The sequence below is a fragment of the Pseudophryne corroboree genome, chromosome 9, assembly GCF_028390025.1.
Source record: "Pseudophryne corroboree isolate aPseCor3 chromosome 9, aPseCor3.hap2, whole genome shotgun sequence".
Lineage (NCBI taxonomy): Eukaryota > Metazoa > Chordata > Amphibia > Anura > Myobatrachidae > Pseudophryne > Pseudophryne corroboree.
In genome coordinates, this window is record NC_086452.1 from 155,212,505 (window position 1) to 155,356,683 (window position 144,179).

The window sequence follows — 144,179 nt, forward strand, 5'->3', positions numbered from 1 at the left end:
CTAGGGTAGATTCAATTAACTCACCTTCTGTATCAATGAGAAGACCCTCTTCCTCCTGAATCCGGTATAATAGGAAGAGTTCTTTTAACTGCCTTGTGCACATTCGTTTCTGCTTGTGCGGGCGGTGTTAACCTGATGAGAAATTCCTCCATTGTCTTTGAGAATCCCGCAGCTCATTTCGATTGCTGCGTGCGTGATTCTGCCATCTCCTTGGAGATTCTATTTGCAAGGTTGTCTTCCCATGACCTAGCCAGAGCACGGCTCCCAGGTGGAGCGTACTTGTTTTAACAGGAGTCGCACACCCCGGAGCTGCCAACCCGCATGCTCTTCTTGTTACACTTCGTACAAACATAAAAGGTCTTCGAGGTCTTGGTTGGTGCCTTAGACATGCTGTTTAAACCCCCTACCAGGGTACTTTGCGGTGCTTTCACCCTTTAAACTAGGAAGAGAAAGGCTGTGAGAGTTGACGGAAGCAAAAGGTATCGGATCCAGTTGGAATTTTACTGTTCCCTTCCTTACATAGAAAAAGGAACAGGACGAAAATAGATTAAAAAAAAAAAATTAACCACCAGCCGACATGCAACCCTCACACTCCAACCGTAACACAGCTACAATGGTAGAGTTGGTATCCGCTTGCTTCCTTGTATTTTCTGCAGGATCTTTATAATAGCATTCCTTTGAAAATATAAATAGTAAAATAATTATTTTGTTCAGGAGATCCTCACTTAAAATCTCTAAATACACTGCTCAAAAAAAATAAAGGGAACACTTAACACAATGGGGGTAATTCCAAGTTGATCGCAGCAGGATTATTTTTTAGCAGTTGGGCAAAACCATGTGCACTGCAGGGGAGGCAGATATAACATGTGCAGAGAGAGTTAGATTTGGGTGGGTTATTTTAATTTCTGTGCAGGGTAAATACTGGCTGCTTTATTTTTACACTGCAAATTAGATTGCAGATTGAACACACCACACCCAAATCTAACTCTGTGCACGTTTTCACTCTAGTGGTAGCATGAGACGGAGTCTACAACCCACACAAGTGGCTCAGGTAGTGCAGCTTATCCAGGATGGCACATCAATGCGAGCTGTGGCAAGAAGGTTTGCTGTGTCTGTCAGCGTAGTGTCCAGAGCATGGAGGCGCTACCAGGAGACAGGCCAGTACATCAGGAGATGTGGAGGAGGCCGTAGGAAGGCAACAACCCAGCAGCAGGACCGCTACCTCCGCCTTTGTGCAAGGAGGAACAGGAGGAACACTGCCAGAGCCCTGCAAAATGACCTCCAGCAAGCCACAAATGTGCATGTGTCTACTCAAACGATCAGAAACAGACTCCATGAGGGTGGCATGAGGGCCCGACGTCCACGTTGTGCTTACAGCCCAACACCGAGCAGGACGTTTGGCATTTGCCAGAGAACACCAAGATTGGCAAACTCGCCACTGGCGCCCTGTGCTCTTCACAGATGAAAGCAGGTTCTCACTGAGCACATGTGACAGACGTGACAGAGTCTGGAGAAGCCAAGGAGAACGTTCTGCTGCCTGCAACATCCTCCAGCATGACCGGTTTGGCAGTGGGTCAGTAATGGTGTGGGGTGGCATTTCTTTGGGGGGCCGCACAGCCCTCCATGTGCTCGCCAGAGGTAGCCTGACTGCCATTAGGTACAGAGATGAGATCCTCAGACCCCTTTTGAGACCATAGAAGGCTTATCTCTTCCCCACAGAATGGCGCCAGTTAGGGATAATGAAAATGGCCTACCCTGAAACAACTTTGTTTTCTCATGAGTATCCCCCACAGCCTGTCACTATAGCCTATATAATGGAGGGAGGCGCGCTGATGTGTTGTTTCCTCGCACGAGGCTGAAGATCTCTTCAGCCGCGCGTATAACTAACAACTCAGCCCCCTGACACGCACACTCCTGGACGAATCTTACTAAGACCCGTAGCGGCGCAGGATAGTGGCTCCCCTCACGCAGCTAGTATGTGCTGCCTGGTGTGCGTGCTACGGGACCGCTCTTACTAAGTCCCGGAGCGGCGCTAGACAGTGTATCTCCTCACACGGCTGATCTACAGAGCGGTGCATATGTGGGCTGACTGTATCAGATCCCCACCCCGGCGCTCCACTCCAGCCCCGCGCTACACACTGGTGGATGCTTGTGATTAACCTAGAAGGGATTCAAACTGCTGACTGGGGATAAAATAATAAAAATAAAAAAACCTAACATGGCCCTTATATTAAAAACCAGTACTCACTCTGGATTTGAGGATCTCCTTGTAGAGAGATGCAGGACCCTTCAAAAGGGATCTTTGTCTCTCAAATATAAGCTGGCTTTGTCTCCCTTTTCTTAGGTGGACGCAGCACATTAACCAGATTCTAGTCAGGAGCTCAGTGCTCCACGTGCTGTACCTCCAGCACAATTTTTCAAACTGAGGAAGGAGGGACGTGAAGGGGGAGGAGCCAGCTGTGCAGACAATGCTAATTTTTAGATTGTGCCACACCTCCGGTTGCAAGCTTCACACCCCTACTGTACAAGACTCGTGTCCCCTAGTGGATGAAAGAGAAAGGTTTGAATAATAACACTCGTTTTGCATATGAGGTGGAACTGGGACAATGACCTGTGACTTTTCCAATTTTAGGATGGTCTCCCGTAGGATAGCCCTGTGTCAGCAAAGCTGTCAAGCCTGATTTGAAGAATCGGTGAGGCGGGAGTTTTTGAAACTCCAGTCTGTACTCCTGGGACACAATACCCTGTACCCAGGCCTGATAACAATCAGACGTGTCTGAAAAGTCTGAGTCTTGCACCCACCAGCCCGGCCTCCAGGCTGTGCAGTCCACCGTAATGCTGAGGATTTTGAGGAACCAGAAGCAGGTTTCTGGTCCTGGGAGTCTGTGGGTGCAGGCTTTTTGGATTTTGCACGACCACCTCTAAAAGAAAGTGGTAGGAAGCTTGGACTTTTTTGCCTTAGTGGTCCAAAAGGACTGCGACACAGCTGAAGAAAATGGTTTCTTTGTAGAAAGTGTAGCATAGGAATGGAAATGACTTACCCGCGGTTGCCGTGGAAATCCACGCATCCAATGCTTCCCCAAAAAGAGCCTGACCTGTGTAGGGTAGGTTTTCCACAATTCTCCTGGATTCCGCGTCTGCAGACCATTGGCGTAGCCAGAGTCCCCTGCGAGCCGAGACAGACATCCATGCAGTCAGCGTACCCGGGTCCTTCATGGATTACACCATGAACCCCGCAGAATCCTGTATGTTACGTAGAAACAATTCAATGTCACTTCTAACCATTGTATCCAAATCCTCTAGTAATGTGCCTAACCACTTTACTATGGCTTTAGAAATCCATGCACAGGCAATAGTGGGTCTTAACGCCACTCCTGAAGCAGTGTATATGGATTTGAGCGTAGTGTCAGTCTTACGATCAGCCGGTTCTTTTAACGCGGTAGATCCAGGAACAGGTAAAACCACCTTTTTAGACAGTCTGGAGACAGATGCGTCAACTATGGGTGGGTTTTCCCATTTTTTCCTATCTTCCTCAGGGAAGGGAAAAGCAACCAGAACCCTTTTTGGGATCTGGAATTTTTTCTCCGGGTTTTTCCAGGATTTTTCAAATATAGCGTTTAATTCTTTTGACGCAGGGAAGGTTAGCGAGGCTTTCTTATGGTCAGTGAAGTAAGCCTCCTCAACCAGCTCAGGTGGCGTGTCATTAATGGTTAACATCTCTAATTGCCTCAGTCATGAGCTGCACCCCCTTTGCAAGGGATGCCACCCCCCTCAGCACATCCCCATCACCGTCTGCTGTATCAGAGTCGGTATCCGTGTCATCTTGAATAATCTGGGCAAGGGCACGTTTCTGTGGGTATATGCTAGGGTATTTTGCAGGAATAGGAACAGAACCTGACCAAACTGCCATAGAGACTTCCTTAACACCTGAGTTTCAGTCTCAGTATGAGCTACCCTAGTAGAGATCTGAGAGAGATCCTTAGATAGGACCACTCAGGTTCAACAATAGGGATCTGAGACAAAGCATTACAACCCTGTGTACATGGAATGGATCCCTCCTGAGAGGAAACATCTTCTGCAGCATATGACACAGAGTCCCTAGACATGGCTATGGAAGATATTAACCACCACACAAACACACAGGGAAATGTCAGACACTGTCCACCCCCCCACCCAAAGTATGCCACAGAGAAACACAGATTGGAGCCAACACACACAGCACTTTCTGAGGTAGAAATAATGAACTACCAGCGCTACCTGTGTACCTTAATAGGCAACACAGACTTTACACAGCCTCCCCCCCAAACTCCCCTTCTACAACCCCCTGGTACCCACAGGATAGCTGGAGTTGCTTGGAGGGATAGCGCTCCCAGTCAGCGTCTGTGTACAGGAACTGCAGGCAGGAAAATGGCGCTGAACGCTGCTGGGTCCACTCCGAGATGCTCTGCCCCCTGAACATGGCGCTGCTTCACGCTCTTCATTTTATTATACTGGCCTGAGGATGTCTGCTGGCAGTGATCCGGGGACCCCGACAGGCTTGCTGGCCAGTGAAGGGTATAGGCGCTGGCTCTGGGCGCCCCTCACAGCGCCGCACTATGTACCGCTGAGCCCTGGAGCGCAGATAGTACTGCGCTCCCTACCCTGTTGACACCATCTTCACACCAGCTTCCCGCTTGCCAGGGGGCGGGTGACTCACTCGCCACCGAAACCTTCTGGCTCTGTAAGGGGGTGGCAGCATGCTGCGGTAGTGAGAGGTCGCCTGGAGCGGCTAACGATCAGCACCCTGTCAGCGGAGAAAGTGGCTCAGACCCCTCAGGGCAGACACTACTCCCCCCTTATTACCACGAAGCAGGGAGGCTGTTGCCAGCAGGCTCCCTGTGCCTAAACTAACTCTTAGAAAAAAATAAAACTAAAGAAGCTCTAGGAGCTCCACTACCTGTGACCAGCTCCTCCGGGCACATTTTCTACACAGAGTCTGGTAGGAGGGCCATAGAGGGAGGAGCCAGCCAACACAAACTCTTAAAGTACCAGTGGCTCATAGGGGTCGATTCTATTCGGCAACTAATGAATAGCGCCGGGAATTAGCTCCCGACGCTATTCAATTCAGCAACTAGTTACGTCGGCGATGACCCGTTCTCGTCGACAAAACAGGTTGAATTGTCGGGAGAACGGGCATTCTCCGACTTAACTCCCCGGCGCGAGGCAGCACTTTTGTCGGGTTTCTCTTCTCATCCCCCCGGGATGAGAGAAGTATTCACGAGAATTGCAGGTAATTAGTTGCTGAATTGAATAGCGTCGGGAGCTAATTCCCAGCGCTATTCATTAGTTGCCGAATAGAACCGACCCCATAGTGGACCTGTCTATACCCCATGGTACTAATGTGGACCCCAGCATCCTCTAGGACGTTAAGAGAAAAAGGATTTTAAATACAGAAATGTCGACCTTCTGGAAAGTATAATCATGCTTATGTACTCAGTACTTGATTTGGGCCCCTTCTGCATGAATTACTGCCTCAATGCGGCGTGGCATGGATTCTATCAGCCTGTGGCACTGCTGAGGTGTTATGGAAGACTAGGCTGCTTCAATAGCGGCCTTCAGCTCTTCTGCATTGTTCGGTCTCATGTCTCTTATCTTTCTCTTGGCAATGCCCCATAGAGAGCCTGGAGGGGATTGTCAGGAAAGGCCATATCCTAATTTTCTGAGATTTTGGATTTGGGGTTATTTTAAGCTGTAAGCCACAATCATGAAAATTATAACAAATAAAAGTCTTGAAATACCTCACTTTGCATGTAATGAGTCTATATAATATATTAGTTTCACCTTTTAAGCTGAATTACTGAAATAAATGAACTTTTGAACAATATTCTAATTTTCTGAGTTTCACCTGTATAAAAGTTGTTCAAGTGGATTCAAAAACTGCTAATTTCCACATATTTTATAAACGTATCTTATATGGTCATCATGATTAAATATTTTATACACCTCACAGTTAAAACAGGAAGATAAAACAGGCTTCAGCCGGCCATACACCTAAATATTTATTGACAGATCTGGCTGGTTGGAATGAAAATCTGGAAATATATCGGAGCAAATTACTATTGACCATTTGCTCCCATACATTACCAGATTTTCATTCCAACCAGCCAGATCGGTCAATAAATCTTTAGGTGTATGGCCAACTTAACATTTCACAAGTAATTCACATGGATTCTACAGGTTTGAGTAATGTGTATCGGAGCCCTTTGACTGGGGCCAGAAATGTAATGCGAGTCACAATCGCAGTAACACAAGTCACATGTCAAAACTGATTTTAAGTGTACTTTGGTTAAAATTCAGTTTTTTATTTTTATGTCAATCATAAGTTTAGAATCTTATAAGTTTATAGTATAACAATCATATTGTAAAAATAAATCAGGAGAGCAGGTTTGAATAGAAGTCCACTCCGTTCCGATGTCCATTCTATTGTAACATGAAATACGCATATAAACAATAAAATGTAACTATTAAGAGTGTGCATCTTATTCTGCTTCTTAGCATTAATTAGGACTACCTACCTCATATCGCCATTTTAAAATGTTGAATTTCAGCTTAATTTGCGCAAGTTGTGCATTTAAATTTTTTAAAATCAACATGATTTGTAACGTGAGTCACATGGAATAAACAATATGATCTTAGTGCATTTTCGCCTTTTTTTTTTATAATATGGAAGACACAATATGGTTAAAAAAAACATGAATGTTTTATTGCTTGAAGAATACAGCATATGAGAAGGGAAAAAATGGTTAAAGAATATTCACAAAAATCCAACCAACCAATAACACAAGCACTTAATGCAGCAACATTATCCAAAAACACTGCACACTGAAAATCAGGTTTGTGATATACAGTTCTATGGTTATAGTGAAAGGCTCTTAGTTCAAGTGGAAAATGTCAGGGCATTAGCATACAAATCAGAAACGGCAACACTGCATGTTGGATTATTCCACCTATACTTGATGTAACTATCTTTGGTTATTAAAACCATCTCATGCACACAATAAGAAAAAAAGAAAAAAAGTTTGAAGATATCCCATCTTTAGATCTTTACCAACAATTCTCAAGCAGCACCCAAGTAAAAAAAATGTCACATTTATGCAATAAAATCCACCATCTTCCTTAAATTAAATTGGTTATTGGCAGCCTTCTTAACAAAAACTTCTCAGTTGGATCACTTGCGACAATCACAAAATATGAGCATTCATCGTAAACTAGCTGAGGTTATGTCTGTGTATATATTTGCGTTGTCTGGATACAGACAAGCTATATATAGTAATAGCTAGCGTCCTTACTTTTAGGCTACCCTAATAGCACTAATTCACCTATGACCGCTTGTCTTCAGGTTTTAGCATGCTAGGACCAAGATTAAAATAAGAATTTACTTACCGATAATTCTATTTCTCATAGTCCGTAGTGGATGCTGGGGACTCCGTCAGGACCATGGGGAATAGCGGGCTCCGCAGGAGACAGGGCACATCTAAAAAAGCTTTTAGGTCACATGGTGCGTACTGGCTCCTCCCCCTATGACCCTCCTCCAAGCCTCAGTTAGGTACTGTGCCCGGACGAGCGTACACAATAAGGAAGGATCTTGAATCCCGGGTAAGACTCATACCAGCCACACCAATCACACCATACAACTTGTGATCTGAACCCAGTTAACAGTATGATAACAAAACGAAGTAGCCTCTAAAAAGATGGCTCACAACAATAATAACCCGATTTTTGTAACAATAACTATGTACAAGTATTGCAGACAATCCGCACTTGGGATGGGCGCCCAGCATCCACTACGGACTATGAGAAATAGAATTATCGGTAAGTAAATTCTTATTTTCTCTAACGTCCTAGTGGATGCTGGGGACTCCGTCAGGACCATGGGGATTATACCAAAGCTCCCAAACGGGCGGGAGAGTGCGGATGACTCTGCAGCACCGAATGAGAAAACTCCAGGTCCTCTGTAGCCAGAGTATCAAATTTGTAAAATTTTACAAACGTGTTCTCCCCTGACCACGTAGCTGCTCGGCAAAGTTGTAATGCCGAGACTCCTCGGGCAGCCGCCCAAGATGAGCCCACCTTCCTTGTGGAGTGGGCCTTTACAGATTTAGGCTGTGGCACGCCTGCCACAGAATGTGCAAGTTGGATTGTGCTACAGATCCAACGTGCAATCGTCTGTTTAGACGCAGGAGCACCCATCTTGTTGGGTGCATACAATGTAAACAACGAGTCAGTTTTTCTGACTCCAGCTGTCCTTGAAATATATATTTTTAATGCTCTGACAACGTCCAGTAACTTGGAGTCCTCCAAGTCGCTAGTAGCCGCAGGCACCACAATAGGCTGGTTTAAGTGAAATGCCGAAACCACCTTAGGGAGAAATTGAGGACGCGTCCTCAATTCTGCCCTGTCCGAATGGAATATCAGATATGGGCTCTTGTATGACAAAGCTGCCAACTCTGAAACTCTCCTGGCAGAAGCCAGGGCCAACAGCATGGTTACCTTCCATGTAAGGTATTTTAATTCTACCGATTTTAACGGCTCAAACCAATGAGATTTGAGAAAATTTAGAACCACGTTCAAATCCCACGGTGCCACTGGAGGCACTATTGGGGGTTGTATATGTAGTACACCTTTGACAAAAGTTTGTACTTCAGGCACTGACGCCAATTCCTTCTGGAAGAAAATTGATAAGGCCGAAATTTGAACTTTAATAGACCCCAATTTTAGGCCCATAGACAATCCTGCTTGCAGGAAATGTAAGAATCGACCCAATTGAAATTCTTCCGTTGGAGCCTTCTTGGCCTCACACCACGCAACATATTTTCGCCAAATGCGGTGATAATGTTGTACAGTCACTTCCTTCCTAGCCTTAATCAAGGTAGGAATAACTTCCTCTGGAATGCCCTTTTCTTTTAGAATCCGGCGTTCAACCGCCATGCCGTCAAACGCAGACGCGGTAAGTCTTGGAACATACAAGGTCCCTGCTGAAGCAGATCCCTTCTCAGAGGTAGAGGCCACGGATCCTCCGTGAGCATCTCTTGAAGTTCCGGATACCAAGTTCTCCTTGGCCAGTCCGGAGCCACCAGTATCGTTCTTACTCCTCTTTTCCGTATAATTCTCAGCACCTTTGGTATGAGAGGCAGAGGAGGGAACACATACACTGATTGGTACACCCACGGTGTTACCAGAGCGTCCACAGCTATTGCCTGAGGGTCTCTTGACCTGGCGCAATACCTGTCCAATTTTTTGTTGAGGCGAGACGCCATCATGTCTACCTTTGGTTTTTCCCAACGGTTCACAATCATGTGGAAAACTTCTGGATGAAGTCCCCACTCTCCCGGGTGAAGGTCGTGTCTGCTGAGGAAATCTGCTTCCCAGTTGTCCACTCCCGGGATGAACACTGCTGACAGTGCTATGACATGATTCTCCGCCCAGCGCAGAATCCTTGCCGCTTCTGCCATTGCACTCCTGCTTCTCGTGCCGCCTTGTCGGTTTACGTGGGCGACTGCCGTGATGTTGTCGGACTGGATCAACACCGGCTGACCCTGAAGCAGCGGTTTTGCCAGACTTAGAGCATTGTAGATCGCTCTTAGCTCCAGTATATTTATGTGAAGAGACGTCTCCAGGCTTGACCACACGCCCTGGAAATTTCTTCCCTTTGTGACTGCTCCCCAACCTCGTAGGCTGGCATCCGTAGTCACCAGGACCCAGTCCTGTATGCCGAATCTGCGGCCCACTAACAGATGGGCAGTCTGCAGCCACCACAGGAGAGACAACCTTGTTCTTGGTGACAGTGCTATCCGCTGATGCATGTGCAGATGCGATCCGGACCATTTGTCCAGCAGATCCCACTGAAATGTCCGTGCATGGAATCTGCCGAATGGAATCGCTTCGTAAGAAGCCACCATCTTTCCCAGGACTCTTGTGCATTGATGTACTGACACCGTTCCTGGTTTTAGGAGGTTCCTGACAAGTTCGGATAACTCCCTTGCTTTTCCCTCCGGGAGAAACACCTTTTTCTGAACCGTGTCCAGAATCATTCCCAGGAACAGCAGACGAGTTGTCGGGGTCAATTGAGATTTTGGAAGATTCAGAATCCACCCGTGTTGCTGGAGCACTACCTGGGTTAGTGCTACACCGACTTCCAGCTGTTCTCTGGACTTTGCCCTTATCAGGAGATCGTCCAAGTAAGGGATAATTAATACGCCTTTTCTTCGTAGAAGAACCATCATTTCGGTCATTACCTTGGTAAAGACCCGAGGGGCCGTAGACAAACCAAACGGCATCGTTTGAAACTGATAATGACAGTCTTGTATCACGAACCTGAGATACCCTTGGTGTGAGGGGTAAATTGGGACATGCAGATAAGCATCCTTTATGTCCAGGGACACCATGAAGTCCCCGTCTTCCAGATTCGCTATCACTGCTCTGAGTGACTCCATTTTGAACTTGAATTTCTGTATGTACAGGTTCAAGGATTTCAGATTTAGAATAGGTCTTACCGAACCGTCCGGCTTCGGTACCACAAATAGTGTGGAATAATACCCCTTTCCCTGTTGTAGGAGGGGTACCTTGACTATCACCTGCTGAGAATACAGCTTGTGAATGGCTTCCAAAACCGACGTCCTTTCTGAGGGAGACGTTGGTAAAGCAGACTTTAGGAACCGGCGAGGGGGAAACCTTTCGAACTCCAGCATGTAACCCTGAGATATTATCTGCAGGACCCACGGGTCCACTTGTGAGTGAGCCCATTGATTGCTGAAAATCTTGAGTCGACCCCCCACCGTTCCTGGGTCCGCTTGTAAAGCCCCAGCGTCATGCTGATGGCTTTGTAGAAGCCGGGGCGGGCTTCTGTTCCTGGGCAGGGGCTGCGTGCTGCCCTTTCTTACCCTTTCCTCTGCCTCTCGGCAGATAAGACTGTCCTTTTGGTCGCTTTTTATAGGAGCGAAAGGACTGCGGCTGAAAAGACGGTGTCTTTTTCTGTTGTGAAGGGGTCTGAGGTAAAAAGGTGGATTTGCCGGCAGTTGCCGTGGTCACCAGGTCCGAAAGACCGACCCCAAACAATTCCTCTCCTTTATATGGCAATACTTCCATATGCCTCTTGGAATCCGCATCACCTGACCACTGTCGGGTCCATAAACTTCTTCTAGCAGATATGGACATCGCGCTTACTCTTGATGCTAGAGTACAAACATCCCTCTGAGCATCTCGCATATAAAGAAAAGCATCCTTTAATTGCTCTAGAGTCAATAAAATACTGTCCCTATCCAGGGTCTCAATATTTTCAGTCAGAGAATCCAACCACACTACCCCAGCACTGCACATCCAGGCTGAGGCTATTGCCGGTCGCAGTATAACACCCGTATGTGTGTATATACTCTTCAGTGTAGTTTCCAGCCTCCTATCTGCTGGATCCTTGAGGGCGGCCGTATCAGGAGACGGCAACGCCACTTGCTTTGATAAACGTGTGAGCGCCTTATCCACCTTAGGGGGTGATTCCCAGCGCGCCCTAACCTCTGGTGGGAAAGGGTATAATGCCAACAACTTCTTTGAAATTAGCATTTTTCTATCGGGGGTAACCCACGCTTCATCACACACATCATTCAATTCCTCTGATTCTGGGAAAAATACAGGTAGTTTTTTCACCCCCCACATAATACCCCTTTTTGAGGTACCAGTAGTATCAGAGAGCTGCAAAGCCTCCTTCATTGCCGTGATCATATAACGTGTGGCCCTATTGGAAAATACGTTTACTTCCTCACCGTCGACACTAGATTCATCTGTGTCGGTACCCGTGTCGACTGACTGAGGTAAGGGACGTTTTACAGCCCCTGACGGTGTCTGAGATGCCTGAACCGGTACTAACTGGTTTGCCGGGCGTCTCATTTCGTCAACTGACTTTTGTAATGTGCTGACATTATCACGTAATTCCATAACCAAAGCCATCCATTCCGGTGTCGACTCCCTAGGGGGTGACATTACCATCATCGGCAATTGCTCTGCCTCCACACCAACTTCGTCCTCATACATGTCGACACACACGTACCGACACACACAGCAGCCACACAGTGAATGCTCTATTGAAGACAGGACCCTCCTAGCCCTTTGGGGAGACAGAGGGAGAGTTTGCCAGCACACACCAAAAGCGCTATACAGTATATAACAACCCTAGAAGGTGTTGTTTTTATATATGCGCTCTCAATATATATTTATATCGCCAATTTATGCCCCCCCTCTCTTTGTTACCCTGTTTCTGTAGTGCAGTGCAGGGGAGAGTCGTGGGAGCCTTCCTCACCAGCGGAGCCGTGCAGGAAAATTGCGCCGAGTGCTGAGGAGAATAAGCTCCGCCCCTTTTCCGGCGGGCTTTTCTCCCGGTTTTTCTAATAAACTGGCCTGGGTTAAATACATACATATAGCCTTAATGGCTATATGTGATGTATTTATTTGCCTCTAAGGTACTCTATATTGCTGCCCAGGGCGCCCCCAGCAGCGCCCTGCACCCTCCGTGACCGAGATCCGTGAGCCGTGTAGCAACAATGGCGCACAGCTGCAGTGCTGTGCGCTACCTCTATGAAGACTGAAGTCTTCTGCCGCCTGTTTCCGGACCTCCGTTCTGCCGTTCTTCAGCGTCTGTAAGGGGGATCGGCGGCGCGGCTCCGGGACGAACCCCAGGCTGACCTGTGTTCCGACTCCCTCTGGAGCTCAGTGTCCAGTAGCCTAAGACTTCAATCCTCCTGCAGGCAGGTGAGTTGCAAGTCTCTCCCCTAAGTCCCTCGTTGCAGTGCTCCTGTCGCCAGCAGGAGACACTGATTAGAAACCTAAAAAAAAAACTTTTCTAACTAGCTCTTTAAGAGAGCCACCTAGATTGCACCCTCTCGGACGGGCACAAAAACCTAACTGAGGCTTGGAGGAGGGTCATAGGGGGAGGAGCCAGTACGCACCATGTGACCTAAAAGCTTTTTTAGATGTGCCCTGTCTCCTGCGGAGCCCGCTATTCCCCATGGTCCTGACGGAGTCCCCAGCATCCACTAGGACGTTAGAGAAATAAAGATATTTTTTTTTAAAAAAGGAGTAAAATAAGAATATCTTGGTTTCATGATCGTAAGACATCACAGGTAAAACATGAAACATTAAGCAGCACCGATATAATGTATGACACTCAATCCCGGGGCTTACTTACTCACATAATGTGCAGGAGACAGTTTTTTAATGGAGTCTTTCACTAGGAAAAGACCGTAACACAAAACACCCCCCCCCCCCCCCCCCAAAAAAAAAAAAAAACTGCTAAGAGCTACAGGGATGAGAAATAAATTTGCTAGAAAAAAAATCAACTAAAACCCATGTAAAGTGTGCAATATTTACATAAAAAGATCCACTAACAGCACATTTGTCATTAATCAAAGTCAGGCTCTAGAAATAACCTGGCTTTACAACATATTTCCCCAAATTTCAACACTGAACTGTTTGGCTGTCACTACTTGGTTTTACTACGGCAAAAAACAGTTCACAACATGAATAGAACACGTTACACCTTCAAGCTTTAGTTTCCTATGTGTTAAAAAAAAAAAAAAAAAAAAAGGAGTTTACGCCAAGGGAATTACTAGATTTCACCCTCCATTTTATTTGTGGTACATAGTATATACACTGTCCTTAGCATAACAGATTACAGTTGCAGTAAAAAGATAAGATGGGCTGATAATATGATGTCCGAAACGTCTAATACAGGGAATGATATGTTGCGGACTGGTCAGGTTTAGAAATGTTCCCAGTAATACGCAACGTGTTAAAGACATTACATGAAAGACAAACGATATAACCAAATATTCTCTATATAAAACTTGCATTTAAAGATTGAGACAAATGGCGTTAACGAGTTCGAATGGCATGATTTTCTACTGTAAATAAACTCGTAGAGAGATGGAGACTAAAAGCCCTGTAAACTGACATCACATGAATTATATAACTGGTACCCCGGTAACTGTGCAGAAGGCTTGAGAACAGGTAGTCCACAGGTTCTAGGAACGCCCTTAGATCTGGACTGGAGTGATTTCTAATAAACTTTCTTAAATGGTTTTAGGATATATATAGATTTTTTTACTTTACATGATCAATGTAGCAAATATCACTTGTTTTGTTTTATCGTACATAAATTGTAACCAATTTCCAAATAAAGTAAAAGTTATCACTGATGAAACATTACACTGACAGGTATTTTTTTTCCCCCTTTCTCAACATTCAAAAGAACCACACTCTACTTCATCAAGCAAAAAAAAAAAAATAACAAACGCCAATTTTAAGAATGTAACACAGTAGTGCAGGAGATTAATATATAAAAAAAAAAAAAAGCCCTAAACATGCTTACAACTGGACAAATCACGCTACGTACACTCCATAGTTTTACATTGTCAACCCATATTCGATTTTGACAATTCTTTCATTGTGAACCACTGATACTACATGGATTTCACAGTGTGTTTATTTGCGGGCATTACACTTTAAAAAATAAAATGTACAAAAAAAAAAAAAGAAGAGGTTGACCGAAATCCGAATACTAAGATGACCACTGCCAATTCAAACAGGCCCGAAAAGGTGCATTCTTACAGTCACCAGGCTTACATGTCTGACCATACAGTGGCAGAATATACTTTTTCTTATATCCATTGTAGCACTCAACTACAGATTGCCAGTTCAGCCTTATAAAACAAGACACATACAGAAGATGAACTGGAATCAGGCTGGATATATGTTTATCATTCAGATAGGCAATACCTTAATGCAGCCATGTACGAACTATCCACATTGCTACAATTTCCTGTGTGCTCAATTCTAAAGTATTATCAATACACACCTCCTTATCTTCATCATATCCCTGCCAGACCAACAAATGTCCCTAACCAACCCAAAAATTAAAAAATTCCTAAGATTTCAGTTTGCGTGTTTTTTTTTTTTCTTTTCATTTTTTTTTTAAGCTTAGTTAAAAGGGAAATGCAAATAGGTTTTTTTTTTGTTTTTTTTAGAGCTTCTGTATAAATCTCACTATAATTTAATAGAGTTGTAGTTTGGTTTAACACTGCTTATTGATCAAGTAAATGACTCATTGCTAATATAAAAAGTTTTCATAAAGACCATTAAAAATTCTCTATTGATATGATACTGAACCATAGGTGTTGACAGTGCAAAAAGGATGTTTTTACATGTATATAGCATACAACAGCAGAGACTTAACAGACATCCCTAGAATATCAATTGACCAGTCCACCAAGAGGCTTAAAAACCAAAAAAAGAAATTTCCTTTAACAGGTAAGCATTGTCGTTTTTTTTTTTTCCCCACGGTTCTCACTGTGCAGGCGAAAACTATTAAGAAGGTAGAACGAAAAGCCAGCAGGGAAGAATCACATGTCATCATCATCTTCATCCTGAGAGGAACCTGCCTGGTTGGTGGCGCTGGCTGAGGCAGCCGCAAGCTGCGCCTGCTGAGCTGCTTGCTGCATCTGTAGCCATTCCTGCTGGGCTAATTCTGCTTGCTGCTGCCTGGCCTACAAGAAATAAGGGTTTAAAAATATATATATATATATATATATATATATATATATATATATATATATATATATATATATATATATTTATATTACACACACAATCTTAATCATTGTAGCGGTTTGCCAAAACATATTTAAGTTACAGTTACATAATGATATACTTTTAAAGTGCAGGCTATCAGATTTCATTTGAGGGTATTCACATCCATATTGGAGGAAGGGTTTAGGAATTACATCTGTTTAATACTGTATGTAGCATCAACTTTTTAAGGGGACCACAAGTTAGTCAAGTTGTTTCATGAACAGGTCTGGGCTATTCCCTTGTTTATTAATCAATAAAGCGGCAAAAGGTCTACAGTTGATTACAAGTGTTGCATTTGCATTTGGAAGCTGTTGCTGTGACTACACAACATACGGTCAAAAAAGCTCTTTATGCAAGTGAACGTGGCCATCCTTAAGCTGGGTACACATTTTGCGAGGCTGTAAAAAACAAAAAGGAATCCAGACAGATAGCAGGAACCTTAGGAGTGGGCAAATCAACAGTTTGGTACATTTGGAGGGAAAACCCCCCCACAAAATGTACTGGTGAACTCGGCACGGCAACACAAAAAGGCCTTGATGTCCAAGGAAGACAACAGTGGCAGATGATCACTGGATCCTTTCCATGGTAAAAGAAAAATACTTCACATAGAGCCAAGTGAAGAACACACTCCAGGAGGTAAGGAATTATTATCCAAGTCTACCATAAAGGGATTTCACAAAAGCAAATAGTGGGTTCACCACATCCATAAGCCTCAAAACAGAAAAGGCCAGTTTAGACAAAAGAATAAATAAATAATAAAAATAATAATAAAAATAATAAATAATAATAATAATAATAATAATAATAATATCTAAAACCAGCTCCGTTCTGCAACAGCCTTTTTTAGTTGGCCGAAACGAAGATCAAGCTGTAAACACTCTAAAAAATAAAATACAAAAAAAATGTTTTCAAAATCTGGAGAAGGCTTGGAATGGCTCATGACCAGAACCATAGCACATCTTCTGCAAACACTGTGGAGACAAGTGTGATGGAATGTTCCTGTATAGCTTCCATTGGCAGTGGGTCACTAGTTTTCATGATTTTTTTTTTTAGATTTAAATTGGATTTTTATAAAAATTATGAAGTTGAGTACATTGTTATCTGTGCAGACCTGTCAACAAAATATTTAAAAAATTTAAATTAAAATAAATCATCAAGTAAACAAATAAACCAAGTAAAAAAAAAAAAAAAAAAAAAAAAAAAAGAGTGTTATGGTAGACATACCATTGTTTACACTGTTTCTGCGAGGTATATTGGGTTCCACAGGGAAAACATCAGTGTGCACAGTGGATCTTGATCCAGAGGCACCAACAGGCTAAAGCTTTAGGCTGTCTTAGGATGCATTGGGGCCTCCTCTATAACCCCACCTCGAGGCACTGGGAGCTCAGTTTCGTTAACCAGTCCAACGCAGCAGCAAGCAAGAAAGAAGGCAGGCGCCCTGTGGAACCCAATGTACCTTGCAGAAAGAGTGTTAACCATGGTAAGTCTACCATAACACTCTTTCTGCAGCAGGGTACATTGGTTTCCACAGGGAAACAATCGGGGATGTCCTAAAGTAGTTCCTCAAGGGAGGAGACGAGCCTTAGCGGATATGAGAATCCGGCATCCAAAGGAAGCATCATGGGAGGCGAAAGTATCAAAGGCATAGAACCTAAGAAACGTGATCACTGAGGTCCACGTAGCCACCTTGCACAATTGTTCTGCGGATGCGCCACGGTGGGCCGCCCAAGAAGGTCGAACAGACAGTAGAATGGGCTTTAAAAGCAGCAGGAGCTGGGAGTCCAGCCTGCGCATAAGCTTGTGCAATCACCATTCTAATCCATTTGGCCAAGGTTTGCTTATTCGCAGACCAGCCACGTTTGTGGAAACCAAACAGTACAAAATAGGATTTTAATTACCTACCGGTAAATCCTTTTCTCGTAGTCCGTAAAGGATACTAGGAATCCATTTAGTACCTTGGGGTATAGACTGGTCCACTAGGAGCCTTTGGCACTTTAAGAATTTAATAGTGTGCACTAGCTCCTCCCTATATGCACCTCCTACCAGACTCAGTCTAGGAAACTGGGCCAGAGGAGACAGACATACTTTGAGAGAAGGATAGATTCTAAAAGTGGTGAGATTACGAACCAGCACACACAAACAAGAGGAAAGCCATGCTAACCAAACTTGAAACAGGAACATCTGAACCAAACAATACTTAACCAAGTAACAGTGCAGTAAGAACGAAGCACCGGGCAGGCGCCCAGCATCGTCTACAAACTACGAGAAAAGGATTTACTAGTAGGTAATTAAAATCCTATTTTCATTTACGTCCTAGAGGATACTGGGGATTTATTTAGTACCATGGGGAAGCAACCAAAGCTCCCAACCGGGTGGGAGAGTGCTGAGATTCCTGCAGAACTGATTGACCAAACTGAAGATCCGAGGCGAAAGTATCGAACTTGTAGAATTTTGCAAACGTGTTCAAACCTGACCAAGTAGCGGCTCGGCAGAGCTGTAAAGCCGAAACCCCCCGGGCAGCCGCCAAGAAGAACCCACCGCAGAAAATGTTCTGCTCTCACACCAAGAGACGCATTTCTTCCAAATACGGTGGTAATGTTTAGACGTTACCCCCTTTCTGGCTTGGATCATAGTCGGGATAACCTTGTCAGGGATCCCTCTCCAAGCTAGGATCAGCCGTTCAACTTCCATGCCGTTAAACGTAGCCACGGTAAGTCTTGATAGACAAACGAGCCCTGTTGCAGAAGATCCACGTGAAGAGGTAGAGGCCACGGATCTTCGAGGAGCATCTCCAGAAGATCCGCGTACCAGGCCCTTCTTGGCCAGTCCGGAGCAACGAGAATTGCTTGAACCTTTTCCCTTTTTATTCTCTTTAGAATTCTTGGGATCAGAGGAAGTGGAGGAAACACGTACACCATCTGATAGACCCATGGAGTCGGCAGAGCGTCTACCACCACTGCCTGTGGATCTCTCGACCTGGAACAATACCGCTTGAGCTTCTTGTTGAGACGAGAGGCCATCATGTCGATTTGTGGACATCCCCATCGACTTGTCAAGCACCTGAACAAGTCTGTGTGAAGGCCCCACTCCCCCGGGTGCAGGTCGTGTCTGCTGAGGAAGTATGCTTCCCAGTTGTCTACTCCCAGAATGTAGACCGCCGACAACGCCACAGCGTGTTATTCTGCCCAGAGGAGAATTCTTGACACCTCTGACATTGCTGCACTGCTTTTCGTTCCACCCTGTTGGATTATGTACGCTACTGCTGTCACATTGTCCGACTGGACCTGAATGGCCCAATCCTGAAGAGATGAGGCCTGCAGAAGGGCATTGTATATGGCCCTGAGTTCCATAATGTTGATTGGAAGGTCAACTTCCTGGCTTGACTATCTTCCTTGAAACTGCACACCCTGGGTGACTGCTCCCCCAACCTTTGAGACTTGCGTCTGTGGTTAGCAGAATGCAATTCTGAACGCCGAAACTCAACGAGGTGAGAAGAGTGTAGCCACCGCAGAAGGGAGATCCTGGCTTTTGGCGACAGACTTATCCTCTGGTGCATATGAAGATGTGATCCGGACCATTTGTCCAACAGATGGAGCTGGAAGAGTCTTGCGTGAAACCTTCTGTACTGAAGGACATCCCGAACCATTGACTGGATTACTAATGCCTTTTCCAACGGAAAGAACACTTTCTGCGACTCAGAGTCAAGTATCATTCCCAGGAAAGGAAGCCTCCGTGTTGGCTTTAAGTGAGATTTCGGAAGGTTCAGAATGCACTCATGATCCTGGAGAAGTTTGGTTGAGAGACCAATGCTGTCCAGCAACCTCTCCTTGGACGGTGCCTTTATCAGAAGATCGTCCAGGTACGGAATTATGTTCACTCCCTGTTTTCTGAGGAGAAACATCATCTCTGCCATCACCTTGGTGAACATTCTCAGTGCCGTGGAGAGACCAAAGGGCAGGGCCTGGAACTGGTAGTGACAGTCCTGCAGTGCAAACCGTAGATAAGCCTGATGAGGCAGCCAGATCGGAATGTGAAGGTACGCATCCTAGATATCCAGAGACACTAGGAATTCCCCCTCCTGCAGACCTGAGATCACCACTCTCAGACTCCATCTTGAATTTGAACACTCGTAAGTACAGGTTCAATGACTTAAGGTTCAGAATCGGACGTACAAACAAGTTGGAATAATATCCCTTGTTTTGCAGATGAGGTGGAACTGGAACAATGACCCGAGTCTATACCAGTTTTTGAATGGCGTCCTGTAAAGTTATGCTTGCCTCTTGCAAAACTGGTAAGCCCGATTTGAAGAATCTGTGAGGTGGAAGCTCCTGGAACTCCAGTCTGTAACCCTGGGAAATAAGATCTATGACCCAGGGATCCTGGCATGATGTTGTCCGGATGTGACTGAAGAATTTTAGTCAGGCTCCCACCTGCAAGTACTCGCGGTCCAATAAATATTGGAAATCATTCCTTTAATGGAATCCAGACACACTGGTTCAGCCCCGCTATTCTGGGAAGGTGCACTACACCGAGTACATCGTAATGAGCTCCCTGGGGAAGAGGAACACACTGCCGTACATGAAACACACTCTTTGCCTGACATATTGTAAATGTGACCACACACACACAGGAAAAGGTTAAAAGCACAATTAACCCACAAAGTGCCCTTCCAGGGAGAGACAGATATTTTGGAGCCAACACACAGCGCCCTTATCGCTAATGCCAAGCTTAGCCATGTCGTAGACTAAGTACTCAGATTAGGGATTTAGGGGGTCGTTCCGACCGGGTCACTACTGCGCACGCGCACCGTCGCCGGGCAACGACACTGACAGCGGAAAAAAATGGTTGCAGCAGCGATCACAAGAAAAATTGACTGCATGAAGGCGTTCCGGGGCGTCAACTGACCGTTGGAGACCGTTTTCGGGGAGTGGTAAGAAAAACGCAGGCGTGTCCAGGCGAACGGAGGGCGGATGTCTGATGTCACAGCCGGGACCTTCATTGCTGGATCCGTCGCACAGGGTAAGTATGTCCAGGGCTGGTCTTGTTTTGCAGGAAACTTTAGCACAGCAGGGCTGCACAAGTGATTGCAGCCCTGCTATGCTAAAATACACTCACCCACAGGCGGAGATTAGTTGATCGCCCAGCAACAAAAAGTTGCTTGGTGCGATCAACTCGGAATGAGGGCCTTAGTACACTAATAATTGCTCAACCCCCCTGCTATGACCCCCTGGTACCACTGAGGTAATCTGGAGTCACACCGGAGGTGCTGCGTGTCCCTGTCAGTCGGCGTCTGTGTCCACTGCAGAGGGAAAACGGCGCTGGTGAGCTGCTGGATCCGGTCGTAGACAAGCTCCGCCCCCTCAATGGCGAGCGGTCTTCCGACTTTTTTTATACTAGATGAGGTAATTTAGTGCTTAAAATGGAGTCCGATCCGCTTTAAGGCTTTGTTTGCCAGTGTGGGTACTGTGTACCGTGTACTTAGAAGCAGTTGTGTACAGAGTCTGGAGACGCAGTCCGCCCCGGTTAGAAGCCATGCGTCTCCGTACCCTCATGCCGCCATAACGGCCGGCGACCTGCTGAGACGCCAGCTTAGTACTCGCCACTCTTCTGGCACTGTTAGGGGTGGCGGCAAGCTGCGGGAATGTACGCTTGCCGCGGTGGGGCTTGTGAATAGTTTCCTCAGGAGCTAGGTGTCCTGTCAGCAGGGGGGGGGGGGGGGGGTTGGAGGTTTTTGGGCAGAGTAGGTTTTCCTAGCCGGGGGTGCTGCAGAAGGAAGGTACGTAGACTTACCCGCCATAGCCTTGGATATCCACGTATACAGTTCATCTCCAAAAAAGAGCCTCACCTGTGAATGGTAGGCTTTCCATGCCTTTCCTGTAGTCCGCAGTCCACTGGCGTAGCCACAAGCCCCTGCATGCTGACAGGCAGTGTTGCGTGCGTTGAGCAAGCCAATTTCCTTTATGGCCTCCACCATAAAGTTAGCAAAGTCCTGAATATGCTGTAGGAGTAAAATTATCTCCCCCCTGGGAAAGGAATATAACCAGTCAATTAGATTACCTGACCATTTAGCAATGGCCCTAGTGATCCATGCACAAGCAATAGTGGGTCTCTGGGCCACCCCAGCAGCAGTGTATAGGGATTTGACCGTGGTCTTAATCTAGCAGTCAGCCGTGTCATTTAAGGATGCTGCCCCAGGAACAGGTAAGACTATCTTACGTGACAACATAGACACCAATGCATCCACAATTGGCGGGTTTTCCCATTTCTTTCTATCCACCAGAGGAAAGGGAAAGGATGTAATTAACCTTTTAGGGATCTGAAACTTCTTGTCAGGATTAGCTCAAGTTTTCTCAAACAGGGCATTCAATTCCTTTGATGCTGGAAAAGTAGCGGAGGATTTTTTTTACATTAAAAATAAGAATTTACTTACCGATAATTCTATTTCTCGGAGTCCGTAGTGGATGCTGGGGTTCCTGAAAGGACCATGGGGAATAGCGGCTCCGCAGGAGACAGGGCACAAAAAGTAAAGCTTTAGGATCAGGTGGTGTGCACTGGCTCCTCCCCCTATGACCCTCCTCCAAGCCTCAGTTAGGATACTGTGCCCGGACGAGCGTACACAATAAGGAAGGATTTTGAATCCCGGGTAAGACTCATACCAGCCACACCAATCACACTGTACAACCTGTGATCTGAACCCAGTTAACAGTATGATAACAGCGGAGCCTCTGAAAAGATGGCTCACAACAATAATAACCCGATTTTTGTAACTATGTACAAGTATTGCAGATAATCCGCACTTGGGATGGGCGCCCAGCATCCACTACGGACTCCGAGAAATAGAATTATCGGTAAGTAAATTCTTATTTTCTCTATCGTCCTAGTGGATGCTGGGGTTCCTGAAAGGACCATGGGGATAATACCAAAGCTCCCAAACGGGCGGGAGAGTGCGGATGACTCTGCAGCACCGAATGAGAGAACTCCAGGTCCTCCTTAGCCAGGGTATCAAATTTGTAGGATTTTACCAACGTGTTTGCCCCTGACTAAATAGCCGCTCGGCAAAGTTGTAAAGCCGAGACCCCTCGGGCAGCCGCCCAAGATAAGCCCACCTTCCTTGTGGAATGGGCATTTACATATTTTGGCTGTGGCAGGCCTGCCACAGAATGTGCAAGCTGAATTGTATTACACATCCAACTAGCAATAGTCTGCTTAGAAGCAAGAGCACCCAGTTTGTTGGGTGCATACAGGATAACAGCAAGTCAGTTTTCCTGACTCGAGCCGTCCTGGAACCTATATTTACAGGGCCCTGACAACATCTAGCAACCTGGAGTCCTCCAAGTCCCTAGTAGGCGCAAGGCACCAAAATAAGCTGGTTCAGGTGAAACACTGACACCACCTTAGGGAGAGAACTGGGGAGTCCGCAGCTCTGCCCTGTCCAAATGGACAACCAGATATGGGCTTTTTTGAGAAAAAAACCACCAATTTGACACTCGCCTGGTCCAGGCCAGGGCCAAGAGCATGGTCACTTTTCATGTGAGATGCTTCAAATCCACAGATTTGACTGGTTTTAAACCAATGTGATTTGAGGAATCCCAGAACTACGTTGAGATCCCACAGTGCCACTGGAGGCACAAAAGGGGGTTGTATATGCAATACTCCCTTGACAAACTTCTGGACTTCAGGAACTGAAGCCACTTCTTTCTGGAAGAAAATCGACAGGGCCGAAATTTGAACCTTAATGGACCCCAATTTGAGGCCCATAGACACTCCTGTTTGCAGGAAATGCAGGAATCGACCGAGTTGAAATTTCTTCGTGGGGCCTTTCTGGCCTCACACCGCGCAACATATTTTTGCCACATGTGGTGATAATGTTGTGCGGTCACCTCCTTTCTGGCTTTGACCAGGGTAGGAATGACCTCTTCCGGAATGCCTTTTTTCCTTAGGATCCGGCGTTCCACCGCCGTGCCGTCAAACGCAGCTGCGGTAAGTCTTGGAACAGACATGGTACTTGCTGAAACAAGTCCCTTCTTAGCGGCAGAGGCCATTAGTCCTCTGTGAGCATCTCTTGAAGTTCCGGGTACCAAGTCCTTCTTGGCCAATCCGGAGCCATGAGTATAGTTCTTACTCCTCTACGTCTTATAAGTCTCAGTACCTTAGGTATGAGAAGCAGAGGATGGAACACATACACCGACTGGTACATCCATGGTGTTACCAGAACGTCCACAGCTATTGCCTGAGGGTCTCTTAACCTGGCGCAATACCTGTCCCGTTTTTTGTTCAGACGGGACGCCATCATGTCCACCGTTGGTATTTCCCAACGGTTTACAATCATGTGGAAAACTTCCCGATGAAGTTTCCACTCTGCCGGGTGGAGGTCGTGCCTGCTGAGGAAGTCTGCTTCCCAGTTTCCATTCCCGGAATGAAACACTGCTGACAGTGCTATCACATGATTTTCCGCCCAGCGAAAAGTCCTTGCAGTTTTTGCCATTGCCCTCCTGCTTCTTGTGCCGCCCTGTCTATTTACGTGGGCGACTGCCGTGATGTTTTTCCCACTGGATCAATACCGGCTGACCTTGAAGCAGAGGTCTTGCTAAGCTTAGAGTATTATAAATTTACCCTTAGCTCCAGTATATTTATGTGGAGAAAAGTCTCCAGACTTGATCACACTCCCTGGAAATTTTTTCCTTGTGTGACTGCTCCCCAGCCTCTCGGGCTGGCCTCCGTGGTCACCAGCATCCAATCCTGAATGCCGAATCTGCGGCCCTCTAGAAGATGAGCACTCTGTAACCACCACAGGAGAGACACCCTTGTCCTTGGATATAGGGTTATCCGCTGATGCATCTGAAGATGCGATCCGGACCATTTGTCCAGCAGATCCCACTGAAAAATTCTTGCGTGAAATCTGCCGAATGGAATTGCTTCGTAGGAAGTCACCATCTTTACCAGGACCCTTGTGCAATGATGCACTGATTTTAGGAGGTTCCTGACTAGCTCGGATAACTCCCTGGCTTTCTCTTCCGGGAGAAACACCTTTTTCTGGACTGTGTCCAGAATCATCCCTAGGCACAGCAGACTTGTCGTCGGGATCAGCTGCGATTTTGGAATATTTAGAATCCACCCGTGCTGTTGTAGCAGTATCCGAGATAGTGCTACTCCGAACTCCAACTGTTCCCTGGACTTTGCCCTTATCAGGAGATCGTCCAAGTAAGGGATAATTAAGACGCCTTTTCTTCGAAGAAGAATCATCATTTCGGCCATTACCTTGGTAAAGACCCGGGGTGCCGTGGACAATCCAAACGGCAGCGTCTGAAACTGATAGTGACAGTTCTGTACCACGAACCTGAGGTACCCTTAGTGAGAAGGGCAATTTTTGGACATGGAGGTAAGCATCCCTGATGTCTCGGGACACTATATAGTCCCCTTCTTCCTGGTTCGTTATCACTGCTCTGAGTGACTCCATCTTGATTTGAACCTTTGTAAGTGTTCAAATTTTTTTAGATTTAGAATAGGTCTCACCTAGCCTTCTGGCTTCAGTACCACAATATAATGTGGAATACCCCTTTTCTTGTTGTAGGAGGGGTAATTTGATTATCACCTGCTGGGAATACAGCTTGTGAATTGTTTCCCATACTGCCTCCTTGTCGGAGGGAGACCTTGGTAAACCAGACTTCAGGAGCCTGCGAAGGGGAAACGTCTCGACATTCCAATCTGTACCCCTGGGATACTACATGTAGGATCCAGGGGTCCTGTACGGTCCCAGCGTCATGCTGAGAGCTTGGCAGAAGCGGTGGAACGCTTCTGTTCCTGGGAATGGGCTGCCTGCTGCAGTCTTCTTCCCTTTCCTCTATCCCTGGGCAGATATGACTCTTATAGGGACGAAAGGACTGAGGCTGAAAAGACGGTGTCTTTTTCTGCAGAGATGTGACTTAGGGTAAAAACGGTGGATTTTCCAGCAGTTGCCGTGGCCACCAGGTCCGATGGACCGACCCCAAATAACTCCTCTTCCTTTATACGGCAATACACCTTTGTGCCGTTTGGAATCTGCATCACCTGACCACTGTCGTGTCCATAAACATCTTCTGGCAGATATGGACATCGCACTTACTCTTGATGCCAGAGTGCAAATATCCCTCTGTGCATCTCGCATATATAGAAAATGCATCCTTTAAATGCTCTATAGTCAATAAAATACTGTCCCTGTCAAGGGTATCAATATTTTTAGTCAGGGAATCCGACCAAGCCACCCCAGCTCTGCACATCCAGGCTGAGGCGATCGCTGGTCGCAGTATAACACCAGTATGTGTGTATATACTTATGATATTTTCCAGCCTCCTGTCAGCTGGCTCCTTGAGGACGGCCCTATCTATAGACGGTACCGCCACTTGTTTTGATAAGCGTGTGAGCGCCTTATCCACCCTAAGGGGTGTTTCCCAACGCGCCCTAACTTCTGGCGGGAAAGGGTATACCGCCCATAATTTTCTATCGGGGGGAACCCACGCATCATCACACACTTCATTTAATTTATCTGATTCAGGAAAAACTACGGTAGTTTTTTCACATCCCACATAATACCCTCTTTTGTGGTACTTGTAGTATCAGAAATATGTAACACCTCCTTCATTGCCCTTAACGTGTGGCCCTAATAAGGAATACGTTTGTTTATTCACCGTCGACACTGGATTCAGTGTCCGTGTCTGTGTCGACCGACTAAAGTAAACGGGCGTTTTAAAACCCCTGACGGTGTTTCTGAGACGTCTGGACCGGTACTAATTGTTTGTCGGCCGTCTCATGTCGTCAACCGACCTTGCAGCGTGTTGACATTATCACGTAATTCCCTAAATAAGCCATCCATTCCGGTGTCGACTCCCTAGAGAGTGACATCACCATTACAGGCAATTTGCTCCGCCTCCTCACCAACATCGTCCTCATACATGTCGACACACACGTACCGACACACAGCACACACACAGGGAATGCTCTGATAGAGGACAGGACCCACTAGCCCTTTGGAGAGACAGAGGGAGAGTTTGCCAGCACACACCAAAAACGCTATAATTATATAGGGACAACCTTATATAAGTGTTTTCCCTTATAGCATCTTTTATATATTTCTAACGCCAAATTAGTGCCCCCCCCTCTCTGTTTTAACCCTGTTTCTGTAGTGCAGTGCAGGGGAGAGCCTGGGAGCCTTCCCTCCAGCCTTTCTGTGAGGGAAAATGGCGCTGTGTGCTGAGGAGATAGGCCCCGCCCCTTTTTCGGCGGGCTCGTCTCCCGCTCTTTAATGGATTCTGGCAGGGGTTAAATATCTCCATATAGCCCCCGGAGGCTATATGTGAGGTATTTTTAGCCAAAAAAGGTTTTCATTTGCCTCCCAGGGCGCCCCCCTCCCAGCGCCCTGCACCCTCAGTGACTGCCGTGTGAAGTGTGCTGAGAGGAAATGGCGCACAGCTGCAGTGCTGTGCGCTACCTTAAGAAGACTGAGGAGTCTTCTGCCGCCGATTCTGGACCTCTTCTCGTTTCAGCATCTGCAAGGGGGCCGGCGGCGAGGCTCCGGTGACCATCCAGGCTGTACCTGTGATCGTCCCTCTGGAGCTCATGTCCAGTAGCCAAAGAAGCCAATCCATCCTGCACGCAGGTGAGTTCACTTCTTCTCCCCTAAGTCCCTCGTTGCAGTGATCCTGTTGCCAGCAGGACTCACTGTAAAATAAAAAACCTAAGCTAAACTTTTCTAAGCAGCTCTTTAGGAGAGCCACCTAGATTGCACCCTTCTCGGCCGGGCACAAAAATCTAACTGAGGCTTGGAGGAGGGTCATAGGGGGAGGAGCCAGTGCACACCACCTGATCCTAAAGCTTTACTTTTTGTGCCCTGTTTCCTGCGGAGCCGCTATTCCCCATGGTCCTTTCAGGAACCCCAGCATCCACTAGGACGATAGAGAAATAAGATTCCTCGTCTAACTCTGCCACCCTGGCAGGAATGTGCAGGACATCTCTAATAGCTTCTATCAGGGCCTGTATTCCCTGTGACAGGGCCACATCCCCCCCACTCACGTCCACTTCACCCTCTTCTGTGTCAGATGCATCGTCATCAGTATCAGCCTGCATGAGCTGAACCAGAGTATGCTTTTGTGGACAAATGCCAGGTGTCTGAGACACTGGTATGGGAACTGAATCTCTATTCATCAGGTCATCCATAGACAGTCTTAAGTATTGCGTCTCTTTCTCAGTATGGGACAATTTATTAGAAATAACAGAGATCATCCCCTTAATGGAATCAAACCATGGGGGTTCTGACCCACTGGCCTGAGAATGTGTACTATCTTGGGTACACAGTATAGAGTCTCCAGGGAAGGACAGGCATTCTGCTGTGCAGGAAACACAGTCCTGTGACATGGTAACATGAAGGGACACACACAGATGGTGAAAACGCAGTTTAACCCACACAGAGCCTGCAGGGAGACACAGAAAATGGAGCCAGCCACACCACGCCCTATTAACCAAGTAAACTCAGCTGGGTCATCAAACTAAGTCCCTGAAGAGGGCTTAGTATTCTACAACGCCCCCCCTTCTAAGACCCCCTGGTACCACTGAGGAGACGTGGAGACTTTGTGGAGGAGCTTCACTTCTCTGCGATGCCTGTCAGTGTAAGCTGCAGAGGGAAAATGCTGCTGGATCTGCTCATAGTGAAGCCCCACCCCCATAATTGCACGCAGCTTCCCTTTTTTTTTATACTGGCCTTAGGTATGTGTTTTGCTTAACAGTGGGTTAGAACACCTGTGTGGGTATTCATTAGTGGCTCAGCGCACCCCTCACAGCAGAACACACTCACCGCATGTCATCCTGAGCCCTGGAGTGCAGCCTGCATGTCAGCACTGCGCTCCATACCCTGATGCCGCCTTTACAGCCGGCGACCCGCTAACCGGGACGCCGGCCATCTACTCATCACTCTTCTTACTTCTGGCTCTGTGAGGGGTGGCGTGACTGTACACTCACCGTGGTGGGGCATGCGAATAGGTCCCTCAAGAGCTATGTCCTGTCAGCGGGGAACAGGACCATTAACCCTATAGAAGGTTGGGCCATTCCCCCCCTAAGTCCCATGAAGCAGGCAAGCTGGTGCCAAACAGTCCTGCCTGAAAACAACAAACAGAAAAATGAATGCAGAAAACTCTTCAGGAGCTTCCCTAAGCGTGACCGGCTCCTCCGGGCACATTTTCTAAACAAACCAAGTCTGGTAAGAGGGGCATAGAGGGAGGAGCCAGTGCACACTATTGATTTCTTAAAATGCCCAAAGCTCCTAGTCTATACCCCATGGTACTAATATGGACCCCAGTACCCTCTAGGACTTAAGAAAAAATAGATTTCAGGAAACATGCTTATCTATCGGTACTTTTAGTGAAGTGACAGTGCTGACAGGCAGGATGGACGACACCATGAGGCGGGTGACGTGAGAATCCACTGGTGGTGAATTTTCCCACTTGGTACACAACTCTGCAGGGAGAGGATAGCGAGCCAAGGCCTGTTTAGACAGCGGGAATGTCTTCCCTGGAGTAGACCAGGGTTCCCGCCTGATGTCCACTAAATGATTAGAATGGGGTAACAGATTTTTAACCACCACCTGCCATTTAACCATATCCATTTTCTTAACCACAGTAGTGGAATCCTCATCAGAGATTTGTAGGATTTGCTTAATAGCAACCACTAGGGCAGGGACATCAATCTGCAAGGGAGAATCCTCATCAGAAACACCTGATTCAGTATCTAATAGGACCATATGCTCCCCCTACTCTTCAGATGAAATATCAGAGAGGCATGTTGATTGCGATGAGGAAGCAGCCCGGTTAGATGACCCACAGACACGAGTGTGACCTGGGGTGGATATTTGTCTAACCAAGGACTGATTTAATTGCTGCAGCTGGTTAGATAAGTTTCCGCCCAAGGCAGATTAACCATAGGGACAATTTGGGGCGGTAGTGGCACAGGTGGTCCCATAGGGGGTGTAAGGCGTTCTACCAGAGTACCCAGGTGGTTAGTGAACGCAGTTCCTGGGCTGCGTTCACTAGTCTAGTGGGGTCACTGGTCTAGTGGGGTCCCTGCTTGGTGACCGTGCCCATGCCAGCGCCGCGACCAGTCTCCCTAGGTTGCGGACGGAACGTGTTTTAATGGCGGGTCCCTCTTACCTCCTCCCTGTAGCAGCCATGTGAACCAGGAGAGCAGTCTGCGACTCTGTGCCTAAGCCGGGACGCCTCCGCCACAAGTACCTGGGAACTGAGCAGCAGGAGTATGCGATGCCGCTTGGGAGGTGATGGAGCTGCATCGCTATAGTGTCACCCTGACATAGAGCACTGACAGCCCAGAGAAGAAATCTTCTTAGAAAAGCTTTTTTCAGGGCTGCCCAGCGCAGCCCTCCTGTTAGCTGACCTGCTGCTGCTGGCACCAACTCGAAACTGAGCTCTCAGTGCCTGGAGGTGGGGTCATAGAGGAGGCCAATCTACACCCCAATATTTTCCCTGTGGAAACCAATGTACACTGCTGCAGAAAAAATAAGAATTTACTTACCGATAATTCTATTTCTCGTAGTCCGTAGTGGATGCTGGGGACTCCGTAAGGACCATGGGGAATAGCGGCTCCGCAGGAGACAGGGCACAAAAGTAAAAGCTTTAGGATCAGGTGGTGTGCACTGGCTCCTCCCCCTATGACCCTCCTCCAAGCCTCAGTTAGGATACTGTGCCCGGACGAGCGTACACAATAAGGAAGGATTTTGAATCCCGGGTAAGACTCATACCAGCCACACCAATCACACTGTACAACCTGTGATCTGAACCCAGTTAACAGCATGATAACAGCGGAGCCTCTGAAAAGATGGCTCACAACAATAATAACCCGTTTTAGTTAATAACTATGTACAAGTATTGCAGACAATCCGCACTTGGGATGGGCGCCCAGCATCCACTACGGACTACGAGAAATAGAATTATCGGTAAGTAAATTCTTATTTTCTCTGACGTCCTAAGTGGATGCTGGGGACTCCGTAAGGACCATGGGGATTATACCAAAGCTCCCAAACGGGCGGGAGAGTGCGGATGACTCTGCAGCACCGAATGAGAGAACTCCAGGTCCTCCTCAGCCAGGGTATCAAATTTGTAGAATTTTGCAAACGTGTTTGCCCCTGACCAAGTAGCAGCTCGGCAAAGTTGTAAAGCCGAGACCCCTCGGGCAGCCGCCCAAGATGAGCCCACCTTCCTTGTGGAATGGGCATTTACATATTTTGGCTGTGGCAGGCCTGCCACAGAATGTGCAAGCTGAATTGTACTACACATCCAACTAACAATCGTCTGCTTAGAAGCAAGAGCACCCAGTTTGTTGGGTGCATACAGGATAACAGCAAGTCAGTTTTCCTGACTCCAGCCGTCCTGGAAACATATATTTTCAGGGCCCTGACAACATCTAGCAACTTGGAGTCCTCCAAGTCCCTAGTAGCCGCAGGTACCACAATAAGCTGGTTCAGGTGAAACGCTGACACCACCTTAGGGAGAAACTGGGGACGAGTCCGCAGCTCTGCCCTGTCCGAATGGACAATCAGATATGGGCTTTTGTGAGACAAAGCCGGCAATTCTGACACTCGCCTGGCCGAGGCCAGGGCCAACAGCATGGTCACTTTCCATGTGAGATATTTCAAATCCACAGATTTGAGCGGTTTAAACCAATGTGATTTGAGGAATCCCAGAACTACGTTGAGATCCCACAGTGCCACTGGAGGCACAAAAGGGGGTTGTATATGCAGTACTCCCCTGACAAACTTCTGGACTTCAGGAACTGAAGCCAATTCTTTCTGGAAGAAAATCGACAGGGCCGAAATTTGAACCTTAATGGACCCCAATTTGAGGCCCATAGACACTCCTGTTTGCAGGAAATGCAGGAATCGACCGAGTTGAAATTCCTCCGTGGGGCCTTCCTGGCCTCACACCATGCAACATATTTTCGCCAAATGTGGTGATAATGTTGTGCGGTCACCTCCTTCCTGGCTCTGACCAGGGTAGGGATGACCTCTTCCGGAATGCCTTTTTCCCTTAGGATCCGGCGTTCAACCGCCATGCCGTCAAACGCAGCCGCGGTAAGACTTGGAACAGACATGATCCTTGCTGAAGCAAGTCCCTTCTTAGTATCTCTTGAAGTTCCGGGTACCAAGTCCTTCTTGGCCAATCCGGAGCCACGAGTATAGTTCTTACTCCTCTCCGTCTTATAATTCTCAGTACCTTGGGTATGAGAGGCAGAGGAGGGAACACATACACCGACTGGTACACCCACGGTGGTACCAGAGCGTCCCTGCTATTGCCTGAGGGTCTCTTGACCTGGCGCAATACCTGTCCAGTTTTTTGTTCAGACGGGACGCCATCATGTCCACCTTTGGTCTTTTCCAACGGTTCACAATCATGTGGAAGACTTCCAGATGAAGTCCCCACTCTCCCGGGTGGAGGTCGTGCCTGCTGAGGAAGTCTGCTTCCCAGTTGTCCACTCCCGGAATGAACACCGCTGACAGTGTTATCACATGATTTTTCGCCCAGCGAAGAATCCTTGCTGCCATTGCCCTCCTGCTTCTTGTGCCGCCCTGTCTGTTTACGTGGGCGACTGCCGTGATGTTGTCCGACTGGATCAGCACCGGATGACTTTGAAGCAGAGGTCTTCCTAGGCTCAGAGCATTGTAAATTGCCCTTAGCTCCAGTATATTTATGTGGAGAGAAGTCTCCAGACTTGACCACACTCCTTGGAAATTTCTTCCCTGTGTGACTGCTCCCCAGCCTCTCAGGCTGGCATCCGTGGTCACCAGGACCCAGTCCTGAATGCCGAATCTGCTGCCATCTAGTAGATGAGCACTCTGCAGCCACCACAGAAGAGACACCCTTGTCCTTGGAGACAGGATTATCCGCTGATGCATCTGAAGATGCGATCCGGACCATTCGTCCAGCAGATCCCACTGAAAAATTCTTGCGTGAAATCTGCCGAATGGAATCGCTTCGTAAGAAGCCACCATTTTTCCCAGGACTCTTGTGCATTGATGCACTGACACTTGGCCTGGTTCTAGGAGGTTCCTAACTAGCTCGGATAACTCCCTGGCTTTCTCCTCCGGGAGAAACACCTTTTTCTGGACTGTGTCCAGAATCATCCCTAGGAACAGCAGACGTGTCGTCGGAATCAGCTGCGATTTTGGAATATTTAGAATCCACCCGTGCTGTCGTAGAACTACTTGAGATAGTGCTACTCCGACCTCCAACTGTTCTCTGGACCTTGCCCTTATCAGGAGATCGTTCAAGTAAGGGATAATTAAGACGCCTTTTCTTTGAAGAAGAATCATCATTTCGGCCATTACCTTGGTAAAGACCCGGGGTGCCGTGGACAATCCAAACGGCAGCGTCTGAAACTGATAGTGACAGTTCTGTACCACGAACCTGAGGTACCCTTGGTGAGAAGGGCAAATTGGGACATGGAGGTAAGCATCCTTGATGTCCAGGGACACCATATAGTCCCCTCCTTCCTGGTTCGCTATCACTGCTCTGAGTGACTCCATCTTGATTTGAACCTTTGTATGTAAGTGTTCAAAGATTTCAGATTTAGAATAGGTCTCACCGAGCCGTCTGGCTTCAGTACCACAAATAGTGTGGAATAATACCCCTTTCCTTGTTGCAGGAGGGGTACTTTGATTATCACCTGCTGGGAATACAGCTTGTGAATTGTTTCCAATACTGCCTCCCTGTCGGAGGGAGACGTTGGTAAAGCAGACTTCAGGAACCTGCGAGGGGGAGACGTCTCGAACTTCCAATCTGTACCCCTGGGATACTACTTATAGGATCCAGGGGTCCACTTGCGAGTGAGCCCACTGCGCGCTGAAACTCTTGAGACGACCCCCCACCGCACCCGAGTCCGCTTGTACGGCCCCAGCGTCATGCTGAGGACTTGGCAGAAGCGGTGGAGGGCTTCTGTTCCTGGGAAGGAGCTGCCTGCTGCAGTCTTCTTCCCTTTCCTCTACCCCTGGGCAGATATGACTGGCCTTTTGCCCGCTTGCCCTTATGGGGACGAAAGGACTGAGGCTGAAAAGACGGTGTCTTTTTCTGCTGAGATGTGACTTGGGGTAAAAAAGGTGGATTTTCCAGCTGTTGCCGTGGCCACCAGGTCCGATGGACCGACCCCAAATAACTCCTCCCCTTTATACGGCAATACTTCCATGTGCCGTTTGGAATCTGCATCACCTGACCACTGTCGTGTCCATAAACATCTTCTGGCAGACATGGACATCGCACTTACTCTTGATGCCAGAGTGCAAATATCCCTCTGTGCATCTCGCATATATAGAAATGCATCTTTTAAATGCTCTATAGTCAATAAAATACTGTCCCTGTCAAGGGTATCAATATTTTCAGTCAGGGAATCCGACCAAGCCACCCCAGCGCTGCACATCCAGGCTGAGGCGATCGCTGGTCGCAGTATAACACCAGTATGTGTGTATATACTTTTTAGGATATTTTCCAGCCTCCTATCAGCTGGCTCCTTGAGGGCGGCCGTATCTGGAGACGGTAACGCCACTTGTTTTGATAAGCGTGTGAGCGCCTTATCCACCCTAGGGGGTGTTTCCCAACGCGCCCTAACTTCTGGCGGGAAAGGGTATAACGCCAATAATTTTCTATCGGGGGAAACCCACGCATCATCACACACTTCAATTAATTTATCTGATTCAGGAAAAACTACAGGTAGTTTTTTCACACCCCACATAATACCCTTTTTTGTGGTACTTGTAGTATCAGAAATATGTAACACCTCCTTCATTGCCCTTAACATGTAACGTGTGGCCCTAATGGAAAATACGTTTGTTTCTTCACCATCGACACTGGAGTCAGTGTCCGTGTCTGTGTCTGTGTCGACCGACTGAGGTAATGGGCGTTTTAAAGCCCCTGACGGTGTTCGAGACGCCTGGACAGGTACTAATTGGTTTGCCGGCCGTCTCATGTCGTCAACCGACTTGCAGCGTGTTGACATTATCACGTAATTCCCTAAATAAGCCATCCATTCCGGTGTCGACTCCCTAGAGAGTGACATCACCATTACAGGCAATTGCTCCGCCTCCTCACCAACATCGTCCTCATACATGTCGACACACACGTACCGACACACAGCACACACACAGGGAATGCTCTGATAGAGGACAGGACCCCACTAGCCCTTTGGGGAGACAGAGGGAGAGTTTGCCAGCACACACCAAAACGCTATAATTATACAGGGACAACCTTATATAAGTGTTTTCCCTTATAGCATCTTAATATATTATAATATCGCCACACAAAATGCCCCCCCTCTCTGTTTTAACCCTGTTTCTGTAGTGCAGTGCAGGGGAGAGCCTGGGAGCCTTCCTAGCAGCGGAGCGGTGTAGGAAAATGGCGCTGTGTGCTGAGGAGAATAGGCCCCGCCCCCTTTTCGGCGGGCTTCTTCTCCCGTTTTTCTGACAACCTGGCAGGGGTTAAATACATCCATATAGCCCCAGAGGCTATATGTGATGTATTTTTAGCCAGCATAGGTACTTTCATTGCTGCCCAGGGCGCCCCCCCCAGCGCCCTGCACCCTCAGTGACCGTTGGTGTGAAGTGTGCTGAGAGCAATGGCGCACAGCTGCCGTGCTGTGCGCTACCTTAAGAAGACTGGGAAGTCTTCAGCCGCCGATTTCTGGACCTCTTCTCTCTTCAGCATCTGCAAGGGGGTCGGCGGCGCGGCTCCGGTGACCCATCCAGGCTGTACCTGTGATCGTCCCTCTGGAGCTAGTGTCCAGTAGCCTAAGAAGCCAATCCATCCTGCACGCAGGTGAGTTCACTTCTTCTCCCCTAAGTCCCTCGTTGCAGTGAGCCTGTTGCCAGCAGGACTCACTGAAAATAAAAAACCTAACAAAACTTTTACTCTAAGCAGCTCTTTAGGAGAGCCACCTAGATTGCACCCTTCTCGGCCGGGCACAAAAACCTAAACTGAGGCTTGGAGGAGGGTCATAGGGGGAGGAGCCAGTGCACACCACCTGATCCTAAAGCTTTTACTTTTGTGCCCTGTCTCCTGCGGAGCCGCTATTCCCCATGGTCCTTACGGAGTCCCCAGCATCCACTTAGGACGTCAGAGAAATAAGATTTTACTCACCGGTAAATCTATTTCTCGTAGTCCGTAGTGGATGCTGGGAACTCCGTAAGGACCATGGGGAATAGCGGCTCCGCAGGAGACTGGGCACAACTAAAGAAAGCTTTAGGTCACCTGGTGTGCACTGGCTCCTCCCACTATGACCCTCCTCCAAGCCTCAGTTAGGACACTGTGCCCGGACGAGCTGACATAATAAGGAAGGATTTTGAATCCCGGGTAAGACTCATACCAGCCACACCAATCACACCGTATAACTCGTGATACTATACCCAGTTAAAAGTATGAATATAACTGAGCCTCTCAACAGATGGCTCAACAATAACCCTTTAGTTAGGCAATAACTATATACAAGTATTGCAGACAATCCGCACTTGGGATGGGCACCCAGCATCCACTACGGACTACGAGAAATAGATTTACCGGTGAGTAAAATCTTATTTTCTCTGACGTCCTAGTGGATGCTGGGAACTCCGTTATGACCATGGGGATTATACCAAAGCTCCCAAACGGGCGGGAGAGTGCGGATGACTCTGCAGCACCGAATGAGAGAACTCCAGGTCCTCCTCAGCCAGGGTATCAAATTTGTAGAATTTAGCAAACGTGTTTGCCCCTGACCAAGTTGCAGCTCGGCAAAGTTGGAAAGCCGAGACCCCTCGGGCAGCTGCCCAAGATGAGCCCACCTTCCTTGTGGAATGGGCTTTTACAGATTTTGGCTGCGGTAGTCCAGCCGCAGAATGCGCCAGCTGAATTGTGCTACAAATCCAGCGAGCAATAGTCTGCTTAGAAGCAGGAGCACCCAGTTTGCTGGGTGCATACAGGATAAACAGCGAGTCAGTTCTCCTGACTCTAGCCGTCCTGGAAACATAATTTTTCAAGGCCCTGACTACGTCCAGTAACCTGGAATCCTCCAAGTCCCTAGTAGCCGCAGGCACTACAATAGGTTGGTTCAAGTGAAAAGCGGATACCACCTTAGGGAGAAACTGGGGACGAGTCCTCAATTCTGCCCTATCCATATGGAAAATCAGATAAGGACTTTTATATGACAAAGCCGCCAATTCTGATACACGCCTGGCCGAAGCCAAGGCCAATAACATGACCACTTTCCGCGTGAGATATTTTAGATCCACGGTTTTTAGTGGCTCACACCAATGTGATTTTAAGAAACTCAACACCACGTTGAGAACCCAAGGTGCCACTGGAGGCACAACCGGGGGCTGAATATGCAGCACTCCTTTTACAATGTCTGAACTTCAGGTACTGAAGCTAGTTCTTTCTGGAAGAAAATCGACAGAGCCGAGATCTGTACCTTAATGGAGCCTAATTTTAGGCCCATAGACACTCCTGCTTGTAGGAAATGCAGAAATCGACCTAGTTGAAATTCCTCTGTTGGGGCCTTTTTTGGCCTCACACCAAGCAACATATTTTCGCCATATGCGGTGATAATGTTTTGCAGTTACATCTTTCCTGGCTTGAATCAGCGTAGGAATGACTTCCTCCGGAATGCCCTTTTCCTTTAGGATCCGGCGTTCAACCGCCATGCCGTCAAAACGTAGCCGCGGTAAGTCTTGGAACAGACAGGGCCCCTGCTGCCGCAGGTCCTGTCTGAGCGGCAGAGGCCATGGGTCCTCTGATATAATTTCTTGAGGTTCTGGGTACCAAGCTCTTCTTGGCCAATCCGGAACCACGAGTATCGTTCTTACTCCTCGCCTTCCTATTATTCTCAGTACCTTTTGTATGAGAGGCAGAGGGGGGGGGGGGGACACATAAACCGACTGGTACACCCACGGTGTTACCAGAGCGTCCACAGCTATCGGCTGAGGGTCCCTTGACCTGGCGCAATATCTTTTATAGCTTTTTGTTGAGGCGGGACGCCATCATGTCCACCTGTGGCCTTTCCCAATGGTGTACAATCCTTTGGAAGACTTCTGGATGAAATCCCCACTCTCCCGGGTGGAGGTCGTGTCTGCTGAGAAGATCTGCTTCCCAGTCGTCCACTCCGGGAATTAACACTGCTGACAGTGTTAACACATGATTTTCCGCCCATCGGAGAATCCTTGTGGCTTCTGCCATCGCCATCCTGCTTCTTGTGCCGCCCCGTTGGTTTACATGGGCGACTGCCGTGATGTTGTCTGATTGGATCAGTACCGGCTGGTTTTGAAGCAGAGGCCTTGCCTGACTCAGGGCATTGTAAATGGCCCTCAGTTCCAGAATATTTATGTGTAGGGAAGTCACCTGACTTGACCAAAGTCCCTGGAAGTTTCTTCCCTGTGTGACTGTCCCCCAGCCTCAAAGGCTGGCATCCATGATCACTAGGACCTAGTCCTGTATGTCGAACCTGCGGCCCTCTTGAAGATGGGCACTCTGCAGCCACCACAGTAGAGATACCCTGGTCCTTGAAGACAGGGTTATCAGCCGATGCATCTGAAGATGTGATCCGGACCACTTGTCCAACAGGTCCCACTGAAAAGTTCTTGCATGGAACCTACCGAATGGGATTGCTTCGTAGGAAGCTACCATTTTTCCCAGGACTCGCGTGCAATGATGCACCGATACCTGTTTTGGCTTCAGGTCGTCTCTGACTAGAGATGACAGCTCCTTGGCTTTCTCCTCCGGGAGAAACACTTATTTCTGTTCTGTGTCCAGAACCATCCCCAGGAACAGTAGACGTGTCGTAGGAACCAGCAAAGACTTTGGACTGTTTAGAATCCAACCATGCTGTTGTAGCACTTTCCAAAATAGTGCTACCCCGACTAGCAACTGCTCCTTGGACCTTGCCCTTATAAGGAGATTGTCCAAGTACGGGATAATTAAAACTCCCTTTTTTCGAAGGAGTATCATCATTTCGGCCATTACCTTGGTAAACACCCTCGGTGCCATGTACAGTCCAAACGGCAGTGTCTAGACTTGGTAATGGTAATCCTGTACCACAAATCTGAGGTACTCCTGGCGAGGATGGTAAATGGGGACATGCAGGTAAGCATCCTTGATGTCCCGGGATCCCATGTAATCCCCCTCGTCCAGGCTTGCAATAACCGCCCTGAGCGATTCCATCTTGAACTTGAATTTTTTTATGTATGTGTTCAAGGATTTTAAATATAAAATGGGTCATACCGAACCATGCGGTTTCGGTACCCCAAACCGTGTGGAATTGTAACCCCGTCCTTGTTGAAGTAGGGGCACCTTGAGTATTACCTGCTGGGAATACAGCTTATTAATTGCCTCTAGCACAGCCTCCCTGCCTGAGGGAGTTGTCGGCAAGGCATATTTGAGGAAACGGCGGGGGGGAGACATCTCGAATTCCAGCTTGTACCCCTGAAATACTACTTGAATGAAACAGGGATCCACCTGTGAGCGAGCCCACTGATCGCTGAAATTTTTGAGACGGCCCCCCATTGTACCTGGCTACACCTGTGGAGCCCCCGCGTCATGCTGTGGACTCAGAGGAAGCGAGAGAAGAATTTTGATTCTGGGAACAGGCTGACTGGTGCAGCTTTTTCCCTCTTCCCATGTCTCTGTACAGAAAGGAAGCGCCTTTGACCCGCTTGCTTTTCTGAAGCCGAAAGGACTGTACCTGATAATACAGTGCTTTCTTAGTCTGTGAGGAAACCTGAGGTAAAAATATTTCTTCCCAGCTGTTGCTGTGGATACGAGGTCCCAGAGACCATCCCCAAATAATTCCTCACCCTTATAAGGCAGAATCTCTATGCGCCTTTTAAAGTCAGCATCACCTGTCCAGTGACAGGTCTTTAATACCCTCCTTACATTCATTTTGGATGCCAGCCGGCAAAATATCCCTCTGTGCATCCCTCATATATAAGACGACGTCTTTAATATGTTCTCATGTTTGACAGGGTCACCGACCACGCTGCAGCAGCACGATCTGCAGGTCTCAGTCTAGTACCTGAGTGTGTAAATACAGACTTCAGGATAGCCTCCTGCTTTTTATCAACAGGTACCTTCAAAGTGGCCGTTCCTAAAACGGCAGTGCCACCTTTTTTGACAACCGTGTGAGCGCCTTATCCACCCTAGGGGATATCTCCCAGCGTAACTTATCCTCTGGCGGGAAAGGGTACGCCATCAGTAACTTTTTAGAAATTACCAGTTTCTTATCGGGGGGAACCCACGCTTTTCACACTTTATTCATTCATCTGATGGGGGAACAAAACACTGCCTGCTTTTTCTCCCCAACATAAAAACCCATTTTTAGAGGGTTAATGTCAGAAATGTGTAACACTTTTTTTTTTTTTTTTTTTTTTATTGCCGGGATCAAGTCACGGATGTTCCTAGTGGATTGTGTATATGTCTCAACCGTGTCGACATCTGTGTCTGCCATCTGAGTGAGCGGGCGTTTTTGAGCCCCTGATGGCCTTTGAGACGCCTGGGCAGGCGCGGACTGAGAAGCCGGCTGTCCCACAGCTGTTACGTCATCCACCCTTTTATGTAAGGAGTTGACACTGTCGGTTAATACCTTTCACCTAACCATCCACTCTGGTGTCGGCCCCACAGGGGGCGACATCACATTTATCGGCATCTGCTCCGTCACCATATAAGCCTCCTCATTAAACATGTCGACACAGCCGTACCGACACACCGCACACACACAGGGAATGCTCCGACTGAGGATAGGACCCCACAAAGCCATTTGGGGAGACAGAGAGAGTATGCCAGCACACACCAGAGCGCTATATAATGTGGGGATTAACACTATAACTGAGTGAAATTTCCCCAATAGCTGCTTGTATATATAATATTGCGCCTAAACTTAGTGCCCCCCCTCTCTTTTTAACCCTTTGAGCCTGAAAACTAATGGGGAGAGCCTGGGGAGCTTTCTTCCAGTTGCACTGTGAAGAGAAAATGGCGACAGTGTGTCTGAGGGAGATAGCTCCGCCCCTTTTTCGCGGACTTTTCTACCGCTTTTTTCTGGATTCTGGCAGGGGTATTTACCACATATATAGCTTCTGGGGCTATATATTGTGGTATTTTTGCCAGCCAAGGTGTTTTTATTGCTGCTCAGGGCGCCCCCCCCAAGCGCCCTGCACCCTCAGTGACCGGAGTGTGAAGTGCGTATGAGGAGCAATGGCGCACAGCTGCAGTGCTGTGCGCTACCTTGGTGAAGACGGATGTCTTCTGCCGCCGATTTTCCGGACCTCTTCTTGCTTCTGGCTCTGTAAGGGGGACGGCGGCGCGGCTCCGGGACCGAACACCAAGGCTGGGCCTGCGGTCGATCCCTCTGGAGCTAATGGTGTCCAGTAGCCTAAGAAGCCCAAGCTGGCTGCAAGCAGGCAGGTTCGCTTCTTCTCCCCTTAGTCCCTCGCTGCAGTGAGCCTGTTGCCAGCAGGTCTCACTGAAAATAAAAAACCTAATTCTATACTTTCTTTCTAGAAGCTCAGGAGAGCCCCTAGTGTGCATCCAACCTCGGCCGGGCACAAAATCTAACTGAGGCTTGGAGGAGGGTCATAGTGGGAGGAGCCAGTGCACACCAGGTGACCTAAAGCTTTCTTTAGTTGTGCCCAGTCTCCTGCGGAACCGCTATTCCCCATGGTCCTTACGGAGTTCCCAGCATCCACTAGGACGTCAGAGAAATAAGATTTTACTCACCGGTAAATCTATTTCTCGTAGTCCGTAGTGGATGCTGGGACTCCGTAAGGACCATGGGGATTAGCGGCTCCGCAGGAGACTGGGCACAACTAAAGAAAGCTTTAGGACTACCTGGTGTGCACTGGCTCCTCCCACTAAGACCCTCCTCCAGACCTCAGTTAGGATACTGTGCCCGGAAGAGCTGACACAATAAGGAAGGATTTTGAATCCCGGGTAAGACTCATACCAGCCACACCAATCACACCGTATAACTCGTGATACTATACCCCAGGGGTGGCCAACCAGTCAGAGACAAAGAGCCAAGAAATCTTGTTAGGTACATCAAAGAGCCGACTTCGAGCCGAAGGCGCACTTGCAAAAATGGGGTGTGACCTTGTGCCTGCTAGGCCACACCCCTGGTATAAAATACATTGAAAAAGCCAGATCCAACATAAAATACAATGAAAGAGCCACTTCTACATTAAATAATTGAAAAAGCCAGATCCACATAAAATATATTGAAAGGGCAGATTCACATAATACACTTCAGTTCCCCTATGTGTCACTCCAGCCAGCACCCGCCTGTGTCACTCCAGCCAGCTCTCCCTTGTGTATTTGGCTCCCTCAGTTATCAGTCTACGTAGTGCTGCTGCATGTCTGGCTGGAGTGCAGCGGTTTACAGATCTGTTGTGGTCTTGTGACTTTGAGTGTTGGGAGCCACATTTGAATGAAGAAAGAGCCGCATGTGGCTCAAGAGCCACGCGTTGGCCACCACTGCTATACCCAGTTAACAGTATGAAATATTACAGCCTCTCAACAGATGGCTCAACAATAACCCTTTAGTTAGACAATAACTATATACAAGTATTGCAGACAATCCGCACTTGGGATGGGCGCCCAGCATCCACTAAGGACTATGAGAAATAGAATTACCGGTGAGTAAATTCTTATTTTCTCTAACGTCCTAAGTGGATGCTGGGGACTCCGTAAGGACCATGAGGATTATACCAAAGCTCCCAAACGGGCGGGAGAGTGCGGATGACTCTGCAGCACCGAATGAGAGAACTCAAGGTCCTCCTCAGCCAGGGTATCAAATTTGTAGAATTTAGCAAACGTGTTTGCCCCTGACCAAGTAGCAGCTCGGCAAAGTTGAAGAGCCGAGACCCCTCGGGCAGCCGCCCAAGAAGAGCCCACTTTCCTCGTGGAATGGGCTTTTACTGATTTAGGATGCGGCAGTCCAGCCGCAGAATGTGCAAGTTGAATCGTGCTACAGATCCAGCGAGCAATCGTCTGCTTAGAAGCAGGAGCACCCAGCTTGTTGGGTGCATACAGGAGAAATAGCGAGTCAGTTTTCCTGACTCCAGCTGTCCTGGAAACATATACTTTTCAGGGCCCTGACTACATCCAGAAACTTGGAATCCTCCAAGTCCCAAGTAGCCGCAGGCACCACAATAGGTTGGTTCACATTATAAAATTATACCACCTTAGGAAGGAATTGGGAACGAGTCCTCAATTCCACCTTATCCATATAAAATACAGATAAGTGCTTTTGTATGACAAAGCCGCCAATTCTGATACACGCCTGGCCGACGCCAAGGCCCACAGAATGACCACTTTCCACGTGAGGTATTATAGCTCCACGGATTTAAGTGGCTCAACCCAATGCGACTTCAGGAAATCCAACACCACGTTGAGATCCCACGGTGCCACTGGAGGCACAAACGGGGGCTGACTATGCAGCACTCCCTTAACAAAAGTCTGAACTTCAGGCAGTGAAGCCAGTTCAATTTTGGAAGAAAATCGATAGAGCCGAAATCTGGACCTTAATGGAACCCAATTTTAGGCCCATAGTCACCTCTGACTGTAGGAAGTGCAGAAATCGACCTAGCTGAAATTTCTTCTTTGGTGCCTTCCTGGCCTCACAGTACGCAACATATTTCCGCCATATGCGGTGATAATGGTTTGCGTTCACTTCTTTCACAGCTTCAAATAGCGTAGGGATAACTTCCTCCGGAATTCCCTTTTCCTTCAGGTTCCGGCGTTCAACCGCCATGCCGTCAACGCAGCCGCGGTACGTCTTGGAACAGACAGACAGTCCCCCTGCTGCAGCAGGTCCTGTCTGAGCGGCAGAGGCCATGGGTCCTCTGAGATCATTTCTTGGAGTTCTGGTTACCAAGCTCTTCTTGGCCAACCCGGAACAATGAGTATAGTTCTTACTCCTCTCCTTCTTATTATTCTCATTACCCTGGGTAACAGAGGCAGAGAAGGGAACACATACACCGACTGGTACACCCACGGTGTTACCAGAGCGTCCACAGCTATCGCCTGAGGGTCCTTGACCTGGCGCAATATCTTTGTAACTTTTAGTTGAGGCGGGACGCCATCATGTCCACCTGTGGCCTTTCCCAATGGTGTACAATCATTTGGAAGACTTCTTGATGAAGTCCCCCACTCTCCCGGGTGGAGGTTTCTTAGTTGTCCACTCCGGAAATGAACACTGCTGACAGTGCTAACACATTATTTTCCGCCCATCGGAGAATCCTTGTGGCTTCTGCCATCGCCATCCTGCTTCTTGTGCCGCCCTATCGGTTTACATGAGCGACCGCCGTGATGTTGTCTGACTGGATCAGCACCGGCCGGTGTTGAAGCAGGGTCTAGCCTGACTTAGGGCATTGTAAATGGCCCTCAGTTCCAGAATATTTATGTGTAGGGAAGTCTCCTGACTTTTCTATAGCCTTGGAAGTTCCTTCCCTGTGTGACTGCCCCCCAGCCTCGAAGGCTGGCATCCGTGGTCACCAGGACCCAGTCCTGTATGCCGAATCTGCGGCCCCCTAGAAGATGAGCACTCTGCAGCCACCACAACAGCGACACCCTGACCCTTGGAGACAGGGTTATCCGCCGATGCATCTGAAGATGCAACCCAGACCACTTGTCCAACAGATCCCACTGGAAAATCCTTGCATGGGACCTGGCAAATGGAATTTCTTCGTAAGAAGCTACCATCTTTCCCAGGGCTCGCGTGCATTGATGCACCGACACTTGTATACGTATTAGGAGGTCTCTGTCTAGAGACAACAACTCCTTGGACTTCTCCTCCGGGAGAAACCCTTTTTATCCTGTTCTGTGTCCAGAACCATACCCAGGAACAGTAGACGCGTCGTAGGAACCAGCTGCGACTTTGGAATATTCAGAATCCAGCCGTGCTGTTGTAGCACTTCCCGAGATAGTGCTACTCCGACGAACAACTGCTCCCTGGACCTCGCCTTTATAAAGGAGATCGTCCAAGTACGGGATAATTATTTTGGCCATTACCTTGGTAAATACCTCGGTGCCGGGGACAGACCAACGGCAACGTCTGGAATTGGTAATTACAATCCTGTACCACAATATTGAGGTACTCCTGGTGAAGAGGGTAAATAGGGACATGCAGGTAATCATCCTTGATGTCCAGTGATACCATGAAATTCTCCAGGCTTGCAATAATCGCCCTGAGCGATTCCATTTTGAACTTGAACCTTCGTATATAAGTGTTCAAGGCTTTCAATTTTAGAATGGGTCTCACCGAACCGTCTGGTTTCGGTACCACAACATTTTGGAATAGTAACCCCGGCCTTGTTGAAGGAGGGGTACCTTGCTTTCACCTGCTGGAAGTACAGCTTGTGAATTGCCGCCAGTACTACCTTTCTCCGAGGGCAGCCGGCAAGGCTGATGTGAGGTAACGGCGAGGGGGAGTCGCCTCGAACTCCAGCCTGTATCCCTGTGCTACTATTTGCAGAACCTAGAGATCCACCTGTGGGCAAGCCCACTGGTCCCTGAAGTTCCCGAGACGCGCCCCCTACCGCACCTGTCTCCACCTGTGGAGCCCCAGCGTCATGCGATGGACTCAGAGGAAGCGGGGGAAGATTTTTGATCCTGGGAACTGGCTGCTGGTGCAGCTTTTTTCCTTCTTCCCTTGTCTCTGTGCAGAAAGGAAGCGCCTTTGACCCGCTTGCTTTTCTGAAGCCGAAAGGACTGTACCTGAAAATACGGTGCTTTCTTAGGCTGTGAGGAAACCTGAGGTAAATTTTTTTCTTCCCAGCTGTTGCTGTGGATACGAGGTCCCAGAGACCATCCCCAAACAATTCCTCACCCTTATAAAGGCAGAATCTCCATGTGCCTTTTACAGGCAGCATCACCTGTCCACTGCCGGGTTTCTAATACCCTCCTGGCAGAATGGACATTGCATTAATTCTGGATGCCAGCCGGCAAATATCCCTCTGTGCATCCTTTATATATAAGACAACGTCTTAAATATGCTCAATGTTAGCAAAATATTATCCCTGTCTTAGCGTATCAGACCACGCTGCAGCAGCCCTATTTATGCTGAGGCAATTGCAGGTCTCAATATATAACCCGAGTGTGTAAATACAGACTTCAGGATCGCCTCCTGCTTTTTATCAGCAGGTTCCTTCAAGGTGGCCGTATCCTAAGACGGCAGTGCCACCTTTTGACAAACGTGTGAGCGCCTTATCCACCCTAAGGGATATCTCCCAACGTGACCTATCCTCTGGCGGGAAAGGGTACGCCATCAGTAACTTTTTAGAAATTACCAGTTTCTTATCGGGGGAAACCACGCTTCTTTACACACTTCATTCATTCATCTGATGGGGGAACAAAACACTGGCTGCTTTTTCTCCCCAAAAATAAAACCCCTTTTATGTGGTACTTGGGTTCATGTCAGAAAATGCGTAACACATTTTTCATTGCCGAGATCATGTAACGGATGTTCCTAGTGGATTGTGTGTATGTCTCAACCTCGTCGCCACTGGAGTCAGACTCCGTGTCGACATCTGTGTCTGCCATCTGAGGTAACGGGCGTTTTTTTGAGCCCCTGATGGCCTTTGAGACGCCTGGGCAGGCGCGGGCTGAGAAGCCGGCTGTCCCACAGCTGTTACGTCATTCAGCCTTTTATGTAAGGAGTTGACACTGTCGGTTAATACCTTCCACCTATCCATCCACTCTGGTGTCGGCCCCACAGGGGGCGACATCCCATTTATCGGCCTCTGCTCCGCCTCCACGTAACCTTCCTCATCCAACATGTCGACACAGTCGTACCGACACACCGCACACACACAGGGAATGCTCCGACTGAGGACAGGACCCCACAAAGTCCTTTGGGGAGACAGAGAGAGAGTATGCCAGCACACACCAGAGCGCTATATAATGCAGGGATTAACACTATAACTGAGTGATTTTTCCCCAAATAGCTGCTTGTATACACATATTTGCGCCTAAATTTAGTGCCCCCCCCTCTCTTTTTAACCCTTTGAGCCTGAAAACTACAGGGGAGAGCCTGGGGAGCTGTCTTCCAGCTGCACTGTGAAGAGAAAATGGCGCCAGTGTGCTGAGGGAGAAGCCCCGACCCTTTTTCAACTGACTTTCTCCCGCTTTTTCTGGAATACTGGCAGGGGTAATTTTACATCTATATAGCCTCTAGGACTATATATGATGTATATTTGCCAGCCAAGGTGTCATATATTGCCCTCAGGGCGCCCCCCCCCCAGCGCCCTGCACCCATCAGTGACCGGAGTGTGAGGTGTACATGAGGAGCAATAGCGCACAGCTGCAGTGCTGTGCGCTACCTTGGTGAAGACCGAAGTCTTCTGCCGCCGATTTTCCGGACTCTTCATGCTTCTGGCTCTGTAAGGGGGACGGCGGCGCGGCTCCGGAAACGAACACCAAGGTCGGGTCCTGCGGTCGATCCCTCTGGAGCTAATGGTGTCCAGTAGCCTAAGAAGCCCAAACTACCACCTGTTAGGTAGGTTCGCTTCTTCTCCCCTTAGTCCCTCGCTGCAGTGAGTCTGTTGCCAGCAGATCTCACTGTAAAATAAAAAACCTAAATATACTTTCTTTCTAGGAGCTCAGGAGAGCCCCTAGTGTGCATCCAGCTCAGCCGGGCACAAGAATCTAACTGAGGTCTGGAGGAGGGTCTTAGTGGGAGGAGCCAGTGCACACCAGGTAGTCCTAAAGCTTTCTTTAGTTGTGCCCAGTCTCCTGCGGAGCCGCTAATCCCCATGGTCCTTACGGAGTCCCAGCATCCACTTAGGACGTCAGAGAAACAATAATTCAACGTTTTTAAAATACTTTAACTTCAATATATTTAATTTAAATTACTTAAGTGTCACCATGAATCATGGCAAGGCACAGCAAACTACACACAAACTGCAAAAAGAAAGAAACAGTAATGATGGTAAGTGTTACAATAGTTGGCAGTTGCCTTGCCTGATTTGTAAATCTGAAAAAGCCTACGCATTAGGTTTATTGAAGACATTAAAAAGAAACAAGTTTTGCAGCTTTGTCAGTATCCAAGTGGTTTCTCAGTTTTGACTGCACCAACCCAAAATATTAAAAATATTCTTTCTACAGAAGCTGAAAATGCTGTATCAAATTGCTCTACTGCTACCATTATATTTTTATTACCAGCTACAGTTTCTGAACCAATGTGCATTTTCCACCAATCTACTGGTGCCATAACATTGTGGTCAAACGAGGTCAGTAAACGGGGCTGCTCTTGCTTGAAACTTGACTAGTGTTGGTAGAAGGGTATTTGAATGTGGAGGGAGAGATAATAATAAGAATTTACTTACCGATAATTCTATTTCTCGGAGTCCGTAGTGGATGCTGGGGTTCCTGAAAGGACCATGGGGAATAGCGGCTCCGCAGGAGACAGGGCACAAAAAGTAAAGCTTTAGGATCAGGTGGTGTGCACTGGCTCCTCCCCCTATGACCCTCCTCCAAGCCTCAGTTAGGATACTGTGCCCGGACGAGCGTACACAATAAGGAAGGATTTATGAATCCCGGGTAAGACTCATACCAGCCACACCAATCACACTGTAAAACCTGTGATCTGAACCCAGCTAACAGTATGATAACAGCGGAGCCTCTGAAAGATGGCTCACAACAATAATAACCCGATTTTTGTAACTATGTACAAGTATTGCAGATAATCCGCACTTGGGATGGGCGCCCAGCATCCACTACGGACTCCGAGAAATAGAATTATCGGTAAGTAAATTCTTATTTTCTCTATCGTCCTAGTGGATGCTGGGGTTCCTGAAAGGACCATGGGGATTATACCAAAGCTCCCAAACGGGCGGGAGAGTGCGGATGACTCTGCAGCACCGAATGAGAGAACTCCAGGTCCTCCTTAGCCAGGTTATCAAATTTGTAGGATTTTACAAACGTGTTTGCCCCTGACTAAATAGCCGCTCGGCAAAGTTGTAAAGCCGAGACCCCTCGGGCAGCCGCCCAAGATGAGCCCACCTTCCTTGTGGAATGGGCATTTACATATTTTGGCTGTGGCAGGCCTGCCACAGAATGTGCAAGCTGAATTGTATTACACATCCAACTAGCAAAAGTCTGCTTAGAAGCAAGAGCACCCAGTTTGTTGGGTGCATACAGGATAACAGCAAGTCAGTTTTCCTGACTCCAGCCGTCCTGGAACCTATATTTTCAGGGCCCTGACCACATCTAGCAACTTGGAGTCCTCCAAGTCCCTAGTAGGCGCAAGACACCACAATAAGCTGGTTCAGGTGAAACACTGACACCACCTTAGGGAGAGAACTGGGGACGAGTCCGCAGCTCTGCCCTGTCCGAATGGACAAACAGATATGGGCTTTTTTGAGAAAAAAAAACCCACCAATTTGACACTCGCCTGGTCCAGGCCAGGTCCAAGAGCATGTTCACTTTTCATGTGAGATGCTTCAAATCCACAGATTTGACTGGTTTTAAACCAATGTGTTTTGAGGAATCCCAGAACTACGTTGAGATCCCACAGTGCCACTGGAGGCACAAAAGGGGGTTGTATATGCAATACTCCCTTGACAAACTTCTGGACTTGAGGAACTGAAGCCAATTCTTTCTGGAAGAAAAATCGACAGGGCCGAAATTTGAACCTTAATGGACCCCAATTTGAGGCCCATAGACACTCCTGTTTGCAGGAAATGCAGGAATCGACCGAGTTGAAATTTCTTCGTGGGGCCTTCCTGGCCTCACACCACGCAACATATTTTCGCCACATGTGGTGATAATGTTGTGCGGTCACCTCCTTTCTGGCTTTGACCAGGGTAGGAATGACCTCTTCCTGAATGCCTTTTCCCTTAGGATCCGGCGTTCCACCGCCATGCCGTCAAACGCAGCTGCGGTAAGTCTTGGAACAGACATGGTACTTGCTGAAACAAGTCCCTTCTTAGCGGCAGAGGCCATAAGTCCTCTGTGAGCATCTCTTGAAGTTCCGGGTACCAAGTCCTTCTTGGCCAATCCGGAGCCATGAGTATAGTTCTTACTCCTCTACGTCTTATAATTCTCAGTACCTTAGGTATGAAAAGCAGAGGATGGAACACATACACCGACTGGTACACCCACGGTGTTACCAGAACGTCCACAGCTATTGCCTGAGGGTCTCTTAACCTGGCGCAATACCTGTCCCGTTTTTTGTTCAGACGGGACGCCATCATGTCCACCTTTGGTAATTCCCAACGGTTTACAATCATGTGGAAAACTTCCCCATGAAGTTCCCACTCTGCCGGGTGGAGGTCGTGCCTACTGAGGAAGTCTGCTTCCCAGTTTCCATTCCCGGAATGAAACACTGCTGACAGTGCTATCACATGATTTTCCGCCCAGCGAAAAGTCCTTGCAGTTTTTGCCACTGCCCTCCTGCTTCTTGTGCCGCCCTGTCTATTTACGTGGGCGACTGCCGTGATGTTTTATCCCACTGGATCAATACCGGCTGACCTTGAAGCAGAGGTCTTGCTAAGCTTAGAGCATTATAAATTTACCCTTAGCTATATTTATGTGGAGAAAAGTCTCCAGACTTGATCACACTCCCTGGAAATTTTTTCCTTGTGTGACTGCTCCCCAGCCTCTCGGGCTGGCCTCCGTGGTCACCAACATCCAAAACTGAATGCCGAATCTGCGGCCCTCTAGAAGATGAGCACTCTGTAACCACCACAGGAGAGACACCCTTGTCCTTGGATATAGGGTTATCCGCTGATGCATCTGAAGATGCGATCCGGACCATTTGTCCAGCAGATCCCACTGAAAAGTTCTTGCATGAAATCTGCCGACTGGAATTGCTTCGAAGGAAGTCACCATTTTTTTTACCATGGCCCTTGTGCAATGATGCACTGATTTTAGGAGGTTCCTGACTAGCTCGGATAACTCCCTGGCTTTCTCTTCCGGGAGAAACACCTTTTTCTGGACTGTGTCCAGAATCATCCCTAAGCACAGGAGACTTGTTGTCGGGATCAGCTGCGATTTTGGAATATTTAGAATCCACCCCTGCTGTTGTAACAGTATCCGAGATAGTGCTACTCCGACCTCCAACTGTTCCCTGGACTTTGCCCTTATCAGGAGATCGTCCAAGTAAGGGATAATTAAGACGCCTTTTCTTCGAAGAAGAACCATCATTTCGGCCATTACCTTGGTAAAGACCCGGGGTGCCGTGGACAATCCAAACGGCAGCGTCTGAAACTGATAGTGACAGTTCTGTACCACGAACCTGAGGTACCCTTAGTGATAAGGGCAAATTTGGGACATGGAGGTAAGCATCCCTGATGTCTCGGGACACCATATAGTCCCCTTCTTCCCGGTTCGTTATCACTGCTCTGAGTGACTCCATCTTGATTTGAACCTTTGTAAGTGTTCAAATTTTTTTAGATTTAGAATAGGTCTCACCTAGCCTTCTGGCTTCAGTACCACAATATAGTGTGGAATAATACCCCTTTTCTTGTTGTAGGAGGGGTAATTTAATTATCACCTGCTGGGAATACAGCTCGTGAATTGTTTCCCATACTGCCTCCTTGTCGGAGGGAGACCTTGGTAAAGCAGACTTCAGGAGCCTGCGCAGGGGAAACGTCTCGACATTCCAATCTGTACCCCTGGGATACTACTTGTAGGATCCAGGGGTCCTGTACGGTCTCAGCGTCATGCTGAGAGCTTGTCAGAAGCGGTGGAACGCTTCTGTTCCTGGGAATGGGCTGCCTGCTGCAGTCTTCTTCCCTTTCCTCTATCCCTGGGCAGATATGACTCTTATAGGGACGAAAGGACTGAAGCTGAAAAGACGGTGTCTTTTTCTGCAGAGATGTGACTTAGGGTAAAAAACGGTGGATTTTCCAGCAGTTGCCGTGGCCACCAGGTCCGATGGACCGACCCCAAATAACTCCTCTTCCTTTATACGGCAATACACCTTTGTGCCGTTTGGAATCTGCATCACCTGACCACTGTCGTGTCCATAAACATCTTCTGGCAGATATGGACATCGCACTTACTCTTGATGCCAGAGTGCAAATATCCCTCTGTGCATCTCGCATATATAGAAATGCATCCTTTAAATGCTCTATAGTCAATAAAATACTGTCCCTGTCAAGGGTATCAATATTTTTAGTCAGGGAATCCGACCAAGCCACCCCAGCTCTGCACATCCAGGCTGAGGCGATCGCTGGTCGCAGTATAACACCAGTATGTGTGTATATACTTTTTATGATATTTTCCAGCCTCCTGTCAGCTGGCTCCTTGAGGACGGCCCTATCTATAGACGGTACCGCCACTTGTTCTGATAAGCGTGTGAGCGCCTTATCCACCCTAAGGGGTGTTTCCCAACGCGCCCTAACTTCTGGCGGGAAAGGGTATACCGCCCATATTTTCTATCGGGGGGAACCCACGCATCATCACACACTTCATTTAATTTATCTGATTCAGGAAAAACTACGGTAGTTTTTTCACATCCCACATAATACCCTCTTTTGTGGTACTTGTAGTATCAGAAATATGTAACACCTCCTTCATTGCCCTTAACGTGTGGCCCTAATAAGGAATACGTTTGTTTATTCACCGTCGACACTGGATTCAGTGTCTGTCTGTGTCTGTGTCGACCGACTAAAGTAAACGAGCGTTTTAAAACCCCTGACGGTGTTTTTGAGACGTCTGGACCGGTACTAATTGTTTGTCGGCCGTCTCATGTCGTCAACCGACCTTGCTGCGTGTTGACATTATCACGTAATTCCCTAAATAAGCCATCCATTCCGGTGTCGACTCCCTAGAGAGTGACATCACCATTACAGGCAATTGCTCCGCCTCCTCACCAACATCGTCCTCATACATGTCGACACACACGTACCGACACACAGCACACACACAGGGAATGCTCTGATAGAGGACAGGACCTACTAGCCCTTTGGAGAGACAGAGGGAGAGTTTGCCAGCACACACCAAAAACGCTATAATTATATAGGGACAACCTTATATAAGTGTTTTCCATTATAGCATCTTTTTTATATATTTCTAACGCCAAATTAGTGCCCCCCCTCTCTGTTTTAACCCTGTTTCTGTAGTGCAGTGCAGGGGAGAGCCTGGGAGCCTTCCCTCCAGCCTTTCTGTGAGGGAAAATGGCGCTGTGTGCTGAGGAGATAGGCCCCGCCCCTTTTTCGGCGGCCTCGTCTCCCGCTCTTAACGGATTCTGGCAGGGGTTAAATATCTCCATATAGCCCCCGGAGGCTATATGTGAGGTATTTTTAGCCAAAAATAGGTTTTCATTGCCTCCCAGGGCGCCCCCCTTCCAGCGCCCTGCACCCTCAGTGACTGCCGTGTGAAGTGTGCTGAGAGGAAATGGCGCACAGCTGCAGTGCTGTGCGCTACCTTAAGAAGACTGAGGAGTCTTCATGCCGCCGATTCTGGACCTTCTTCTTGTTTCAGCATCTGCAAGGGGGCCGGCGGCGAGGCTCCGGTGACCATCCAGGCTGTACCTGTGATCGTCCCTCTGGAGCTAATGTCCAGTAGCCAAAGAAGCCAATCCATCCTGCACGCAGGTGAGTTCACTTCTTCTCCCCTAAGTCCCTCGTTGCAGTGATCCTGTTGCCAGCAGGACTCACTGTAAAATAAAAAACCTAAGCTAAACTTTTCTAAGCAGCTCTTTAGGAGAGCCACCTAGATTGCACCCTTCTCGGCCAGGCACAAAAATCTAACTGAGGCTTGGAGGAGGGTCATAGGGGGAGGAGCCAGTGCACACCACCTGATCCTAAAGCTTTACTTTTTGTGCCCTGTCTCCTGCGGAGCCGCTATTCCCCATGGTCCTTTCAGGAACCCCAGCATCCACTAGGACGATAGAGAAAAATACATATATACATATATATATATATATATATATATATATATATATATATATATATATATATATATAAATAAATAAATAAATACACACACACACACACACACACACATATATATATATCAAGAATTACTCTATATATACACACACACACACACACACACATATATACACACACACAGACACACACAGGATACGTTACATACTGGACCAGCTGGATGTAATCATGTATAGAAAGGAGATGGTGATTAAATGCTTACTTTTGCAAATAACTCTTGTTGCTGCCGTAGAAGCTCTTCTTCAGGAATGCCAAGGTTTTCCAGGCGAGAACTCGCCTTCCTTCTTTTTAATGCTACTGTTTTGCACTCTTGAAGGACTTCTTTTACTTCACTGATGTAGGAACTAAAACCCAAACTTTCTAGTGCTAGTGGGAAAACAAAGAAAAAAAAATGTTAATTTAAAATTACAGGCTACATCTGTATGAGGACACATCTGTAGATTACGTGAAAGTCATAACCCATAGAAAGATAACCGTTTACCGTGGCTTTCATGACCCCCATGTAATATTTCGCCAGCAAAACATTCTGGGGAAGGAGCAATGCCCTGTAATGTGACTCATGAAAGGCCCTAAGCAACGATGCATCTTTGATTATTTTCCCTCACAGTCCATAGATGTGCACAGGAAAAGAAGCAAAGATTTCTTACCATAAAAAGAAGCAATGTGCACAGGCAGACATCATGGAGAAGATATAATTCACAAGCAAATCATCTTTTTAAACATTAGTCAGTTTGCAACTATGAAAAACTGGATACATGGGAAAAAGGAACAGCTCTAAAAATCTATTATGATCTAACTTAAGAAGAACCAAGAATCTAAACACACAACATTTGATACTTTGGGGGATACTATATACCTCTATAGTGCCAAAGGCGTGAAAAACAGTGTTTTGTGCAATTTTCTTTATCACCCTATTCAATTCGGTCCTGTGAAAAACACCCATTTTTCACGTGAAAATAGGTCCCCATGAAAAGCCTAAGTATTATCGCGGGTCTAAGGCCACTTATTGCGAAATATGCTTCGCGCATAAGCCCAAATAAGTGCCGTCATCAGGGGGAGGAGCGCTTGCATCGGGCATAATTGGATAGCCCCCCATAAACCAATTTACTATTCAATTAGAGGACAGAAAATGGGACGCACTGGCGTCTTATTTTCTCGCAGCTCCAGAGGAAGTCTGATTTTTCATAAAATTGTTAAATTGTAAGAAAAATCACTGGGATTTGCTCTGGGACCCTGGCGGCGCCTCCCCTCCCCGAAGACCATTTAAGCAACTGCAAGTTTCCAATTAGCGTAGTCAATAATTACTCACCTTCCAAAGCAGTGTCCAGAATCTTCACCAGTGCTGGGATTCGGGTCTTCTGCAGCAGTGAGTGAGAGTGACCCATACCCATGTAGTATATTCCCCATGGCCAAAGCCAGCAGCTGGTAGAACTACATCTCCCAGCAGCCCCCTCACCAGTGTAAAGATTGAGGGGAGACTACCGGACAGCACTCAGGTATTTTTTTTTTCATTTATTTTTTATTGCGTTGCGGTGTTTTCAGCACTGAAAACTCTGCAACCATTTATTTTTTTGAGTGGGTATTGCAGTTTTTTTTTTTACCTTGCTAACCATGCGCCCAACTGAATTCCCCCAAAGAGTGTGTAAAGCTCTTATAGAGGCAAAGGATGGCTACTTATTAACTAAGATAGTTTTCTTTAAACTTTGTATGATCACTGCATAACTCTAATGGAATTATTTCATAGATTTAGCAACTTTACTATTCTAAAATGTGGGGGAAACAAAAAAACAAAAACCACACCTTCTATGGCCACGATTCAAGTCTGAGAGAGTTGAATAGCGCTGAGAATTCGCTCCCGCAGCTATTCAATACAGTGCAGTGGTAAGTCAGAGAATGCCTGTTCTCCTGGACTAAACAGCGCGTTTTGTCGGGAGAACCGGCATTCTCAAACTTAAGTGCCCAGCATGACACTGTTGACGCTGCGCTAAGGGCAGAAATCAGCATTGCCCCGGCACTTCTGTCGGATTTCTGCTCGCACCCCTCTGGGGGTGCGAGAAGTCCCCCCCATTGTCGGGTGTCACAGGGCACTGTATTGAATAGCACCGGGAGCTAATTTCTGGCGCTATTCAACTTTCTCAGAAATTAATCGTGCCCATATGCGTAGGTATGTCCAAACTTTTGTCTAGTACAATAGCTAATAAAGAGATCACATTTTATCTTCCCTCCAATTAGAGATGATTTCTTAGTAATACCTGCAGACGTTACACACACATATATATATATATATATATATATATATATATATATATATATATATATATATATATATATATATATATATATATATATATATACACATACACATACATAGAAAATAAATAAATATTATATATATATATATATTCACATCCATCCAACAATTGATCTGTTATTTCCGCTTCATCAATTAACAGCAGAACAGAGTATCCCTAAGACCGGGACATACAAAGCAGACATGGCTAAGGGATAACCTTGCTTGTGAGATCTTACAATTGATACCCCTTTTCCACTAGCTCACAAAACACGGGGGCGCGCATTTACCCTTGTTTTTTGCAAGTGGAAAAGGGTCCCCCCTGCAAAAACCTGGATCAAGTGACCCGTGAATCCTACCCGGGTAAATACCTGGGTAGGACACGTGAATGATCCAGGTAGGGTTGTAGTGTAAACGGGAGCTGTGTCGATGCGACACGGCTCCCGTTTACACTGTATGGAAGGGCGGCGCTGGGAGATCATGTGATCGCCCAGCGCCGCCCCTGCCGCGTCACTAGCGGCGTCGCCAACCCGGCAATATGCCGGGTTGGTGGTTGCTGATGGGAAAGGGGGCGGAGCACGGGCCGCAGCCAGATTGCACCCGTGTCAGGCTCCCAGCTGAGACCCATGCTCATAGGTGGAAAAGGGGTATTAGTAGGAAAAGGGCACAGCCGAGATAAGAGAAGTGTGGAAATGGGGACATTAGGGAGGGTGTACTAGTGTAAGTTGTAGAGGGATAGTAGGTTAGTCAGTGAAAATGTGCTTTCCAAGAGTATTTAAAGATTTGAAGGTGATGCATCAAACCTGATATCGCTAGTGTCCTGTAGTATGCTAATGAAGGACGGAAAAATGATTACATTTTTCATTAACATAGCTAGATGTGTACCCAGTTTACGATATGCCGGCCCATCATGCCAACATATCGGCTGGGTATACATCGCTCGAGTGTGTACCTAGCTTAAAACAGAGGAAGATATAAGACGACTATGGGGTCAATTCAATTCAGCAACAGTTGAATAGCGCCGGGAATTAGCTCCCGACGCTATTCAATTCAGCTAAAGTTAAGTCGGCGAAAGTCCGTTCTCGACGACTTAACAGGTAGTTTTGTCGGGAGAACGGGCATTCTCCAACTTAACTACCCGCGGCGATGCTGATTCCCGACAGAGTCAGCCTCGTGCCGGCCGCACTTTTGTCGGGTTTCTTCTCTCATCCCCCGGGGATGAGAGAAGAATTCCCGACAATTGAGGGTCACTCGTCGCTGTATTGAATAGCGCCGGTAGCAAACTCCCGGTGCTATTCAACTGTCGCTGAATAGAATTGACCCCTATATTTGGGTTAAGGCTATGAATGTATGCATGGAGCTGCAAGAGTTGTCTTGCAGTAACATTTAGCATAAATTAAATGGGAACAGGTGGACAAAGGGAATACCAGATAGGAGGAGGCTACAACAATGAAGCCTAAGAAGAGAGTATTGGTAAGAGTCTTGGCACCATCTTAACTGGTATATCCTTGCAATATCTGGCAGATGGAGCAAAAGGACAGCATGAGCTGCTTTAGGGGGGATGGTAATCAGCATAAGTAATTAACCCCCATCCATATAGTGGTTTATTGACGTATTGTATTAGTTGCTTAATGGAACGGGTACAGAAAACAAAAACGAGGGGGGGGGGGTTTGGGATGGGGTTCAGAAAGCAATAGAATGACACACATATGTACAATCTGTTAGCTAATATCAAAACTGTAATAGATAAATGTATAAGGATACTGCAGCTTCTGGTAACACATATGGGAGGAGTGCAATGCTCATATTGGTCTCGAGTACACTGGTGATGTAACTGCATCTGCTACAATTATTCATCACGCAAGTTTATACTGCATGTATGTACACACACATCTTTCACTCTAGGCTGTTTTAGCAGGGCGCCGCGCCCTGCCCGATTTTTTAAGGGCAAAATCCGCCCTGCGCTTTCTGCGGTGTCCTGCTAAAACAGCCGACCGCTTTCTGCCCCTCAGTGTGTAAAGATGCCACGCATCCATTCACGCTGTCAGAGAGCTTGGGGAAAGCCCAGCACCTCCGTAGGTGCTGGGCACGCCCCCAACAGTGACGGCGCCGGCCGCCCACACCCCCGTCTGTGGACTGAACCGCCCACTTGCATTACGTGCAAGTGGGCACGCCACCTATTTGCATAGCCACAGCCCCTTTTGGCGTGCGCTTGTGCCCCTAACAGACCAGCGCCCTGCCCATCCGCTAGAGTGAACACTAATAAATAAAGTCCTGAAACTTTACGGACAGCGGTGGCAAGGATTCTTTGATAAAGCCCCCAGGAGAGGAGCGAAACGCGTCAGAAGTTTTGGACCCCTGCACTCATTATTGACCACACACCTTGCCACTGCTGTCCGTTTAATACATCAGCCAATTAAGGACCGAAGAGGAGAGAGACTGTGATACGGTGCCTGCACGAGGCATACAGAGGTGAGGTCTCACAGAGCCTGGAGATCGGGTGCTTCCAAACAGGCGCCAGCATTAGTGCTTGGTCCCGTAGCCAGAGACCGCCTCGTTGGATACCGGGACTCTCCGTGCAGTCATTGCTGTTGGAAGCCGCATGTAAGGCTCCGCTGTGGAGCGTTGATATTCATTACAACTATTATTACAAAGTGGCAAGTTAAACTGGAACTTTAGATATTCCAGTAAAGTTTCAGGACTTTTGAGTGCTATACAGGTTCCTATTACAGCTGGGATCTATTATATCAGTGGACCTGTTCTTATGGACTGAGTTATAACTGGAGTTCAGCATTATTCTGTGCACAGAAAATAAGAATTTACTTACCGATAATTCTATTTCTCATAGTCCGTAGTGGATGCTGGGAACTCCGAAAGGACCATGGGGAATAGCGGCTCCGCAGGAGACTGGGCACAAAAGTAAAAGCTTTAGGACTAGCTGGTGTGCACTGGCTCCTCCCCCTATGACCCTCCTCCAAGCCTCAGTTAGGATACTGTGCCCGGACGAGCGTACACAATAAGGAAGGATTTTGAATCCCGGGTAAGACTCATACCAGCCACACCAATCACACCGTACAACCTGTGATCTGAACCCAGTTAACAGCATGATAACAGAGGAGCCTCTGAAAAGATGGCTCACAACAATAATAACCCGATTTTTGTAACTATGTACAAGTACTGCAGACAATCCGCACTTGGGATGGGCGCCCAGCATCCACTACGGACTATGAGAAATAGAATTATCGGTAAGTAAATTCTTATTTTCTCTGACGTCCTAGTGGATGCTGGGAACTCCGAAAGGACCATGGGGATTATACCAAAGCTCCCAAACGGGCGGGAGAGTGCGGATGACTCTGCAGCACCAAATGAGAGAACTCCAGGTCCTCCTCAGCCAGGGTATCAATTTTGTAGAATTTTACAAACGTATTTGCTCCTGACCAAGTAGCTGCTCCGCAAAGTTGTAAAGCCGAGACCCCTCGGGCAGCCGCCCAAGATGAGCCCATCTTCCTTGTGGAGTGGGCATTTACAGATTTTTAACTGTGGCAGGCCTGCCACAGAATGTATTGGGTGGGTTTTTTTAGGATCTGCACTGGAACTGATTGTACATTGTTTGGTAAGGAATATATAATACAAATGAAATTTCTAATTGCAGTTTAAACCAACATAAAGCTGCCAATTTTGCCTCAAAAGGCTTTGAGGACAGAACGGTTGGTGGTGCTCCCGGACATTTATAGCAAAAAGAGCTAATACGGGTGGTTTTTGCAAAGAGGCAAAAAAAAGAGCTGTTTGATATGTCTCTCTGGGGCACACTTTTAAATTGATTAAATAATAAGTTTATGTAACGATGGAGTATATGTAAGGCATTAAAACGTAACTTTTATTAATTATACAGACGAAAAAAAGTTAAATTAAATATGAAAAAAACATGAAAAAAACCTTGCTGTGTGAAGCAGCAAAGTAGGTTAAAACAAGTATTAAATAGCATATAAAGAAGACGATATAGTAATGATATGTCACTCGCCTATTGAAAAATAGGTGACAGAAAATTTGTCTGTACACCCTCTGGATTCTAAGCGAGTATTATTGTTAGACATATGTCCGCTGCGAAAATAAATGTTCCTGTTGTCTCTATGAGTTTATGATTAACAATACAATGTATATTTCATATAAGAGACACAAGAAGGATAAACCGGCTTTTTAATTACCGGACTCCTTTTAGAAGGATCAACTGTACTGCGTGTTCTGCAGCATTGACTGCCAAGTAGGTTCTGCTGGTCAATGAAAGGTATGTACCTTGAAAGGACTACAGTACCCAGTATTCCCAGAGGGTCACCCTTTCTGGTACTGACCGGGCCCAATGCTGCTTGGCTTCCAAGATCAGACGAGATCGGGCAGATCCAGCATGGTATGACTGTAGAGAATGTGGTAAATACCTCTCAGCATGGAGAATGGCTGATATTTGAGGCAGAATACAATTCCATAAGAGATTATTATTGAATTAACAATCGCCAATTGATATTGGCCAATTGATGGCCCTAGGAGGACCAAGATGTGGAAGGATTATTCACTGACGAAATCCTCCACGTTAAGATTTTGGTAGTGGGCACATGCAGGAGTTGCCTCAAGCTGATTAAATCAGGCAATTGAAATGCTGATATGACAGGAGTTAATTGATTAGATAAAATGCTAATAAACAATCATGTGGAATAAACAATCATGCGGGATATCATACACAATCTTATATCAGAGTTAACAGGAGCTATCGTTTTAATGCCTTACATATACTCCATCGTTACATAAACTTATTATTTAATCAATTTAAAAAAGTGTGCCCCAGAGAGACATATCAAACAGCTCTTTTTTTTGCCTCTTTGCAAAAACCACCCGTATCTGCCACAGAATGTGCAAGCTGAATTGTACTACAAATCCAACGAGCAATAGTCTGCTTAGAAGCAGGAGCACCCAGCTTGTTGGGTGCATACAGGATAAACAGCGAGTCAGATTTTCTGACTCCAGCCGTCCTGGAAACATATATTTTCAGGGCCCTGACAACGTCTAGCAACTTGGAGTCCTCCAAGTCCCTAGTAGCCGCAGGCACCACAATAGGTTGGTTCAGGTGAAACGCTGAAACCACCTTAGGGAGAAACTGAGGACGAGTCCTCAATTCCGCCCTGTCCGAATGGAAAATCAGATAAGGGCTTTTACAGGATAAAGCCGCCAATTCTGACACGCGCCTGGCCCAGGCCAGGGCCAACAGCATGACCACTTTCCATGTGAGATATTTTAACTTCACAGATTTAAGTGGTTCAAACCAATGTGACTTTTTGGAACCCAAAAACTACATTGAGATCCCAAGGTGCCACTGGAGGCACAAAAGGAGGCTGTATATGCAGTACCCCTTTTACAACGTCTGAACTTCACGGACTGAAGCTAGTTCTTTTTGGAAGAAAATTGACAGGGCCGAAATTTGAACCTTAATGGACCCCAATTTCAGGCCCATAGACACTCCTGTTTGCAGGAAATGTAGGAATCGACCCAGTTGAATTTCCTCCGTCGGGCCTTACTGGCCTCGCACCACGCAACATATTTTCGCCAAATGCGGTGATAATGTGTTGCGGTTACATCCTTCCTGGCTTTGATCAGGATAGGGATGACTTCATCCGGAATGCCTTTTTTCCTTCAGGATCCGGCGTTCAACCGCCATGCCGTCAAACGCAGTCGCGGTAAGTCTTGGAACAGACAGGGTCCTTGCTGAAGCAGGTCCCTTCTTAGAGGTAGAGGCCACGGATCCTCCGTGAGCATCTTTTGAAGTTCCGGTTACCAAGTCCTTCTTGGCCAATCCGGAGCCACGAATATAGTGCTTACTCCTCTCCATCTTATCAATCTCAGTACCTTGGGTATGAGAGGCAGATGAGGGAACACATACACTGACTGGTACACCCACGGTGTTACCAGAGCGTCTACAGCTATTGCCTGAGGGTCCCTTGACCTGGCGCAATACCTGTCGAGTTTTTCCCAACGGTTTATAATCATGTGGAAGACTTCTGGGTGAAGTCCCCACTCTCCCGGGTGGAGGTCGTGTCTGCTGAGGAAGTCTGCTTCCTAGTTGTCCACTCCCGGAATTGCTGACAGTGCTATCACATGATTTTCCGCCCAGCGAAGAATCCTTGCAGCTTCTGCCATTGCCCTCCTGCTTCTTGTGCCACCCTGTCTGTTTACGTGGGTGACTGCCGTGATGTTGTCCGACTGGATCAACACCGGCTGACCTTGAAGCAGAGGTCTTGCTAAGCTTAGAGCATTGTAAATGGCCCTTAGCTTCAGGATATTTATGTGAAGTGATGTCTCCAGGCTTGACCATAAGCCCTGGAAATTCCTTCCCTGTGTGACTGCTCCCCAGCCTCGCAGGCTGGCATCCGTGGTCACCAGGACCCAGTCCTGAATGCCGAAACTGCGGCCCTCTAGAAGATGAGCACTCTGCAACCACCACAGGAGGGACACCCTTGTTCTTGGTGACAGGGTTATCCGCTGATGCATCTGAAGATGCGACCCGGACCATTTGTCCAGCAGGTCCCACTGGAAAGTTCTTGCGTGGAATCTGCCGAATGGGATTGCTTCGTAGGAAGCCACCATTTTACCCAGAACCCTTGTGCATTGATGCACTGAGACTTGGCTCGGTTTTAGGAGGTTCCTGACTAGCTCGGATAACTCCCTGGCTTTCTCCTCCGGGAGAAACACCTTTTTCTGGACTGTGTCCAGGATCATCCCTAGGAACAGAAGACGTGTCGTCGGAACCAGCTGCGATTTTGGAATATTGAGAATCCAATCGTGCTGCCGCAACACTACCTGAGATAGTGCTACACCGACCTCCAACTGTTCCCTGGATCTTACCCTTATCAGGGAATCGTCCAAGTAAGTGATAACTAAAATTCCCTTCCTTCGAAGGAATATCATCATTTCGGCCATTACCTTGGTAAAGACCCGGGGGGGGGGCCGTGGACCATCCATACGGCAGCGTCTGAACTGATAGTGACAGTTCTGTACCATAAACCTGAGGTACCCTTGGTGAGAAGGGTAAATTTGGACATGAAGGTAAGCATCCTTGATGTCCCGAGACATCATGCAGTCCCCTTCTTCCAGGTTCGCAATCACTGCTCTGAGTGACTCAATCTTGAATTTGAACCTCTGTATGTAAGTGTTCAAAGATTTTAGATTTAGAATCGGTCTCACCGAGCCGTCCGGCTTCGGTACCACAACAGTGTGGAATAATACCCCGTTCCCTGTTGCAGGAGGGGTACCTTGATTATCACCTGCTGGGAATACAGCTTGTGAATGGCTTCCAAAACTGTCTCCCTGTCAGAAGGAGACATCGGTAAAGCCGACTTTAGGAAACGGCGAGGGGGAGACGTCTCGAATTCCAATTTGTACCCCTGAGATATCACCTGAAGGATCCAGGGGTCTACTTGCGAGTGAGCCCACTGCGCGCTGAAATTCAATGAGACGGGCCCCCCACCGTGCCTGATTCTGCTTGTAAAGCCCCAGCGTCATACTGAGGGCTTGGCAGAGGCGGGAGAGGGTTTCTGTTCCTGGGAACTGGCTGATTTCTGCAGCCTTTTTCCTCTCCCTCTGTCACGGAGCAGAAATGAGGAACCTTTTGCCCGCTTGACCACGAAAAGACTGCGCCTGATAATACGGCGTCTTCTCATGTTGAGAGGCGACCTGGGGTACAAACGTGGATTTCCCAGCTGTTGCCGTGGCCACCAGGTCTGAAAGACCGACCCCAAATAACTCCTCCCCTTAAGGCAATACTTCCAAATGCCGTTTGAAATCCGCATCACCTGACCACTGTCGTGTCCATAACCCTCTACTGGTAGAAATGGACAACGCACTTAGACTTGATGCCAGTCGGCAAATATTCCGCTGTGCATCACGCATATATAGAAATGCATCTTTTAAATGCTCTATAGGCAAAAATATACTGTCCCTAGCTAGGGTATCAATATTTTCAGTCAGGGAATCCGACCACGCCAACCCAGCACTGCACATCCAGGCTGAGGCGATTGCTGGTCGCAGTATAACACCAGTATGTGTGTAAATACATTTTAGGATACCCTCCTGCTTTCTATCAGCAGGATCCTTAAGGGCGGCCATCTCAGGAGAGGGTAGAGCCCTTACAAGCGTGTGAGCGCTTTATCCACCCTAGGGGGTGTTTCCCAACGCACCCTAACCTCTGGCGGGAAAGGATATAATGCCAATAACATTTTAGAAATTATCAGTTGTTATCGGGGGAAACCCACGCATCATCACACACCTCATTTAATTTCTCAGATTCAGGAAAACTACAGGTAGTTTTTCCTCACCGAACATAATACCCCTTTTTGGTGGTACTCGTATTATCAGAAGTGTGTAAAACATTTTTCATTGCCTCAATCATGTAACGTGTGGCCCTACTGGAAGTCACATTTGTCTCTTCACCGTCGACACTGGAGTCAGTATCCGTGTCGGCGTCTATATCTGCCATCTGAGGTAACGGGCGCTTTAGAGCCCCTGACGGCCTATGAGACGTCTGGACAGGCACAAGCTGAGTAGCCGGCTGTCTCATGTCAACCACTGTCTTTTATACAGAGCTGACACTGTCACGTAATTCCTTCCAACAGTTCATCCACTCAGGTGTCGACCCCCTAGGGACCCCCTACAGGCAATCTGCTCCGTCTCCACATCATTTTTCTCCTCATACATGTCGACAAACGTACCGACATACAGCACACACACAGGGAATGCTCTGATAAAGGACAGGACCCCACTAGCCCTTTGGGGAGACAGAGGGAGAGTTTGCCAGCACACACCAGAGCGCTATATATATACATACAGGGATAACCTTATATAAGTGTTTTTCCCCTTATAGCTGCTGTATCTTTAATACTGCGCGTAATTAGTGCCCCCTCTCTTTTTTAACCCTTTCTGTAGTGTAGTGACTGCAGGGGAGAGCCAGGGAGCTTCCCTCCAACGGAGCTGTGAGGGAAAATGGCGCCAGTGTGCTGAGATAAGGCCGCCGATAAGGGGGCGGAGCCTATCTCCCATTTTTCTATGTATTCTGGCAGGGGTTAAATGCATCCATATAGCCCAGGAGCTATATGTGATGTATTTTTTGCCATCTAAGGTATTTTTATTGCGTCTCAGGGCGCCCCCCCCCCCAGCGCCCTGCACCCTCAGTGACCGGAGTGTGAAGTGTGCTGAGAGCAATGGCGCACAGCTGCGGTGCTGAGCGCTACCTTATTGAAGACAGGACGTCTTCTGCCGCCGATTTTCCGGACCTCTTCTGCTCTTCTGGCTCTGTAAGGGGGACGGCGGCGCGGCTCTGGGACCCATCCATGGCTGGGCCTGTGATCGTCCCTCTGGAGCTAATGTCCAGTAGCCTAAGAAGCCCAATCCACTCTGCACGCAGGTGAGTTCGCTTCTTCTCCCCTTAGTCCCTCGATGCAGTGAGCCTGTTGCCAGCAGGACTCACTGAAAATAAAAAACCTAATTTAAACTTTTACTCTAAGCAGCTCAGGAGAGCCACCTAGATTGCACCCTTCTCGTTCGGGCACAAAAATCTAACTGAGGCTTGGAGGAGGGTCATAGGGGGAGGAGCCAGTGCACACCAGCTAGTCCTAAAGCTTTTACTTTTGTGCCCAGTCTCCTGCGGAGCCGCTATTCCCCATGGTCCTTTCGGAGTTCCCAGCATCCACTAGGACGTCAGAGAAACACTTTAGGATCCACCTCCTTTAGAATGTTTAACATGATATTTGTTTTTATGTTGTTATACACAAGACCGGTCTAGTCATTTTTGTGAAATATTGAATTTCTATATATTAAAAATGTTATATTTTTAAAAAATTAAGTTTGATTTGTTGAATATTCAGACATTTTATATTTTAGTATAGCGCAAGAGGGATTTGTTTAAGTGTGCTTGATCTTTTACACTTGGTATTCCAGTGTTAAAATTTATTTGACTTGTTAACCCCAAGTCAATAGCTCTCCTGCAGCTTGTATAATTATTACAGATATATATAATATCATTGATATTTTGATTAATTGAATCCAAAGTTTTTATAAGCACCTGGTGCGGTGGTTTTTTACTTTCCCAGATTGAAATAGACCAACTATTTCCATAACTCATCTTCAATTATGCACTGTAGATGGCGCCACACAGCCACTTTCAGAAGACACTGCCTATTAGGATAGCAAAGGTTTCTCACAATACAGTCCATTTATAGACATATTAAACAGGTTGGGCATACTCTGCTGTGAATCCCCTATTATTGAATGCTGGTAGTCAATGGTAACTTGTTGGTCCAGTCTTGGGGTCAGAGCAGTTTAGTAAAGTTACTAACAACACGACTGCAGTAACCATGGCCCTCATTCCGAGTCGTTCGCTCGGTATTTTTCTTCGCATCGCAGCGTTTTTCTGCTTAGTACGCATGCGCAATGTTCGCACTGCGACTGCGCCAAGTAATTTTACAATGAAGATAGTATTTTTACTCACGGCTTTTTCTTCGCTCCGGCGATCGTAGTGTGATTGACAGGAAATGGGTGTTACTGGGCGGAAACACGGCGTATTATGGGCGTGTGGATAAAAACGCTACCGTTTCCGGAAAAAACGCGGGAGTGGCTGGAGAAACGGAGGAGTGTCTGGGCGAACGCTGGGTGTGTTTGTGACGTCAAACCAGGAACGACAAGCACTGAACTGATCGCAGATGCCGAGTAAGGTTGAAGCTACTCAGAAACTGCTAAGTAGTTTGTAATCGCAATATTGCGAATACATCGTTCGCAATTTTAAGAAGCTAAGATTCACTCCCAGTAGGCGGCGGCTTAGCGTGTGTAACTCTGCTAAAATCGCCTTGCGAGCGAACAACTCGGAATGAGGGCCCATATTCCCAGTGCAGCATGTAAGGCATTAAATATAGAAATCCTGATACTGCACGCATTCACTAAGGCTATTTTCTCAATAACAACCAGGCAACCACACTCGGGTGTACCTCCATTTTAAAGGTGTGATCATCAGAGAACACCCCTGTACTTCTGAAATCATTGTGAAGTCCAGTTATGGCGGAAAGGGGTCACCCTTACGTGAAAGGGTAAAGTACCCTCTTTCCAATGTGGTCCTTTAGTGTTTTTTTTGTCTGGAAATCACAACCAATATCTACCTGCTCCGCAGAAATAATAGCAGAAGGGGCAAGGCACTTAATGTACACAATGCCACCCATCCTGGCACTTACACATTCAAGGATACAGTTGTGAAAAAAAGGAGGCTACTCCCTTTTAAACGCCTATAGGCCAACTCATCGGTGGGGAATTCAACTGTTTGGGTCACCCGTAAGTAATGGGCACCTGACGGCAGATATTTGTTTGCCAATCGGGGCATGACTGTATGATATCTACTCGCAGCCTCCTGCAGTGGCGAGCATAAATCTGCAAAATGTTTGCTGTTGGGGCATGCCAACCTGGACTTTGTGCAGTATGCGTCTAAACCCGATGAATTTGGGTGCAACAAGCTTGAGAAGTAATGCAGTTAAAGGAGATTTGTAAAAATTCTGAATAGCTCCGTCGGGTACCCATTACTTATTGCCACTCAAAAAACGATTTAATTGCCCTCATTAGCTCTCAATTTTTAACTACTTTTATATACATTCATTAATGGGTCCATTCATTGTAAAGGAAATGCAGGAAATATCATGAATATCTCCTGCTTACTTTTCTGCCTCCATATAACAGAATGGGGACCTAAAGTTACAAAGCTTCAAAAATTACACAATTCTCAGAACTTAACTGCAGAAAAATAGGATTTTAATACCTACCGGTAAATCCTTTTCTTAGTCCGTAGAGGATGCTGGGGTAACCATAAGAACCATGGGGTATAGACGGGATCCACAGGAGACATGGGCACTTTAAGACTTTGAATGGGTGTGAACTGGCTCCTGCCTCTAGGCCCCTCCTCCAGACTCCAGTTATAGGAACTGTGCCCAGGGAGACTGACATTTCGAGGAAAGGAATTATTGTTAAACTAAGGTGAGATACATACTAATTCACACCTCAAACACACCACGCAACATGGCATTCAACAGAAATCAAGCCAACGGCATGAACAATGTCAGCAACAGGCTGACTATAACCATAACACAACCTGTGTGTAACCATAACTAATAACTGCAGATATAGTACGCACTGGGACGGGCGAGAAAAGGATTTACCGGTAGGTATTAAAATCCTATTTTCTCATACGTCCTAGAGGATGCTGGGGTAACCATAAGAACCATGGGGTTATACCAAAGCTCTAGAACGGGCGGGAGAGTGCGGATGACTCTGCAGCACCGATTGACCAAACATGAGGTCCTCCTCTGCCAGGGTATCAAACTTGTAAAACTTAGCAAAAGTGTTTGAACCCGACCAAGTAGCAGCTCTGCAAAGTTGTAATGCCGAGACCCCCCCGGGCAGCCGCCCAGGACGCACCCACCTTCCTGGTAGAATGTGCCTTCACAGATTTCGGTAACGGCAATCCAGCCGTAGAATGAGCCCGCTGAATCGTATCACAAATCCAGCGTGCAATAGTCTGTTTGGAAGCAACAGCCCCAATCTTGTTGGGATCATATAGGACAAACAGAGCCTCAGTTTTCTTAATCTGAGCCGTTCTGGCGACATCAATTTTTAAAGCTCTGACCACATCGAGAAACTTCGACTCCACTAAGACGTCAGTAGCCACTGGTACCACAATAGGTTGGTTCACACCACGTTCGGCAGAAATTGTTGACGAGTCCTCAACTCTGCTCTATCTTCATGGAAGATCAAATAAGGGCTCTTGTGAGACAAGGCCGCTAACTCAGATACCCGCCTTGCGGATGCGAAGGTCAACAGCATGACCACTTTCCAAGTGACAAATTTCAACTCTACCTTCTGTAAAGGTTCAAACCAATGTGATTGAAGGAACTGCAACACCACGTTAAGATCCCATGGTGCCACTGGAGGCACAAATGGTGGTTGGATGTGCAACAGGGTTCACTACGGCTGGCCGGCGGTCGGGCTCCCGGCAACCAGCATCCCGGCGCCCGACCGCCGGCTTACCGACAGCGTGGCGAGCGCAAATGAGCCCCTTGATCTTTAGTACTTTCGGAATGAGAGGAAGTGGAGGGAACACATAGACCGACTGAAACACCCAAGGTGTCACCACAGTGTCCACTGCTACTGCTTGAGGGTCCCTCGACCTGGAACAATATGTCTGAAGCTTCTTGTTGAGGCGAGACGCCATCATATCTATTTGAGGAATTCCCCCAACGACTTGTCACTTCTGCAAAGACCTCTTGATGAAGACCCCACTCTCCTGGGTGGAGATAGTGTCTGCTGAGGAAGTCTGATTCCCAGTTGTCCATGCCTGGAATGAAGACCACTGACAGGGCGCTTGCATGTTTTTCTGCCCAGCGAAGGATCTTGGTGGCCTCCGCCATCGCCGCTCTTTGTTCCGCCCTGGCGGTTTATGTGCGCCACGGCTGTTATGTTGTCTGACTGAATCAGGACGGGCAGGTCGCTTAGAAGATGTTCCACTTGTAGCAGGCCGTTGTAGATGGCCCTTAATTCCAGAATGTTTATGTGCAGACAAGCTTCCTGGCTTGACCATTTTCCCTGGAAATTTCTTCCCTGTGAGACTGCTCCCCAACCTCGGAGACTCGCGTCCGTGGTCACCAGAATCCAATCTTGGATGCAGAACCTGCGACCCTCTAGAAGGTGAGAACTTTGGAGCTACCACAGGAGAGAAACCCTGGTCCTGGGGGACAGAGTTATTTTCCGGTGCATCTGTAGATGGGACCCTGACCACTTGTCCAGTAAGTCCCACTGAAACGTTCTTGCATGGAACCTGCCAAACGGAATGGCCCTGTAGGCCGCCACCATTTTCCCCAGCACTCAAGTGCATTGATGAATCGACACTCTTGGCGGTTTCAGAAGTTCCTTGACCCTGTTCTGGATTTCCTGAGCTTTTTCCAAAGGGAGAAAAATCCTCTGCAATTCCGTGTCCAGAATCATGCCCAAAAACGACAACCGAGTTGTCTGAATCAACTGCGACTTTGGCAAATTCAGGAGCCAGCCATGCTGTTGCAGCACCCGCAGTGAGAGCGCAACGTTTTTTAGTAACAGCTCCTGTGATCTCGCCTTTATCAGGAGATCGTCCAAGTATGGGATAATTGTGACACCTTGCTTGCGCAGGAGCACCATCATTTCCGCCATTACCTTTGTGAAAATCCTCGGGGCAGTGGAGAGACCAAACGGCAACGTCTGAAATTGGTAGTGACAATCCTGCACAGCGAACCTCAGGTACGCCTGATGAGGAGGATAAATGGGGACATGTAAGTAAGCATCCTTTATGTCGATTGACACCATAAAATCCCACCCCCTCCAGACTGGAGATCACCGCTCGGAGAGATTCCATCTTGAATTTGAAACTTTTCAAATACACATTGAGGGATTTTAAATTCAGAATCAGTCTGACCGAGCCGTCCGGCTTCGGGACCACAAACAGACTTGAATAAAACCCTTCTCCCCGCTGTGACGGGGGAACTTCGATAATGACTCACTGCTGACACAGCTTTTGTATCGCCGTACACACTACCTCTCTTTCCGGAAGAGAAGCTGGCAAGGCCGATTTGAAAAATTGGCGTGGAGGCACGTCTTGAAACTCCAGCTTGTATCCTTGGGTCACAATTTCCAGCACCCAAGGATCCAGGCCCGAGAGAACCAAGACCTGACTGAAGAGTTGAAGACGCGCTCCCACCGGTGCGGACTCCCGCAGAGGATCCCCAGCGTCATGCGGCGGATTTGGTAGAAGCCGGGGAGGACTTCTGCTCCTGGGAGCCTGCCACAGCTGGCGATCTTTTTCCTCTACCCTTACCTCAAGGAAAGATGACCCACATCCTTTCCGGAATTTCTGCGACCGAAAGGACTGCATCCGATATGGGGGCATTTTCTTTTGCTGTGGAGGAACAAAAGGCAGAAGAGAGGACTTACCCGCGGTAGCTGTAGAAACCAGGTCCGCGAGGCCTTCACCAAACAAAACTCCACCCTTGTAGGGGAGAGCCTCCATAGCCTTCTTAGAATCAGTATCACCATTCCACTGATGAGTGCACAACGCCCTTCATGCCGAGACCGCCATGGCATTGGCCCTTGATCCCAAAAGGCCAATATCTCTCGCCGTCTCTTTTAGATAGACTGCAGCGTCCCTGATATGACCCAGTGTCAAAAGCACGCTATCCCGATCCAGGGTGTCAATATCCGATGACAAGTTATCTGCCCACTTTTCAATCGCGTTACTCACCCACACCGAAGCCACAGCCGGCCTGAGCAGTGTACCTGTCGTGACAAATAGATTTCAAGGTAGCTTCCTGCCTCCAATCAGCAGGATCTTTAAGGGTCGCCATTTCAGGAGACGGTAGCGCCACTTTCTTGGACAATCGCGCTAGAGCTTTGTCTACCGTGGGTGTTGCCTCCCACCCAACACTATCCTGAGAAGGAAACGGGTATGCCATAGCAATTCTCCTGGGAATGTGCCACCTTTTGTCTGGCGTTTCCCAGGCTTTTTCAAAAAGGGCATTCATTTCATGAGAGGGAGGAAACGTTACCTCCGGTTTCTTGCCCTTATACATATAGACCCTTGTCTCAGGGACAGCGGGGTCTTCCGTAATATGCAACACGTCTTTTATAGCCACAATCATGTACTGAATACTCTTAGCCACCCTAGGATGCAACTTTGCATCATTATAGTCGACACTGGAGTCAGAATCCGTGTCGGTATCAGTGTCTGCTACCTGGGTAAATTAACGTTTTTGGGACCCCGAGGGGGCCTGAGTATGTGGTACCACGTCCCCATGGATTGCCTCCATGCTTGGTTCTGAGACTCAGATTTGTCCAACCTCTTATGTAACAAAGCCACACTGCTATTCAACACATTCCACATGTCAACCCAATCAGCAGTCGGCGGTGCCGACAAAGTCACACCTTCATTCTGCTCAGCTCTCTCACTAACCTCCTCCTGGGAAGAGCATTCAGTTTCTGCCATGTCGACACACACGTACCGACACCCCCAAACACACTGGGCTAAAGGGGACAGACCCACAGCAAGGCCTTTCAGAGAGACAGAGAAGGAGTTTGCCAGCTCACACCCAGCGCCACACCTGTCTGAAAAGCACAATGCCCCAGACCTATCAGCGCTTGTTATATAATACAACCAACACCAAAATTAAGTGCCCCCCCCCTTTGTTTTTAACACCCTGTTACTTGTGACAGCAGTGGAAGGGCCAGGAGCAGCGTCTCTGCAGCAAGCTGTGGAGAGAAAATGGTGCTGGTCAGAGCTGAGGAGGAAGCCCCGCCCCCTACAAGGCGCGCTTCGGTCCCGCTGAGATTATACTAGCGGGGGTCACAAATAATGCCTACGCACCTTTAAACCGCCAGATAGTGTATAAAAGAAGTTTTTATTGCAGCCCAGGGCGCCCCCCCTGCGCCCTGCACCCATGCAGTGCCTGTGTGAGCGAGAGCAATGGCGCGCTGCGCGGTACCTCAGGAAGACTGAAGTCTTCTGCCGCCTTCCGATGTCTTCTTTGCTTCGGTTACTCACCTGTCTTCGATCTTCTGGCTCTGTGAGGGGGATGGCGGCGCGTCTTCGGGAGCGAGCAGCTAGGCGACCCAAGTAATCAGACCCTCTGGAGCTAATGGTGTCCAGTAGCCTAAGAAGCAGAGCCTATCAGTCTCACAGAAGTAGGTCTGCTTCTCTCCCCTCAGTCCCATGAAGCAGGGAGCCTGTTGCCAGCAGTGCTCCCTGAAAATAAAGCTAACAAAAGTCTTTTTAGAGAAACTCAGTAGAGCTCCCCTAGAGTGTGACCAGTCTCCTCTGGGCACAGAATCTAACTGAGGTCTGGAGGAGGGGCATAGAGGGAAGAGCCAGTTCACACCCATTAAAAGTCGTATAGTGTGCCCATGTCTTCTGCGGATCCAGTCTATACCCCATGGTCCTTTTGGAGTCCCCAGCATCCTCTAGGACGAAGGAGAAAAAAAAAACACTAAAGAAACTCCTATGGAGCTCCCCTTGCTGTGACCGGCTCCTCCAGGCACATTCTCTAAACTGAGTCTGGTAGGAGGGGCATAGAGGGAGGAGCCAGCCCACACTCAAACTCTTAAAGTGCCAATGGCTCCTGGTGGACCAGTCTATATCCCATGGTACTAATGTGGACCCCAGCATTCTCTAGGACGTAAGAGAAACTAATGACATTTTCATATAGCAACATTTCCTGGAACTCCACTGATCCCTATGGGAAGGAGGTCCAAGTTGCGAAAAGGAATCCTTTTGGACCCCTCTGCAACCCATCAGGTATCCCTATGTGCTGGTCAGACCTGGACCAACGTAGCAGTGCTAGATATGGAAAATCAGCACTCCCCGTACCTGACAATATTGAATTTCTTTGGTATTTTAGTATACTTTAAACACTGCTGTTCTCCTGCGAATAATGGAGACCCCTTTGTAGTTAATTTCTGGTGACCAACATATAAAGACACCCTTTAATACAGAAAACATTAATAAATCCAGACATAGGAGGGCTCTAATGCCCAAGTACCACCATCTCCCGACATCACTGATTATTTCCAGACTGGACTACTGTAATCTCCTCCTAACTGGCCTCCCTGACAATTACCTCTCTCCACTCCAATCTATCCTCAATGCTGCTGCCCGGCTTATCTTCCTCACCAAACGCACTACGTCCACCTCCCCTCTCCTACAAGCCCTTCACTGGCTTCCCTTCCCTTTCAGAATCCAATTCAAACTTCTCACACTCACTTACAAAGCTCTCACCCACTCCTCTCCCATCTACATCTCTGACCTTATCTCCCTTTACTCTCCCACCCGTCCTCTTCGCTCTGCTAATGCACGCCGACTCTCCTGTCTTCTGATTACTTCCTCCCACTCCTATCTCCAAGATTTTTCACGTGCTGCTCCCTTCCTCTGGAATTCTTTACCTCTCCCCCTCAGACTCTCCCCCTCTCTACAAAACTTCAAACGGGCTCTTAAGACCCATTTCTTTACCAAACCCAGCCAAATCTCATCCTAACCCTCTGTTCCACGCTCTCTATGTACCCCATCTGTGTCACCCGTCTGTCTACCCCTCCCCTTAGAATGTAAGCTCTCACGAGTAGGGCCCTCTTCCCTCATGTGCTTATCCTTTTCTTACTTTAATAATCCTGAACTGACCAAATCTCGCAGTTTTTGGCCACCTGGAACTTATCTCTGTCATTTACTGGTGTAGTTATGCTTAGTTACCCTGTACTTGTCCTATATTGTCTTCAACTGTAAGTCACTGTTTTCCTGTTTTGATTATGTGCATATGTACTCTGTAATTGGGCGCTGCGGAACCCTTGTGGCGCCATAAAAATAAAGGATAATAATAATAATAATAATAATAATAATAATAATAATAATAAAAGACAGGGGTCCCCCTCAAATGATATGGTAAGACTTCTATGTTTCAAAACGATGCGCCTTATTTGGCAACCATATAAAATCAGGGGTGGGGAACGTCTGGCCCGCGGGCCAGATAAGGCCTGCACAACCTCTTCATCCGGTCCCGGCGGACGCTGCTGCTATGTGAGGGGAGGAGAGCGCAGCGCCTCTCCTGCCCCGCAATGTGCTCAGTGATGTCTGGTCTCCGGTGGCGACGGGGCAAATCTCATTGGTTAGCCAGAGTTTGCTCTGATTGGCTAACGTACCGGCCCCTCATTTAAGATACCCGCCGCCGGAGACCGGACTTCACGGAGCATTATGGGGCAGGAGAGGCGCTGCGCTCTCCTCTCATAGCAAGGGCAGCAGTGAGCAGCAGAGGAGGGGTCATTGTGGGGCATTTGTGCATCTGGCACCGTGGCGGCATTTGTGCATCTGGCACTGCACTATTGGGGGCATATGTGTATCACGCCCCATTTAAATTGCCCCGTGTGGCATGTGGCTACACCCATTTATTTGCGCGCGCACTATACCACTAAGGGGCATATCTACTGGGGCATAACTACTGGGGGCATATAAACTGGGGCAGGCTAATTTTTAAATTGATTAGTTTTTGTATGGCCCCCAAAGGATTTTATAAATATCCAAATAGCCCTTGGTAGAAAAAAAAAAAAAAAGGTTCCCCACCTAAATCATACACTTTGGGGGTCGAATCAATTCTCCGACAGTTGTATAGCGCCGGGAATTAGCTCTTGTCGCTATTCAATTCAGCTCATGCTAAGTCGGTGAATGCCTGTTCTCCCGGACTTAACAGGTTGATTTGTTGGGAGAACGGGCATTCTCTGACTTAACTCCCCGGCACGATGCTGATTCCCGACAGAATCAGCCTCACACCGGCCGCGCGACAACACTTTTGTCGGATATCCTCTCGCATCTCCCGGGGGTGAGAGAGGAATTCCCGACAATTAAGTTTCACTTGGCGCTGTATTGAATAGCACCAGGAGCTAATTCCTGGCGCTATTTAACTGTCGGAGAATTGAATCGACCGCTTTGTATGCCTGTGACTCAAACATGTAACAAAAGAAAAGAAAAAAAATCATCTGAGTGCAGATTTCATTATGAAAACCTATGCAGAACCTATTTTGCTAATTTTGAAGCAGCTTGTGCTTTTAATTGACATTGATGGAATTTAAATAAAAGCCATTTATTGTTAATTTTGCGTAGATTGATATTGTTGAGTGAGGACATATAATCAAACTAATGCCATGGTAACAAAAGAAAAACCATAAAAGTTAGAATGTGTGTGGATACTGTATATATAATTGCTAATATTGATGTTGAAATGTGACCACCTCAAAATGTGTCAAAACAGAATCTGCATAGAAGGGGTTAAAGCTTGATCAATAAGGTCAATTAAACTTTGGATGTTTTTTAGCTGCTGCAGAATGACAATACTCCGCACTGCAGATTAATAAAAAATGCCCCTATATTCAAGAGGATAAAAATGACAGTGCTTCCTTACCATTGTACTTTGTGTACAAATGAGAAATGATCTATTTAATACAATCAATTTTCCAAGCTAAAACCTCAATTTGGGCTCTAGTGACAATAGTAGTAGGAAGGGAAATGATGACCAACAGTAGAATCAATACAGTGTATGGTAATTCAGGCCGGTATTCAATTAACCGTTATCACTGATCGTGGGTAACCTTCGCCTGGGGTTATGCAATTAGCCCCGATAAACCGTCACGAGCCGCGGCTTATCAGATATTTTGTTTCGCCTGCCTCAGGCAAGCGAAGCAAAATACCTGTGTGTTTTCGGGAGAAAATGTTTTTGTTTTGTTTTTTTATTTGTTTTGGGCAACCCAATTGGACAGGCCGAAAAAAAATATACCAGAGAAACATCGGGAAAAATCGCAAAAAATGTCCTGTTTTCGTGATGTTGAATACTGGCCTTAGTGTACATCAAGACATTATTTATCAAGTTTACACTTTTTTGGGATGGATTAGCTTAAACAATTATTTTATTCTTTTTACAAGAAGCCGGCGCACGGAGCATAGCTCTGCCTCCGACACCCACGAAGCCCCGCCCCTGGCTGTGACTCGCCAGCGGGACATTCACAGCAATAACATGGATGGCCATCGATGGTCTCCCATAGCTTAGTGACCATTGAGGGCCACTGACAGTTTCACCATCGATGGCGGACACACCGATGGCCATTCCTACCTTTAAGTACCAGTATCTCTTTAAAAGAGACCAGATAACAAAAGACAGAGCAACCACCATGCTGGTTCGTCACAAAGACCAAAACTAGACATTCACTAAAGGGGGGTACTCACGGGAGAGATGTGTGCTGAGCGATCTTAACACAGACCGCTCAGCACACATCTCTCACCCCGCTCAGCACAGCGCGATGTGCTGAGCGAGGGGGAAAGCCGACGGGGGGCCGCTCACTTCACACAACGGTGAAGTGAGCGACCCGCTAGATTGAGCCTGCATGTAGCTCAATCTAGCATCGGCGATAGCGATGCGCGGGGCCGCGCATCGCTATCGCTGGAGGGCATACACACGGCAGATCCGTGCTTAAAATCTAAGCAATCTAGCAAGATTGCTTAGATTTTAAGCACGGATCTCTCCGTGTGTACCCACCTTTAAGAGTGAAAAAAACTGCTCAAATACACCTAACTAATTTAAACAAAATGAAAATGGTCTTCTGGTTATCTTAAATCCCTAGCTACTTCAGAGCCCAATTTATGGTCTGTAATATGATTAAGCAATAAACTGGCTCTGCATGTAAATTATGGCACTTTCAATTTTGCTAGAATGAAAAAGCTGCTTTACTAAACATGAGGAAGTTACAAAAAGAGACCTTATTTTTGGCAACAGACATATTACACTTAGTATGCTGAACACTGGCCAAGCAGTTACTGGTTTCCACAAAGCAGATGCAATATCTATTTAAGGTGAACTGGTTTACCAAACTAAGAATTGTTGTTGCTAAAAAAATATATATATATATATATATATATATATATATATATATATATATATATATATATATATATATATATATATATATATAAATAAAATCATGGAAAGAGTGCACTCACCAGACGATTCATGTAGTTAAGCAGGGTTTTAATGTAGCACAGACATCATAGTCACACCGACGTTTCGGTCCTTACTGGGCCATTTTCAAGGTTCAAATGATACATACATAGTTCACCCTTATATAGTCACAGTAATGATCAAAGAGTTAAACATAAAACCCGGAGTGCTCGTGCACCACACCATATGTTAAAATAAACTACTATCTAGTAGAGATTATGCCAATAGAAAAGCTCCCACCAATTATCATTTTAAAATCCGTTCCATGTAATGCCAAAACATATTCAACTTACCCAGCCGTGCTGTATTCCATTACCGCTCGTGACACGCACGCCAGCGGAAGCGGAAGTGACCGCTCGGCCGAGATGGAACCCAAACACGTGTAAAGTCACGTGTATAATACATACGGCGTCATAAAGGCAAATCATCCCCATAGTAACCCCATAATACATATAGACGCGTCAGATGACCCACAAGTTCGGAGTACATACATTAGCAGCATTGTGTCATTTATATAAATCAAAGGAGACTAATAAATTTGACTAAACATAATCAGGTCATCAATCATCTATGATCACGTTAAGTGAGAAATGTATCTGACTAACGTAAGGTTAAGTGATGACACATTTAGTATCCTGCCCTTCTCACATTACCTTTAGCAATAATATCGATAATAGTAGTAATCATCTTTTAAACAAGCATAGTATATGGATCAAGTAACAGGAAGAATCACTGTGCGCAATACACCATAGACAAATATGAAAAAAATGAAAAAGTAAAAATAAGGAGAAAAATGAAAAATAAATTAATAAGTGGAGTTACCAAAACATATGCTGTGACCAGTTTATAGAAAAATGCTAAGGTGTACTGAGTCATTGAGACCCTTGGGAAAAACAGTCTCCAATCTGTAGATCCAGAAGGCTTCCCGGCGTAAGAGTATCTTTGCTCGATCGCCGCCCCTGGATAGTGGTGGTACTCTGTCTATCACCATATAGCGCAAAGCTGTTAGTTGATGTTTGAATTGCACAAAGTGTCGAGCGACTGGTTTGTCAGACCCGCCCGTTTTCAATGCTTGTCTGATATTCGAGCGATGATTAGAGATCCGTTCCCGGAAGGACCTTATGGTTTTGCCCACATATACAAGTGAACATGGGCATGTCAGTATGTAAATTACAAAGTCGGACGTGCATGTCAAACGATGTTGTATAGGGATCCGTTTTCCATTCTGTGGGTGCGGGAAGGAATTACCTGTTAGCATCCCCCTACAGGTAGTACAATTAGGGCATTTATAGCACCCAAGCTTCTTAGGGGGTAGCCATCCCTCCACTTCTTTCACCACTGATTGATCCGGTCGCATCAGCATATTGCGTAGGTTTGGTCCACGTCTATAGGCTATTAATGGTTGTTTTGGTAATACATCTTTGAGGGTATTGTCAGTCGCCACAATCCCCCAATTCTGTTTTATGGCAGTTCTTGTGGCGAAACTACCCGTGTCATAGGTTGTTAGAAACACAAATGGTTTCTCCAGCTTATTTACAGATTTCTTACCGCCCTTAAAGCGGGTTTCAGCTTTATGTAGACATTTCTCCACCACATCAGGGTGATATCCCCTCTCGAGGAACCGATGTTGCATCTCCACTAATTGTTCTTCACGAATCTGGATATCCGAGTTGTTACGCATAACTCTGATGAATTGGGAAATGGGTAGACTCTCCTTAAGTGGTTTCGGGTGATAGCTGCCATAATGAAGTAGTGTATTGCGATCAGTGATCTTCCTGTACAGTTTAAATCCATAACCCCTATCAGTGGTAAATATAGTCACGTCCAAAAAATTAATACTGCTAGAATTACATTCCATGGTAAAGCGAATTGGTGTGTCTAACTGATTGAGTTGCACAACCATGTCCTCCAAGGCTGCCTTATCATCAAACCACAGAAGAAATACATCATCTATGAACCGCTTGTAATAACCGATACTACCACCAAACGCCCGGAGTATAAATTGTTGTTCGTATTCCTCCATATAGAGATTGGCGTACGCCGGGGCTATGTTACTTCCCATCGCGGTCCCAGACGTTTGGAGGTAGTACCGGTCACCAAATTTGAAATAATTACAGGTAAGGGTCAACTCTAACAGTTCCAGCAGAAATTCAATCGGTGGTTGACAGTGGTGAATATTTAACAGTGCTCTACGAACCGCAGCTATTCCTGCCTGGTGTGGTATAACCGTATATAATGAGGAGACGTCCATAGTCGTTAGCAGGACGCCTTCAGTGTTGACCATAACAGATTTTAATCCATCAATAAAATCACCCGTATCTTTAATATAGCTCTTGATTCGTTTGACACACGGTTGGAGATAGGTATCAAGATATCGTGCAACCGGTTGAAATAATGACCCCCGGGCAGAAATTATAGGTCTGCCCGGAGGCTTTTGCATATTTTTATGCACTTTCGGCAGTGTATATAAGATAGGGCATATGGGGAAATCTGTATGTAGAAACGATGATATAGTTTCGGTGATGATACCCATATTCAGCGCACCCTCAACAACATTATCAAGCTTTCTTTTAAATATAACAGTGGGGTCACTATCAAGCATCCTATAGGTATGATCATCACTGAGTTGGCGTATAATTTCTTCATTATATGCTGTGGTATCTTGGAGCACCACTGCACCACCCTTATCCGCTGGACGTATGGTGATAAATGAATTTTCTTTGAGTAGTTTCAGTGCCATATTTTCTGCCTTGCTGAGATTAGGCCTACCATGAGTGGTCTTTTTCATACAATCAGAAACTGTCTGATCCATCATACGGGAAAAAGTTCTAATATTCGTATTATTAGATGATGGATCATATGTACTTTTCTTTCTGAACTGAGAATCGGGTACTACACGTGTATCAGATGCAAATTTCTCTTTAAGTCTAAGATTGCGAGCTAGACAATAGTTGTCAATCCTCCATCTCATAGGATCAAAGTGAACCGTAGGAATGAATGATAAACCACGTGAAAGTACCTTTTCTTGTTCAGAACTAAGAGTAACCGAGGATAAATTAATTACTTCGCCCGTTGATTTTTGGGCGGTTTCTTTGTTGTATTTTTTGTAGGACCCCCTCCTTGGATGGGGCCTTTTGGGTCTATTTGTTGAGGGTCTAATTGTGACCGTGTGGCCACCCGAGAAAAAGGCTGTCGTTGATAGTTCCTAGAGTTGGAGTTCTCTCTTTCTGAACTGGAGGCTGTAGAATACTGATCAAACTGGTACTGTCCCCTTCTAGATCTAAAGTTTCTTGTATTACGGGAAGGAAAATCATTACCCACTAGCCAGCCATACACCCTATGATCCCTATAGTCTTTTTCAACCTTCTCCAGTTTATTTCGTTTAAAGTTGATCAAATCAGTTTTGTACTTATCAATTTGTGTATTAAGTTTAGAGAGCCACTCCTCTGATTTATCACTAAGGAGTACCCCCTCCAGTTGTTCTTTACTAGTACTAAGTTCACTTCTGACTTTATTGAATTCAACTCCAACCTCCTCAATCACCAACAATAATAAATCAAGTGAGCACTTGTTCAGGATTCCACACCATCGGCTACAAAACACAGGGTTATTGCGGCCGATGGTGGGGACATTCCGAACACGGAACCCACGCGGGATCTGTTTTTTACGAAAATAGTCAGAAAGAAACTGTCCATGTAATAACAGATCAGTTTCCCGTTTATTAAGATTTAGTAGTTTATGGTAAACGTCAATTGCTTTTTCTCCCGGTATGGTTTTAAAGTCGGCAAAGTTAAAAAGAAGGCGTTCTGCTTCTTCATCAGTATAGGACACTTGACCATACTCTGCATTCGATAGCAATTCTGGATTAACTAAGTTTTCCATCTATAGACTCTATACAAATAATTGGACGTGAATATACTGACCAGAGACTTACGGGAAAAATAAACTAACACAAAATATAGACTAAAAGTACAAAACTGATTTGATCAACTTTAAACGAAATAAACTGGAGAAGGTTGAAAAAGACTATAGGGATCATAGGGTGTATGGCTGGCTAGTGGGTAATGATTTTCCTTCCCGTAATACAAGAAACTTTAGATCTAGAAGGGGACAGTACCAGTTTGATCAGTATTCTACAGCCTCCAGTTCAGAAAGAGAGAACTCCAACTCTAGGAACTATCAACGACAGCCTTTTTCTCGGGTGGCCACACGGTCACAATTAGACCCTCAACAAATAGACCCAAAAGGCCCCATCCAAGGAGGGGGTCCTACAAAAAATACAACAAAGAAACCGCCCAAAAATCAACGGGCGAAGTAATTAATTTATCCTCGGTTACTCTTAGTTCTGAACAAGAAAAGGTACTTTCACGTGGTTTATCATTCATTCCTACGGTTCACTTTGATCCTATGAGATGGAGGATTGACAACTATTGTCTAGCTCGCAATCTTAGACTTAAAGAGAAATTTGCATCTGATACACGTGTAGTACCCGATTCTCAGTTCAGAAAGAAAAGTACATATGATCCATCATCTAATAATACGAATATTAGAACTTTTTCCCGTATGATGGATCAGACAGTTTCTGATTGTATGAAAAAGACCACTCATGGTAGGCCTAATCTCAGCAAGGCAGAAAATATGGCACTGAAACTACTCAAAGAAAATTCATTTATCACCATACGTCCAGCGGATAAGGGTGGTGCAGTGGTGCTCCAAGATACCACAGCATATAATGAAGAAATTATACGCCAACTCAGTGATGATCATACCTATAGGATGCTTGATAGTGACCCCACTGTTATATTTAAAAGAAAGCTTGATAATGTTGTTGAGGGTGCGCTGAATATGGGTATCATCACCGAAACTATATCATCGTTTCTACATACAGATTTCCCCATATGCCCTATCTTATATACACTGCCGAAAGTGCATAAAAATATGCAAAAGCCTCCGGGCAGACCTATAATTTCTGCCCGGGGGTCATTATTTCAACCGGTTGCACGATATCTTGATACCTATCTCCAACCGTGTGTCAAACGAATCAAGAGCTATATTAAAGATACGGGTGATTTTATTGATGGATTAAAATCTGTTATGGTCAACACTGAAGGCGTCCTGCTAACGACTATGGACGTCTCCTCATTATATACGGTTATACCACACCAGGCAGGAATAGCTGCGGTTCGTAGAGCACTGTTAAATATTCACCACTGTCAACCACCGATTGAATTTCTGCTGGAACTGTTAGAGTTGACCCTTACCTGTAATTATTTCAAATTTGGTGACCGGTACTACCTCCAAACGTCTGGGACCGCGATGGGAAGTAACATAGCCCCGGCGTACGCCAATCTCTATATGGAGGAATACGAACAACAATTTATACTCCGGGCGTTTGGTGGTAGTATCGGTTATTACAAGCGGTTCATAGATGATGTATTTCTTCTGTGGTTTGATGATAAGGCAGCCTTGGAGGACATGGTTGTGCAACTCAATCAGTTAGACACACCAATTCGCTTTACCATGGAATGTAATTCTAGCAGTATTAATTTTTTGGACGTGACTATATTTACCACTGATAGGGGTTATGGATTTAAACTGTACAGGAAGATCACTGATCGCAATACACTACTTCATTATGGCAGCTATCACCCGAAACCACTTAAGGAGAGTCTACCCATTTCCCAATTCATCAGAGTTATGCGTAACAACTCGGATATCCAGATTCGTGAAGAACAATTAGTGGAGATGCAACATCGGTTCCTCGAGAGGGGATATCACCCTGATGTGGTGGAGAAATGTCTACATAAAGCTGAAACCCGCTTTAAGGGCGGTAAGAAATCTGTAAATAAGCTGGAGAAACCATTTGTGTTTCTAACAACCTATGACACGGGTAGTTTCGCCACAAGAACTGCCATAAAACAGAATTGGGGGATTGTGGCGACTGACAATACCCTCAAAGATGTATTACCAAAACAACCATTAATAGCCTATAGACGTGGACCAAACCTACGCAATATGCTGATGCGACCGGATCAATCAGTGGTGAAAGAAGTGGAGGGATGGCTACCCCCTAAGAAGCTTGGGTGCTATAAATGCCCTAATTGTACTACCTGTAGGGGGATGCTAACAGGTAATTCCTTCCCGCACCCACAGAATGGAAAACGGATCCCTATACAACATCGTTTGACATGCACGTCCGACTTTGTAATTTACATACTGACATGCCCATGTTCACTTGTATATGTGGGCAAAACCATAAGGTCCTTCCGGGAACGGATCTCTAATCATCGCTCGAATATCAGACAAGCATTGAAAACGGGCGGGTCTGACAAACCAGTCGCTCGACACTTTGTGCAATTCAAACATCAACTAACAGCTTTGCGCTATATGGTGATAGACAGAGTACCACCACTATCCAGGGGCGGCGATCGAGCAAAGATACTCTTACGCCGGGAAGCCTTCTGGATCTACAGATTGGAGACTGTTTTTCCCAAGGGTCTCAATGACTCAGTACACCTTAGCATTTTTCTATAAACTGGTCACAGCATATGTTTTGGTAACTCCACTTATTAATTTATTTTTCATTTTTCTCCTTATTTTTACTTTTTCATTTTTTTCATATTTGTCTATGGTGTATTGCGCACAGTGATTCTTCCTGTTACTTGATCCATATACTATGCTTGTTTAAAAGATGATTACTACTATTATCGATATTATTGCTAAAGGTAATGTGAGAAGGGCAGGATACTAAATGTGTCATCACTTAACCTTACGTTAGTCAGATACATTTCTCACTTAACGTGATCATAGATGATTGATGACCTGATTATGTTTAGTCAAATTTATTAGTCTCCTTTGATTTATATAAATGACACAATGCTGCTAATGTATGTACTCCGAACTTGTGGGTCATCTGACGCGTCTATATGTATTATGGGGTTACTATGGGGATGATTTGCCTTTATGACGCCGTATGTATTATACACGTGACTTTACACGTGTTTGCGTTCCATCTCGGCCGAGCGGTCACTTCCGCTTCCGCTGGCGTGCGTGTCACGAGCGGTAATGGAATACAGCACGGCTGGGTAAGTTGAATATGTTTTGGCATTACATGGAACGGATTTTAAAATGATAATTGGTGGGAGCTTTTCTATTGGCATAATCTCTACTAGATAGTAGTTTATTTTAACATATGGTGTGGTGCACGAGCACTCCGGGTTTTATGTTTAACTCTTTGATCATTACTGTGACTATATAAGGGTGAACTATGTATGTATCATTTGAACCTTGAAAATGGCCCAGTAAGGACCGAAACGTCGGTGTGACTATGATGTCTGTGCTACATTAAAACCCTGCTTAACTACATGAATCGTCTGGTGAGTGCACTCTTTCCATGATTATATGCATTCAAGGGACCAATAGGGTGCATACCCCTAGTCTCATGAACATTGAGTGACACCCCAGCAAGTGTTGAATTTGGAGAGTGCCAACAACCTGTGACTCTTTATAATATATATATATATATATATATATATATATATATATATATATATATATATATATATACACATATACACACACACACATACATATACCGTGTTTCTCCGATAATAAGACCTATCCCGAAAATAAGCCCTCCCCTTACTGTGTAAGATTCCTCTAAAATAAGCCCTCCCCCGAAAATAAGCCCTATTGAGATTGCTACTGTAGTGAAGGTGATCCCCTGCGCTACACGCGACATTACGGTACCCTCTGTATGCACCGTCCCCCCCCCCCCCGGGTGAAACGCACGCCACGCTCCGAGCTGCATCCAATCAGAGCTGCAGCAGTGAGCGCGTCATCCTGTTCTTCCTCAGTGATTTGCTTGCTGGCGCCATTGAGAGCAGTGCCGCGGAGGAGAGCTGAGGCAGGACAACATAAAAACCCGGTATGTAAGCGGGAGTGAGGGGGCATGATGGAGGATAAAAGGGGCACGATGGAGGATAAAAGAAGAACTCAGGGGGCACGATGGAGGATAAAAGAAGAACTCAGGGGGCATGATGGAGGATAAAAGAAGAACTCAGGGGGCATGATGGAGGATAAAAGAAGAACTCAGGGGGCATGATGGAGGATAAAAGAAGAACTCAGGGGGCATGATGGAGGATAAAAGAAGAACTCAGGGGGCATGATGGAGGATAAAAGAAGAACTCAGGGGGCATGATGGAGGATAAAAGAAGAACTCAGGGGGCATGATGGAGGATAAAATAAGCCCTCCCCTGAAAATAAGCCCTCTGGTGTTTTTCTGTCCAAAAATAATAATAAGACAGTGTCTTATTATCGGGGAAACACGGTATATTTAATAATAATAATAATAATAATAATAATAATAATAATAATAATAATAATAATAATAATAATAAGCAGAACTGGAAAGCAATATTACCTGCCAAAGTCCATGTAAAAAAAAAAACACACCAGAATGCAGACAGTTCTTTATTGTGAATTCTGTATATGATAAACAGAAAGAAAGCCTACATAAAGGGGAGGGGAGGATGAAAGGGGGAGGGGGGGCGGGGGAGCGCGCAGGAGAGGAACTCAAGTATTTTTCCCTGCGGCCAGCAATGGTTGGCACAGACCACAGCAATTCAATTGTTGCTCTGCTTGGGTATAATGTTTGAGAGACATTTCATCTCACAGCGCCCCATGCTGACAAGTTGAAAGTGTGTGTAAAAGTGACCCGACTAGCAAATAATGATAAGAAAAACTATTGAATATCACTCCCCCCCCCACCCCCCAATCTCCCTGTACTTTAGGCGGGAGATAGGGCTTAATGAACAACTGAATTCCACCCATAATGTATAACAGATGATTTATCAGTGGGTCTGTGAATTAGTGCTCATTCTAGCACCCTGTACCTTTCAAAATTCGTGCAGTTCCTCTTTCCTACCTGGAATGTCGCTCTCTGCGGTGGTGCTTCTCAGCACTCTCTGATCTGTTACTCAGTGCTGTGATACAGACCTGTGTGTGCTGAGAAGCACAAGAGCAGAGAGCAACATCCCAGACAGGAAAGAGGAACTGCACGGGATTTGAAAGGTGCAGGGTGTTAGAATGAACACTATGTATAAATGGAGAATTACCAGTAGGTTAATGCATACACTGTGATATATCAGCGAGTTTATGTATAATGTATTAATGTAAGTTATCAGTGGATGTATGTGTAACCTATATAGTGTTGATTATCAGTAGGACTATATAGACGGTATAAAAAGGGAATTGTCAGAAGCTTCATAAAAAACTGGGAATTTATCAACAGGTCTATGTATAATTAGAGGATTATTAGCTGGTCCAAGGGTTCCCAAATGTGGTCTTCAAGGCACCACAAAAGTCCACGTTTTAAGTATATCCATTCTTGCCACAGGTGACTTAATTAGTACCTCAGTCAATTTGATTTTACCATTTGTGCTGAGCCATGGAAATACTTACAACATGGACCATTGGGGTGCATGGAGGACAGTGTATGAGTACCTCTGAGTTGGTCTATAAACAGGATACACACGATACCCCAGCAGACGGGACGCCAAATGTCATTATACCGACAGCGGACAGCGGCATCCCGGAAGCGAGACCCCTCATCGCATGTTATAGCCCCACTCAGTTGGTGGTGTGGGAATACCAGACGGGTGTCGGGAATCAGCACCGGTAAAATGCCGGCTGTCGGGATTCCGACGTCTGTTTCCTGAACGCTGGGATCCCAACAGCCCCGGTATATTGACTGCATGCCCTATGAACACTGACTATCAGACTGTAATACTACCAAATTTTCTGTGTTTATATATAAAAGCACCACAATACTTCCATGAGATAAACTGTAAACTGCTATGAGCAGGGACTTCCCAATTTCTTGGTACTGACCCTGCACTATGCTTGGCTCCATTGAACTCACAGTCAGTAGCTCTGATCCTTTCTATTCGCCATTCCCAGGGGACAATGCTATGGTTAGTAATAGTCAATCTTATTTGTCAGCATATCTATTTTATTTATTTCCACCCCTTTTCCCACATGTCTATTTAGACCTTTTTATTTTGTATTTGATTTTTTAACCCTCTACAGAAAATTGGTGCCACTGCACACACCCAACGGGCTATCGCCGCACCTGAACACACCCAACGGGCTATCGCCGCACCTGAACACACCCAACGGGCTATCGCCGCACCTGAACACACCCAATGGGCTATCGCTGCACCTGCACACACCCAACGGGCTATCGCCACACCTGCACACACCCAACGGGCTATCGCCGCACCTGCACACACTCTGTGGAATACCATCTCACAGTGTTTTATGACTATGTTCCCAATTGTAAAAGCACAACAGATAATAATAACAACAACAACACAGTGCCTACAGTATGGGCGAAGAGCCGCCACTTACCCTGGATGACATGCTCGGGGGAGATGGTTTTCTTCTCAGACTTATTGCAGATCTCATTGGCCTCCGAGGAGATGAGGTGAATGAATTCGGTGCAGCAGTTCACCACCAGCTCCCGGGCGTCATTGGCCACCCTGACACTGGGCAGAGTCTCTTTGATCATCTTGTTGATGGCAGCACGAGGGATGGTGAGGTCATCGTCGTTACCGGAGGAGGAGGCCATGTCTCCGAACCGGGATAGGGGAGGGAGGGGTGGTCAGCGGGTAAGACGCAAAAAAACAATAAAACCAAAGCAGCGGTGTCCACGGGCTACGATAAAACCCCGGGGAGAGGGGACCGGGCCGGCTCCCTTCTCCACCTCACAGCATCCTTAGCGGCCCGCACACCACGCCGATGCGGGCGCTCTGTAATAATACGGGTGATGAGAAGAGGCGGGTTACTGGCGCATCCCGGGAAGGCGGGGGAGCAATCGGGGCGGAGGAGGAGAGCCACCTTCTCCCGCCGGAAGCGGCGTCTGAGGGTAGCACGGCGCAATGCCTTCCACTTCCGGAAGCGCGGCGACGTCCAGGTTACCATGGCTGTGCCGCGCTGGCGCTTCCTGACGTCACACGCTGTACGCACAGGATTGGCGGACGGCTGCTTATTGTTAAAGGGACATTTGCATAAAGCAGTACAAACCAGGCAAACCACAAACAAGTACAGAATATTACACAAAGCGTGTGACTGCTACAGTTATTAGGATTGTTCTTCATTATGATTTATATCTTTCATTTTAAATGATAGCATTGCATACCTCCCAACATGACCCTCTCCAGGAGGGACAAAATGCTCTGTTTCTGGACTACTCTCTTAATATTTGATTGCCCTCACATGTGTTGAACTACTTACTTGATAAGAATGGTGTTTCAGCACAGGTGACGGCAATCAAAAATTAAAAGGGAAGTCCAGGAGCAGAGCATTCTGTCCCTCCTGGAGAGGGTCATGTTGGGAGGCATGGCATTGTATATTTTCCTGTCGAAGACATATGATTACTATCTGTAATCCCATGGGTGATATCCTACTGTAGCTCTCTGAAGGCGGTGGGCCTGATTTCACTCAGACTGGGTTATGTGGGATGGAGTAGCTAATAATATTGGTATGATCATGTATATGCAGAATAAAGTTGACTCAGATCAGGTGATATGTAGATTTAAGGTAATAGGATCTTATGTGGGTGTGGGCAAACTAGCCATACTAAATTCGCACACACAAAAAAAAAGACACCGCCACACTAAATGAACACGGAAACACCAGGATTTTGCCAGATCCACAGAAATTTCCACATAACTAGCCAGAGTAACAGGAAATTCTCCAAAACAAGAGTCTGAGCAACACTAAATTCACACAAAGCCACCTGGATCCTCACTAAATTCATAAAACCACACCTAAATCTCTCCACTTTCACACTAAACACATACACCTGGATTTTACCAGTTCCACAGTAAATTCATGCAAATGCGCCTACGTATACACCAAGGTGGTCATTCCGAGTTGTTCGCTCGGTAAATTTTTTCGCATCGCAGCGATTTTCCGCTTAGTGCGCATGCGCAATGTCCACAGTGCGACTGCGCCAAGTAAATTTGCTATGCAGTTAGGTATTTTACTCACGTTTTTTTCTTCGTTCTGTTGATCGTAATGTGATTGACAGGAAGTGGGTGTTTCTGGGCGGAAACAGGCCGTTTTATGGGCGTGTGAGAATAAACGCTACCGTTTCTGGGAAAAACGCGGGAGTGGCTGGAGAAACGGAGGAGTGTCTGGACGAACGCTGGGTGTGTTTGTGACGTCAAACCAGGAACGACAAGCACTGAACTGATCGCAGATGCCGAGTAAGTCTGGAGCTACTCAGAAACTGCACAGAGATGTCTTTTCGCAATATTGCAAATCTTTCGTTCGCAATTTTAAGAAGCTAAGATTCACTCCCAGTAGGCGGCGGCTTAGCGTGTGTAAAGCTGCTAAAAGCAGCTTGCGAGCGAACAACTCGGAATGAGGGCCCAAATTCCTACAAAGCTGCCTGGCTCTACACTAAATTCATCAAACCACACCCTAATCTGTTGTCTTTCACACTAAATTAATACAAAAAGAATTTTGCCATATGCACACTTACAGTATTCACACATAAAAAAAACAACCAGATCCAAATTTTAATAACACAAACAGTCCCGAATCAAGAGAGAACAAATGTACGGTTGCTTGGAGAGCGAGTGCTATAATAAGACTGGATACATTTGTTATGGAGAAAATCTGCTTTGGAGCAGTATTTTCTCTTTTGAGGTTCAGCTCTACAGGACTAGTGATGTGCACCGGAAATTTTTCGGGTTTTGTGTTTTGGTTTTGGGTTCGGTTCCGCGGCCGTGTTTTGGGTTCGGACGCGTTTTGGCAAAACCTCACCGAAAATGTTTTGTCGGATTCGGGTGTGTTTTGGATTCGGGTGTTTTTTTCAAAAAACCCTAAAAAACAGCTTAAATCATAGAATTTGGGGGTCATTTTGATCCCATAGTATTACTAACCTCAATAACCATAATTTCCACTCATTTTCAGTCTATTCTGAACACCTCACACCTCACAATATTATTTTTAGTCCTAAAATTTGCACCGAGGTCGCTGGATGGCTAAGCTAAGCGACACAAGTGGCCGACACAAACACCTGGCCCATCTAGGAGTGGCACTGCAGTGTCAGACAGGATGGCACTTGAAAAAAATAGTCCCCAAACAGCACATTGTCACGATCCGGGTATCTGGACGCCATTTCTTACCTATCAGATGCCTCCTAAGGCTGGCTCAGCGCTCCAGGACCGGATCCCATCTGTCATCCTGATGTGCACATTCCCGCATCCTCGCCTGTCTCTCTGGACGCAGTCACAGTAACGCCTTATACATCTGGCATGGCGTCTCCCGCGGCCTCCGCCGCCGTCCCTGAGCTTCTGCATTCAGAGTGGCGATTACGTCAGCCGCGGCCTCCGCTGTGTCCGCGTGGTTTGATGTGCATCTGTCAGCCTGGCGTCTCCTGTCTCCGGTGGCCGGCGCCGCCATTACTGTTTTCCAGACCACATGGATTACAATCCAAACTTCCCTCCAAGTGTCTGCATGGGCGCAGCCATCTTGGATTCTGTCAGCTGATCATTCCTACCAATCCGTTGTCAGTATTATTAATTTGCATAATTGCCTAGCCAATGCCTTCCTTGCTGCAGGTATAAATAGGTTGTGCCTGAGCAAGGAAGGCGTCAGTGCTTTGGTTGTCAAACCTAGTTCCAGTTTGTCTCTCTTCTGTGAATGTCTTCCAGGTTCCAGCTCCTGTCTCCAGACTTCTGCTATAGAGATCCGCACCAGCATTCCATCTGCGGTGTAGCCTGACTCTCCGATCCATTCTGGACTCACCTGTTTCCAGCTACTACATCACCTGCTTCCAGCTCAGCTTCCAGCAGTGTACAGCTTCTCTTAAAGGGCCGGTGTCCTTTCTGCAGTTTACCACTCTCCACCGGTATTATTAATTCTCCGCTCTCAAATTCTACATTTCATCTATATTGCATCGCTCTCAAGCTCTATTTATTATTTAACTGGTTCCAGCCAGTATCCACTCCGTGCCAACACCTGTCTGGTTCTAACCAGTACCCACAGCAGCATTTTATCTACAGCAGTCCAGCTTTCCCTGGAACACCAGCTGGTACGACCCTGGGCTTTCCTCATTGCTACAGTTGAGCCTGGTAAGGACTTTCCAACTTGCAGATAATAAGAACTGTCTCATACCACCAGAGCTCTGTGGCCCCTGCCATCCTGTAGTACCCAGGAACTGTATTATTATTTCTCTGCTGATTTTTATGTTACTTTTTACTGCTACTGTGATGCATGGAGTTTGTCATAAATAAATATCATTGACTTTTACTCAAGTTGTCGTGGTCACGCCTTCGGGCGGTTTCTCTTCATGTTACTTACATGTCCAGGGGTCTGATACAACCTCCCAGGTTCCGGTACATCTCAGCCCCTACAACTGAGGCTGCCTTCCGTCAGCTCAGGCCCTCAGTTGTGACAGTAAGCACTGACCTAATGAATCCAGCCGGAGACCAGGATCAAGCGGCCAGGCCGATGCAAGAACTGGCAGCCCGACTAGAACATCAGGAGGCTGCACAGGGCCACATCATCCGCTGTCTCCAGGATTTCTCTACTCGGCTGGATGGGATTCAGACAACTCTCCGTGGATCAGGCGCGTCTGGTGCGTCAACCACAGTGACTCCAGCTATAACCCCACCCACCTTACCCATTTCTGCTCCACGTCTTCATCTTCCAACGCCAGCAAAATTTGACGGATCTCCAAGATTCTGCAGGGGATTTCTCAACCAGTGTGAGATTCAGTTTGAGCTACAACCTGGCAATTTTCCCAGTGACCGTACAAAAATTGCCTACATTATTTCACTTCTCAGTGGCTCAGCCCTTGACTGGGCATCACCGTTATGGGAGAGGTCCGACACCCTGCTATCTTCTTACACTGCATTCGTGTCAACATTCAGGCGCATCTTCGACGAGCCAGGCCGGGTAACTTCAGCTTCGTCTGAGATTCTCCGTTTACGCCAGGGATCACATACTGTAGGACAATATCTTATACAGTTCCAGATCCTGGCATCTGAACTGGCATGGAACGACGAGGCCCTGTATGCTGCATTCTGGCATGGTTTATCCGAGCGTATTAAAGATGAGTTAGCTACCAGAGACTTACCCTCCAAGTTAGATGAGCTAATCTCACTTTGTACAAAAGTTGACTTACGTTTCAGAAAGAGAGCAACTGAGCGTGGAAGATCATCTGCTCCAAAATCTTCTGCTCCTCCTCCTCGCCAACTGTCACCAACTAAAGATGAACCCATGCAAATTGGCCGTTCCCGTTTAACTCCTGCTGAGCGCCGAAGACGTCTCTCTGAGTCTCTCTGTCTGTATTGTGCAGCTCCGTCTCACACTATTAATGCCTGTCCCAAACGTCCGGGAAAACTCCAAATCCTAGCTCGCCAAGGAGAGGGCCGGCTAGGAGTAATGATCTCCTCTCCATCTCCTCAAGCTTGTAATCTCCCAGTCTCGCTTCAAGTTGCTCAACGTTATCAGAACGTCATTGCCCTCCTGGATTCCGGAGCAGCTGGGAACTTTATTACCGAAGCCTATGTTAAACGGTGGTCCCTACCCACCGAGAGACTTCCTTCCTCCTTTTCCTTAACTGCCGTGGATGGCAGTAAAATTTTTGATACAGTTATTGCTCTAAGGACTCTACCAGTTCGTCTGAGAGTGGGAGTTCTTCATTCCGAACTTATTTCACTTTTAGTGATTCCAAGAGCCACACATCCTGTGGTCCTGGGCCTTCCATGGCTCCGTCTTCACAATCCTACAATTGATTGGACGACTACGCAAATCCTGGCATGGGGTTCCTCCTGTGCTGAGACATGTTTGTTTAAAGTGTTGCCTGTCTGTTCTTCCTCCCCCAGGTCGTCTGATGATCCACCTCCTCCATATCAAGATTTCACAGATGTGTTCAGTAAAGCTTCTGCTGATATCCTTCCTCCTCATAGAGAATGGGACTGCCCGATTGATCTCGTTCCAGGGAAGGTTCCACCTCGAGGCCGAACTTATCCGTTGTCTCTGCCCGAGACGCATTCTATGGAGGAATACATTAAAGAGAACCTAGCAAAGGGGTTCATTCGACCTTCTTCTTCTCCAGCCGGCGCAGGCTTCTTTTTTGTAAAAAAGAAAGATGGTGGTCTGCGGCCGTGCATCGACTACAGAGGTTTGAACGACATTACCATCAAGAACCGCTATCCTTTACCCCTGATTACTGAGCTCTTTGACAGAGTTAGCGGAGCTACCATCTTTACAAAGCTGGACTTGAGAGGTGCATACAATCTCATCCGGATCCGTGAGGGTGACGAGTGGAAGACCGCATTTAACACCCGTGACGGACATTATGAGTACCTCGTCATGCCCTTCGGATTGAGCAATGCTCCAGCTGTCTTCCAGCATTTCGTCAATGAGATCTTCAGAGACATTCTATACCGTCATGTCGTGGTCTATCTAGATGATATCCTCATTTTTGCCAACAATTTAGAGGAACATCGTTTTTGGGTAAAGGAGGTTCTGTCCCGTCTCCGTGTCAATCATCTCTATTGCAAATTAGAGAAATGCGTCTTTGAAGTCAAGTCCATTCCGTTTCTAGGGTACATTGTGTCCGGTTCCGGACTAGAGATGGATCCTGAGAAACTACAAGCAATCCAGAACTGGCCGGTACCCTTAACCCTCAAAGGGGTCCAGAGGTTCTTGGGGTTCGCCAATTATTACCGAAAGTTTATACGAGACTTTTCCACCATTGTGGCGCCTATTACTGCTTTCACCAAGAAGGGTGCTAACCCGTCCAAGTGGTCTGAAGAAGCCATGCAAGCTTTTCATCTTTTAAAACAGAGGTTCATCTCTGCGCCTGTCCTGAAACAGCCTGACATCGACTCTCCTTTCATCCTAGAGGTGGATGCCTCCTCCGTTGGAGTAGGAGCGGTGTTATCTCAGAGGGCTAAAGATGGCCATTTACATCCTTGCAGTTTCTTCTCACGGAAGTTCTCCCCAGCGGAGCGCAACTATGCCATTGGCGACCAGGAGTTGCTAGCCATCAAGCTCGCTCTAGAGGAGTGGAGATATCTGTTGGAGGGAGCTTCTCATTCAATCACCATCCTTACAGACCACAAGAACCTTCTATATCTGAAAGGCGCACAATGTCTCAACCCTCGTCAGGCCAGATGGGCACTTTTCTTTTCCAGGTTCGACTTTAAACTCCAGTTCTGTCCGGGCTCTCAGAATCGCAAGGCCGATGCCCTTTCCCGCTCATGGGAGCAAGAAAATGAGTCAGAGTCTTCAGACAAGCATCCTATTATAAATCCGTTGGCATTCTCCACGGTAGGGATGGACTCTACGCCCCCATCAGGGAAAAGTTTTGTGAAGCCGACACTAAGGAAGAAGCTCATGCATTGGGCCCATGCTTCCCGCTTTGCCGGACATACAGGTACCCAAAAAACCCTGGAGTTTATCTCTAGGTCCTATTGGTGGCCAACTCTGAAAAAGGACGTTTTGGAGTTTATTGCATCTTGCCCAAAGTGTGCTCAACATAAAGTATCCCGCCAGTCGCCTGCGGGGCAACTGGCTCCACTATCTGTTCCCCGTCGACCATGGATCCATTTGTCGATGGATTTTATTACAGATTTGCCCATGTGCAACAAGTTTAATACCATCTGGGTGGTAGTTGACCGGTTCACCAAGATGGCACACTTCATTCCTCTCACCGGTCTTCCGTCAGCTTCCAAGTTGGCTCAAGTATTCATACAAGAGATCTTTCGACTCCACGGTCTTCCAGAAGAAATTATCTCAGATCGAGGAGTTCAATTCACAGCCAAATTCTGGCGAAGTTTATGTCAAGCCCTCCAAGTCAAGCTAAAGTTTTCCACGGCTTACCATCCTCAGACCAATGGTCAAACTGAGAGGGTGAATCAGGACTTGGAGTCCTTCCTCCGCATCTATGTGTCCTCCTCTCAAGATGACTGGGTTCAATTACTTCCCTGGGCCGAGTTCTGTCATAACAACCAGTATCATTCTTCATCTTCTTCAACACCATTCTTCACCAACTTTGGATTCCACCCTAAAGTCCCTGAGTTCCAACCGCTTCCAGCAACTTCTGTTCCCGCAGTGGATATCACCTTGCATCAGTTTGCCAATATCTGGAAGAGCGTACGATCAGCTCTGCTCAAGGCATCGTTCAGGTACAAGAAGTTTGCGGATAAGAAGCGTCGAGCAGTTCCTGCTCTCAAGGTGGGTGATCGGGTATGGTTATCCACGAAGAATTTGAGGTTAAGAGTTCCCAGTATGAAGTTTGCACCTCGCTACATCGGTCCTTTTAAAATTGATCAAGTCATCAATCCTGTTGCTTACAGACTCCAGTTGCCTCCCTTCTTAAAGATACCCAGGACATTCCATGTTTCCCTGTTGAAACCGCTAATCTTGAATCGGTTTCATTCCTCACTTCCTCCAACTCCGAAAGTCCAAACTCAACGAGACGTTGAGTATGAAGTGGCCAAGATCCTGGACTCACGTTACGGTCAACTTCAGTATCTTATTGACTGGAAGGGTTATGGCCCTGAGGAACGTTCATGGACCAATGCTTCTGATGTCCATGCTCCTGCTTTGGTCCGGAGATTCCATTCCAAGTTTCCTCAAAAGCCAAAGAAGTGTCCTGGGGCCACTCCTAAAGGGGGGGGTGCTGTCACGATCCGGGTATCTGGACGCCATTTCTTACCTATCAGATGCCTCCTAAGGCTGGCTCAGCGCTCCAGGACCGGATCCCATCTGTCATCCTGATGTGCACATTCCCGCATCCTCGCCTGTCTCTCTGGACGCAGTCACAGTAACGCCTTATACATCTGGCATGGCGTCTCCCGCGGCCTCCGCCGCCGTCCCTGAGCTTCTGCATTCAGAGTGGCGATTACGTCAGCCGCGGCCTCCGCTGTGTCCGCGTGGTTGGATGTGCATCTGTCAGCCTGGCGTCTCCTGTCTCCGGTGGCCGGCGCCGCCATTACTGTTTTCCAGACCACATGGATTACAATCCAAACTTCCCTCCAAGTGTCTGCATGGGCGCAGCCATCTTGGATTCTGTCAGCTGATCATTCCTACCAATCCGTTGTCAGTATTATTAATTTGCATAATTGCCTAGCCAATGCCTTCCTTGCTGCAGGTATAAATAGGTTGTGCCTGAGCAAGGAAGGCGTCAGTGCTTTGGTTGTCAAACCTAGTTCCAGTTTGTCTCTCTTCTGTGAATGTCTTCCAGGTTCCAGCTCCTGTCTCCAGACTTCTGCTATAGAGACCCGCACCAGCATTCCATCTGCGGTGTAGCCTGACTCTCCGATCCATTCTGGACTCACCTGTTTCCAGCTACTACATCACCTGCTTCCAGCTCAGCTTCCAGCAGTGTACAGCTTCTCTTAAAGGGCCGGTGTCCTTTCTGCAGTTTACCACTCTCCACCGGTATTATTATTTCTCCGCTCTCAAATTCTACATTTCATCTATATTGCATCACTCTCAAGCTCTATTTATTATTTAACTGGTTCCAGCCAGTATCCACTCCGTGCCAACACCTGTCTGGTTCTAACCAGTACCCACAGCAGCATTTTATCTACAGCAGTCCAGCTTTCCCTGGAACACCAGCTGGTACGACCCTGGGCTTTCCTCATTGCTACAGTTGAGCCTGGTAAGGACTTTCCAACTTGCAGATAATAAGAACTGTCTCATACCACCAGAGCTCTGTGGCCCCTGCCATCCTGTAGTACCCAGGAACTGTATTATTATTTCTCTGCTGATTTTTATGTTACTTTTTACTGCTACTGTGATGCATGGAGTTTGTCATAAATAAATATCATTGACTTTTACTCAAGTTGTCGTGGTCACGCCTTCGGGCGGTTTCTCTTCATGTTACTTACATGTCCAGGGGTCTGATACAACCTCCCAGGTTCCGGTACATCTCAGCCCCTACAACTGAGGCTGCCTTCCGTCAGCTCAGGCCCTCAGTTGTGACACACATGATGCAAAGAAAAAAAGAGGCGCACCAAGGTCGCTGTGTAACTAAGCTAAGCGACACAAGTGGCCGACACAAACACCTGGCCCATCTAGGAGTGACACTGCAGTGTCAGGCAGGATGGCCCTTCAAAAAAATACTCCCCAAACAGCACATGATGCAAAGAAAAAAAGAGGCGCAATGAGGTAGCTGTGTGACTAAGCTAAGCGACCCAAGTGGCCGACACAAACACCTGGCCCATCTAGGAGTGGCACTGCAGTGTCAGACAGGATGGCACTTGAATAAAATAGTCCCCAAACAGCACATGATGCAAAGAAAAAAAGAGGCGCACCAAGGTCGCTGTGTGACTAAGCTAAGCGACACAAGTGGCCGACACAAACACCTGGCCCATCTAGGAGTGACACTGCAGTGTCAGGCAGGGTGGCCCTTCAAAAAAATACTCCCCAAACAGCACATGATGCAAAGAAAAAAAGAGGCGCAATGAGGTAGCTGTGTGACTAAGCTAAGCGACCCAAGTGGCCGACACAAACACCTGGCCCATCTAGGAGTGGCACTGCAGTGTCAGACAGGATGGCACTTGAAAAAAATAGTCCCCAAACAGCACATGATGCAAAGAAAAAAAGAGGCGCACCAAGGTCGCTGTGTAACTAAGCTAAGCGACACAAGTGGCCGACACAAACACCTGGCCCATCTAGGAGTGACACTGCAGTGTCAGGCAGGATGGCCCTTCAAAAAAATACTCCCCAAACAGCACATGATGCAAAGAAAAAAAGAGGCGCAATGAGGTAGCTGTGTGACTAAGCTAAGCGACCCAAGTGGCCGACACAAACACCTGGCCCATCTAGGAGTGGCACTGCAGTGTCAGACAGGATGGCACTTGAAAAAAATAGTCCCCAAACAGCACATGATGCAAAGAAAAAAAGAGGCGCACCAAGGTCGCTGTGTGACTAAGCTAAGCGACCCAAGTGGCCGACACAAACACCTGGCCCATCTAGGAGTGGCACTGCAGTGTCAGACAGGATGGTACTTGAAAAAAATAGTCCCCAAACAGCACATGATGCAAAGAAAAAAAGAGGCGCACCAAGGTCGCTGTGTGACTAAGCTAAGCGACACAAGTGGCCGACACAAACACCTGGCCCATCTAGGAGTGACACTGCAGTGTCAGGCAGGATGGCCCTTCAAAAAAATACTCCCCAAACAGCACATGATGCAAAGAAAAAAAGAGGCGCAATGAGGTAGCTGTGTGACTAAGCTAAGCGACCCAAGTGGCCGACACAAACACCTGGCCCATCTAGGAGTGGCACTGCAGTGTCAGACAGAATGGCACTTGAAAAAAATAGTCCCCAAACAGCACATGATGCAAAGAAAAAAAGAGGCACACCAAGGTCGCTGTGTGACTAAGCTATGCGACCCAAGTGGACGACACAAACACCTGGCCCATCTAGGAGTGGCACTGCAGTGTCAGACAGGATGGCACTTGAAAAAAATAGTCCCCAAACAGCACATGATGCAAAGAAAAAAAGAGGCGCACCAAGGTCGCTGTGTGACTAAGCTAAGCGACACAAGTGGCCGACACAAACACCTGGCCCATCTTGGAGTGACACTGCAGTGTCAGGCAGGATGGCCCTTCAAAAAAATACTCCCCAAACAGCACATGATGCAAAGAAAAATGAAAGAAAAAAGAGGTGCAAGATGGAATTGTCCTTGGGCCCTCCCACCCACCCTTATGTTGTATAAACAGGACATGCACACTTTAACGAACCCATCATTTCAGCGACAGGGTCTGCCACACGACTGTGACTGAAATGACTGGTTGGTTTGGGCCCCCACCAAAAAAGAAGCAATCAATCAATCTCTCCTTGCACAAACTGGCTCTACAGAGGCAAGATGTCCACCTCATCATCATCGTCCGATTCATCACCCCTTTTACTGTGTACATCCCCCTCCTCACAGATTATTAATTCGTCCCCACTGGAATCCACCATCTCAGGTCCCCGTGTACTTTCTGGAGGCAATTGCTGCTGGTGAATGTCTCCACAGAGGAATTGATTATAATTCATTTTAATGAACATCATCTTCTCCACATTTTCTGGAAGTAACCTCGTACGCCGATTGCTGACAAGGTGAGTGGCTGCACTAAACACTCTTTCGGAGTACACACTGGAGGGAGGGCAACTTAGGTAGAATAAAGCCAGTTTCTGCAAGGGCCTCCAAATTGCCTCTTTTTCCTGCCAGTATACGTACGGACTGTCTGACGTGCCTACTTGGATGCGGTCACTCATATAATCCTCCACCATTCTTTCAATGGTGAGAGAATCATATGCAGTGACAGTAGACGACATGTCAGTAATCGTTGGCAGGTCCTTCAGTCCGGACCAGATGTCAGCACTCGCTCCAGACTGCCCTGCATCACCGATAGCGGGTGGGCTCGGAATTCTTAGCCTTTTCCTCGCACCCCCAGTTGCGGGAGAATGTGAAGGAGGAGCTGTTGACGGGTCACGTTCTGCTTGACTTGACAATTTTCTCACCAGCAGGTCTTTGAACCCCTGCAGACTTGTGTCTGCCGGAAAGAGAGATACAACGTAGGTTTTAAATCTAGGATCGAGCACGGTGGCCAAAATGTAGTGCTCTGATTTCAACAGATTGACCACCTGTGAATCCTGGTTAAGCGAATGAAGGGCTCCATCCACAAGTCCCACATGCCTAGCGGAATCACTGTTTTAGCTTCTCCTTCAATGTCTCCAGCTTCTTCTGCAAAAGCCTGATGAGGGAATGACCTGACTCAGGCTGGCAGTGTCTGAACTGACTTCACGTGTGGCAAGTTCAAAGGGTTGCAGAATCTTGCACAACGTTGAAATCATTCTCCACTGCGCTTGAGACAGGTGCATTCCACCTCCTTTGCCTATATCGTGGCCAGATGTATAGGCTTGAATGGCCTTTTGCTGCTCCTCCATCCTCTGAAGCATATAGAGGGTTGAATTCCACCTCGTTACCACCTCTTGCTTCAGATGATGGCAGGGCAGGTTCAGGTATTTTTGGTGGTGCTCCAGTCTTCTGTACGCGGTGCCTGAACGCCGAAAGTGGCCCGCAATTCTTCGGGCCACCGACAGCATCTCTTGCACGCCCCTGTCGTTTTTTAAATAATTCTGCACCACCAAATTCAATGTATGTGCAAAACATGGGACGTGCTGGAATTTGCCCAGATGTAATGCACGCACAATATTGCTGGCGTTGTCCGATGTCACAAATCCCCAGGAGAGTCCAATTGGGGTAAGCCATTCTGCGATGATCTTCCTCAGTTGCCGTAAGAGGTTTTCAGCTGTGTGCGTATTCTGGAAAGCGGTGATACAAAGCGTAGCCTGCCTAGGAACGAGTTGGCGTTTGCGAGATGCTGCTACCGATGCCGCCGCTGCTGTTCTTGCAGCGGGAGGCAATACATCTACCCAGTGGGCTGTCACAGTCATATAGTCCTGAGTCTGCCCTGCTCCACTTGTCCACATGTCCGTGGTTAAGTGGACATTGGGTACAACTGCATTTTATAGGACACTGGTGAGTCTTTTTCTGAGGTCAGTGTACATTTTCGGTATCGCCTGCCTAGAGAAATGGAACCTAGATGGTATTTGGTACCGGGGACACAGTACCTCAATCAAGTCTATAGTTGGCTCTGAATTAACGATGGATACCGGAACCACGTTTCTCACCACCCAGGCTGCCAAGGCCTCAGTTATCCGCTTTGCAGCAGGATGACTGCAGTAATATTTCATCTTCCTCGCAAAGGACTGTTGGACAGTCAATTGCTTACTGGAAGTAGTACAAGTGGTCTTCCGACTTCCCCTCTGGGATGACGATCGACTCCCAGCAGCAACAACAGCAGCGCCAGCAGCAGTAGGCGTTACACTCAAGGATTCATCGGAGGTATCCCAGGCAGGAGAGGACTCGTCATACTTGACAGTGACATGGCCTGCAGGACTATTGGCTTTCCTGGGTAAGGAGGAAATTGACACTGAGGGAGTTGGTGGTGTGGTTTGCAGGAGCTTGGTTACAAGAGGAAGGGATTTACTGGTCAGTGGACTGCTTCCGCTGTCGCCCAAAGTTTTTGAACTTGTCACTGACTTATGATGAATGCGCTGCAGGTGACGTATAAGGGAGGATGTTCCGAGGTGGTTAACGTCCTTACCCCTACTTATTACAGCTTGACAAAGGCAACACACGGCTTGAAACCTGTTGTCCGCATTTGTGTTGAAATAATTCCACACCGAAGAGCTAATTTTTTTTGTATTTTGACCAGGCATGTCAAGGGCCACATTCGTCCCACGGACAACAGGTGTCTCCCCGGGTGCCTGACTTAAACAAACCACCTCACCATCAGAATCCTCCTTGTCAATTTCCTCCCCAGCGCCAGCAACACCCATATCCTCATCCTGGTGTACTTCAACAGTGACATCTTCAATTTGACTATCAGGAACTGGACTGCGGGTGCTCTTTCCAGCACTTGCAGGGGGCGTGCAAATGATGGAAGGCGCAAGCTCTTCCCGTCCAGTGTTGGGAAGGTCAGGCATCGCAACCGACACAATTGGACTCTCCTTGGGGATTTGTGATTTCGAAGAACGCCCAGTTCTTTGCTGTGCTTTTGCCAGCTTAAGTCTTTTCTTTTTTCTAGCGAGAGGATGAGTGCTTCCATCCTCATGTGAAGCTGAACCACTAGCCATGAACATAGGCCAGGGCCTCAGCCGTTCCTTGCCACTCCATGTCGTAAATGGCATATTGGCAAGTTTACGCTTCTCCTCAGACGCTTTTAATTTTGATTTTTGGGTCATTTTACTGAACTTTTGTGTTTTGGATTTTACATGCTCTCTACTATGACATTGGGCATCGGCCTTGGCAGACGACGTTGATGGCATTTCATCGTCTCGGCCATGACTAGTGGCAGCAGGTTCAGCACGAGGTGGAAGTGGATCTTGATCTTTCCCTATTTTTTTAACCTCCACATTTTTGTTCTCCATATTTTTAATGCGCACAACTAAAAGGCACCACAGGTATACAATGTAGATGGATAGATAGTATACTTTATGGATGACGAGTGACGACACAGAGGTAGGTACAGCAGTGGCCTACCGTACTGCTATATACAGTATAATGGACCTGGTGGACACTGTCAGCAGACTGCTAAACTAGTACTACTAGTATAAAAAAAAAGCCACCACAGGTATACAATGTAGATGGATGGATAGTATACTTTATGGATGACGAGTGACGACACAGAGGTAGGTACAGCAGTGGCCTACCGTACTGCTATATACAGTATAATAGACCTGGTGGACACTGTCAGCAGACTGCTAAACTAGTACTACTAGTATTAAAAAAAAAAGCCACCACAGGTATACAATGTAGATGGATGGATAGTATACTTTATGGATGACGAGTGACGACACAGAGGTAGGTACAGCAGTGGCCTACCGTACTGCTATATACAGTATAATGGACCTGGTGGACACTGTCAGCAGACTGCTAAACTAGTACTACTAGTATAAAAAAAAGCCACCACAGGTATACAATGTAGATGGATGGATAGTATACTTTATGGATGACGAGTGACGACACAGAGGTAGGTACAGCAGTGGCCTACCGTACTTCTATATACAGTATAATGGACCTGGTGGACACTGTCAGCAGACTGCTAAACTAGTACTACTAGTATAAAAAAAAGCCACCACAGGTATACAATGTAGATGGATGGATAGTATACTTTATGGATGACGAGTGACGACACAGAGGTAGGTACAGCAGTGGCCTACCGTACTGCTATATACAGTATAATGGACCTGGTGGACACTGTCAGCAGACTGCTAAACTAGTACTACTAGTATAAAAAAAAAGCCACCACAGGTATACAATGTAGATGGATGGATAGTATACTTTATGGATGACGAGTGACGACACAGAGGTAGGTACAGCAGTGGCCTACCGTACTGCTATATACAGTATAATGGACCTGGTGGACACTGTCAGCAGACTGCTAAACTAGAACTACTAGTATAAAAAAAAAGCCACCACAGGTATACAATGTAGATGGATGGATAGTATACTTTATGGATGACGAGTGATGACACAAAGGTAGGTACAGCAGTGGCCTACCGTACTGCTATATACAGTATAATGGACCTGGTGGACACTGTCAGCAGACTGCTAAACTAGTACTACTAGTATAAAAAAAAAGCCACCACAGGTATACAATGTAGATGGATGGATAGTATACTTTATGGATGACGAGTGACGACACAGAGGTAGGTACAGCAGTGGCCTACCGTACTGCTATATACAGTATAATGGACCTGGTGGACACTGTCAGCAGACTGCTAAACTAGAACTACTAGTATTAAAAAAAAAGCCACCACAGGTATACAATGTAGATGGATGGATAGTATACTTTATGGATGACGAGTGACGACACAGAGGTAGGTACAGCAGTGGCCTACCGTACTGCTATATACAGTATAATGGACCTGGTGGACACTGTCAGCAGACTGCTAAACTAGAACTACTAGTATAAAAAAAGCCACCACAGGTATACAATGTAGATGGATGGATAGTATACTTTATGGATGACGAGTGACGACACAGAGGTAGGTACAGCAGTGGCCTACCGTACTGCTATATACAGTATAATGGACCTGGTGGACACTGTCAGCAGACTGCTAAACTACTAGTATAAAAAAAAGCCACCACAGGTATACAATGTAGATGGATGGATAGTATACTTTATGGATGACGAGTGACGACACAGAGGTAGGTACAGCAGTGGCCTACCGTACTGCTATATACAGTATAATGGACCTGGTGGACACTGTCAGCAGACTGCTAAACTAGTACTACTAGTATAAAAAAAAAAGCCACCACAGGTATACAATGTAGATGGATGGATAGTATACTTTATGGATGATGAGTGACGACACAGAGGTAGGTACAGCAGTGGCCTACCGTACTGCTATATACAGTATAATGGACCTGGTGGACACTGTCAGCAGACTGCTAAACTACTAGTATAAAAAAAAAAGCCACCACAGGTATACAATGTAGATGGATGGATAGTATACTTTATGGATGACGAGTGACGACACAGAGGTAGGTACAGCAGTGGCCTACCGTACTGCTATATACAGTATAATGGACCTGGTGGACACTGTCAGCAGACTGCTAAACTAGAACTACTAGTATTAAAAAAAAGCCACCACAGGTATACAATGTAGATGGATGGATAGTATACTTTATGGATGACGAGTGACGACACAGAGGTAGGTACAGCAGTGGCCTACCGTACTGCTATATACAGTATAATGGACCTGGTGGACACTGTCAGCAGACTGCTAAACTAGTACTACTAGTATAAAAAAAAAGCCACCACAGGTATACAATGTAGATGGATGGATAGTATACTTTATGGATGACGAGTGACGACACAGAGGTAGGTACAGCAGTGGCCTACCGTACTGCTATATACAGTATAATGGACCTGGTGGACACTGTCAGCAGACTGCTAAACTAGAACTACTAGTATAAATAAAAAGCCACCACAGGTATACAATGTAGATGGATGGATAGTATACTTTATGGATGACGAGTGATGACACAGAGGTAGGTACAGCAGTGGCCTACCGTACTGCTATATACAGTATAATGGACCTGGTGGACACTGTCAGCAGACTGCTAAACTAGTACTACTAGTATAAAAAAAAAAGCCACCACAGGTATACAATGTAGATGGATGGATAGTATACTTTATGGATGACGAGTGACTGACGACACAGAGGTAGGTACAGCAGTGGCCTACCGTACTGCTATATACAGTATAATGGACCTGGTGGACACTGTCAGCAGACTGCTAAACTACTAGTATAAAAAAAAAAGCCACAGGAGTGTTTTTCAGGCAGACAAACGTATACTGGTGGTCACTGTCAGCAAAACTGTGCACTGTACTCCTGCTATAGCTGCTCCCCAGTCCCCACAATTAAGCAGTGTGAGCACTCAACACAGATATATCATGCAGCACACTGAGCACAGATATGGTATGGAGCGTTTTTTTTCAGGCAGAGAACGGATAAAAAACTGGTGGTCACTATCAGCAAAACTCTGCACTGTACTCCTCCTAACAGCTGCTCCCCAATCCTCCCCACAATAGTAAAATAATTTAACAAGCAAAGCTATCAGATCAACTGTCTCGCGGAGAGGACGCCAGCCACGTCCTCTCCCTATCAATCTCAATGCACGTGTGAAAATGGCGGCGACGCGCGGCTGCTTATATAGAATCCGAATCTCGCGAGAATCCGACAGCGGGATGATGACGTTCAGGCGCGCTCGGGTTAGCCGAGCCATACGGGAGAATCCGAGTATGGCTCGGACCCGTGTAAAAAAGGTAAAGTTCGGGGGGGTTCGGTTTCTCTGAAACCGAACCCGCTCATCACTATACAGGACTACATTTTCAGGTAGAGAGTCTGTTTGGAGTGTCAATGTTTGGGTTTGGATTTCCAGAGAAGTTTCAAGGTGACCAGGGCTTTAGCTCAATTATACAAGTGACCAGTTCCCTCTCCATCCCTAACTGTATATAAAATGTGTCCCTATGCCAGTAAACCAAGTATTGTCCCCATCCCAGTATCTACTGTTATTCCATAACATTTATGATTTACACAGGTTTTGTGGCTGGCTAAATTAAAGCTTTCATTTCACCTGGTTTTAACTGCTGTTCGGAAACTGTGTAAATCATAGGTGTCCTGGAATAAAGAGATACTATGGCAAGTCTAGTTATAGGGCAAAATGTAATCGAGTGAGAGTTTCAGAAAGTGAGAGATTTGGTAAGGTTTTTCAGGTTTTTTTAAAGTGGCAATCATTTACACTGCAAAACCAGGTTGATCTTGCAGTGTAAATGATTGCCACTTTAAAAAAAAAATGCAAAACATTACCAAATCTCTCACTTTCTGAAACTCTCACTCTATTACATTTGTCCCATGGTGTCTTTTGGTGAAGAGTAGATGCTAATTGTATACTAAAAATGTTTTGCGGTCTGTCTCCTCCCCTCCCTACCACTCCAGCTGTAGGGTCTCATTTTAAATTTTTATGTCCAAAGTATTAGGGCACCTTCTTTGTGGCTCCTGGTGCAGCATGTAAGGCTTTTCCTTACTGTGTAATTTCTTATTTTTCCCTTACTTTGTAATTGCACAGTTTACTATAAGAATACTGTGGGATGTAGGGCTGTAGGATGTGGGCTGTGGGGAATCACACACGCATATAGGCCCTCATTCCGAGTCAGGGGCGGAACTACTGGCGGGGCAGGCAGTGCATTGCACTGGGGCCCCGCCGCACTCAAGGGCCCACAGCCGCCGGCCGGCATTACATGAATGAGTCACAATGACTCATTGTATGTCATGCCGCAGCCGCACACCAGCGCTCCCGTGACCCGCCCGTCATAAGGAACGATTCTGGCCACCCGCACACGAAGGAGGGAGGAGGGTCCGTCCCTCCCTCCCTCATATACAAACAGGTCACAGTCTCTCAGTGAAGGAGAGAGCCGCAGCAGCGCTTTGTTACTGGTGGAGGCGCTGCTGCTGCTGCTCCTCTGCTTCACTATAGGCTGTCTCTGAGAACAGCCTATAGGGAAGCAGAGGGGCAGCAGCAGCAGCGCCTCCACCAGTAACACAGCGCTGCTGCGGCTCCCTCCTTCACCTCCCTCCTCCTTCTTCTCTACTGCCCGGGAAGCTGCACTGAGGAGCCTGAGCCAACAGAGAGGGTAAGTATAATTCTTCTTTCTTTCTTTCTTTCTTTCTTTCTTTCTTTCTTTCTTTCTTTCTTTCTTTCTTTCTCTTTCTTTTTTTATTTGTTGGGACTGCCTGCCGCAATGTGTAAAAAGGGGGGACTGCCTGCCGCTATGTATAAAAATGGGGAATCTGCCTGCCGCAATGTAAAAAATGGGGAATCTGCCTGCCGCAATGTAAAAATGGGGAATCTGCCTGCCGCAATGTGTAAAAATGGGGAATCTGCCTGCCGCAATGTGTAAAAATGGGGAATCTGCCTGCCGCAATGTGTAAAAATGGGGAATCTGCCTGCCGCTATGTATAAAAATGGGGAATCTGCCTGCCGCTATGTATAAAAATGGGGAATCTGCCTGCCGCTATGTGTAAAAAGGTAGAATCTGCCTGCCGTAATGTGTAAAAAGGGCACGCTATCTGCCGTTATGTGTAAAAGTGTATGGTGTCTGCCGTAATGTGTAAAATGGGGACGCTGTCTGCCGTAATGTGTAAAATGGGGACGCTGTCTGCCGTAATGTGTAAAAAGTGCACGCTGTCTGCCGCTATGTGTAACGAGGGCACGCTGTCTGCCGCTATGTGTAACGAGGGCACGCTGTCTGCCATTGTGTAAAAAGTGTATGCTGTCTGCCGCTATGTGTAACGAGGGCACGCTGTCTGCCGTTATGTGTAAAAAGTGCACACTGTCTGCCGTTATGTGTAAAAAGGGGAATCTGTTCGCTGTAAGGAGTAAAAGGGTCTCTACCTGGTGTAGTGGTGCTACTGTGCGGCGTAATTTGAAGAATGGAGACTACTGTGCACCGTTTTATGAATTGGTATTATTTTGTGGACACACCCCTTCCCCACGAAGCCACGCCACTATGTATTTTTGCGCGCGCCTACGGCGCGCACTGCCCATGGGGTGGACTTGGATGGGATGGGGGGGGGGCCAAAGCATTTTGTTGCACCTGGGCCCACCGCTTGCTTGTTCCGCCACTGTTCCGAGTTGATCGCTAGCTGCCGTTGTTCGCAGCGATCAGGCTAAAAATCTGCATTTCTGCTCATGCGTACGGGCCGCAGTACGCACGCGCAAAGTACTTTCACTCAAAACTATGCAGTTTTACACAAGGTCGAGCTACGCTTTTCTGTTGCTCTGTTGAACGGTGAGTGATTGACAGGAAGTGGGTGTTTCTGGGAGGTAACTGACCGTTTTCCGGGAGTGTGCTAAAAAAACGCAGGCGTGCCTGGGGAAACGGGGGAGTGGCTAGCCGAACGCAGGGTGTGTTTGTGACGTCAAACCAGGAACTGAACTGTCTGCAGTGATCGCAAGGTAGGAGTAGGTTTGAAGCCACTCTGAAACTGCATGAAAATTTTTACGAGCAGTTCTGCTAACCTTTCGGTCGCACTTCTGCTAAGCTAAGATACACTCCCAGAGGGCGGCGGCCTAGCGTGTGCACTGCTGCTAAAAGCAGCTAGCGAGCGATCAAATCGGAATGAGGGCCAAAGTAAACACCGGATTCCACCACCCTGAGTGAATCCATGAGCAGCAGTCCCAATCTCTCCCTAGATAATATCCACTGGATAAAATTTTGTTTAGAAAACAAGCAAAAAAAAAAGGATGTCCTTATCACCTCTGTCCACTCTAGGGTTCATAACAAACAAAAGTATTTTGGACCTAATTCAGCATGGGTTGTACGACCCATTACACTGACATGTCTGCCCCGCATGCCGGGTCCTGCCCCCCTGCAAACACCCGAAAGCATTGCATGACAGCATGTTTAGGGTTGCCCTCTGCCTATGCAGTCTAGTTGCTAAAGCAGATGGCAACTCGCTATCTTTTGATCACAGCAACTGCGTGTGATGTCACGCAGCTGCCGTGGCCTGCCCTGCAAATGGCCCGGACACGCCTGCATTGCCGCCACAGCGCCCCTAAAACGCTGACGCGATGCTCCCTCCCGCCCCACAAACGCCTCTGCTTGCCAATCAGGCAGAGGCGTTCGCACATGTGGGATGCCGCCACATCTCACTGTGTGCGCATGCGCAGTGCGGCTTCTGTGCGTGCGCACACTGCTCTTGGGATCAGCATGCATACGTTGCCGCAGCAGCATTCCATGCTGAATTAGGCCCTTTGTCTGAAGAGAGAAAATTTGAGGATTTCAGCTCTGTACCCATTTTCTTTTCCTCTGCAGAAATGGTTATCCGTGCAGATTTTAGTGAGCAGAATAATTCAGAACAGCATTTCTCTAAAAGACACTGATATGGTGATAGGAAAAGCAAGCTCTTCAGGTTTCTCCATTTTCCGCTGCTATGCAAGAAGACTTAACATTTACTTCATTCTCAGTATACTAGGAGAAACAACATCCACCTGACACCTCAGGTCATTGGATAGATATTAGAATGATGCACTCTACCCCTACATTTCCTTCACCTCTCTAAAATACTTGGGGGACATGTACTAAGCAGTGATAAAAGTGGAGGAGTGAGCCAGTGGAGAAGTTGCCCATGGCAACCAATCAGCATTGATGTAACATTTATAATTTGCATACTATACAAGTATACAGAGCAGCTGATTGGTTGCCATGGGCAACTTCTCCACTGGCTCACTTCTCCAGTTTTATCACTGCTTAGTACATGTCCCCCTTAGTATCCAACGATCAAATGTTCCCTTTGTTAAGACAACATGACATCGGTAACTTACATAAGCAGGATGGGAGGAACTCATTCTATATCCCTTTCCATGGAGGTCATGGAGATATGGGATTGTGCAATTCAGAAAAGCATTTTATTAAATGCATCTTACTAAAGGGGAAGTGAATGAGATCCATTTTAGCATAATTGTTTTCTTCCTTGAACAATGCTTCAGACACTTAAGCTAGGTACACACTATACAATTATTGGTCTGATTTGCCAATAATTGGGACATCGGCCTGATTTATTGTATAGTGTGTACGAACGATCATGTCTGCATTTCGCCGATAATTCAGGAAAATCTTGCACACACACCCAAACAATCGATTTTCCAATCAATCGGCCCAGACCAAAAATATCTGCCACAATCTCCAGATATTGGGGGTAATTCCAAGTTGATCGCAGCAGGAAATTTTTTAGCAGTTGGGCAAAACCATGTGCACTGCAGGGGAAGCAGATATAACATGTGCAGAGAGAGTTAGATTTGGGTGTGGTGTGTTCAATCTGAAATCTAATTTGCAGTGTAACATACCTCCCAACATTGGAGCGCAGCAAGGAGGGACACTTCTGCGCGCCGAAGGCGCGTGCCCTAAATTAGGGGGCGTGACCTATCAGAAAGGGGCGTGGCCTCGCGGCAAGTGCCGTGATCGCAAGCCACGCCCCCATTTTCGCCATTATGGGGGCATGAACAGCGCTCAGAGAGCTGCTGGTCATGCCCCCTGTCCCTCTCTGCCGTTAATAGACGCTGTGCACATGCGCACAGCATCTATTCACCGCTGCTCTGCTCAGAGCAGCGAGTGGCAGCCAGGGGGTGGATCTCCCAACTGCCCCCCCCACCCGCGGGACACTGCGACCCGCGGGTGGGACAGCGGGACAGACCGTAAAAAACGGGACTGTCCAGCCAAAATCGGGACAGTTGGGAGGTATTGTGTTATAATAAAGCAGCCAGTATTTACCCTGCACAGAAACAAAATAACCCACCCAAATCTAACTCTCTCTGCACATGTTATATCTGCCTCCCCTGCAGTGCACATGGTTTTGCCCAACTGCTAAAAAATTTCCTGCTGCGATCAACTTGGAATTACCCCCATTGAGCAGTGTGTGTGCGTTCTCAACAACCTGTCCATATTTCCTATGTTTTCCTGTCACTATGTCACCCACCTTGTGGGCGGACATATGCAAATGCAGTGTGGTGTGGCAGAAAATTGGAAACTGAAAAAAAAAATCTTTAAGTGTGTAGCTCAGATATTGGTGCCTACAATTTCGTGAAAAATCGTCCGATTGTCTGGCAGACAAAAAAAAAATCTACCAGTGTGTACCTAGCTTTACTCTATAACTTGCAAACTTGCACTGACATTCGCTGCTAGGTGAGCACAGAGACCTTACCTTAAAATGATTTTCTGTTCCTAGGTTACACATAAACACCACACAGCTATCTTTTTATATTTAATGTTCACATAAAAAACAACTGGTACTCACAGTCTATTGTAAAGGACAAAACATGTATTCCTGTTTATGTACTTACCTTTCTCTGACTGCTCCTATCAGGCAGTGTATTCTGATACAGTTTGTAAGTTACAGAAAGCTTCTTCGCCCTACCAGTGCTTCTACCATGAGAGTATGGATGGTTTGCAACAATATAAAGGGTCGATTCAGTTCAATGCGAATTGAATAGCGCCGGGAGGGAGCTCCCAGAGCTATTTAATTCAGCGCAGTGTTATGCTGGAGTTGAAGATTTATTCTCACACCCCTCTTGGGGTGCAAGCAGAAATCCGACAAAACCACTGGCGCGATGTTATTTTCTACCCTTAGCGCGCCAGAAACAGCATTGCACCTGGCACTTAAATCGGAGAATGCCATTCTCGTGACTAAACACAGTGCTTAAAGAGCGAGAACCAGCATTTTCTGATATAACATTGGACTGAATTGAATAGCTCTGGGAGCTCCCTCCCGGCACTATTCAATTTGCGTTGAATCGACCCCTAAGAGAGGCTGTAATTGACACTAAACACTGTAAAGGTCACCCCTTGCGTGGTGGTGGTGGTGATGCTGCAACCAGTGTAGCATCTAATGTCTTCAGAACAGACCTTTGATGCCGTTACTGGATGTCTACCAATCTTGAAACGATAAAATTTCTCCAGTGAAACAGGTTTATGTCTACCCACCATCTGTTGCTAGGTGGCAAGCCTCCCGAAGAACATTTTTTTGCTGGAATCTATAGCCTGTAAACTTTATTTGTCCCCAGCGTACATCCCATACTTACCCTTTTCCTGTTGCCAGGTGTGTTGGTTGTGAAGAAATTGTTTTGCCTTTCATCTTATTCAGGCTTTGCAAAAGATCAGAGAAAGGTGTAGACCAGGCATGTCCAAACTGCGGGCCTCCAGGTGTTGTGAAACTACAGATACCAGCATGCCCTGACACAGCTTTAGCATTCTCTGACAGCAAAACTGTGTCAGGGCATTCTGGGATATGTAGTTTCACAACAGCTGGAGGGCCGCAGTTTGGACATGCATGGTGTAGACCATAGGTGTCAAACTCGCGGCCCGCGAGCCGCATGCGGCCCCGGTGGCCTACTTTTGCAGCCCGCGGGCTGCGCGCTGACCTGAGAAGGGCTAAAGCGGACTTTTGATATTTTAATTAAGGCGCCGGTTCCTGAGCCAATCAGAGCTCGCGGACCGGCAGCTGCGGCTCTTGATTGGCTGCCGGACCGCGAGCTTTCATTGGCTCATGAAACGGCACCTGATTCCGCTCACAGGGCCGCGCTGGAGGAGACAGGGAGACACTCGGCATCTGACATCTGACTGACACCAGCGGCCAGGCGCAGCGTGTTCAGAGGAGGCGGCACTGCTCTACCAGAGCGGCAGCGCTGAATAAACAGCGTGAGCACACTTAATTATTAAATAGCATTATTACTACATAGGGGAGAGAGGCCTGCATTTTATATATGAGGGGAATAACAGCTCCTGGCACACTCAGAAAGATAGTAGTTTCTGTGTGTGCCAGGAGCTGTTATTCACCCTCATATATAAAAAGAGGGTGGTCTTCAGTATGCCGACTGACGGGATCCCAGCGCACAGTATACCGGTGCCGGGATCCCGCCAGCCAGCATACCGACACTTATTCTCCCTCGTGGGGGTCCACGACCCCCCTGGAGGGAGAATAAAATAGCGTGGCGCGCCACCGTGCCCGTAGCGCGGCGAGCGCAGCGAGCCCGCAAGGGGCTCATTTGCGCTAGCCACACTGTCGGTAAGCCGGCGGTCGGGCTCCCAGCGCCGGTATGCTGGTCGCCGGGAGCCCGACCGCCGACATACCATACTGAACCCATAAAATGCAGTCCTCTCTCCCCTATATAGTAATAATACTACTTATATATTATTATTATTATTATTATTATTATTATGTTGGGGAGAGAGGCCAGCATTTTTATATATGAGGGGAATAACAGCTCCTGGCACACTCAGAAAGATAGTAGTTTCTGTGTGTGCCAGGAGCGGTTATTCACCCTCATATATAAAATGCGGTCCTCTCTCGCCTATATAGTAATAATAGTAGTTATTTATTTTATATAAAATCCACCGAGGGGCATATGTGTTATCTGGCACCGTGGGGGCATATGTGTTATCTGGCACCGTGGGGGCATATGTGTTATCTGGCACCGTGGGGGCATATGTGTTATCTGGCACCGTGGGGGCATATGTGTTATCTGGCACCGAGGGAGCATATGCCCCCTCTGGCACTGTGGAGGGATGTGTGTTATTTGGCACCGTGGGGGCAATTATGTGTATCAGGCACTACCGGTGGTGATATACTGTATAAGGGGGAATAACAGCCCCTGGCACACACTGATATTTGGTATTATTATTATTATTATTATTATTATTATATAGGGGAGAGGGGACCACACAGTTATATATGAAGGTGTATAGCATAGCGGTCAGCTCACACTGATATGTGGTATTGTTATTTTCTCTTACGTCCTAGAGGATGCTGGGGTCCATATTAGTACCATGGGGTATAGACGGGTCCACGAGGAGCCATTGGCACTTTAAGAGTTTAATAGTGTGGGCTGGCTCCTCCCTCTATGCCCCTCCCACCAGACTCAACTTAGAAAATGTGCCCGGAGGAGCCAGTCACAGCTAGGGGAGCTCTCCTGAGCTTCCTTGGTAAAAGAGTTTTTTTAGAGTTTATTTCTATACAGGAGGCTGCTGGCGGCAGCCTGCCTGCATCGAGGGACTGAGGGGGGGGGGGGGCAGTATCCACCCTGCGGGGGCTGAGTCACTGCCTCCGCTGACTGGACATTGAGCTCCAGAGGGAACGATTGCGACCCGCCATAGGGGGCCGCTCGCCTCAGCAGCCAGCCGCCACCCCCTTTCAGAGCTGAAGTTGGCGAGTAAGTCACTGTCCCCCCTCACAAGCGGAGGGTCAGTGTGAAGAAGGCGGCTTGTGGGTAAGGGCTCCAGAACAGCTCAGCGGTACTGCGGTGTGGTGCTTGGAGGGGCGCCCTGAGCCTGCTCCAGACCCTAACTGACCTGTCCAGCCTGTCGGGGTCCGCGGATCTCGGCCAGCAGAAAAATCCTCCGCGCCAGTATAATCTAAAGAAGAGCGGGAAGCCGGCGCCATTGCGGGGGCGGATCTGCTCCCCAGAGCGGACCCAGCAGCGTTCAGCGCCATTTTCCTGCCTGCAGCTCCCTGCCAGCGGATGTCCAGGTCCCTCCAGAGCACCTCCACATTCCCATTTGGTCGCCGCATCAGGCATATCTCCGGTTTGCACTGTTGGACGATCACTATCAGTTCCAGGCGCTGCCGTTTGGCCTCTCCACAGCACCAAGGATCTTCACCAAGGTGATGGCGGAGATGATGGTTCTTCTCCGCAAGCAGGGGGTGAACATAATTCCATATCTGGACGATCTCCTGATCAAGGCGTCGTCCAGGGAGAGGTTGTTGCGATCCATCGCGCTCACAACACAGCTGCTCAGGAAGCACGGTTGGATCCTGAACCTTCCAAAGTCACATCTGGAGCCGACAAGGAGGCTGTCTTTCCTGGGAATGATCCTCGACAGGGAAGTGCGGAAGGTATTTCTCCCGGTGGAGAAAGCATTGGTGATTCAAACAATGGTCTGGGATGTGTTAAAGCCTACCCGGGTATCGGTTCATCAGTGCATCCGCCTTCTGGGGAAGATGGTTGCCGCCTACGAGGCTCTGCAGTACGGCAGGTTTCATGCTCGACCTTTTCAGCTGGATCTCTTGGACCAGTGGTCGGGCTCTCACCTACACATGCACAAGAGGATACGCCTGTCTCCGAAAGCCAGGATTTCACTCCTCTGGTGGCTACAACTTCCTCACTTTCTGGAAGGCTGAAGGTTCGGAATTCAGGACTAGATCCTTTTAACCATAGATGCAGACAACTGGGAAGCAGACTTCCTAAGCAGACATGATCGCCATCCAGGGAAGTGGGGCCTCCATCCGGAGGTGTTCGAGGAGGTAACCGGTTGGTGGGGGGTTCCTCACATAGACATGATGGCCTCCCGTCTCAACAGGGAGAGGTTGTTGCGATCCATCGCGCTCACAACACAGCTGCTCAGGAAGCACGGTTTGATCCTGAACCTTCCAAAGTCACATCTGGAGCCGACAAGGAGGCTGTCTTTCCTGGGAATGATCCTCGACAGGGAAGTGCGGAGGGTATTTCTCCCGGTGGAGAAAGCATTGGTGATTCAAACAATGGTCTGGGATGTGTTAAAGCCTACCCGGGTATCGGTTCATCAGTGCATCCGCCTTCTGGGGAAGATGGTTGCCGCCTACGAGGCTCTGCAGTACGGCAGGTTTCATGCTCGACCTTTTCAGCTGGATCTCTTGGACCAGTGGTCGGGCTCTCACCTACACATGCACAAGAGGATACGCCTGTCTCCGAAAGCCAGGATTTCACTCCTCTGGTGGCTACAACTTCCTCACCTTCTGGAAGGCCGAAGGTTCGGAATTTAGGACTAGATCCTTTTAACCACAGATGCAGACAACTGGGAAGTAGACTTCCTCAGCAGACATGATCTCCATCCAGGGAAGTGGGGCCTCCATTCGGAGGTGTTCGAGGAGGTAACCGGTTGGTGGGGGGTTCCTCACATAGACATGATGGCCACCCCGCCTCAACAAGAAGCTGGGGAGGTACTGTTACAGGTCGAGGGACCCGCAGGCAGTGGCGGTGGACGCACTGGTAACACCGTGGGTGTTCACGTCAGTGTATGTGTTCCCTCCACTTCCTCTAATTCCAAAGGTCCTTCAGCTGGTAAGAAGAACAAAGGTTCTGGCAATCCTCATTGCTCCGGACTGGCCAAGGAGGGCTTGGTATGCGGATTTGCTGGATCTTCTGCTGGAAGATCCAAGGCCCTTACCTCTTCGGGAGGATCTGCTGCTGCAGGGGCCGTTCGCCTATCAAGACTTACCACGGCTACGTTTGATAGCATGGCGGTTGAACGCCAGATCTTAGCTCGGAAAGGTATTCCGAGTGAGGTCATTCCTACCCTGGTTCAGGCTAGGAAGGGGGTGACGTCTAAACATTACCACCGTATTTGGAAGAAATATGTTTCTTGGTGTAAAGCCAGGAAATTTCCTGCGGTGGAGTTTCAACTTGGACGTTTTCTCCTTTTCCTGCAAGCGGGAGTGGATATGGGCCTGAGATTGGGATCCATCAAGGTCCAAATCTCTGCTTTGTCCATCTTCTTTCAAAAACAATTGGCTGTCCTCCCTGAGGATCAGACCTTTTTGAAAGGGGTTCTGCACATCCAGCCTCCCTTTGTGGCGCCAACGACACCCTGGGATCTAGATGTGGTGTTGCAGTTCCTACGATCAGCATGGTTTGAGCCTCTACTGGAGGCGGACATCAAGTTTCTCACGTGGAAGGCGGTTACTCTGTTGGCCTTGGCTTTTGCCCGACGCGTGTCGGAATTGGGGGCTATATCTTGCAAAAGTCCTTATCTGATCTTCCATGAAGTCTATTGTAAAGGACAAAACATGTATTCCTGTTTATGTACTTACCTTTCTCTGACTGCTCCTATCAGGCAGTGTATTCTGCTACAGGTTGTAAGTTATAGAAAGCTTCTTCGCCCTACCAGTGCTTCTACCATGAGAGTATGGATGGTTTGCAACAATATAAAGGGTCGATTCAGTTCAATGCGAATTGAATAGCGCCGGGAGGGAGCTCCCAGAGCTATTTAATTCAGCGCAGTGTTATGCTGGAGTTGAAGATTTCTTCTCACACCCCTCTTTGGGTGCAAGCAGAAATCCGACAAAACGACTGGCGCAATGTTATTTTCTACCCTTAGCGCGCCAGAAACAGCATTGCACCTGGCATTTAAGTTGGAGAATGCCATTCTCGTGACTAAACACAATGCTTAAAAAGCGAGAACCAGCATTCTCTGACATAACATTGCACTGATTTGAATAGCTCTGGGAGCTCCCTCCCGGCACTATTCAATTTGCGTTGAATCGACCCCTAAGAGAGGCTGTAATTGACACTAAACACTGTAAAGGTCACCCCTTGCGTGGTGGTGGTGGTGATGCTGCAACCAGTGTAGCATCTAATGTCTTCAGAACAGACCTTTGATGCCGTTACTGGATGTCTACCAATCTTAAAACGATAAAATTTCTCCAGTGAAACAGGTTTATGTCCACCCACCATCTGTTGCTAGGTGGCAAGCCTCCCGAAGAACATTTTTTTGCTGGAATCTATAGCCTGTAAACTTTATTTGTCACCAGCGTACATCCCATACTTACCCTTTTCCTGTTGCCAGGTGTGTTGGTTGTGAAGAAATTGTTTTGCCTTTCATCTTATTCAGGCTTTGCAAAAGATCAGAGAAAGGTGTAGACCAGGCATGTCCAAACTGCGGCTCTCCAGCTGTTGTGAAACTACACATACCAGCATGCCCTGACACAGCTTTAGCATTCTCTGACAGCAAAACTGTCAGGGTATTCTGGGATATGTAGTTTCACAACAGCTGGAGGGCCGCAGTTTGGACATGCATGGTATAGACCATAGTTGTCAAACTCGCGGCCCGTGGGCCGCATGCGGCCCCGGTGGCCTACTTTTGCAGCCCGCGGGCTGCGCGCTGACCTGAGAAGGGCTAAAGCGGACTTTTGATATTTTAATTAAGGCGCCGGTTCCTGAGCCAATCAGAGCTCGTGGACCGGCAGCTGCGGCTCTTGATTGGCTGCCGGACCGCGACCTTTCATTGGCTCATGAAACAGCCCCTGATTCCGCTCACAGGGCCGCGCCGGAGGAGACAGGGAGACACTCGGCATCTGACATCTGACTGACACCAGCGGCCAGGCGCAGCGTGTTCAGAGGAGGCGGCACTGCTCTACCAGAGCGGCAGCGCTGAATAAACAGCGTGAGCACACTTAATTATTAAATAGCATTATTACTACATAGGGGAGAGAGGCCCGCATTTTATATATGAGGGGAATAACAGCCCCTGGCACACTCAGAAAAATAGTAGTTTCTGTGTGTGCCAGGAGCTGTTATTCACCCTCATATATAAAAAGAGGGTGGTCTTCAGTATGCTGACTGACGGGATCCCCCTGGAGGGAGAATAAAATAGCGTGGCGCGCGTAGCGCGCCACCGTGCCTGTAGCGTGGCGAGCGCAGCGAGCCCGCAAGGGGCTCATTTGCGCTCGCCACACTGTCGGTAAGCCGGCGGTCGGGCGCCGGTATGCTGGTCGCCGGGAGCCCGACCGCCGGCATACCATACTGAACCCATAAAATGCAGTCCTCTCTCCCCTATATAGTAATAATACTACTTATATATTATTATTATTATTATTATTATTATTATTATTATTATGTAGGGGAGAGAGGCCTGCATTTTTATATATGAGGGGAATAACAGCTCATGGCACACTCCGAAAGATAGTAGTTTCTGTGTGTGCCAGGAGCGGTTGTCCCTCATATATAAAATGCGGTCCTCTCTCGCCTATATAGTAATAATAGTAGTTATTTATTTTATATAAAATGCACCGAGGGGCATATGTGTTATCTGGCACCGTGGGGGCATATGCGTTATCTGGCACCGAGGGGGCATATGCCCCCTCTGGCACTGTGGAGGGATGTGTGTTATTTGGCACCATGGGGGCAATTATGTGTATCAGACACTACCGGTGGTGATATACTGTATAAGCGGGAATAACAGCCCCTGGCACACACTGATATATGGTATTATTATTATTATTATTATTATTATATAGGGGAGAGGGGACCGCACAGTTATATATGAAGGGGTATAGCATAGCTGTCAGCTCACACTGATATGTGGTATTGTTATTTTCTCTTACGTCCTAGAGGATGCTGGGGTCCATATTAGTACCATGGGGTATAGACGGGTCCACGAGGAGCCATTGGCACTTTAAGAGTTTAATAGTGTGGGCTGGCTCCTCCCTCTATGCCCCTCCCACCAGACTCAACTTAGAAAATGTGCCCGGAGGAGCCGGTCACAGCTAGGGGAGCTCTCCTGAGCTTCCTTGGTAAAAGAGTTTTTTTAGAGTTTATTTCTATACAGGAGGCTGCTGGCGGCAGCCTGCCTGCATCGAGGGACTGAGGAGGGGTGGGGGGAGGGCAGTGTCCACCCTGCGGGGGCTGAGTCACTGCCTCCGCTGACTGGACATTGAGCTCCAGAGGGAACAATTGCGACCCGCCATAGGGTGCCGCTCGCCCCAGCAGCCAGCCGCCACCCCCTTTCAGAGCTGAAGTTGGCGAGTAAGTCACTGTCCCCCCTCACAAGCGGGGGGTCAGTGTGAAGAAGACGGCTTGTGGGTAAGGGCTCCAGAACAGCTCAGCGGTACTGCGGTGCGGTGCTTGGAGGGGCGCCCTGAGCCTGCTCCAGACCCTAACTGACCTGTCCAGCCTGTCGGGGTCCGCGGATCTCGGGCAGCAGAAAAATCCTCTGGGCCAGTATAATCTAAAGAAGAGCGGGAAGCCGGCACCATTGTGGGGGCGGAGCTGCTCCTCAGAGCGGACCCAGCAGCGTTCAGCGCCATTTTCCTGCCTGCAGCTCCCTGCCAGCGGATGTCCAGGTCCCTCCAGAGCACCTCCACATTCCCATTTGGTCGCCGCATCAGGCATATCTCCGGTTTGCACTGTTGGACGATCACTATCAGTTCCAGGCGCTGCCGTTTGGCCTCTCCACAGCACCAAGGATCTTCACCAAGGTGATGGCGGAGATGATGGTTCTTCTCCGCAAGCAGGGGGTGAACATAATTCCATATCTGGACGATCTCCTGATCAAGGTGTCGTCCAGGGAGAGGTTGTTGCGATCCATCGCGCTCACAACACAGCTGCTCAGGAAGCACGGTTGGATCCTGAACCTTCCAAAGTCACATCTGGAGCCGACAAGGAGGCTGTCTTTCCTGGGAATGATCCTCGACAGGGAAGTGCGGAGGGTATTTCTCCCGGTGGAGAAAGCATTGGTGATTCAAACAATGGTCTGGGATGTGTTAAAGCCTACCCGGGTATCGGTTCATCAGTGCATCCGCCTTCTGGGGAAGATGGTTGCCGCCTACGAGGCTCTGCAGTACGGCAGGTTTCATGCTCGACCTTTTCAGCTGGATCTCTTGGACCAGTGGTCGGACTCTCACCTACACATGCACAAGAGGATACGCCTGTCTCCGAAAGCCAGGATTTCACTCCTCTGGTGGCTACAACTTCCTCACCTTCTGGAAGGCCGAAGGTTCGGAATTCAGGACTGGATCCGTTTAACCACAGATGCAGACAACTGGGAAGCAGACTTCCTCAGCAGAAATGATCTCCATCCAGGGAAGTGGGGCCTCCATCCGGAGGTGTTCGAGGAGGTAACCGGTTGGTGGGGGGTTCCTCACATAGACATGATGGCCTCCCGCCTCAACAAGAAGCTGGGGAGGTACTGTTCCAGGTCGAGGGACCCACAGGCAGTGGCGGTGGACGCACTGGTAACACCGTGGATGTTCACGTCAGTGTATGTGTTCCCTCCACTTCCTCTGATTCCAAAGGTCCTTCAGCTGGTAAGAAGAACAAAGGTTCTGGCAATCCTCATTGCTCCGGACTGGCCAAGGAGGGCTTGGTATGCGGATTTGCTGAATCTTCTGCTGGAAGATCCAAGGCCCTTACCTCTTCGGGAGGATCTGCTGCTGCAGGGGCCGTTCGCCTATCAAGACTTACCACGGCTACGTTTGATAGCATGGCGGTTGAACGCCAGATCTTAGCTCGGAAGGGTATTCCGAGTGAGGTCATTCCTACCCTGGTTCAGGCTAGGAAGGGGGTGACGTCTAAACATTACCACCGTATTTGGAAGAAATATGTTTCTTTGTGTAAAGCCAGGAAATTGTTATGCACACCAGTGCCAGCAGGAATGTACTGGTGTCTGAACGGTGAGGGATGCAAAACAAATGAACTCACAGACAGACTGGGGAATATGACATTACATACACAGAAGGTGATAGGGTAACAAAATAAACACAAAATGAACAGAGAAGCCCAAAGGCTAAGAAACTGGGTGTCTCCCTAGTATTAGGAATGCTCAGATGGAAAGAAGCGAGATGTAGTGATTTAATACGTAGAGAACCCGAAATGCTGTTGCTAAGGGCAACAGCAAAACCCTAAAGGGTTACCAACGGGTGTGGCAGTAAACTCCTTGGTCAGAGATGGAATAATAGACACAAGGAGAGTCTCCACAATCCTAGTCCTCACTTGCAGTGCACTGGTTCAGCTTACTGCCACTAAACTGACACCTGAACACCTTGCACAGTGAGAAAGGATTTTGGCAGGCAAGTCTGAGAATACAGCCGCAAACCTGCTAGGTTCACAGAGTAGCAAAAGAACCCCAGCAGGTTAAACGACTGACTCCAGTCTTACTGCTAGGTCTGGATTGGCAGAGTGTAATACCAAATCCCAAGGCCTATTTGCAGTAAGCAACAAACAAATACAAAGTTTACACAGTACTAGCTAGCTTTCAGGAACTGACTAACCAACAAAGATTCAGCAGCATCTGCCTAACCTGAGAAGAGGGTTTATATAGCAGGTGCTGTCCACTGCCGTGCACAGAGCCTGTAACCACTGCACAGCAAAAGACCCGAACCGGAGTATCAGCTACGCTCAGGTTACTCCGCTAGCACTTGTCTTCCGGTTGCCATGACGACGTGGCAGCACAGAGCAGGAGACCCTAACAGAAATTTCCTGCAGTGGAGTTTCAACTTGGACGTTTTCTCCTTTTCCTGCAAGCGGGAGTGGATATGGGCCTGAGATTGGGATCCATCAAGGTCCAAATCTCTGCTTTGTCCATCTTCTTTCAAAAACAATTGGCTGTCCTCCCTGAGGATCAGACCTTTTTGAAAGGGGTTCTGCACATCCAGCCTCCCTTTGTGGCGCCAACGGCACCCTGGGATCTAGATGTGGTGTTGCAGTTCCTACGATCAGCATGGCTTGAGCCTCTACTGGAGGCGGACATCAAGTTTCTCACGTGGAAGGCGGTCACTCTGTTGGCCTTGGCTTCTGCCCGACGCGTGTCGGAATTGGGGGCTATATCTTGCAAAAGTCCTTATCTGATCTTCCATGAAGACAGGGCGGAACTTAGGACTCGTCCACAGTTCCTGCCTAAGGTTATATCGGCTTTCCATATCGACCAACCTATTGTGGTGCCAGTGGCTACTGACTCCTCAATTGCTTCAGAGGCCTTGGATGTTGTACGGGCTTTGAAGATCTATGTGAAGAGGACACCTCGTCATAGGAAATCTGACTCTCTATTTGTCCTCTACGATCCCAAGAAAAGTGGGTGTCCTGCTGCTAAGCAGTCTATTTCGCGCTGGATCAGGTTCACTATCCAGCATTCGTATTCTACGTCAGGATTGCCGTGTCCGAAATCGGTTAAGGCCCACTCTACTCGTAAAGTGGGTTCTTCCTGGGCGGCTGCTCGGGGTGTCTCGGCCTTACAGCTTTGCCGAGCTGCTACTTGGTCTGGTTCGAACACGTTTGCCAAGTTTTACAAGTTCGATACTCTGGCCTCTGATGACCTCAAGTTTGGTCAGGCAGTATTGCAGGAGCCTCCGCACTCTCCCTCCTGCACTGGGAGCTTTGGTACATCCCCATGGTACTAATATGGACCCCAGCATCCTCTAGGACGTATGGGGGGCATATGTGTTATCTGGCACCGAGGGGGCATATGTGTTATCTGGCACCGAGGGGGCAAATGTGTTATCTGGCACCGAGGGGAGATGTGTGTTATTTGGCACCGTGGGGGCAATTATGTGTATCAGGCACTGCCGGTGGTGATATACTGTATAAGGGGGAATAACAGCCCCTGGCACACACTGATATATGGTATTATTATTATTATTATTATTATTATTATTATTATTACATATAAGACTCTTTCTTTTTCTTGTGGCCCACACAAGACTTAGACTTTGATTATTCGGCCCAGTTGGGATTTTGAGTTTGACATGCCTGGTGCAGACAATTGTTTCCAAACAAATAATAACACATCTTGTTTGCCTGAATTAACCAATTTTACTGTTTTGCTTTGTTTGTGGTTTACACAGTGCATCTGGAAAGTATTCAATTCACAGCGCTTCACTTTTTCCACATTTTGTTATGTTACAGCCTTATTCCAAAATGGGATAAATTAATTTTTCCCCTCAAAATTCTACACACAATACCCCATAATGGCAAAATGGAAAAAGTTTTTTGAGAGTTTTGCAAATTTATTAAAAATAAAAACCGAAGAAATCACATGTACATACAGTAAGTATTCACAACCTTTGTTCAATACTTTGTTTATGCACCTTTGGCAGCAATTACAGCCTCAAGTCTTTTTGAATATGATGCCACAAGCTTGGCACACCTATCTTTGGGCAGTATCGCCCATTCCGCTTTGCAGCACCTCTCAAGCTCCATCAGGTTGAATGGGAAGTGTCACAACTGAGGGCCTGAGCTGACGGGAGGCAGCCTCAGTTGTAGGGGCTGAGATGTACCGGAACCTGGGAGGTTGTATCAGACCCCTGGACATGTAAGTAACATGAATAATAACTGCCCGAAGGCGTGACCACGACAACTTAGATAAAAGTCAATGATGTTTATTATGACAACTCCGCAACACAGCAGCAGTAAAAGAAAACGTAAAAGTCAGCAAAGAATAAATACAGTTCCTGGGTACTACAGGATGGCAGGAGCCACAGGGCACTGGTAGTGTGAGATAGTTCTTATGATCTTCTAGATGGAAAGTCCTTACCAGGCCCGACTGTAGCAATGGAGATAACCCAGGATTGTGCCAGCTGGTGTTCCAGGAAAAGCTGGGTTGCTGAAGATAAAACAGCTGCTGTGGATACTGGCTGGAACCAGACTGTTGTTAGCACGGAGTGGATACTGGCTGGAACCAGTTAAATAATAAATGAACTTGGGAGCGATGAAATATGAACTGAAATGTAGAACTTGAGAGCGGAGAAATAATAATACCGGTGGAGAGTGGTAAAGTGTAGAAAGGACACCGGCCCTTTAAGGGAAGCTGTACTCTGCTGGAAGCTGAGCTGGAAGCAGGTAATGTTGTAGCTGGAAACAGATGAATCCACAATGGATTGGAGAGTCAGGCTACACCGCAGGTGGAATGCTGGTGCGGGTCTCTATGGTGGAAGTCTTGAGACAGGAGCTGGAACCTGGAAGACAATCACAGGAGAGAGACAAACAGGAACTAGGTTTGACAACCAAAGCACTGACGCCTTCCTTGCTCAGGCACAGTGTATTTATACCTGCAGCAAGGAAGGGATTGGCTAGGCAATTATGCAGATTATCAATACTGAGAACAGATTGGTGGAAATGATCAGCTGACAGAATCCAAGATGGCTGCGCCCATGCAGACACTTGGAGGGAAGTTTGGTTTGTAATCCATGTGGTAATGAAAACAGTAATGGCGGCGCCGGCCACCGGAGACAGGAGGCGCCAGGCTGACAGATGCACATCCAACCACGCGGACACAGCGGAGGCCGCGGCTGACGTAATCGCCACTCAGACACTCTGCATGCAGAAGTTCAGGGACGGCGGCGGAGGCCGCGGGAGACGCCATGCCAGGTGTAATATGGCGTTTACTGTGACAGCGTCCCAGAGTGACAGGAGAGGATACAGGAATGTACACATCAGGATAACAGATGGAATCCGGTCCTGGAGCGCTGAGCCAGCCTTAGGAGGCATCTGATGGGTAAGAAATGGCGTCCAGATACCCGGATCGTGACAGCACCCCCCCTTTAGGAGTGGCCCCAGGACACTTCTTTGGCTTTTGAGGAAACTTGGAATGGAATCTCCGGACCAAGGCAGGAGCATGGACATCAGAAGCATTGGTCCATGAACGTTCCTCAGGACCATAACCTTTCCAGTCAATAAGATATTGTAGTTGACCGTAACGGTGACGTGAGTCCAGGATCTTGGCCACTTCATACTCAACGCCTCGTTGAGTTTGGACTTTCGGAGTTGGAGGAAGTGAGGAATGAAACCGATTCAAGATCAGCGGTTTCAACAGGGAAACATGGAATGTCCTGGGTATTTTTAAGAAGGGAGGCAACTGGAGTCTGTAAGCAACAGGATTGATGACTTGTTCAATCTTGAAAGGACCGATATAGCGAGGTGCAAACTTCATACTGGGAACTCTTAACCTCAAATTCTTCGTGGATAACCATACCCGATCACCCACCTTGAGAGCAGGAACTGCTCGACGCTTCTTATCCGCAAACTTCTTGTACCTGAACGATGCCTTGAGCAGAGCTGATCGTACGCTCTTCCAGATATTGGCAAACTGATGCAAGGTGATATCCACTGCGGGGACAGAAGTTGCTGGAAGCGGTTGGAACTCAGGGACTTTAGGGTGGAATCCAAAGTTAGTGAAGAATGGTGTTGAAGCAGATGAAGAATGATACTGGTTGTTATGACAGAACTCGGCCCAGGGAAGTAATTGAACCCAGTCATCTTGAGAGGAGGACACATAGATGCGGAGGAAGGCCTCCAAGTCCTGATTCACCCTCTCGGTTTGACCATTGGTCTGAGGATGGTAAGCCGTGGAAAACTTTAGCTTGACTTGGAGGACTTGACATAAACTTCGCCAGAATTTGGCTGTGAATTGAACTCCTCGATCTGAGATAATTTCTTCAGGAAGACCGTGGAGTCGGAAGATCTCTTGTATGAATACTTGAGCCAACTTGGAAGCTGACGGAAGACCGGTGAGAGGAATGAAGTGTGCCATCTTGGTGAACCGGTCAACTACCACCCAGATGGTATTGAACTTGTTGCACATGGGTAAGTCTGTAATGAAATCCATCGACAAGTGGGTCCATGGTCGACGGGGAACGGATAGTGGAACCAGTTGCCCCGCAGGCGACTGGCGGGATACTTTATGTTGGGCACACTTTGGGCAAGATGCAATAAACTCCAAGACGTCCTTTTTCAGAGTTGGCCACCAATAGGACCTAGAGATAAACTCCAGGGTTTTTTGGATACCTGTATGTCCGGCAAAACGGGAAGCATGGGCCCAATGCATGAGCTTCTTCCTTAGCATCGGCTTCACAAAACTTTTCCCTGATGGGGGCGTAGAGTCCATCCCTACCGTGGAGAATGCCAACGGATTTATAATAGGATGCTTGTCTGAAGACTCTGACTCATTTTCTTGCTCCCATGAGCGGGAAAGGGCATCGGCCTTGCGATTCTGAGAGCCCGGACAGAACTGGAGTTTAAAGTCGAACCTGGAAAAGAAAAGTGCCCATCTGGCCTGACGAGGGTTGAGACATTGTGCGCCCTTCAGGTATAAAAGGTTCTTGTGGTCTGTAAGTATGGTGATTGAATGAGAAGCTCCCTCCAACAGATACCTCCACTCTTCTAGAGCGAGCTTGATGGCTAGCAACTCCTGATCGCCAATGGCATAGTTGCGCTCAGCTGGGGAGAACTTCCGGGAGAAGAAACTGCAAGGGTGTAAATGGCCATCTTTAGCCCTCTGAGATAACACCGCTCCTACTCCAACGGAGGAGGCATCCACCTCTAAGATGAAAGGAGAGTCGATGTCAGGCTGTTTCAGAACAGGCGCAGAGATGAACCTTTGTTTTAAAAGATGAAATGCTTGCATGGCTTCTTCAGACCACTTGGACGGGTTAGCACCCTTCTTAGTGAAAGCAGTAATAGGCGCCACAATGGTGGAAAAGTCTCGTATAAACTTTCGGTAATAGTTGGCGAACCCTAAGAACCTCTGGACCCCTTTGAGGGTTAAGGGTACCGGCCAATTTTGGATTGCTTGTAGTTTCTCAGGATCCATCTCTAGTCCGGAACCGGACACAATGTACCCTAGAAACGGAACGGACTTGACTTCAAAGACGCATTTTTCTAATTTGCAATAGAGATGATTGACACGGAGACGGGACAGAACCTCTTTAACCCAAAAACGATGTTCCTCTAAATCGTTGGCAAAAATGAGGATATCGTCTAGATAGACCACGACATGACGGTATAGAATGTCTCTGAAGATCTCATTGACAAAATGCTGGAAGACAGCTGGAGCATTGCTCAATCCGAAGGGCATGACGAGGTACTCATAATGTCCGTCACGGGTGTTAAAGGCGGTCTTCCACTCGTCACCCTCACGGATCCGGATGAGATTGTATGCACCTCGCAAGTCCAGCTTTGTAAAGATGGTAGCTCCGCTAACTCTGTCAAAGAGCTCAGTAATCAGGGGTAAAGGATAACGGTTCTTGATGGTAATGTCGTTCAAACCTCTGTAGTCGATGCACGGCCGCAGACCACCATCTTTCTTTTTTACAAAAAAGAAGCCTGCGCCGGCCGGAGAAGAAGAAGGTCGAATGAACCGCTTTGCTAGGTTCTCTTTAATATATTCCTCCATAGAATGCGTCTCAGGCAGAGACAACGGATAAGTTCGGCCTCGAGGTGGAACCTTCCCTGGAACGAGATCAATCGGGCAGTCCCATTCTCTATGAGGAGGAAGGATATCAGCAGAAGCTTGTCACAACTGAGGGCCTGAGCTGACGGGAGGCAGCCTCAGTTGTAGGGACTGAGATGTACCGGAACCTGGGAGGTTGTATCAGACCCCTGGACATGTAAGTAACATGAATAATAACTGCCCGAAGGCGTGACCACGACAACTTGGATAAAAGTCAATGATGTTTATTATGACAACTCCGCAACACAGCAGCAGTAAAAGAAAACGTAAAAGTCAGCAAAGAATAAATACAGATCCTGGGTACTACAGGATGGCAGGAGCCACAGGGCACTGGTAGTGTGAGATAGTTCTTATGATCTTCTAGATGGAAAGTCCTTACCAGGCCCGACTGTAGCAATGGAGATAACCCAGGATTGTGCCAGCTGGTGTTCCAGGAAAAGCTGGGTTGCTGAAGATAAAACAGCTGCTGTGGATACTGGCTGGAACCAGACTGTTGTTAGCACGGAGTGGATACTGGCTGGAACCAGTTAAATAATAAATGAACTTGGGAGCGATGAAATATGAACTGAAATGTAGAACTTGAGAGCGGAGAAATAATAATACCGGTGGAGAGTGGTAAAGTGTAGAAAGGACACCGGCCCTTTAAGGGAAGCTGTACTCTGCTGGAAGCTGAGCTGGAAGCAGGTAATGTTGTAGCTGGAAACAGATGAATCCACAATGGATTGGAGAGTCAGGCTACACCGCAGGTGGAATGCAGGTGCGGGTCTCTATGGTGGAAGTCTTGAGACAGGAGCTGGAACCTGGAAGACAATCACAGGAGAGAGACAAACAGGAACTAGGTTTGACAACCAAAGCACTGACGCCTTCCTTGCTCAGGCACAGTGTATTTATACCTGCAGCAAGGAAGGGATTGGCTAGGCAATTATGCAGATTATCAATACTGAGAACAGATTGGTGGAAATGATCAGCTGACAGAATCCAAGATGGCTGCGCCCATGCAGACACTTGGAGGGAAGTTTGGTTTGTAATCCATGTGGTAATGAAAACAGTAATGGCGGCGCCGGCCACCGGAGATAGGAGGCGCCAGGCTGACAGATGCACATCCAACCACGCGGACACAGCGGAGGCCGCGGCTGACGTAATCGCCACTCAGACACTCTGCATGCAGAAGTTCAGGGACGGCGGCGGAGGCCGCGGGAGACGCCATGCCAGGTGTAATATGGCGTTTACTGTGACAGCGTCCCAGAGTGACAGGAGAGGATACAGGAATGTACACATCAGGATAACAGATGGGATCCGGTCCTGGAGCGCTGAGCCAGCCTTAGGAGGCATCTGATGGGTAAGAAATGGCGTCCAGATACCCGGATCGTGACAGCACCCCCCCCCCCCCCCCTTTAGGAGTGGCCCCAGGACACTTCTTTGGCTTTTGAGGAAACTTGGAATGGAATCTCCGGACCAAGGCAGGAGCATGGACATCAGAAGCATTGGTCCATGAACGTTCCTCAGGACCATAACCCTTCCAGTCAATAAGATATTGTAGTTGACCGTAACGGTGACGTGAGTCCAGGATCTTGGCCACTTCATACTCAACGCCTCATTGAGTTTGGACTTTCGGAGTTGGAGGAAGTGAGGAATGAAACCGATTCAAGATCAGCGGTTTCAACAGGGAAACATGGAATGTCCTGGGTATTTTTAAGAAGGGAGGCAACTGGAGTCTGTAAGCAACAGGATTGATGACTTGTTCAATCTTGAAAGGACCGATATAGCGAGGTGCAAACTTCATACTGGGAACTCTTAACCTCAAATTCTTCGTGGATAACCATACCCGATCACCCACCTTGAGAGCAGGAACTGCTCGACGCTTCTTATCCGCAAACTTCTTGTACCTGAACGATGCCTTGAGCAGAGCTGATCGTACGCTCTTCCAGATATTGGCAAACTGATGCAAGGTGATATCCACTGCGGGGACAGAAGTTGCTGGAAGCGGTTGGAACTCAGGGACTTTAGGGTGGAATCCAAAGTTAGTGAAGAATGGTGTTGAAGCAGATGAAGAATGATACTGGTTGTTATGACAGAACTCGGCCCAGGGAAGTAATTGAACCCAGTCATCTTGAGAGGAGGACACATAGATGCGGAGGAAGGCCTCCAAGTCCTGATTCACCCTCTCGGTTTGACCATTGGTCTGAGGATGGTAAGCCGTGGAAAACTTTAGCTTGACTTGGAGGACTTGACATAAACTTCGCCAGAATTTGGCTGTGAATTGAACTCCTCGATCTGAGATAATTTCTTCAGGAAGACCGTGGAGTCGGAAGATCTCTTGTATGAATACTTGAGCCAACTTGGAAGCTGACGGAAGACCGGTGAGAGGAATGAAGTGTGCCATCTTGGTGAACCGGTCAACTACCACCCAGATGGTATTGAACTTGTTGCACATGGGTAAGTCTGTAATGAAATCCATCGACAAGTGGGTCCATGGTCGACGGGGAACGGATAGTGGAACCAGTTGCCCCGCAGGCGACTGGCGGGATACTTTATGTTGGGCACACTTTGGGCAAGATGCAATAAACTCCAAGACGTCCTTTTTCAGAGTTGGCCACCAATAGGACCTAGAGATAAACTCCAGGGTTTTTTGGATACCTGTATGTCCGGCAAAACGGGAAGCATGGGCCCAATGCATGAGCTTCTTCCTTAGCATCGGCTTCACAAAACTTTTCCCTGATGGGGGCGTAGAGTCCATCCCTACCGTGGAGAATGCCAACGGATTTATAATAGGATGCTTGTCTGAAGACTCTGACTCATTTTCTTGCTCCCATGAGCGGGAAAGGGCATCGGCCTTGCGATTCTGAGAGCCCGGACAGAACTGGAGTTTAAAGTCGAACCTGGAAAAGAAAAGTGCCCATCTGGCCTGACGAGGGTTGAGACATTGTGCGCCCTTCAGGTATAAAAGGTTCTTGTGGTCTGTAAGTATGGTGATTGAATGAGAAGCTCCCTCCAACAGATACCTCCACTCTTCTAGAGCGAGCTTGATGGCTAGCAACTCCTGGTCGCCAATGGCATAGTTGCGCTCAGCTGGGGAGAACTTCCGGGAGAAGAAACTGCAAGGGTGTAAATGGCCATCTTTAGCCCTCTGAGATAACACCGCTCCTACTCCAACGGAGGAGGCATCCACCTCTAAGATGAAAGGAGAGTCGATGTCAGGCTGTTTCAGAACAGGCGCAGAGATGAACCTTTGTTTTAAAAGATGAAATGCTTGCATGGCTTCTTCAGACCACTTGGACGGGTTAGCACCCTTCTTAGTGAAAGCAGTAATAGGCGCCACAATGGTGGAAAAGTCTCGTATAAACTTTCGGTAATAGTTGGCGAACCCTAAGAACCTCTGGACCCCTTTGAGGGTTAAGGGTACCGGCCAATTTTGGATTGCTTGTAGTTTCTCAGGATCCATCTCTAGTCCGGAACCGGACACAATGTACCCTAGAAACGGAATGGACTTGACTTCAAAGACGCATTTTTCTAATTTGCAATAGAGATGATTGACACGGAGACGGGACAGAACCTCTTTAACCCAAAAACGATGTTCCTCTAAATCGTTGGCAAAAATGAGGATATCGTCTAGATAGACCACGACATGACGGTATAGAATGTCTCTGAAGATCTCATTGACAAAATGCTGGAAGACAGCTGGAGCATTGCTCAATCCGAAGGGCATGACGAGGTACTCATAATGTCCGTCACGGGTGTTAAAGGCGGTCTTCCACTCGTCACCCTCACGGATCCGGATGAGATTGTATGCACCTCGCAAGTCCAGCTTTGTAAAGATGGTAGCTCCGCTAACTCTGTCAAAGAGCTCAGTAATCAGGGGTAAAGGATAACGGTTCTTGATGGTAATGTCGTTCAAACCTCTGTAGTCGATGCACGGCCGCAGACCACCATCTTTCTTTTTTACAAAAAGAAGCCTGCGCCGGCTGGAGAAGAAGAAGGTCGAATGAACCCCTTTGCTAGGTTCTCTTTAATATATTCCTCCATAGAATGCGTCTCAGGCAGAGACAACGGATAAGTTCGGCCTCGAGGTGGAACCTTCCCTGGAACGAGATCAATCGGACAGTCCCATTCTCTATGAGGAGGAAGGATATCAGCAGAAGCTTTACTGAACACATCCGTGAAATCTTGATATGGAGGAGGTGGAACATCAGACGACCTGGGGGAGGAAGAACAGACAGGCAATACTTTAAACAAACATGTCTCAGCACAGGAGGAACCCCATGCCAGGATTTGCGTAGTCGTCCAATCAATTGTAGGATTGTGAAGACGGAGCCATGGAAGGCCCAGGACCACAGGATGTGTGGCTCTTGGAATCACTAAAAAAGAAATAAGTTCGGAATGAAGAACTCCCACTCTCAGACGAACTGGTAGAGTCCTTAAAGAAATAACTGCATCAAAAATTTTGCTGCCATCCACGGCAGTTAAAGAAATGGACGAAGGAAGTCTCTCGGTGGGTAGGGACCACCGTTTAACATAGGCTTCGGTAATAAAGTTCCCAGCTGCTCCGGAATCAAGGAGGGCAATGACGTTCCGATAACGTTGAGCAACTTGAAGCGAGACTGGGAGATTACAATCTTGAGGAGATGGAGAGGAGATCATTACTCCTAGCCGGCCCTCTCCTTGGCGAGCTAGGATTTGGAGTTTCCCGGACGTTTGGGACAGGCATTAATGGTGTGAGACGGAGCTGCACAATAGAGACAGAGAAACTCGGAGAGACGTCTTCGGCGCTCAGCAGGAGTTAAACGGGAACGGCCAAGTTGCATGGGCTCATCTTTGGATGGTGACAGTTGACGAGGAGGAGGAGCAGAAGATTTTGGAGCAGATGATCTTCCACGCTCAGTTGCTCTCTCTCTGAAACGTAAATCAACTTTCGTGCAGAGTGAGATTAGCTCATCTAACTTAGAAGGTAAGTCTCTGGTAGCTAACTCATCTTTAATACGCTCAGATAAGCCATGCCAGAATGCAGCATACAGGGCCTCGTCGTTCCATGCCAGTTCGGATGCCAGGATCTGGAACTGTATCAGATATTGTCCTACAGTACGTGACCCCTGGCGTAAACGGAGAATCTCGGATGAAGCTGAGGTTACCCGGCCTGGCTCGTCGAAGATGCGCCTGAATGTTGACACGAAGGCAGTGTAGGAAGATAGCAGGGTGTCGGACCTCTCCCATAACGGTGATGCCCAATCAAGGGCTGAGCCACTGAGAAGAGAAATAATGTAGGCAATTTTTGTACGGTCACTGGGAAAATTGCCAGGTTGTAGCTCAAACTGAATCTCACACTGGTTGAGAAATCCCCTGCAGAATCTTGGAGATCCGTCAAATTTTGCTGGCGTTGGAAGATGAAGACATGGAGCAGAAATGGGTAAGGTGGGTGGGGTTATAGCTGGAGTCACTGTGGTTGACGCACCAGACGCGCCTGATCCACGGAGAGTTGTCTGAATCCCATCCAGCCGAGTAGAGAGATCCTGGAGACAGCGGATGATGTGGCCCTGTGCAGCCTCCTGATGTTCTAGTCGGGCTGCCAGTTCTTGCATCGGCCTGGCCGCTTGATCCTGGTCTCCGGCTGGATTCATTAGGTCAGTGCTTACTGTCACAACTGAGGGCCTGAGCTGACGGGAGGCAGCCTCAGTTGTAGGGGCTGAGATGTACCGGAACCTGGGAGGTTGTATCAGACCCCTGGACATGTAAGTAACATGAATAATAACTGCCCGAAGGCGTGACCACGACAACTTAGATAAAAGTCAATGATGTTTATTATGACAACTCCGCAACACAGCAGCAGTAAAAGAAAACGTAAAAGTCAGCAAAGAATAAATACAGTTCCTGGGTACTACAGGATGGCAGGAGCCACAGGGCACTGGTAGTGTGAGATAGTTCTTATGATCTTCTAGATGGAAAGTCCTTACCAGGCCCGACTGTAGCAATGGAGATAACCCAGGATTGTGCCAGCTGGTGTTCCAGGAAAAGCTGGGTTGCTGAAGATAAAACAGCTGCTGTGGATACTGGCTGGAACCAGACTGTTGTTAGCACGGAGTGGATACTGGCTGGAACCAGTTAAATAATAAATGAACTTGGGAGCGATGAAATATGAACTGAAATGTAGAACTTGAGAGCGGAGAAATAATAATACCGGTGGAGAGTGGTAAAGTGTAGAAAGGACACCGGCCCTTTAAGGGAAGCTGTACTCTGCTGGAAGCTGAGCTGGAAGCAGGTAATGTTGTAGCTGGAAACAGATGAATCCACAATGGATTGGAGAGTCAGGCTACACCGCAGGTGGAATGCTGGTGCGGGTCTCTATGGTGGAAGTCTTGAGACAGGAGCTGGAACCTGGAAGACAATCACAGGAGAGAGACAAACAAGAACTAGGTTTGACAACCAAAGCACTGACGCCTTCCTTGCTCAGGCACAGTGTATTTATACCTGCAGCAAGGAAGGGATTGGCTAGGCAATTATGCAGATTATCAATACTGAGAACAGATTGGTGGAAATGATCAGCTGACAGAATCCAAGATGGCTGCGCCCATGCAGACACTTGGAGGGAAGTTTGGTTTGTAATCCATGTGGTAATGAAAACAGTAATGGCGGCGCCGGCCACCGGAGACAGGAGGCGCCAGGCTGACAGATGCACATCCAACCACGCGGACACAGCGGAGGCCGCGGCTGACGTAATCGCCACTCAGACACTCTGCATGCAGAAGTTCAGGGACGGCGGCGGAGGCCGCGGGAGACGCCATGCCAGGTGTAATATGGCGTTTACTGTGACAGCGTCCCAGAGTGACAGGAGAGGATACAGGAATGTACACATCAGGATAACAGATGGAATCCGGTCCTGGAGCGCTGAGCCAGCCTTAGGAGGCATCTGATGGGTAAGAAATGGCGTCCAGATACCCGGATCGTGACAGGAAGTGTCGGTGCACAGCCATTTTCAGATCTCTCCAGAGATGTTCAATCGGTTTCAAATTTGGCTCTGGCTGGGCCACTCAAGGACATTCACAGAGTTGTCCAAAGCCACTCCTTTGCTATCTTGGCTGTGTGCTTAGGGTCGTTGTCCTGCTGAAAGATGAACCGTCGCCCCAGTCTGAGGTCAAGAGCGCTCTGGAGCAGGTTTTATTCCAGGATGTCTCTGTACATTGCTGCATTCATCTTTCCCTCTTTCCTGACTAGTCTCCCAGTTCCTGCTCCTGAAAAACATCCCCACAGCATAATCCTGCCACCACCATTCTTCACTGTAGGGATGGTATCGGCCTGGTGATGAGCGGTGCCTGGTTTCCTCCAAACATGACGCCTGGCATTCACACCAAAGAGTTCAATCTTTGTCTCATCAGACCAGAGAATTTTGTTTCTCATGGTCGGAGAGTCCTTCAGGTGCATTTTGGTAAACTCCAGACGGACTGCCATGTGCTTTTTACTAAGGAGTCTGGCCTCTCTATCATACAGGCCTGATTGGTGGATTGCTGCAGAGATGGTTGTCCTTCTGGAAGGTTCTCTTCTCCCCAAAGAGGAATGCTGTAGCTAGGACACAGTGACCATTGGGTTCTTGGTCACTTCCCTGGCTAGGGCCCTTCTCCCCCGATCGCTCAGTTTTTTTAATTCAATACTTTTTTTATTTGTTTTCTGATTAACATTAAACACATTACAAAACAAAACAAAAAACAAAAAAAAACCACAAAAAAACAACAGCACAACCCACAGTAGATCCCCAGCCCAGGGAATACGCAGATTCTCCTGTCCACTAGGGACCAATTATCATAGTTATCATAGAACACCGGTGCAGGCCTAAATTCCGAAACATAGGTTGTAATTTAGAATCAGTATTGCATGCTAACAAGGCGCATATAAATCAATGAAAGCTGTATATGGATATCTATGGCAGCACATCATAAATTTGAGCTGATTTCAGAGCTAAAGCAATGGCAGGGGAACGGGAATGGCTGACCGCGGGCGCATAGAGAAAAGAGGCAGTGTACCCAGTGCAGATTAAAAGTCACACACCCACTCTAATCCCTTGCAGCATATCTAAACACCTCGGGTTCCAGAAAGCGGGGACTCAAGCCATCGACCCCACAGGTCCTGATATTTTTTCTCCGCTTTTCTAGCTAGGTATACATATTTCTCGTGAGAGGCCGTATCATTTACAAGGGAGACCCATGATCGCAGTGTGGGTGCATCTCTGGCTAGCCAAAGCCTAGCGATACACACCTTGGCCAGGCCGCACAGATTAATTACATATCGTTTGGCAGGGGGGTCCAGGGCATCCTCCTCCACAGCAGATAACACACATGTCGTCGGGGAGCACACAGACGAGGGAATACCCGTTGACACCAGGGCGTCAGTAACACCCGTCCAGAATACGGCTATCTTGGGACACTGCCAGAGAATGTGCCAGAAGTCTGCATCCAGACTATCGCACTTAGGACATCTGGAGGAGTGGGTACCCCCTACATGTCGCAAGCGCACCGGCGTCATATATACTCTGTGTATTATAAACAGTTGAATTTGCTGATATCTAGTGGTGGTAGTGGATAATCGTGGAGAACATAAAGCACCCTCCCAGATCTCATCAGAGATGGCACCCAAGTCAGACTCCCACTTGTTTCTGAGAAGGGACAACGGGTCAGAATAGTGAGAGCGAAGCATGCTTGCATAAATGTTGGACTCCAGATGTCCGCTTCCCAGGGACCGCAGGAGAGACTTGACCGGGGAGTCGGCAATCATTGGAGGAGTTTCGGGAAATTGTGCGTTAAGCGCGTGTCTCAGCTGCAGGTATCGGTAGAAATAAGAAGAGGGTACACTGTACTCCTGTTGAAGCTGCAGGAAGGACCTCAGTATACCATCATTATATAAGTGGCCCAGGGACGTCACACCCCACCTCCCCCACACCGCCCCAGTCCGCAGCGAAGCCAATTCTGGGAAGCCGAGGGCATTGTCCAGAGGAGTATCTGGGTCAATACCCTGGCCTAGTAGGATAACATGTACCTTTTTCCATATGAGGACGGCCTGTCTTATTATAGGGATCTTGGACAAGTTAGGGTTCCCACAAAGAAGCATCTGTAATGGAGAGCCGGCAGGGTATATCTGGAGAAGCAATTGGGAGTGCAAAGTGAGAGCATCCGTGGCGTTCACCCACTCCCATATATGTGCCAACTGCGCGGCATAGTAGTAAAATCGAAATAAAGGGAGAGCTAAGCCTCCCAACACTTTCGGCCTGGACAGAACGTCTAGTCTCAGCCTTGCTCTCCTGCTGGCCCATATTAAAGAAGAAAGCAAACTGTCAATCTGTCGAAATGTCTTCAGGTTAATATATATAGGGGATTGCTGGAGAACATAAAGGAGTTTGGGCAAGTATACCATCTTTACCAAACTGACCCTGCCAGTAACAGTCAGGGGCAGAGACCCCCAAACCCTAACCTTCGAGCGGAGATACCCTATCAGCGGCATGACATTAAGGGAAACATAGGTACAAGGGTTATTCGATACCCATATCCCCAGGTATTTGAAGGAGTCTACCCATTTAAGGGGGGTTGGGATCACCGGGGCCTCCGAAACCGGGCCTCTAAGTGGAGTAATGGTGGATTTATCCCAGTTAATTTTGAGCCCGGAGAAACGTCCATAGTCAGTTATCAAGTCAAGAAGTTTAGGTAAGGAGGAAACAGAATCGTCCACAAAGAGCAACAGGTCATCAGCGTATAACGCTATCCTGTCTTCCCTTGCGCCAACCCTAATACCCTCAATATCTTGAGTTGCCCTAATCAAACACGCCAGTGGCTCAATAGCGATAGCAAACAGAGTCGGGGACAGAGGGCAGCCCTGCCTCGTTCCCCTGGATAGGGGGAAGGAGTCCGAGACAAACCCGTTCACCGAGACTCTGGCCATGGGCTGAAAATATAACAATTTAACATACTTGATAAAGTTGGGGCCCACACCAAACCTACTCATAGCCTCCCAGAGGAAGGCCCACTCCACTGAATCAAAGGCCTTTGCGGCATCTAAGGAGGCTATAACGGCAGAGCAGTCCTCCTCCCGAGAAGCCTGAAAATGAGTAAACAGGCGCCTCAAGTTCACAGCAGTGGACTTGCCAGGCATGAAGCCCGTTTGGTCAGGGTGGATAATTTGGGAGACGACCCGGCCAAGTCTGGAAGCCAGAACCTTGGCCAGGATTTTAATATCCGTGGGCAACAGGGAAATAGGACGGTAGGATTCAACCCTCCTGGGGTCTTTATCCGGCTTGGGAATCACTATAATCAATGCCTCCGCCATAGACGGGGGAAGCGCACTTTGGGCAAGAATTTCACTGAACAACTCAAGCAACCGAGGGGCAAAGAATTTTATATATTTCTTATACAGTTCTGACGGGATGCCATCAAGGCCAGGGGCCTTACCATCGGGGGAGGCAGAGATCGCAGTCTCAATCTCCTCCACTGACAAAGGAGCATCTAGAAGGGCCCTGGCCTCGCTGGAGATGGAGGGCAAGTGGACCCCATCCAAGTATTCACATAGCTCTAGTGGGGAACAAGTCAACTGAGAACTATATAATGCCTGATAATATGAGACAAATTCCGCCACGATCTGGGGGGTGCGGTCCAGCACCGACCCAGCTGAGTCCAAAATCTCCACTAGAGTATGAGAGGAACGGTCACCCCTTGCAAGATTGGCCAAATAAGAACCTGGTCTATCGCCCGTAGCATACTGGACATGCGAGGAGAAGAGAAGTCTGTGCTGGGTTTTCCCCCACAGATAATCATTCCATTCACCCTGCGCATGAAGCCACACCAGCTTAGAAGCATCCGTGCCATCACGCACGTACGTCACTTCTGAAGCGGCCACCCGAGCCTCCAATTCAGACTCGTGTTTTCTAAAGGAGGATTTAAGACTCCCCACCCGTTTGATCAATGTACCTCTCAAGAAAGCCTTGAAAGTGTCCCATAGCAGAGACACATCCGAGGTGTCATCATGCATAACAAAGAATTCTAGCCAGCTAGCCTCCAAATCAGATCCCTCGCCCATATGCGTCAGCCAAAAGGGATTACATTTCCACACTGCTTGGCCTCGCTGACAGTTTAAGTCAATATGTAAGGATATAGGGGAGTGATCCGAGATACCCCTAGTCTCATATCTTACATTCTGAACTTTGGGCAAAAGCTCCCGGGACAGAAGAGCCAAATCTATCCTAGAGAAGGAAGAGTGAGAGCGTGAAAAACATGAGTATTGCCTCAAATCAGGATTCTTCAATCTCCAGGGGTCTATCAGACCCAACTCTGACACAGTGTCTGCAAACGGGGAGTTCCCGGGCAGCGGGTTGGAGGACACCCTGGACAACCTATCCAACTCATGATTTAAAACGTTGTTAAAGTCCCCCATACAGATAACGGGCATGTCAGGGGAAGCAGCCATAAAGACAGATGCCTTTTTAAGGACATCGTGCGAATATGGAGGGGGTACATACACAGCCAGCAATAACAAGGGGACGGAGTTAATTCTGCACTTGAGAAATACATATCTACCCCATTGATCCGTTTGCACAGAGTCAAGCACAAAGGGAACAGATTTCCTAATTAGAATCGACACTCCCCGGGACGCAGCTGTATGCATAGAATGGTAAGCCCATCCCACCCATGGTTTTTTAAGGGACATAATCTTAGTACCCAGTAGGTGGGTTTCCATCAAGCAAACAATATCCGACGCATAAGATTTAATCTGTCTAAGGATCAAGGAGCGCTTAACCTTGTCATTGATCCCCCGCACATTCCACGACAGAAACCTAACCGACGCCATAACAGGGCATTGTTGTGATTTTGCAAAGCACCCGCGGCCAGCCATCGCCAGTGAATATCGAAGAGGATACGCCTGCAGTCAGCTGCAACATAAACATAGCAGAAATAAGCACATTGCACAGCGAAAAATAAAAACACCTGAATGTTAACAATCTAAAATAACCCCCATCCCCACCCCGTATACCACCTAAAACTAGCGGCATACCTGATTCCCTAACAACAAAACACCCTAAGGGCTAACAATCCCAACTATGGCAGAGAGCCCGATAACATACTCCACCAGTACCAACTAAGGTCAAATTCCTATATCCACTAAGGGGGGCCAAGAATTTAATGACCATAAGACAGGAAAATCCCCCAGCTAAACTCAAAACAAAACCAATCCCCCCCTAGACCTTTACCCCCACCCCAACTGAGTACCCGCTAACCCCTTAAGGACTATATGGCAGAACAAACACCGAGATCATAAGGCCCAAAATCAGCATAAAGGCAACATCTACCAATCACCCGTCCACAAAGCCACCCCCTCCCAGCAAAGGCCCGTAAGGGTCGCAAATAGCCCCTCCGTAAATCACATAGTAGCACATCACAAACAGTGGCGAATTGACTTCGCTGAGAAATCCGAGACAGGACAGCAATCAGCAGCCATCGCTCCCCCATTTGAAAAGTGTCCCTCCAGCCAAACTGACATCTTGCAGGGAATCATACGGAACATAACCACAAACAACTATACATCCCTCCCAAGACAATATAACAATAACATATGAAGCATAAACGAAGCAGTATACTTGCAAGTAGGGAAATCAAACACAAGTTCAATCAGCAGCAAGCGCTCGCCGTGCCGGAAAGCGTCCGTCCAGCCACATTGATGCTTCACGAGGGGTCGTGAAGAATTTTGTTTCCCCATCCGAGACCACCCGCAGTTTAGACGGAAAGAGCATGGCATAGGGGATATTCAATTCTCGCAGCCTGCGTTTCACAGGGACAAACTGAGCTCTATCCTTCTGGACATCGACAGCAAAATCCGGAAAGACTGACACTGGGGAACCTTTCCACTTAAGGAGACCCTTGGTGCGGGCCAGTCTCAGAATCACATCTCTATCCCGGTAGTTGAGGAGCTTGGCAATAAACGTACGGGGAGGTGCCCCTGGAGGTAATGGGCGCATCGGGACCCTATGGGCGCGTTCCACTGCGAAATGTGAAGTGAACTCCTCCGCTCCAAATACATCCAACAGCCAGCGTTCAAGAAATTTTTCAGGGGAAGCACCCTCTTCTTTCTCCGGGAGTCAGACGAAACGGACATTATTTCGCCGCAATCTCCCCTCCATATCCGTCATCTTTCTATGTACATCCATCATCTGAGACTCCAGAGCAGAAGTGCGTCTACCGAGAGGCGTAACAGTGTCTTCCAGCGTGGAGGTGCGCGTCTCAACCTCACCGACCCTCTCTCGCACCCGCTGAAGGTCCTGGTGTATAATGGATAAATCCGACTGGACCTGACCGATCCTGTCGGCCAAGCGGGCTTCACTGGCCGTGACCGCATCCAGCACCCTCTGCAGAGCAGCATCGGCGGCATCCGCAGATGAGGAGCCAGCCGACGGAGAAGGCGGCGCCGAGGTCGACTGCACCTCCCCACCCTGTTGGGACCGCGTCGGCGGATTTCTGACATACTTCTCCAACTTCGCCGCGGCAGACTGATGCGGTTTGACCATTATGGCCGAGCGGGCGGCAGGAGGCAAGAAATATATGAAATAGTATATCAAGAACTGTCCAGGGACGGCCAAGGAATAACTGAATGTAGTATATCAGAATTATCCAGTCGCTGCTTGCGGGTAAGTATAGTATACCAGAACTGTTCAGTGACCGTGTATAATACCGGGAGCCTCAGTTAGCACAGAATAAATAATTGCGGCAGGATATATAGAAATCTTTCCTTCCCTCTCAGCATATGAGGCACAATAAATTGAAGGGAAGTGTGTGCTGGGAGGCTGAGGTTGACCAGCGTGTTACAGGATCTGCAGGGGTTAATAGCACTGCTCCCTATCCTGATGGAGCAGAGCTCAACTAGGCAGCAGTAGTATGGGGAGGGCACAGGCACTTATAGAATTCAGCCGTGCCGTGTACCTCCCCCCCAGCGGCAGAGCACAGTGCAGGAGCCGGAGGGCACGGGCTGGGGCCGCCGGAGCGAGCAGGGAGAGAGAGCGGCGGTGGGTCACGTGGTGGTGCAGCGGCCGGGGGAGAGCTCGCCGGCCGGAGCACAACAGGAGAGGCGCCGCAGAGGGGAAGCCGCGGACCCGGCGAGGACGGGAGCCGGGTGCAGGTCTCGGTGCGGGATGACGGGAGCCGGATGCAGGTCTCCGTACTGGCAGCAGGAAGCCGCGGACCCGGCGATCAGCGCTCAGGACGGGAGCCCGATGCAGGTGACAGCAGGTCTCAGTAAGGGATGACGGGAGCCGGATGCAGGTCTCTGTGCGGGCAGCAGGATGGCGGCGTCCCACGTGTAGTAGCAGGCCCGGGGCCCCCCGCACACCGCAGTCACTCTAATTCAGAGGGTAGCTTGCTGGCAAGTCTCCGAGCGGGCCAGGGGTACCCCTACACTATAATGCTGGTATTGGGGTGGATTGCAGGCCCAGGGGGGGACACAGGATATTGGTGCAGGAGTTAATAGCTGGAGAGACACACAGTCTGTGTGCTACTCCATGTCCGTCGAAGCCACCCCGATCGCTCAGTTTAGACGGCCGGGCAGCTTTAGGAAAAGTCCTCTTGGTTCTGAACTTCTTCCAATTTATGGATGATGGAGGCCACTGTGCTCATTGAGACCTTCAAAGTAGCAGATATTTTTCTGTACCCTTCCCCAAATTTGTGCCTTGAGACAATCCCATACGTCCCAACAGGACCCTCTCCAGGAGGGACAGAATGCTCTGCTTCTGGACTTTTCTCTTAATGTATGATTGTCTGCAGGTTAATGGACAAGAAAGGTGTTTCAGCACAGGTGCTGGCAATCATAAATTAAGAGAAAAGTCCAGGAGAAGAGCATTGTGTCCCTCCTGGAGAGGGTCATGTTGGGAGGTATGCAATCCTGTCTCATAGGTCTACAGACAATTCCTTTGACTTCATGCTTGATTTGTGCTCAGACGTGTGGGACCTTATATAGACAGGTGTGTGCCTTTCCAAATCATGTCCAATCAACTGAAGTTACCACAGGTGGACTCCAATTAAGCTGTAGGAACATCTCAAGGATGATCAGTGGAAACAGGATGCACCTGAGCTCAATTTAGAGCTTCATGGCAAAGGCTGGGAATACTTATATACATGTGATTTCTTCTTTATTTGTAATAAATTTGCAACATTGTCATTATGGGGTATTGTGTGTACAATTTTGAGGTAAAACATTTATTTATTCCATTTTGGAATAAGGCTGTAACATAAAAAAATGTGGAAAAAGTGAAGCGCTGTGAATACTTTCCGGATTCACTGTGTTTCTAATGCTGGGTATACACTGTGTTTGTTAAATCAAAGAACAATATATTGCGGGTACTTCCGTGTGTGTGTTCACAGGCATATTTTGTTGTCCCTGCAGCACAACCAGTGCTGACATATCTTGCAGATATATTGGTACATCTGCATACCTCCCAACTGTCCCCGATTTTCGCGGGACAGTCCCGTTTTTTGGGGACTGTCCCGCTGTCCCACCCGCGGGCCGCAGTGTCCCGCGGTGGGGGGGGGGGGGGCAGTTGGGAGGCTCTGTCTGTCGCTGCCCTGCTTAGCAGAGCAGCGGTGAATAGACGCTGTGCGCATGCGCACAGCATCTATTCCAGGCTTTCCCAACCACGGTCCTCAAGGCACACCAACAGTGCAGGTTTTAGTGATATCCAGGCTTGAACACAGGTGACTTAATTAGTAGCTCAGTTATTTTGATTTAACCATCTGTGCTGCAGCCTGGATATCCCTAAAACCTGCACTGTTGGTGTGCCTTGAGGGCCGTGGTTGGGAATGCCTGATCTATTCACTGAAGTCAGAGGGAGAGGGGGCATGCCAGCGGCTCACAGAGCGCTGGGCATGCCCCCTCAGTGACAAAAATGGGGGCGTGGCTCGCGATCGCGGGTCCTCCGCGGAGCCACGCCCCTTTTACTTGGGCCACACCCCTTTTCGGGAGCGCGCGCGGCTTAGCCGCGCGTGTGTCCCTCTTTGGAAGGGGACAAAGTTGGGAGGTATGCATCTGTCTGTGTGTACGGCATTAAAGCAGTTTGTGTGGTTAAACCTCAGAAAGGCCATTTTTGGAGATTTGGTCGCATTTTCCATACACACCAGCTCTGGAATGCAATACATACCGGAACTTGGACCTGGTGGGTTACCCAAAAGAAGCCTATGGGATTCTGTCACGTTCAAGAGAATTGGATCCCTGTCAGCGTCCCCTGTGGCAGGACCGGGGGCAGATTGGGAACAAAAAGCAGCCCTGGAAAAATTTGT

General features: G+C 47.6%; 1 protein-coding gene and 1 pseudogene across 1 annotated transcript; both read right to left on the reverse strand.

Moving 5' to 3' along the window:
* Nucleotides 1-13,587: 13,587 nt before the first annotated feature.
* On the reverse strand, nucleotides 13,588-88,486 carry DR1 (down-regulator of transcription 1). Its single transcript, XM_063939869.1, has 3 exons — nucleotides 87,896-88,486; nucleotides 53,784-53,947; nucleotides 13,588-15,566 (listed from the first exon to the last, which is right to left on the reverse strand). Exons 1-3 carry the CDS (start codon nucleotides 88,113-88,115, stop codon nucleotides 15,423-15,425), a joined length of 528 nt encoding a protein of 175 aa, XP_063795939.1. The 5' UTR covers nucleotides 88,116-88,486; the 3' UTR covers nucleotides 13,588-15,422.
* On the reverse strand, nucleotides 60,172-60,290 carry LOC134961980 (5S ribosomal RNA; annotated as a pseudogene).
* Nucleotides 88,487-144,179: the final 55,693 nt, after the last annotated feature.

What these genes read in the sequence shown, in the direction of transcription:
- DR1 (XM_063939869.1), bottom strand. Translation starts at nt 88,115, where the DNA reads ATGGCCTCCTCCTCCGGTAACGACGATGACCTCACCATCCCTCGTGCT. An exon ending in CCCCGAGCATGTCATCCAGG is followed by an intron (nt 53,948 to 87,895) that starts GTAAGTGGCGGC and finishes TTTTCCCACTAG; the next exon opens with CACTAGAAAGTTTGGGTTTT. An exon ending in AACAAGAGTTATTTGCAAAA is followed by an intron (nt 15,567 to 53,783) that starts GTAAGCATTTAA and finishes TATTTCTTGTAG; the next exon opens with GCCAGGCAGCAGCAAGCAGA.